The sequence below is a fragment of the Mytilus galloprovincialis genome, chromosome 13, assembly GCF_965363235.1.
Source record: "Mytilus galloprovincialis chromosome 13, xbMytGall1.hap1.1, whole genome shotgun sequence".
Lineage (NCBI taxonomy): Eukaryota > Metazoa > Mollusca > Bivalvia > Mytilida > Mytilidae > Mytilus > Mytilus galloprovincialis.
In genome coordinates, this window is record NC_134850.1 from 51,870,426 (window position 1) to 52,014,604 (window position 144,179).

A 144,179-nucleotide genomic window follows, 5' to 3' on the forward strand; every position below is an offset into this window, starting at 1 on the left:
ATTTTCAGTAATATTTGTAAAATAATTATTGAAAGTATCAGTAATGCTTTTAGGGTCTGTAATTGGTTTATTACTACAGCCATTTAAGATTGCATGGTTATGATGATTTTCACTACCATTTACATTATGCAAGTGTTTCCATAATTTGCTGCTATTTCCTTTTTCTTGTTCTTATACTTCAGTATAAAAATTGTATACAGTATTGTTTATTTTGTTTTGTTGTTTGGACTTCATCTAAGTCTCTTGTAAAAGTTAAATGGATTGCTTACATAATCACTACGTATAGTATTTTCTGAAGATGCAGATAGCCTTTTCAAATACGGCGGATGGCTTGCAGTTTCATTAGTTTTAAATTTCATAGCTAGCACCGTCATATTAAACATAAAGGGAGATAGCAACCAAACTATAGTACATATATGTTAAAGGCCCCTTCTGCAGATTTCGTTTAGAGTGGGCTTTTTGGGGGCAGCTGCAGACCCGGGCAATATTCGTTAGGGACCGCAAAATTTATTCTTTGGCAGTGACACTCAAAATTGTGGACGTTAACATTATATATGTCTACATTGCATGGCTAGAGATGAAGGGGAAATGATGGCGTGCATAAAACCAGTTTAAACCCGCCGCATTTTTGTGTCTGACCTAAAGGAACCTTTAGTTTTTGTTGCTATTGTATGTTTTTTAATTTTGGTTAATTTTTTATATTTAGGAGCATAGAATTGCGTGCATATTCTTGATCTAATGAACATTGTGTTTCGGGGCCTACTCGGGGATCCATCTAGGTGTATGCTTTCTCGCTGTGTTGAAGACCCAATAGCCTTTGGTTGAATTGTATATTTTGGTTGGGTTGCTGTCTCTTTGACACATTCTCTGTTTTTAATTCTTTAGTCTATACATGTAGCTGTCAAAGATACTATTGTAAAAACTGCATTTACACCATTTTATAGGTAAGATTTAATTGGAAAGTTTAAAAAGTTTATTGCTACATTGTGAATAAGATTTTTTTAAAGTATTCCTCCGGGGTATTGGGTAAATATATTCATACTTATAAGTAACATATAAAACTGAGTCACTTAGGTTTAAAATTATATAGTGCTCACATGTTTGAGGTTGCCAATTATGAGTTAGTAAAACGGTTTCCGTTAGTTTTTTAAGAATTCAGTTTGTATTGTTTCGCATTTTTCATGTTTGGGCCGTTTATAGCAAACTATAAATAATGGATTTTGAAGGCCATACGGTTTTCTATATGGTGGCTTTAATCCACTTCATTTGACCTTGATAGTGCCTCATTGCTAATCATACCACATCTCCTTATTTTTATATAGAGGAAATTATTCTGTAGCTTTCTAGGACCACACATATAGGCAGTTATCCAGTGTAAATTAGTACGTCCGACCCGTTGCTTTCAAGTCTAGTGTTAGAACAAACTTCTGGTTTAACTATAGTGTATAGTGCTTTCTTTTAGTCAAGTTTTATGATGTCGTTAATTTATAACAGAACTGAGCTTTAAAATAACATTATTAGTGGTTACTATAACCGATTCTGAAAAACAGAAGCAATGTAATTAGGAATATCTCAAGAAACAGTTTTATGAAGATACAATAATTTGTTTTTCTGACGTCTATTCTGGAGGGAATCCCAACCTAATTGCTTGTATAGTTTCCATCTATGAGTTCCCTTTCGAAGCCCAGTTACAACTTATTATCCTAGCAGCAGCTTGTTGTGCTGACTCAATTAGATCTGATCCTTTTTTTTTGCGCAGTTATCCCAAATTATGTTCCCATATTTCAAAATAGGCCTTATAAATGCAATATAAAGTCTTTCCAGAGACTGTCTATCAATCTTATGTTTTAAATATCTCATAATATTAAGACGTCTACAAGCATTTGAATACATATCCTGTATGTGACTTGCCCATCTAGCAATAGATGATAGTGTTATACCAAGATGTTTATGTTCTGAGATATTTTCTAGTATCATCTGCAAACAGTTTTGTTAATTGGACATGCTTTGATACTATATATGCCCTTGAATTTTTACTAGATAACATTTTTGTTCGCTTTGGGGATTCCGTATATCGTCAGATTATCGGAATTCCTATGGGGACTAACTGTGCACCACTTATTGCGGACCTGTTTTTGTATTGTTATGAGTTACAATTTATGACAAAAATAAGCAAAGACCCATCGAAACAACATCTGATAAACAAATTTAATAATACTTTTAGATATTTGGATGATATTTTGGCTCTCAATAATGATGACTTCAGTATGTATATTAATGAAATTTACCCTGTTGAACTCACTTTAAATAAAGCTAATACTAACAATGACCACTGCCCTTTTCTCGATCTTGATATCTATATCACTAATGGAAAGCTGAATACTAAAATTTATGATAAAAGGGGTGATTTTTCATTTCCTATCGTTAATTATCCGTTTTTAGATGGTGACGTACCCTTGTCACCATCTTACGGTGTTTATATATCTCAACTTGTACGATTCGCTCGTGTATGTAACAATGTTTTAGATTTTAACGAGAGAAATTTATGTATTACTGAAAAATTATTACACCAGGGTTTTCGATATCACAAACTAGTCAAAACATTTACTAAATTTTATCATCGGTATAAAGACATCATTCGTAAATATAGCTTAACATGCAGACTTCTAATACGTTCAGGTATTTCACATCCATTTTTTTATGGAAATATTCTTTATAAAGCACAAAGGTGTCAGTATTCACCTCAGAAACTTACAAAACCTTTGAATAGACGTATTAAGAAGGGATATAATTACGATACTGTTGTCAAGTCATTAAAGATTGCATATTTTGGCGTTAATATTGAGTCACTGATAAGGTCTTTGCATCGTAACTAAACACATTTATTCTAAAAACAGTTGTTGGCATGACACGGGTTATGTTCTTCTCATATATGTTATGATGGTATGATACTAAACCCCTAACGGGAAGGATTGTGCCTGATGTTCATATGATGAAATCATAATCTTTCAGTCAGTTTAATTGAAGTCTGGAGCTGGCATGTCAGTTAACTGCTAGTAGTCTGTTGTTATTTATGTATTTTTGTCATTTTGTTTATTTTCTTTGGTTACATCTTCTGACATCAGACTCGGACTTCTCTTGAACTGAATTTTAATGTGCGTATTGTTATGCGTTAACTTTTCTACATTGGTTAGAGGTATAGGGGGAGGGTTGAGATCTCACAAACATGTTTAACCCCGCCGCATTTTTGCGCCTGTCCCAAGTCAGGAGCCTCTGGCCTTTGTTAGTCTTGTATTATTTTAATTTTAGTTTCTTGTGTACAATTTGGAAATTAGTATAGCGTTCATTATCACTGGACTAGTATATATTTGTTTAGGGGCCAGCTGAAGGACGCCTCCGGGTGCGGGAATTTCTCGCTACATTGAAGACCTGTTGGTGACCCTCTGCTGTTGTTTTTTATTTGGTCGGGTTGTTGTCTCTTTGACACATTCCCCATTTCCATTCTCAATTTTATTAATTTGTTTGTAACTACATCTACTATGCCATTCACAAACAATAAAAGCAGAAAAGGGCCCAATATGGACCCTTGAGGAACTCCTGCCTTGACAGTATTCCAATTAGAAGAAAAAAACATTTACTCCAACCCTTTGTTGTCTTTCAGAAAGATAACGTTTGAACCAGTTAAGCAAATTACCCTTTATTCCATATTTTCTTAATTTATACAGAAGTCCCATGTGCCAAACGCGTTTAAATGCCTTTGACACATCACAAAAAATAAATGTGACATCTTTCCGTTTGTCAAGATTTTTTACAATCTCAACATATAATAAAAGTAACTGATTTATAGTAGCATCCTTGATACGGAACCCAGACTGTTGATCAGTTAATATTGCATGACCATGCATGTAGTTATGTAAACATTTATAAAAATATTTTTTTCTTAAACATTTAGGAACAGAGATAGGCCTGTAGTTTGAAACACTGTCCCGATCTCCTAAATACCTTTGTAGATAGCTGATACATTTGGAAGTTTCCAATCACTGGTTACTATTCCAGTTTGTAAGCTTTTATTAATTATGAATGTTAGAGGTGTAACCAGTGATGGGAAACTTGCCTTAAGAAATTTTAGAGGTAGCTTGTCAGGTCCAGATGGTTTATTAATATTTAAAATTTGGAATTGGTCAATCACATCCTGCTCTGTTATCATTATTTCAGACAGCTCGTAGGGTGCCAAAGGGGGGACATTAGGCAATTGCGGTTCTATATCAAATCTTGATATTGAGCAAAAATAATCATTAATGGCTGTGGCTTTCTCAACGGGGTGAATAAGAATCTCTCCATTTACTTTAATGGGAGAATTTTGACTCTCTTTATTTTTAAATTTGCAAACACTCTTAGCTATTCTCCACCACTTTCCGGGGGGGGGGGGATTTATCGACTAGGGACATGTGCAAATTAATCAGGTACTGACGTGTTGCCTCTCTTACTAGATCAATCACTTCATTTCTAAGTTCTTTAATTTTTTTCCTATCTGAAACTAAATTTCTTGATTTAGCTTTTTTGTACGCACGGTTACGCTTTCGCATTTAAGCTTTAATACTGGTTGTGAATACTTTTTGAAATATATGTGTCCATGACATGATAAACTTCTTGGTTATAAATTAGACCATTTATTATATTCGTGTCATGAAGATTTTTAAAACATTAATTCCAATTTTTTCCTTGTAATTACATGATTGCTGATGCATAATCACCACTCTCATAGTAAAAGACTAATTTTGAATAAGCCTTTTGTCTAGCAGTGGAAAAATTTATCTCAATAAGTGTTGGACAGTGATCGCTACAGAAACTTGGTAGTACCATACTATTTCTTAGTATACTAAGATTATTCATATATATAGGGTATAATAGTGTTGCAGTTGAGGAGGTTATTCGAGTAGTTTCCTGAACAACATTTTCACATATGCCATATCTTTCACAGATTCTTGATTTCTTCCTAGTCGGACTTGCTTTTAGTAAATCAATGTTCAAGTCACCAAGCAATATTACATTTTTATCAGTATCTATTACATTATCTAATAAAGTTTCAAAATGGTATAGTGATTGTGATAGGTGCATTTGGAGGTCTATAAAAACATACAACTAAGAATCTACCAGTTTTTGTTGTAATTTTTAAAAACGATGGATGGAATACGAAAAGTAAACATAGATTCCGCTATTTTTTGATGACATGTATCTTCTAAATCGATAAGTTCTATTACTTTGCTGCAAATCCTCATCTTCAAACGCATTGACCATTCGTTATTTAGCTATAGTTTACACGCAGGTCTTTGTTTAATGACTTGTGATGCATATGAACCAAAAAAATGATTTGTAAATCCATCCGAAATTCCAATGAGCAAACTATTTTCTCCATGATTTTGCAGTGTGTTATAGTCCGCTCGAGATGCAGAATTTCCTTTACTATTCTATTTTTAGGTTCATTTGTTTACGAAATATAAGATAATAAGGTAATTTATGGTCGGACCGCTTCTTTTTATGTTGTAGTGTAAACGCACTGGATCAAATATGATCGATCTCGTCCTTTAAGGATACAGCATCTTTTTTTCAAATACTTCCAGAACTTAACTTATATTAGACTTTTTTAAATAAGTATCACATGTTACTCTTTCAAAACCTCGTAATCACGGGAATAACTAAGTTCGGGTAAATGCATGTTTTGTCAAAAAATATTTTTGTAACTCGCAACTCGACTTTTGTAACTCGCAACTCGACTTTCTGAACTCGCAACTCGACTTTTGTCACTCGCAACTCGACTTTCTTAACTCGCAACTCGACTTTTGTAACTCGCAACTCGACTTTTGTAACTCGCAACTCGACTTTTGTATCTCGCAACTCGACTTTTGTAACTTGCATCTCGATTTTCTTAACTCGCAACTTGCAACTCGACGATAAGAAACCCTCTTAGGGAGCTACCATTTGATTTTTACGGGGGGGGGGGGGGAGGGGGACTAGGATGAAATTTGAAAAAAAAAATAGACAGGACAGGAGTTTTGAGTAAAAAAAGAGGCAGGATGTGACACTTGCAAAAAAAAATTAATGGATACATTGGATTTTTTTAACGGACTCGTATATTTACCAACCTTATCAAGACCATTAATTGTGTTATCCATTTTATGCGCGACCAGTGATAGCATTGATATATTTTGTGAAAATTACAGACTTTGGAATAAAGTTCTTGGATGGAAAGATGTCTCATTTGGCACTCATACCTCATCTTCTTGTTTCTATATACAAACCGAGCACGTGTTAGAAAAAAAACTAATAGGTAATATGAAACCGACTATGATCCAGAGGATTTAGATAATTGGAGATATTGCGCATACGTCAATATGACAGCAGCCGAACGATAAGAATACCTCTGAGATATATTTTGCAACAAACGGACTTTATTGGTGGATGAGTTACAAAAAAAGTTTTGAGCTATTTACTATATAAAATTGAGAAAGGAAATGGAGAATGTGTCAAAGAGACAAAAACCGACCATAGAGCAGACAACAGACGAAGGCCACCAACGGGTCGGTCTTCAATACAGCGAGAAACTCCCGCAACCGGAGGAGTCCTTCGGCTGACCCCTAAACAAATATGCATTCTAGTTCGGTGAAAATGGACGTCATACTAACTCCGAATTATACAGCTACTAATATACGAAGAAACTAAAATCAAAATCAAACAAGACTATCAAAGGCCAGAGGCTCCTGACTTGGGACAGGCGCAAAAACGCGGCGAGGTTTAACATGTTTTTGGAGATATCAACCCTCTCCCTATAACTCTAGCCAATGTAGAAAAAACAAACACACAACAATACGCACATTAAAACTCAGCTTAAGTGAAGTCCGAGTCCGATGTCAGAATAGGTAACAAAAGAAACTAAATAAAATGACTAATACATAAATAAAAAAAGGACTACTAGTGCAGTTACTGACATGCCAGCTTCCACACCTGGCACATTTTAATGTGCGGATTTTTATGCGTTTACTTTTCTACATTGGCTAGAGTTATAAGGGGAGGGTTGAGATCTCATAATATAAAAAAAGAAGATATGGTATGATTGCCAATGAGACAACTATCCACAAAAGACCAAAATGACACAGACATTAACAACTATAGGTCACCGTACGGCCTTCAACAATGAGCAAAGCCCATACCGCATAGTCAGCTATAATAGGCCCCAATAAGAAAATGTAAAACAATTCAAACGAGAATACTAACGGCCTCATTTATGTAAAAAAATTAACGAAAAACAAATATGTAACATATAAACAAACGACAACCACTGAATTACAGGCTCCTGACTTGGGACAGGCACATACATAAATAATGTGGCGGGGTTAAACATGTTAGCGGGATCCCAACCCTCCCCCTAACCTGGGACAGTGGTATGACAGTACAACATAAGAACGAACTATAAAAATCAGTTGAAAAAGGCTCAACTCATCAGATGGACAAAAATAGAAGTAGACGTGGCCGGGTAAACATGTTTAACCCCGTCGCAATTTTGCGCCTGTCCCAAGTCAGGAGCTTCTGGCCTTTGTTAGTCTTGTATGATTTTTAATTTTAGTTTCTTGTGTATAATTCGGAGTTTAGTACGACGTTCATTATCACTGAACTAGTATACATATTTTTAAGTGGCCAGCTGAAGGACGCCTCCGGGTGCGGGAGTTTCTCGCTACATTGAAGACCCACAGGTACATTACAATGCATAACAATGGAACAAACCTGTTCAACTACTTTACGAGGCGAAAGAGAAAGTCAAATAGTGAAGCATGCAAATTGAAGATTATGTTATATATTTTACATAAACATTTTCACAGAACAAAAACATTTATTTTGAGAATCCCAGACACTATATTAGTTGACATGTTTTTCACTATGTTTTTCACTAATTCCACGTGTTTTCAAGTTGTAGCTAGTAAACTCGTAGTAGCCCACAATGCATTGTAGTTCATTGAGTCCATTGGTCAGTTTTTCAAGGCCGTATTGGAGTTGTGTTTGGGAAATTACTATGCAAATATATTCTGACGTCAGGAAATCTATCTTGTTCTCGACCTGTTAAATAGCTTAAGGCTCTTTTTCATGACATACGCTCACGTGAACTCGCGTTGTGATCACGGTTCCTTAACTCCTAAATTATTCTGGAATTTATTGCAGGGTAAGAATGAAGTGTTTTTTTTAGTTTCCCGATCAATATATATATATGATATAATTTTGTGCCAAACATAAATCGACTAAAACTCAAACAAGGTTGATTTTTACTACTAGAACTTAACAGCTAGACCTCTCTTCCCTTTAAAAAAAAAATAAAATAAATAATATACAGACAATTTTATGTCGACATAAGGTCCTGTGTATCCTTAATCTAGGTAACAGTTGATCCCCCAACATCAAATACTGGACCCGTAAGTATCTTACAGTCAGGAGATCCCCAACATCAACTGCTGGACCCGTAAACGTATCTTACAGGAGATCACCCAACATCAAAAGCTGCGGCTCTTGGGCTGATATCATAACCTTGGGCCGATAAAGGGTCCGATATGAAAAATGCCATGTAATAATCTATACGTATCGAATGTGCTTATAATTTGTTATTTGTTTTTAAATATCAATTAGGGAGCTACCATTTGATTTTTAGGGGGGGGGGGGGGGGGCTATGATGAAATTTGAACAAAAATAGGCAGGACAGGAGTTTTGAGTTAAAAAAAAAGGCAGGATGAGACACTTTGCAAAAAAAAAAAGGCAGGATGACAATTTAGGTAAAAAAAGTCAGGATAAACTAATAAAAAAAAGGCAGGACCGAATAGAGTGAAAAATAAAAATGCAGGACAGAGATTACAATTAAAAAAAATGCAGGACAAAATTTTTCATCCTAGCCCCCCCCTCCCCCCCATAAAAATCAAATGGTAGCTCCCTTATATATACAATGTATATATAGATCTAACATTGTTGGGTTGATGTTTAGACGAGTTGTAAGCGGTACCATAAAATACATACATGTTTGACGGAGCATCGTTTGTTACGACTAGCGGTAACTTATCCATCTCTAAATTCAAAATTTATGACGCTTGTGAAATTAGGATCCATAGCTATACAAACAGGCAAATGCTCCTTGTGTAACTTATATAATACGGATATACTTACGCATTATATACTTTGCTGTACATATCTTTTACAAATTCGGACAGAAATGTTCTACAAAATTGTTGATATTCTTGAAGTAGAAGATTCCGTTCGTTTCTTTAATCAAGATGATGACGAAATTGTCGAGTCGTTACTTGGAAGTATGAATCATACCATGCAAACTATAAAGCTGATGTATGGAGCCTCTTGATGTGCCACATAGCAGATTATATGCATAAACTATATCAGGTCTTCAATTATGATCTTTATAGTCACATATTTGATCTGAACTAATGTTGTTCTTGTATGAAATTGGTGAATTATAGACGTTTTGTTTTCGACTCTATTTCATATGTAATTATGTAACTACCTATAGACTTTTTTTATTGCTGTTTATATACTTTGATGTTGTTTAGAATATGTAAATATGTTAGTGTTATGTTCTTGATTCTGTTCTTATAATATAAATTGTAAAATCTTCATATATGGAGGAAATTAAGATAATCAATCAATATACAGAATGTATCACCATGATATCAGTGCTGGTGGTCCGATGGATAAATCTGTTGTAGAGTTGTCACTGGTTCAGTGACAACAAATAAATATTATAAATATATATATATATATATATATGTTAGCGGCAATAAGTGAAACTAGGCATTAAGCTTAAATCATAGGCAATAAGCTAACGCCTAGGCAGTAAGTCTATTGCCTAAATGATGTTAGGCATTAGTCTTAAATCCTAGGATGTAATCTTAAATCTTGAAAAATGTGTGCAGGCATTAAGCTTAATGCCTATCATGAATAGAAATGCGAGTAAATAAAAGACATTTATTCACTTTAATAAAAATATATTTGTTACATAATAACACTAGGAGAACTGGAGCCTGTTAATCGAAACTATCCTAAGATCGGTCCTTTAAGATATGCTTAAGACAGAAATTGTGATAAAGTTGGGACCGATTTACGACATGTCTCACCATGCACATCAAAATTATCAAAGTTAGGATTATCTTAGCTAGGATGTCATAACCGCTCTCCTAAGTATTGGCGGTAAAGAAAATAGCAAATGAAAAATTTGAAATGTGGTATCAAATTTAATCAACAAAATTAATTCAAAAACTGATTAATTATTAGAAAATAATTATTAGTTTTAAGTTAAAAGGTAATATATAATTTTAATATTATAATTGTACATTTAAACTCTTTGAAAACAAAACATAAGTAAAAACATATAACTACGTTTTATGTTAGAATTGAACAAACTGATTTTAAATAATTAAATTAATTTATAGTCGATAAGATCAGTATATTATATATGGAACGCCATGACTGCCTTATGTTAATGACCAGCATTATATTCAGTGCTCACAACATTATATGCAGTGCTCACAACATTATATGCAGTGCTCACAACATTATATTAAGTGCTCACAACATTATATGCAGTGCTCACATAATTATATGCAGTGCTCACATCATTATATGCAGTGCTCAAAACATTATATTCAGTGCTCACACCATTATATGCAGTGCTCACACCATTATATGCAGTGCTCACAACATTATATGCAGTGCTCACAACATTATATGAAGTGCTCACAACATTATATTAAGTGCTCACAACATTATATTAAGTGCTCACAACATTATATGCAGTGCTCACATCATTATATGCAGTGCTCACATCATTATATGCAGTGCTCAAAACATTATATGTAGTGATCACAACATTATATTAAGTGCTCATAACATTATATTAAGTGCTCACAACATTATATTAAGTGATCACAACATTATATGCAGTGCTCGCAACATTATATGCAGTGCTCACAGCATTATATGCAGTGCTCACACTATTATATGCAGTGCTCACACCATTATATTAAGTGCTCACAACATTATACGCAGTGGTCCAAACATTATATGCAGTGGTCACAACATTATATGAAGTGGTGAAAACATTATATGAAGTGCTCACAACATTATATGAAGTGGTCACAACATTATACGTTTTTTGTTGTATGATGAGATTGATGTATGATGAGATCATTCGGTAAACTTCGTTTTTTATCGGAAATTAACGAATCCATAACTGGTAAATTACGGAAAATTAATGCCCAGCAAACAAATTTCAACAGTAATTATTATAATATGTTATCATTAATGCAGTATACAAATTTATAACTGATTGAAATAAGTAAATTAAGAAGTATGATCAATTTAACACAAATTTATTCCACACCAGGGCAGTTTAAACTTATTTTGAGGATCAGTTTCACCATATTCACAACTTAAAATGTATATAAAATTATATTTAAGTCTTTATTAAATTGCTTCGCCGAACGCAGTTGGATACGACCGCAGAGGTCCAACCCTGAACAGTTCGGACAAAAATGGACACACTATTCACGCTTGATTCAGGTCTGAATTTGGAATATAATTAAATGTTTGACACATAATAGGTTTCTGACACAGAATAACTGTAGTCAAAGAACTAAAAATTGGTTATATAATTTGAATTTATACTTAATTTTTTTTTTGCTTTTGCACTACGCTGTTGCGAATTGCCCCACCCCCTCCAAAAATTAAAAAAATACCCTCCTTTTTTTGTTGTTTTGTGCAATATGCTATGCTGTTGCATACTGACCCCAAGAGAAGAAAAATGTATCCCCCACTTTTTTTCTTTTTAATTTCTGAAATCTGATATGGGAAAAAAAATCTTTACACATAATTTTAAAGCAGTGTAAGGGAGGTAATCAAACATGTCTGGATTACCTTAATATATTTGGATTACCTTCCTTACACTGGTTTCAAATTGTCTTAATTGACCATTAACCAAGAAACCTTTGTTTTTCCTTTTTTTTTGCCTCTAATTCCTAAACGGTTTGAGCCATAACACCTCCCCCACCTACCCCTCCGAGCAAATCATAACCATCCCTTTTGTAGTTTGGAAACTTGTGGTATAATTTCAGAGAGATTTATACACTTAATGACTGGAAACTACCAAAATGTTTAATTCGACCCCCTTTTTGGCTCCTAATTCCTAAAAAGTTAAGACCATACCCCCCCCCATTCTTTCTTTAGTGGTTATAAACCTTGTGTTAAAATTTGATTGAATTTACTTAAACAAAAGTTATTATCCGGAAAACATCTGTCTTCGTCGACGCTGACGACGACGACGTGATAGCAATATACGACCATTTTTTTTAAATTTGTTCTTGCAGTCGTATTAAAACATGGAGATTTATACACATATATTGTGCATTTCTGAATAAATATATTCAGATTACTCGGGATGGTAATTAAGATATGTTATGACCCAGTATTTTTCAAGGAGAACCAAATATCTGTCAGAAGTATACTGTTCATTGCATTTTTTTTATCAATGTTGGTCAGCAATTGCAAATAGAATTTTACTTAAACATTTACGATTTTCAATCATATTTTAAAAAGGCATGTCACAGCAATGTTTGGTGCAAAATAACAAGTTTGTGAATTTAAATTCTTTTAAGAATATAATTCGGACTATGCTATACATAAAAGTCAAATTAGTTTCGACAATTTTCCATTTTTTCCCGTGAGTGATCCATATTCATGAGAACGAAGCCCCACAAAAACAATCAAGATCCGTCGTCAAAAGTAACTTTCCAGATAACGAAAAAAATATTCAGATATGATTTTAGTATTATAGATGTGTGCATATATATGTGTGCATGTAAAACAAAGATATATATCAAAAAGAAGATGGGGTGTGATTGCCAATGAGCCAACTCTCCACAAGAGACCAAAGAACACAGAATTAACAACAATAGGTCGCCATACGGCCTTCAACACTTACAAATATTTCCAAATTATGATTCTGTTATCCAAAATTATTGTATTGTATGTCTCGAGCTCTTATTTTAATATACAAAGAAGGCTATGTAAGGGCTTTTGTGCTCATATGAAGTAATCAAAGTTATATGGTCCTATGGGGTGGGTAGTGCTCCTTTGCGTTGTTTTTAGAGGTCGGGAATTTCAACTATGAAGAAATGGACATCACCAAATCCAGACCTTTATTGGGACGGGATGTATAACATTTTTGTATTGACAAAAAATTCGAGCCAAATTAGTTGAGGTTAATAGTTCATGACACCCTCTCTCGTGGTGATCACTGACCATGCATAAACTCACCAATCATTCAAGAATTTAATTGCAGCGTAAGAGGACATTTTTTTTTTGTCATTCGCGTTTTTTTTTTTTTTGGTTTAAATATAATTTAATTCGATTCAAACTAAAATCAGGTCAATTTTTAACTAAAAACTTGTTTGGTTATATTATACCCAAGTGCAAATTCAGGCGGGAATTTATAACCCCCCTCTTCCCCTTAAAAAATATCAGCAAATGACATTTTCACGCATTGATAGGACAAGCGAAAAAAAATCAGAAGATTAAGGGCCAAAGTATACCCCATTTTAGTGCAAGATTTTGAACCAATTTTAGGCTGTTGTCTGTTCTTAGGTCGGGTTGTTGTCTCTTAGACACGTGCACATTCCCCATTCTCAATTTTATTTTCCAATAGAACCAAGACAGCTAACACATTATAATAGCATGTCCATTAAAATACAGTACTAAAAGTCTTTAAGGTAAATTCAAATGTCTAGCCTTTATTTATATCATTTATATCCTAGAGAACAATACATAATAGGCTCTGGATATACCCCTGTGCAAGACTGTTCATAAAATTGTACTTAGGAACTGTTCTTTCTCTTTTTCTTGTCAGATGGTTGGTTACATTCGTCATTACTTTATATTTTTGTTGAGCCCGGGAGTTTTGTCGCAGAAAGCTCGACATAGTGATAGTGATCCGGCGACGGCATTAACTAACTTCTTAAAAGCTTTATAATTTAGAAGGTAGAAGACATGGATGCTTCATACTTTGTATATATAGATGCTTTAAGTTACGTAGTCATATCGAGAAGTGTTTAGTACAGTGATTTTGTCATGATAGTTTGGATAAGTTTGACATGACGGTGTTAAGTGTTTTTGATGACAATCATTGCAAAAATGTTAACATTCGGATATTTTGTAAAAGGAACTTCTGATCAATAATTCAAGCTGGTAAGTACGTCTGTATAAAGTAAATATGTTAGTACATCACAAGTTGTATCATATAGTTAATGATTTAACTCAGAACAAAGCTTGCGTATGTCAAAATTAAAAATTCAAAAATAAAAATTGCTAATTGGTTTAACGTGCATAAAAAAAGTTATTATCTTTCAGTCTGTTACATCATATATTTCTTCGTGATATAATACTGCCTTCAATTATTCTGAAAAATACATACTTTTGCACTCAATTCAAAATTACTGAAATAACTGTGTCGTGGTTTGGTTCATTCGTGTCATGGTTTAGTTCATGTTCGACATGGTTCAATTATGTAATTCTTGTCGTGTATAATGAAGAGTTACTATCAAAATTAACAACAATTGTTTCATTAATTTGAAACACAAATGGACATAAGAACGCACATGTAGTAATATGTTATAAGTAGATGCAATATGATTGCCAATGAGACAACTATCCACCTACATTTTTTGTAAGATCAAATGACGTAGATGTTAGCAACTATATGTCATCAGGTCTTCAACATTCAACAATGAGCAAAACCATACTTCTTAAGTTATAAAAGGCTGCGACAAAATTCAATGTATAGGAATTCTAATGAGAAAACCATCAGCCTAATTTCTGTTCAAAATAAATAGCAAAATATGATATACAGTTACAAACGATATTCCCGGCATTACAGAAACTTACTTTGAGACAGTATATACAAAATATTGCGGAGTTAAACATGTTTGCAGGCTCCCCAACCTCTTATTCGCCTTAACCATGGCAGACATGTAAGATTTACCAGATCGGGTTTAAACAATAAAATCAAGTTGATTTAGTGTTGCCAATATTGTGAGCTGAACAATTTAGATATATTTTCAATTCTAGGACACGCCATACTAAATCATTACATAAAAAGTAAAATATTTGAAAGAATTAAGTGATACTATACACGATGCATTTATACAATATTACTACCATTGTATATAATGTGCGAATCCAGTTTGTTCATTTTCACTGTTATTTGCGAGTATGTCTATTGTAGAATAAAGGATGATGGGAAAACTGCGTTTTAACTTTGTTTACTTTTTGAAAGTACGAAATAATTGATTTAAATGTATGTTTTAACACAGTTAAATAAGAATATAACGTTCTAATGTATAATCACAAGATTAAAGTCCAAAAAAGAGTAATTACAGCAGCTGAATCCATAATATCGTTAACTGGATGCTTTTCATTTTAACTATAGTTGTGATGAATTATCACTGAAAGTGCAATCATTTCTGATGTAGAATTTTGGCAGGTGCGATGAATTTTCATTATAATTTCATATGATTATTCGACATGAAACAACTGAAAATAGTCTTAAAAAATGACTAATACAGATGATATTTAAAAACCAAGTTGGTCGTAGATGATCACTTGAATATACACGGGTATAACCAACTTTCGGACATTGTGTACTGTTCATCGATATTTTTTCTGTACTTAATCTTATGGGGTAACCCGGTTTTTTCGTCATAGTTCTGTAACGTTCGTAAGTAAAAAATCGAGAACATAGTTATGAGAAATTCAAACATATATCATGGTGACTCGATTGTTGCTCGAACTTTCTGTTACTGTAACTTATTTTATGGGTTTATACATACCACTTGTAAGGTAAACAAAATGGCTAATATAGGCAATACAGACTTCTCGAAAAAGATCCTTTTGCCTCATTTATTTTTACTGGAGACATGCCAAAGACAAAGCAAACACTAAAATAGGCTCCCAAAATGCCACAATAGACCACTGACTAGTTTGTCCTTCACCGAAAAAAAATCATCTATTATGCGCGTTTATGACATTGATGTTGGTTCTGATAATTGTAGCAACATAATTACTCCCTGGATCATTAGTATTGTATATTTAAGGCTGCTATATTGAATAAAATTTAATCACTTAGTCTAGTGATTTATTTGTACTACTGAAATAGGTGATTATTAAAGAAACACAACTCTTACTTCCAACCTTCGTGGACATTATGTTACTTGAATCAGAGATTTAGAAAATCACTCATTTAAGTAAGTTCCATAGCCTGACTGTATATGAACTACTGCAGAAGTACAAAGAGCAGTGGGTAACATTAACCTAGTTCAAATAATAATTTGGACTATCATTAATCCTAAATTCTCACATGGACTGATTATTAAAGGCATACATTAGCTATATGTGTATATCATATGTATATCGAGCATTGAGCATTTGTTCATTACAAATATTGCTAGATCTATATGGGAATCTGTGACACTTTACCTGAGGATTTGCAAACACTTTTCATTTGTGGTGTTTCATTTGATTTCAGGGGATCCTTGTCAACTCTTAAAATTTGCCAACCCTTACCCGAGTTTTACTAACTCATACTTTTGCCAATTCCTACCCATTTTTTAGTGGTATTGATATGCAACATATTAGTATTTTCTACCATACAATAGCTATATATAAAAAAAAATTGCAAAAATTGTCAGATGACCTTGAGGTTTATTAAAAATAAATAAATAAATGCAGCATGTTGAAATCCATACATTGAGATATGCTTTTATTTAAACAAAAGGGTATTACTACTTCAAAGTTCAGTTAAGTAACTTATATATATATATACATATATGTATACCTATAGATATTTAGATTTGCCTAATTAACATGATTAGTGTATAGTAGCTTTATGATATCAAACATTTGTCAAAAGTCTGGTGATGTCCTCTGAGATAAACTAAAAAAAACTATTACTGACCAAACAAAAAGTGGGACAAACTAGATTTTTCCAAACGCTCCTCAGATTTCAAATTAAAAATGAAGAACCTAGTGTCCTTATTTACCAACCTGGATAAAAACTTACAAATTCATTATTTCACAATCAAAGCGATTAAGCTACATTCCAAACTAAGCCATCATTTTTGTCAATAAACATTTATTTTTAACCACTAGCATGACTTGAACAGATACTTACATACTGTACATTTCTCAGTAATATTCAGACAATTCAAGAGATAAATGCATTATGTTTTCAATTTTCAGCAAGCCAAAGATGTATCATGTATGCAAACTTTTACCAAAATCTGTGACAGCCCAATTTGGCATTTACTGTAACTTGACCTTTAAATTTACAATCACTTTTCATTTGTGGTGTTTTATGTAATATCAGATAACTTCATTTGTTAATATCCTAGTCCACAATTTGATCTTGCACTTATTCATTAATGATAATATCATATCATATAAGTTAGTATATTAATGTATATATTTATGTGTATTAAAAAAAATATCACTTATTAAATTTTATATCTACAATTCTATTCATGAAAGTCAATTTCTTAATATTTATTATGCAGATATGGCTTGTGAAGAGTTAAAAAATACAGATCCAAATTGGAAGACAGAAGAAGCTATTGCTGAAGACTTAGATCTTCCAAAGTTGTCTACTGAAAATGTAGTTAAACTTTTGGAAGAAGGTTGCACAATTCCGTTTATAGCAAGATATCGTAAAGAAATGTCTGGAGGGATGGAAGTTGATAACCTCAGAGATATTCAGTCATCTTTAGAAGACCTGAAGTATTTATATTGATATTGAATATATATGTTCATGAATAATAATTCAGAGCAAACTACAAACTGTAGGTGTATTGACTTTTTTTTTTAAAGAAGTGAAGTTACACCTAGGATTAATATAGTTAATGTATTAATAGTCCCATGTTACACACATCTATTTTTTTTAGCTATGTTTATTACTACAAGGAATGTTGGACAATTAAATTGTATTATATGTTTTCATTTAGAACAACTTTAATCATTAAAACAAAGCAAATACTTAAATAATGAAAATTATATATGTTGTTATATATTTTCAGTCTACAGAAACTTATTGATATATACAGTATTAAAATGGATAACAAAATAGAAAAAAAATGAGAAACATAGGTACAACTCAAACACTATGAAATATTTTCATCTTTTCTGATATTGCCTATATGTTTGTTCATTTGATAATTTCAGACATGTCCAGAATAAGATGGCTACTGTATTGAAAGCTGTCAATAAAACAGGCAAGCTTACACAAGGATTAGAAAAATGCCTGAAGAATTCTAAAACAATAACAGAGATCGATGATTTGGTAAGTTCAGGATAATTGAAAAGATATGTAAAAGTTTTATTAATTGTATATACTTTTTGTGAAAATTTGGCTCTGGAATCATGGAGTGAATTTATGAACATGTTTTCAGTTACTGTAGGTATTTTTTTTATACATTATTGTTAACCCCCAGCTATTTGAAGCACAATGCACACCAGTATACTGATTATATGTCTGTCAGTTCTTTTTCTTTTCTTCCATCTCACTTTTGTATCCATTGCTGCTCCTGAACAGCTAGAGGGAATTTTATGAAACTTTCACATGTACAGGTTGATATACCTTTGCTTCTATTTAATAATTTATTGATCTGATCAAAGATCTTGGGTTTACTATGGCATAACGTGGAGTTTTTCTTATCTGCACACAGTCTTCTACATTTCACATGTTTTATCATCTCGGTCCTCTTTTTATAAACTTATGAACATTTTAAATAACTTTCTCAGAAAATCAAGGTATCCGGTCGTTCAGGCCCCAAACCGATATGGACCCAAGTCGATCCGGCCCCATAATCATGAAATGATAAGGAATAAACTATGTTGACTTTTAATCAGTATAAATGTAATTTGTAAAAAGTATAAATGATGGATGAGAACAGTTAAATGAAGAATGGTTATATTGAAGTACTGACCAGTAAGATGAAATATTTTAAGTCAATGCGAAAATGGCTGGGATTGTGTCTGTTTGTATAACAGCTTCAGCATATTAATATTAAGATATTTTCCTTGATAACTTTGAATATCATGAAGATTTTTATTTACCTAAATCACACTTAGAAGAGATAAATAAATATTTTCAATCCAATGGAACCTATAAAATTTAACTCATCATGATGACTTGTTTCATCAAATCATTAGTCTATAATTGGTTTGTTTATTTAACAATTGTCTGATGATTGTGAACTAAGGTAATGCCACTTGTTATCCCTTAATTTAATCAAATCCTGATTCATTAAAGTTACGTAATCAACAAGGTATTTGTAGTTTGATCTTTTGTATTGCGTGATGTCTTTTTTTCTTTTTTTTTTTCTTTCTATAACAAAATGACAAAAAAAAGATATTTATCCGATAAAGCCATGTACGAAGTCTTGAAAATGGGAAGGATGTATCAGCTTTCCATAAAATGTCAGCTAGATCTGTTTGACAAAATTGTCAAGCCCATTTTGTTGTATGGGTGCAGAGTATGGAGTTTTAGTAATAATGAGGTATTAAAAAAGAAACATTTAAAATTCTGTAAAATACATTTAAATCTAAAATCCTCAACACCAAATTATATCGTTTACGGGGAACTAGGTCGACATAGAAATAACAAGCTATCAGCTACATTTATTTTTAAGAAAAACGGGGAATTGAGAAAAATTTTAATATTTCGGACTTTAAAGATGCCGTTATTCTTTGTCGATTTCGAACGACCAATAACAAATAGCCGATTGAAACAGGAAGGTGGCTAAACGTATTGAGAGAAAACGGTGACGAATATCACTATCTTTTTTAACGTACTTTTTTCGATCAAAAACGTAGAGAATATTCATCCTCCTACTTGGTACAACGACATAATGCATGCAAATTTTCGGAACTTCTGTCGCCGGGGAATACACGAAAACCAGTGCTGAAGAAACTTTGATTATTTATTAAATATATCAATACTTTTGTTTGTCCTCCTGGCTAGCGGCAAATCATATAACATTTTTCACTTTGAGAAATTTTAAGAATTTAAACAAAAAAGTTTGTATGTTTCAGCTTGGGGATCAGCTTGTACCGTTGTGTATGTAACTATTTGTTATTACACAGGATGAAAGACTTGTTAAGATCACAGTCATTTGAAAGAAAATGCTTATTATTGCTTGTTAATTTTGATGTCTGTTGATTGTCCTAAATTCTTTAATATACGTTTTTGATATATGTATACCAAATAATCTTGAAAACTTGTAATGAAAACAAAATCAACCTTGTTGTTTTATACTCATTCGAAGAAAATATTTGCCAAAGGCTTTTTTGACCATACACCTTTTACATTATAATAAATTCATAAACATTTATGAATTACAATTAATATATATCTTTATGTTTATTCCTTTTAAACTTATTTTTTTATTGGGGCCGGATCGACTTTAAATATGGCCCGGATCGACATGAAAGCAAAAATCAACATGTAATGTCATTATATATGCACCCCCTATTTTTATCAGTTCTATTTTAGGGTCTCAAGGAGTTTGGGGAACATGTATATTTTTGGGAGCTAAAAGTACTATTAAAATACCAATTTCATTTTTATACGACCGCAAATTTTGTTTTGTTTAGCTATGGTGTCGTCATAGTATGATCTAGTATGAGTTGTCATCCTACAACAAATTTGGTTTCTGGAAAATAACTTAAGGTGGTACCCAACACTTTCACTAAAATTAATTTGGCCCGTTTAATTTTCATAAAATTTTGTTAAAGTATTAACTTTTACCCTTTAACAAAAATATAAAAATTTCAAAAGTTTTAACCAACCGTTTTGTCAGAAAAATTAGACTGGTTATATAGCAGTTTCACAAACACCTATTTTAATCATTGAGAAGCTTAATATTCCTTTTACAACACAATGTAATTAAAACGTTTAGCTGACTTTACAGAGTTATCTCCCTGTAGTGTTAGGTACCACCTTAATATGTTTAAGTGAATGGATCTCTATGAAACTGTACCACAATGTTTAATACCACAAGTAGAAGGTTAGAATTTATTTTGGGGGTTATGGTGCCAACAGTTTAGCAATTAGTGGCCCAAAAGGGGTCAAAACAAGCGTTTTTGTAGTTACCAGACAATAACTTGTGTGAAAGTGTATGAATCTCTCTGACATTGTTCCACAAGGTTCCATATCACAAAGGGAAGGCTATTATTGAGTTTTGGGGTTATTGCCAGAAACATGCAGGAATTAGGGGCAAAAAAGGGTAAAAAACAAGCATTTTTGTAGTTTTCAGACAATACATTGTAACTTGTGTTGAAGTGTATGGATCTCTCTAAAATTATACTTCAAGGTTCCATACTCAAAAGGAAAGGCTAGGATTGAGATTAGGGTTTTTGCTTCAAAGAGGAGGGGTTCAAAAAGTTGGGGGGGAATTTTTTTCCATTTTTTTAAGGGGTTCATATCAGGCTGCGCTCAGCGAAGCATTTTATTGTTCATCACTTCATTAATTTTAAATTGGTTTGAAATTATATACCCAATGCTTTCTATCCACTGGTAATTTTGATAATTTGACTATTTATTCTCAATAACTCTATATATTTTGGGGTTATTTAACACTGTTATATTTTTTAGTATGCCCCTTTCAAACCTGGACATAAAGGTACACTAGCAGAAAGAGCTAGAGCTCTGAATTTAGAACCCCTAGCTATAAAATTCCTAGACCGAACCTGGGTAGGTAAAGTTGAGCAGTTTGTGGATCCAAATATTAAAGGTATGTCAAATTATATATATAAGATTAACCAAACATTTGAAATAACAGTGGAAAAAGTAAAAAAAAACCATATTATTGTAAAATACTTTTGAACACTTGAATGAAAGAGGAACGAAAGATACCAGAGCAACAGTTAAACTCATAGATTGAAAATAAACTGACAAAGCCATGGCTAAAAATAAAAAGACAAACAGACAAACAATAGTACAGAAGACACAACATAGAAAACTAAAGACTCAGCGATATGAACCCCACCAAAAACTTGGGTGATCTCAGGTGCTCTGGAAGGGTAAGCAGATCCTGCTTTACATATGGCACCAGTCGTGTTGTTTATGCTTATGACCTGTTATATTAAACTGTGTTTGGTTGACCAGATATATATCATGTGATTTAAAAAATATTCAGTTGAAATTTTTTCTCTCATGCAGCAAGCACACAAATTTTATTAGATTCTATATTTTTTCTAAATTAGACTATAGATTTTTCGTTTATTAATTTGTAATATGTTGATGGATGAGATGTATTTTTGACTAATGATTGCCAAAGTTGTTATTTTTATGAATGCTCTTGTAGAAACGTGATTGAAAAAATTAAATTATAGCATTCATTTTCTGTTCAATCTGTTTAATTGTTTTCTTCTTTCATCCACTGATTTTGTGCATTGATTTCAAACACTACCCTGCAGTTTTGTTCATATTTTCACAAATACTAAATATTTAAAAGAGTTTTTTGTTATAAAATAAAATTATTATATAAAAAAAAAGCAACTTGTATACTCTGCAGAAGTATTTGTATCTCCCTGTTTATAAACATCAGAAAGTTGAGACATATTCCATAAAATTATATAATTAAAACCTATTTTCGTTATCATTGAACATGACTTTTTATAATGATATCCTTGGAAAATCATGAAAAAGTGGCTAACAGCAACAACAAAAAAGTAGAAATATCTATTTATAATTCAGGTTTACAGAAGTTGTCAGATGTAGAAACTGGTGTTAAGCATATACTAGCAGATATCATGCACAAACATAAAGACAGTATGGATTTTATTAGAGGGTGGTTAGTATAGTCTTATTAAGCATATCAACTAAAAGATATCATACATAAACATACAGAGAGTATGGACTTTATTTAAGGAATGACTGTAATATTTTTTTATGTCTACGAAGAAATAACATCAAAAATGTGTTGCACACTGAATAACGTGCGTAGCAGGTTATTTTAAAGTGTGCACTACATTTTTTATATTACTTCAAATAGACAGAATTAAATATTACAGTAATTTCTTATAATTTAATTCTAAATTCTATTTCAAACCGAGTTAAACCATGAACAAATGTTGATGACGTCACGGTCACATGACAAAATTACGTCTATGAGCTGATAAACAAACAACGTCATCCAATCCGAAGACGTGTTACATCAAAAATTAAATTATTAGATGATATATAGAGGGTATAGTCTTATCAATTCTTGTCTTCTGAATCTCCATAAGGAAAGTTTAAAAAAGTTTGACTGGAAGCTTTGAACTTCTTAATTACAATATTTTTTTACATACCAAATTCAAAGACAATGGAGTGACTTTTCATCCAAGTTATCAGTTTTCCTTTTCTTGATGATGATTCATTGGATTAATTTATCCAGTATATACAAATTTTACAGTTAAGCCAACTGGTGTGATATACAAATGTTCAGATATCTCAAATTTCAATGTCAATGAACTTGATATTTTTTTCACCTCAAAATATGACAATTGCTATTTGGGTAACCTTTACCATCAACTTTTTGATTCCCTACACATTTTTTGAGCTAAGATCAATATCTTGCCCAAACTTGGTAAAATAATGCCCCAAATAATGAGCAAACATGCTGTTGATTTTATCGTCAAAATTCAAGATCACAACAGCTATAGATAAACTGAAGTTTAAAAAAAAAGTTTGGTTTCAAGATGTTATGTCCAACTCATTTGTTTGATAATGCTCCATGGAGTGAGAAAGATCTTTATTGAACAAATGTTGAAGCATTCCAATATTTGATTCAAAATACAAAGATTTTGAAATGTTCTTTCCAATAGGTCAAAATACAGGGATATTAAGCTTGTCACCTCCGAATGCAAACCAAAGAAGTCTGGAAAAAATGACACAAAGACAATAAAAACTGAAGACACAAAGAAAGTCATAAAAAAAGAAGTGAACATCAAGGAAGAAAGTAGACATAAATATGAACAGTATTTCAACTCTTATTTTCATGTCTGTAGCATAAAACCACACCAGGTAACTGTTCTATTATTTTAACACTTGAAACCTCATTTGTTTATATAATGTTTACATAAAACCTTAATCAGTAACCCTATTTTATTATTATATTTAACAATGAACTCCTTATGGTAAACCAGCGCATGTGAAATCGTTTTGGAAGATTACCAGAATCAGATACCTTGGTAAGCTAGGTTGTCATATTTAACAATGTTTAATCTCAACAGGCAACTTTATTATTTGTTTTTTACTTAACATCCAGTGGAAAATTAAAATAATTTATGACTTTATAATTTATGTTTGCATGTAATTTTAATTCTAACCAGTAATTTTATTTGTTTGTTACAGTGTTTGATCTCATTTACTTTTATGTAACATAACACTGCATCAGCCAACTTTAAATTATTGGTATAAGAAGATGTGGTAAATTGATTGCCATTATTTCAACTATCCACAAGAGTTAAATTTCAAGTGCTAGTTAGCAATTAGAAGCCACAATTTGGCCTTCAACAATGAGAAAAATTCAGTCTGTATAATAGACTATAAAAGGCCTTGAAATAAATGTGAACTATTAAAACTTGAAAAACAAATGGCCTAATTCATAACTAAACAATTTACAAAAGAAAAAAGAGAGACATCAACCAACAAAAACCACTGTAACACAGGCTTTTGACTTGGAATAGGCACATAAAGAATGTTGCAGGGTTTAAAGGTTTATTTTTTCTAACTAACCAATCACATTCAAGTATTTGTATACAAATCATAATGGAGTACTATTATTTTGTCAGTGACATATCTTTACATTTCAGGTATTAGCAATAAATCGAGGTGAACATAACAAATTTTTAACAGTAAAAATAGATGTACCAGATAGAGTAAAATCGATGTATGAGAGACAATGCAGACAAAATGTTATTCACAGAGCTCACAAAAGAAAATATGCTAAGAACATTATTACCCAGGCAATCAGTGATGCATATGATAGATTGGCACAACCTCAAATGATCAGATTGATCAGGTTAATACATAAATATTACCCCCTTTTGATATTTTCCTGGAAAACAGTTGTTCTTTGACCTAGTTTATCTGTCATACAGCATACTGAACATTGTTTATTAATCTGGTAATGTGAAAACATGGCAATGTTAAAGGGTTTAAGGTATAATGTAATAGAAGACTCCTTCAAATAACAAATTAAAACTCTTCTATACTGGTTTACAATATACAAAAATAATATTTTTGAAAATAAGAAGATATGTCATGATTGCTGCAGAGACTAAATGGCATAGAAATTAACTATAGGTCACTGTACAGCTTTTAACAATGAGCAAATCCCATACATTATAGTAAACTATAAGAGGGATCTGAATAACAAATATAAAATGTTCATTAGAGGAAACTAATAGCCTGATTTATGAACAAAATAATAATGGCTCAACATACAGATAATATATGTGCAATGAAGGGGACATTAATATCTGTTCTTATTAGCTTTGTTATAAATGAGCTTACTTTAAATCCATACAAATTTGAAATGATTTTAGATGTACCAGTAACTTGTTTTCTCCTTAGGTCTGAATTGACAAAAAAGGCTAAAAAAGCATCAATTGAGGTATTTGCTACCAATCTGAAGAATTTACTTCTAGCTTCACCTGTCAAGGGAAAGTGCATTCTGGGAATAGATCCAGGAATAAAAAATGGCTGTAAAGTAGCAGTAATAACATCAACAGGTACACATATTTTATTTCTTTAAATATGATCTATAGTAAGATGTGTAGATTTACAAAGAGTTTTTAATTACCTATCGGAATGAAATATGAATTCATTAATTTGTTGAACACATATGCTATACATTGCCAGTATTTGTTGGTATTATTAACTTGACCTGAAAATCTCTTTTTTATACCCCCGCTTTAAAAAAGGGGGGGTATACTGTTTTACCTCTGTCTGTCCGTCCGTCCGTCAGTCCGTCCGTCAGTCCGTCCGTCAGTCAGTCCGTCCCATGAAACTTTCGTCACATTTTTCTCAGGAACTACACATCCACCCTTTCTGTAATTTGGTATCAACATTTATATATGTCAGCCGTACCGTGTGATGCGTTTTCAGATTCATCACTTGACAACTTCCTGTTTACCGAACACTTGTATGATTTTACACATGATAGCCAAGTTGAAAATTTTCGTCACATTTTTCTCAGGAACTACAATACAAGGATTTCTGAAATTTGGTTTCAGGATTTATATAAGTCAGCTATACCGTGTGATGCGTTTTCAGATTCATCACTCGACAACTTCCTGTTTACCGAACACTATTAATATTATCCACTTGCGGCGGGGGTATCATCAGTGAGCAGTAGCTCGCAGTTTCACTTGTTTACTTTGTTTGGTTTCTTTATCAATGATGTATACCCCAAATCTCCTTTTTTTCATAGACAATGATAGATACAAGAAATATGTTGTAATTTTTATCAAATGATTATTTCAGTAGAATGATAGGCCTATGCATGAGTGTTTTACCTTTCAGTATACCAAAAAATCAGTCATTAGAAATGAATGGTTAAAATATATTAATTATACTGCACCTGATTTATACTAACCACAACCTTCTTTTTTGCAATTAGCTAAACCGTTTCACTAGTTGCTCAATTTGGTCATTGCCTGATTGGTATTCTGAAAGGTAAAACTACTATGTGCATTTGGCTTATATATAATTTGATATGCCTGACAACGATGCAGATTATAATGTACTGCAAGCAAGAGATACTATAGAAACTTGATTATGTTTCCAATTACATTTCCAATGTTTACATTTTGCCATATTTGTTTTTGTCACTTTTATTCCTTTTCAAATTCATTTATCTAATCCTCAGTAATGATTATGATGCAATTTTGATAAAAATTCTGATAAGCATTAAAATATAATGCATCATTATTAAAAATACTTCTTTCTTGTCAGCATTACATTAGACTAAAATGCAAAAGTAAACAGCTCTTTTGAGTGTAATGATAATAATCCAGGTCCCTAAGTTGTAAATCAGTGGTTACACAGCTACCTGTAGTAGGGTTCAACCAAAGTAAGAACCTACTGCGTTAAGCAGTTAAAATTGGAATTAGACTTAAAATGTCTGGCTGGCTCAAATATTTTTTGGATGCCCTGACCTACAACCTGTAAAATATATGTCAAATTTCCAAATTTCAATCACACTTTTATATATTTAAAACGTTGCTTTCATGTTACACTTTGTGTCCAAATTTTCCAAAAAAATGCCTAATTTTGACTAAGGCTGGGAATATATTTCTTATCTGCGTTCATATCTGTAGATATGGGTTTTTTAACATCCTGCAGGAAATTGTACACCCTTTGGTATGCCTCAGGGTATACTGGGTTACTTCATGCAGATATGAACATAGATACAAATGTAACTTATTATATCATAATATTAAAAAGGGTTGAAATAAGAAAATGTTTCTGTTTATATTCCAGGCCAGATTGTTCACACTGAGATAGTTTATATTCATGATAATAAAAGTAACAAGTATGATGAGAAAATGAAAATTTTACAGATGATCAAACAATATGGGTAAGCTTATTGCAGAAAATAATTTTATCGGTTTTTAGATTCAGGAGATAACTGTATTGTATTTTAAGCTTGGCGTTCGTTAAACATAGATTTTACTATCGCAAATTAAGTTTACCTAGCAATGCATCAAGAGTCTTTGTTTAATAATGTAATTAATGATTTCTAAAAAATATCGAAACTCAAAATGTTCCTGATTATCATTTGGTATTTGTTGTTGCTTAAAATTATAAAGTCAAAACTGGAAATCTATTTTATATTCTTCCAGTGGTATATTTATTCTGCTTATAATCCTCAGGCTTGAAAATTACAATTTCCATTCCAATTTTATATGATTTTTTTGCAGGTGTGAGATATTTGCAATAGGAAATGGTGTTGCTTGTAGGGAGACAGAAACTTATGTATCTAGCCTGATTAAAGAGAAATATCTGAAGATGAATTACTGGTAACTGTTTGATCATACTTATCTGTTTATTTTTAATTTTGATGTATGAGGTAACTATTATAGAACTAGGATATTTATATATAATAATGGAATAGAATTGTAAAATTGTTATTTAAGGATTTCATTACATTTTCTTAAAAGTGATGAGGAGACATTACACAGTATTTGTTGTAAAACAACCTTTGATCAACATCATTGTTAATTGCTAATAATGTGCACTTTGGGGATATTATTTGTGTGGAACTGATTCACATTACATTTCTCAATGAAATATGGGTAGCATGCCAACATTTAGGATGGAATTTTTCTCAAATGTTGTTATAAGTGTTAAAGTCTAGAACTAACTTGTTAGTGTCATGATTACACTACCATGTAATGTTTATGAACTATTTCAGTGTAGTAGATGAAAGTGGAGCATCTATATACAGTGTGTCTGATCAAGCTGTGAAGGAATTACCTACTTTAGATCCCTCACTTAGAGGAGCAGGTATGTATTCACAATATTAATAAGAAATTGCTACTTTCTATTTATGAAAGCATATGGATTATTGAACAGACTACAAATTCATGTTGAACTTAAAACAAAATACAGTTGTTTTACAAACCATGCCTCTTTTGGGGAGATATTAAATATTCATAGATATTTGTTTTGTTTACCTACTGGTTTACAGATATGATCTCTATGTTTCATTTCATAGAGACACAAATTGGGAAATCAAACTAGTCTAAATATATTCATGGATAGTGGCCAAATGTTATTTTGAGGAAGACCCAAAGTGAAGGGAGGGGTTTTACAGACTTTAAGTATAAGTTTCAGAAGAACTCTTAGAAGTTTAAGGCATATATCTTAGAAAATATGCTGTACAGCCCTATATATTCAGACGTGTAACTTATAGTTAAACAAACAAGGAAAATTGTAATGTGATTATAAATGCTTTCTTTACATTTCTGCATTTTCAATATCTCAACCAATGTTATATATCTCAGAGTAAGCTCTGAATGGCTCATTTTTAGTGATTGTTCTTAATAAGAACAGTTGATAACTACTACAGATGGCTTTTTAAGGTTGAGGTAAATCCATTGGGATACAGATTAATTAGTTTATTAGGTTATTTCTACCCATATATTTTGTATTTTATGGGGCCCATATTACAATATTTCAATATTATTAGTTACATAGTGTGCTAGTGACCTCATACGGTATATATGAGGTCAGTGAATTCCATATTGGGTGAGACAAAGCCCATATGGAATTTACTGACCCCATATATACCGTATTACGTCAATAGCACACTATGTAACGAATTTATCTTACCGCCTATCGTAACGTGTAAAATTTAGACTAGTGACCTATCAAAATGAGCAAGTCGATCTTCAATACAGTTAGCATTACCGTGATTAAGAAACTGCTTCCTTTGATCCTACAAATACAGATGCCAACAATGACAACTTGTTAGATTTAAATGTGTTTTATGATTTATTTCACTTTATGATCACTTTCTTCGTCTGTTGAAACCTTTAAGATTTTTTCTCAGTACTGTTTTGTTTTTCTAAAGGGACGTAACACCGCTACTAACCGTGTATGAAAGAAGCCCCGCCTCCTAATTACCTCATATGGAATATAAAGGGACGTAATGCCACTACTAACCGTATATGAAATAAGCCCCTTCTCCCAACTAACCTAATATTAAATATACACGTTTTCGACGAGGACGCTTTTGACCAATCATATTCCTAGAAATGTATAGGAGGTAAGATAAAGGAAAATACCTTTTAAAACAATAACCAATATTTATTGTGTGTGTGGTATGGTTGCTGTCATCAATGTTAACCCTATTATTTATACCTTGTTAAGTTTTGTTTTTCAAAATATATTTTGATAGTTAATAGTCAATTGATTTAATGAATTACATTTCAGTATCAATAGCAAGAAGATTATTGGATCCTCTAGCAGAACTTGTAAAAATAGAGCCCAAACATATAGGTGTAGGACAGTACCAGGTATGATAATTATCAGTTATTAAAGGGTTTAAGGTCTGTAAATTATAATTCCTAGAAGTTTTTTTATACTATGCTAAAATATAGTTTGTATTATGTTATTTTGAAAAAAAATAATGAAAAATAGTACACATCACCAAGGATTTGTATAGTAAGAAGGATTGGAATATCGTGGACTTTTGCATAGACTGTAGTATAATGTCTTATGCAGCGCGAGATTTTGTGTGATTACCCGTGATGCATCTGGAAAATGCTCAATGTGCCTTGATTAATGGCGGACATTTGCATCACCTAAACAAATAGACACCCGATATGTAAGTATTACAATCCATATTTATCAAATGTTATGCTTGAAATAAGAAGGTTAAAATGGTTCTGGTGTAAGTAATAACTTTTACGATCGCAGTAAGAATACACGGCATCATAAAATGAATTTGCATTTTGACCGAAGTGACCTCACCCTATCCGCCTATTGGGTGGTCCTAACATCATTTTCTATTTTTATACTTCTTTCTCGAAAAACGGAGATGGGTGATAAAATTAATATTTTCTGATAGATATATGATTTCTTCATGTATTGAGTAAATTTCGTAGTGGTATATGCATTAGTTTTCCTAGTTTTTCCGTTTCTTTGAGTTGATTACAACAAAAATGGCGTTCTGGAGCGAAAATGGAGGTGGCTTAGGAAAAATGTTCTACAATAAAATAGAGTAATGTTCAAACATGTTTAGAAACGTAAAACATTGGTGATAAAGTGTATAGAAGAAAGCTCAAACCGCTAAATAAGGGAATTTAACCATGTTAAACTGCTATGATCTGTACGGACAATAAACTCTCTTCCTAAAAGGTAATGTCTGTAATGTCTGGTGAATTTCACTACGGCAAGCAATTCTTTTCTTGTCGTGCAATACCGCTTTTTTCTCATGGGTCAATGAAAAACTTCCGTAAGGAACTGGACGCTTTACACACTCTTGGACTTGTATTAACTCTGCTCCAATTGAGAAATTGGAAGCATCTGTATCCAAAATAAATGGGTCTTTATTGTTGGGTAATGCCAATAACTGAATTGTTGTCAATGCCTCTACAAGTCTGTCAAAAGCCTCTTGCTCTGAATCTCCCCATTTGTACGGTTTCTTACCGGTCAATTGATACAAACGGTAGGACAAATCTGCAAAATTCTTTATGAAAGTTCTATGATAATTGGCAAAGCCTAGAAATTATTCAACCTCTCTGGTTGTCGTAGATACTTTCCATTTCTTAACAACTTCAACATATTCACTGCCAATGGCCATACCATCTATATTGATTGTTCTGTCTAAAAAGTCTATTTCTTTTTTAAAGAAATCACATTTCCTGGGTTTCAATTTCAGCCCATACTCTCTGAAACGTTCAAAAACTGATCTTAAATTTTGTAAATGGTCTTCAAATGTCTTTCCCATTACTAGAATATCGTCTAGGAAGGCAAGTACAACATTCCATGTTAAACCTCGGAGAACGAGATTCATTACTCCCTGGGGCCAAAACTCATCCGGACAGAGTGGAATAATCCATATTAAGTGATGAAGGCGGTCTATTCTTTGTCTGAGTCCTTCACTTTTACCTGATAATACGCACTGTTTGCGTCCAATTTTGAAAACCATTCATTTTCCGCCAAAGTGTCCAAACATTCGTCTATCAGAGGAAGTGGGTAGAAATCTATTTCCGGTAATCTATACACCAGCGTACGTTGCCATCACGCTTGCGCACAAGTACTGACGCAGATGCCCATTCTGATATAGATGGTTCTATTATACCTGTATCTAACATTTTCTTTAAATGGCTTTCCTCTTCGTATGCAAAGCACATGGGTGTTCGTCTTATTCGTTGTTTGATAGGGCGCAAATCACCTATATCAATCTCATGTTTTATGTGGCTAAATGTTCCCAAGTCAAAATCATCTAGCGCAAAAACATCAGCAAATTCATGAAGTAAGTTCTCAACTTTAGAGTTTTGGTCTTCAGTGAGTGTACTGGATTTATCCAAAATGTTCTGTAACTGTTCCAGTAGTGTATTGTTATCCCTGGCTATTCCAGTTGTTGCTACTGACGGGGCTGGCCCGTTTCAACAACATCAGCTTCTATTGCTTCGCCTAAAAGAGTTCCCTCTTGCAAAACTATCTTGTTATTTTTACAATGAGTAGACTGACACATGGCAAAACACTGGTGTTGTAATAACCACGTGGGATTAAAACATCTATCTCTTTATTCGGTTAATTATAAAATCTGTTATCTCTGCCGACAAATCTGACTCTTATTGTACAACTGAGTTAGGTATGACTGTTCTATGTGGAACGGTAATTTTAGCAACTCTTGCTATAGCGTTCACAGGCGGTACCAGTCCAACATCTCTATGAACCATAGGTAATGCTTCTCCATTGATGAAAAAAGAGGGACGAAAGATACCAAAGGGACAGTCAAACTCATAAATCTAAAACAAACTGACAACGCCATGGCTAAAAATGAAAAAGACAAACAGAAAAACAATAGTACACATGACACAACATAGAAAACTAAAGAATAAACAACACGAACCCCACCAAAAACTAGGGGTGATCTCAGGTGCTCCGGAAGGGTAAGCAGATCCTGCTTCACATGCGGCACCCGCCGTGTTGCTTATGTGATAACAAATCCGGTAAATAGTCTAATTCGGTAGGTCACATTCATGAAAGGGAAGGGGATTGTAGTTACGATGTAAGGAACATATCCAATATCATTTGTGAAACGGTTTTTCCATAACGGTCAACCAACTCGTGATGGCGTCCGTAAAATTTACGAAGGGATGATTTCAACTTCACCATTTGGAACTCTTGTTTTAATAGCTTCCTTGTGAGCAGCAACCCTCTATCAAGAAAATCATGATAGGAAATGCAAGCACGGGAATATCGCATCAACTGGGAGATATATACCCCGTATGCAGGTGCTGCTGGAATGTTGCTACTTAGAAATGGAAAGTTCACAATTGGAAAGCTGCAATCATCTCTTTTGTCGTAAAGTTTTTGTTTTCAACCGACCCTCATTGTCAATTTCTAGATGTAAGTCAAGATAAAAGTGAAAAATATCAATTTTCTGCAATCCAGAATCACGTTTGCTCTAACTAGAAAATCAAGACCTAATAGCATGTCATCATCAATTGGCGTAAAACAAATATATGTCCTATATGTTCTTTCACCAATTTTCAATTTGACTGGTCCCACTACAAATGCATCCATGTGCATACCACGTCCTGCTGCCTGCATTGTTGTTTTCTTTTGATGGGTGATTTCTTAATGAAAGATTCGTAAACTTAAAAAATTATTTTTACTTCTGCTGCAGTATCTACTACCGAAATTACTGACTGTCCCTGTATTTTTAAAGTGAATAGAAGCATAGATGCTGAACCTTACTGGCAAATAGTTCCTCCTAAGTGTACAGGATCTTGCATCTGAAGGTCAATTACTTGGTGTAAATCGTTATCAGGCTGCGTTTTGTGCAATGGTGAATTAGACAAAGTATCTGTAGATGTTGAAATGTAGAAATAGCAAGCGCCTTTTAAATGGTGATTGTCGCTGATTATCTTGCCTATTATCCCATTGATGGCGATAACCTTGTTTGTTGGTTAGCTGGCTAAATGGTTGGGCTGCTGGCTCGACTTCGTTTTGTGCAGGAAACTGTTTTAACTGCTGTTGTTTTTGAAACTGCTGTTGAAGGTCTCCTATTTCCTGTTTATGAAATACTTCCATAGCAGTCATCTTTTCTAGCAATGTTTCCATTTGTTTAGACAATTCTGTCTTTGTGTCCGTCTTACCAATAGCGTACACAGCTAAGTCGCTATCATAATCATAACTAGGTTCATCCTGATTTGGTGTTGGGTCACGTCTACCGGTTGGTTTACCAAATATAGCTGTGTGGTTATGTTGGAACCATTTTATCTGATCGATTGCTGCTTCCACAGATGCTGGTCTGGCTGTGGCTCCATGTTGACCAGCTTCTTTATCTGAGCATCCCTGGCATATTTTCCAGATAGCTTGTGTGTACATATAATTGTCGGGAAGATCTCTAAATGCTTTACAAGCTAACGAGAGAACTCGATCTGCCAAATCATCCAATTTCTCATTTGCATTTTGACGTGCACTCATGAACTGCACTTGCAACGTCTCAGGCAAGTCTTGAAAGTTAAACCTTTTCTCAAGTTTGTGAATTACATCACAATAATCCACACCCTGGTCCCTGTCGATTAAATTTGCATAGTAATCACCTGCTTTGCCATGTAAACACCAATACAGTTGGTCTTTTCGTTCCTTGGTAGTCCACGATAAACGATCAGCATACCTCAAGCTTGGTGTAAAAAGTTTTCCAACTTGATGAACCATCATACTTCAGTCCTTTTGGTATTTCTAGGTTCTTTGATTTTGGTTTAGCTGAAGGCATTAATTGCAGTGACTCATGATAACTTAAAAATGGTCTAGGCGTATACATATTTCTGTTCATTGTAGAAGAGTATGCTGGGTTTGGTGTCTCAAGGAATATACTGGTTCCCTGAATATTTCTGGAGAAGGTATTCTGCGTCTGATTTCTAGTGAAGGTATTCTACGACGAATTATAGTTGATGGTGTATGTGATTCTAACCGTAGATGACGTCTTGGGACTGGAACAGGTCTTTCTGTTTTAGGTTTTTTCATTGGGTGATTGCTGCCATCCCACTTGTGATGTCGGCTGATGTGGATTATGGTTTTGTGAATAATCATGTTTTTCAATGTTTTCATTGGGACCTTGCTGCCATCGCAACTGTGATGTCTGCTGATTTTGATTATGGTTACGTGACTAATCACGTTTTTAGCTCACTTGGCGTCCGTCGTCCGTCGTCGCTAACTTTTACAAAAATCTTCTCTAAAACTACTGGGCCAAATTTAACCAAACTTGGCCAAAATCATCATTAGGGTAACTAATTTTAAAAATGTGTCCGCTGACCCGGCCAACCAACCAAGATGGCCGCCATGGCTAAAAATAGAACATAGGGATACAATGTAGATTTTGGCTTACAACTCTGAAACCAAAGCATTTAGAGCAAATCTGACATGGGGTAAGATTGTTTATCAGGTAAAGATATATCTGCCCCGAAATTTTCAGATCAATCAGACAACCGGTTGTTGGGCCCCTGAATTGGTAATTTTAAGGAAATTTTACCGTTTTTGGTTTTTATCTTGAATATGGTCAGTTGACCTCTTAAGGAGTTATTGCCCTTTATAGTCATTTTTTACCAATTTTTTGTAATCTTTAATTAAAAGTCTTCTCCTCTGAAACTACTGGGTCAAATTTCACCAAACTTAGCCTAAATCCCTTTAAGGGTATCTAATTTAAAAAAATGTGTCCGACAACCCGGCCAACCAACCAAGATGGCCGTCATTGCTAAAAATAGAACATAGGGGTAAAATGTAAATTTTGGCTTATATCTCTGAAACAAAAGCATTTAGAGCAAATCTGACATGGGGTTAATGTTTATCAGGTCAAGATCTATCTTCCCTAAAATTTTCAGATGAATCGGACAACCCGTTGTTAAGTTGCTGCCCCTCAATTAGTGATTTTAAGGATTTTTTTCTGTTACTATCTTTAATATTATTATAGATAGAGATAAACTGTAAACAGCAACAATGTTCAACAAAGTAAGTTCTACAAATAGGTCAACATGACCAAAATGGTCAGTTGACCCCTTAAGGAGTTATTACCCTTTTATAGTCAATATTTAACAATTTTTCTTAAATTTTTGTTATTCTTCACAAAAATCTTCTTCTCTGAAACTGCTAAGATGAATTTAACCAAAGTTGTAAAAATCATCATTAGGGTATGTAGTGAAAAAATTGTGTCTGATGATCATGTCCGCTAACTAAGATGGCCGACATGGCTTATAATAGAACATACATGTAAGGGTAAAATGCAGTTTTTGGCTCATATATCTAAACCCAAAGCATTTCGAGCAAATTTTTCAAAAAACACAATTGTTCTTTAAATCAAGATCTGTCTGCCCTTAAATTTCCAGACCATTCAGGCAACCAATTGTTGGGTTGCTGCTCCTGAATTGGTAATTTTAAGAAAAAAAATCAGCTTTTGGTTATTATCTTGAATATTATTATAGATAGAGATAAACTGTAAAAAGCAATAATGTACAGCAAAGTAAGACCTACTAATAAGGTAACTAGACCAAAATGGTCAATTGACCCCTTAAGGAGTTATTGCTCTTAATAATCAATTGTTAACAATTGTCATAAATTTTGTAAAATTTTACAAAATAATTTCCACTGAAACTACTGGGCAAAGTTCATTATAGATAGAGATAATTGTAAGCATCAAGAATGTTCAGTAAAGTAACATCTACAACCACATCACCATCACCAAAACACAACTTTGCCATGAATCCATCTGTGTCCTTTGTTTAATATGCATATAATCATATAGACCAAGGTGAGCGACACAGGCTCTTTAGAGCCTCTAGTTCAATGTTGTCATTGGGACCTTGCTGCCATCCCTACTGTGGTGTCTGATGCTGTGTGCTTTTGTGACGTGAATAATTATGTTTTCCAAAATTTTCCTCAACATTTAATCTGATACTTGGTTTCGTGTACCCTAATTCATCTGTTCTATGAATGTTTTCTGGCTAAGATTGCGATCACTAGACAAATCTTGAACTTTATCTTAATCGCCACTCAGTTTGAAGTAATGACTTCTTTTCATCAGGTTCGGAGATTTTTGATGAGTACCGATGATCTCCATACTGCAATGTATAAAGTTTTGCTCATTGCTGAACTAGGACCTGATAAATCATGCTTGACTTCCTCACGCTCAGGTTTCAGCAAATATTCATCAGAAGGTGCTTCAGAATCTGAAAAGTCATGCATTTCTGCAACTTGTTTAGAATATCCTGATTGCAATGCAGTTGTTTTCACCTCACCAATTTCAACATAATCTTGTAAATCATAACTGAATTGTGGCTGCGAATTGTAATCTGGTTGTTGGATAACCGGTGAAAAATCTATCAAATCCATCAACGCTTCAGTAATTTTTAGTCTTGGTATTTCAGAAAGATGCTCAGGCTGAATATTACCAAGTGTCTCTCTCAAAGACATAATCTTGTCAGCTATAACATTTCCCACACCAGGCAACAACCTTAATTCTTCATAAGAACAGCTGTTGATTTTAATGCATTGCTGCTGAAAAGCTAATGTTGCCATTATGTTATATAAACACAAAAACAGTTTAATTAAATCACTGGTTGCTGAACCAGAATTGTTTTTAATGTAAATGTGCTATGTAGCTAACCACACCAAAAACGGCTATTCTTTTCGAAAATTGCTAATTTTATCCAACCATGGCTAATTTTCTCCGGAAATGGCTAATTTGTCTAATTTTAACTGATGCCGGTTAATTTTACTTCTTACCATGCGAAATGGATAATTTTTGCCAAACGTGCAACAATTATTCAACAAAAATTTGTAAACACTGTAACTAACGCAAATTTTTATGCTTATATTAATTCCGTGTTCATACACTTCATAATATACCAAACGTAGAAATTCGAACTTCGCAATTACACGATTTCCGAGTATTATCACTTAATACTAATATTCGTAATACAATGCAATACTCCTAATTGTACTAACTCACCGAATATCTTCTAATATATCTGCTCTGGCAATATTACTTGCGTTATATTCCCGCCAATACGCCAACTCTCGTTACCTGGTAACTTTCCGAGATCTTATCCTGAGTTGGGTAGTTATCAATGGATCATTCCGGGAACCGGACTACGCGGTATATCTAACTACCATACTGTCTACATAGTAATGTCACGTCCATTATACTATATTACACAACAGTGGTTCTCAGATGAATCGCAATTTAACCAGGCCTATATTGAGAGGGGATCCAGTTGTCATAATAATATTGATACTACCTTCCTGTTTATACCAAAATGAAATCGTTAAACCAATGTGTTTTGAAATAGTTTTACATCAATCTTAACTAGTCATGTTCCATAGAAAACACCATAGATTTGCCTTTGCAGATGTGGAAAGGGACAATGCATGGATGGTAATCTTTTCAAATGTTCAGCCCAATGTTTAACAGCTCAGCCCGGCAGCTGACATTCCTAGTATTGTGAAAGTACATTGTGTACAAATGAATGTATTTTTTTAACTGACATCAATATAATACACCAACACAGCTCATCTACTTTAATGCCTTTAATGATGCATAGGTAGTGCTGTTTTTGTCTTCATTATAAATCGTTGCCCCCCTTTATTATGCTTGTTATTATCAATATTATGGACTCCCTTCTTCTCAATCTCTATCTGTTTATACCACATATCACATGCATTATACAAGTCCAATTAATTATTATGCCTGTTAAATCATGGCGTTTTACAAGGCTAAATTATTTTTTTCCTGCAACAGCTTCAAATCTAACAATGAAAAAGGCCTTGCTAGATGTTTTCCTGCAACGTTGTCAAAGCAAAAATCAAAATAGCCTTTCGAGATGTTTTCCTGCAACGGCATCAAAGCAAAAAAATCAAAACAGCCTTGCAAGATGTTTTCCTGCAACGATGTCAAAGATAGACCCAAATAGTTCCACCTATTATAATATGTACGTGTATATATACATAGTTTTGCAGTTAAGCATGGTTATTAGCAAGCACCATTAAATTAAAATATATGATTTTTTGTTTGTTTGTGACATCTTATGATCCTACAATATTGCAAAATATTAAAAACAATAGAAACATTGCTACATGTACAATATAAAAAATTCCTGAATTTTCATATAAAGCTGACATATACACTGATATATGTAATCGGAGACATATATGTCTCTGGTGTACTCATAAACCCATACAAAACTAACATAAATCTTACAAATATAATTATTCGAGCAGAGATCTTGAGGTAATATTGCTATTGTTAAGGACAGATTTGATATTGGAATTGTTTAAGCCATATGCTATGGTATGATTATCATGTTTATTGCCACATGTAACTATATTACACATTTTTTTCCAGTATTTTCCAAAATGCCCAAACTGGTGAATGTTAAGAAGAAAAGTCCAGACACAAGGAAAGTTCCCAAAAAAGTCTAAGCAGTTGTGTGCCAACAGCAGTTGGCCATTCATGCACTAATCATGTGGAATAACATATGGCATGCCTTCAAATAGAAATAGAAATACTAGTGTATCGGTACAACTGAATGCCACTATTGACCAGAACGTTCCTCCGAATATCATTTATTGAAGATATACCAACAATATTTCATTGGATCATTAACATTCAATCTCTTTTACCAAAACTTGAGAGCTACGCTTTGTGTGTAGGGAACTTTGATAGTGACTTGATAGTGACTTGATAGATGATCATGTGATACCTGGGTTGAATTGGATTATTTCTATATCTTAACGTAAAAATAAATCGTTGGAACATCTTTTTTAAAATTCCATCACATGTCAGATTCATTTAATACGTTGAATTTGCTTGGTGTTGAGTGTATATTGACGATTCTCTTTCTTTGTCGCTGCCTTTATAAATGTCTATGAGTACATGTGTGTGTAGTAAAATAAGCAAGGAGACCTGGGATATGATTGAAATGAGACAACTATCCATCCAATATCAAATGAATATTTTAAAAACTAGACTACATGTCTACATGTACAATGATTGAATCTATGAATGTATGTCAACCACGATCAACAAAACCCATGCAGCATAGCAGGTCGATATATATTATCACACGAAACCAACAGCCCATACATAAAACATGTACAAAAAATAGTTTTTATACCAAATTTAAAGTTAAGACATAAAAGTAAAGAGATGCGGGATGCGGTATAATTGCCAATCAAATGAGACAGCTCAGTTCACCAAAGAACAAATGATGTTACTGTAAGCAATTATTCAATCTATCCTTATTTCTTATCTTGATAGACAAAAGTTAGTGTTTTACATGTATATTCGTAATTGTGCGCTATAAAGTCAATACATGTACAAGGCAAAATTGTACAAAAAGTAACTACTGTTAGACAATAACCATTTTAGTTATCATGTTTACAAAGACATTTATTGATAAATATCTACAGACACCACAGTTTAGACCTACATTTAGCAGACATTAAAGTTACATACAGAAAAGTAAGACTTGATGTAAACTGCTGTAACTTACATTTTTGTACCTCATATGAAAGTGTACCAACGTACAGTCAGAAAAAGATGAAAGAAGTCTTCTTTGGTATAGAGCAAGTCGCTTTTTTCAACTTAATATCTGTATTATACTATAATACATAACCATGAATAATTCCATGATTGACTATTTGAGAGCTGACACTATAAGGTTTCCCTATTTAATAATTCATGCACAAATTGATTTAACAAGCAAGAAAAGTGCATTTAAAAATGTAATGTTATATATAAGTACAATTCGAAAAAATGCTTGCAGTTTATTATTTAAAACACACTGGCTAACGTTTATTTAATGCCTTTATCATGTTTATAATGATTGAAACCAGCTACAGTAACATACAGAGGCAGTTTTATAGTGATTACCAATATGCCCCCTCTTTAACAGTACTTGTCCCAACCTTATGATAATGATCAGCCACTGACATGTATATAAAACGCAATGCAGTAATTCGTCTTGAAATGTGTGGTCAGTTCTTTTGGGTCTTTAACTGTGAAAATAATTGGCGAAAGAGCAGCTCACAATATCGCTTGTTGTGGTCAGATTAGCTGAGCTTGCCACAAAAATGGTTTTGCACCTGTTTTCCGAGATTGACATTTTCCGTAGATGCAAATTTGCATATGATATAGCTATAATGACATCATTTTATACAAGAATGAGATTTTTTTTTTCATTACTTTGGCAATTGACTGAAAATAAAAAGTTACAAAAGTTAACATACAAACACATTGTCACCTGTCGTTATACACATTGCATTACAATGTACATCAAATAAAACACTTGAATAACGCTTTTTTGTCAATTGAAATGGTAATAAATAATAATCACATTTAAGAATGAATAAAGTCTTTTACCATTACAACATTGTCTATACGTGACAAAAATAAGAAAACAACTCGATACATGTGTACAAAATCACATTCAGTGATTCCGATATCGTAATCTGATCTAGCAGTAGTGGCGAGAAGCGAAGTCATGCCGCGGAAGAGATTACGATAAACCCAGAGATTCCAATCCTTCTAACTATACAAATCCTTGACATCACTAACAGTTTTCAAGTAACAGAATGATAAAATATTTCTTATGTTGTAAGGTAATAAAAAACATGTTATGTAATAAGAAAGAAAACAATAACATTTTGAAATAAGAAATAGTTTTTTGGGTAAAGATTGCATGAAATGCTATAAAAAAAACATGTTACTGACTTGATATCTAAATCTTCCAAGGCTTATCACTACCTTTTTGATACACAAAATATAGCGCATTGACCACAACATTCTATACATTCTATCCATGAACATTAACAGAAATTTTCTTAATGTAAATATATGCTCAGATATTCAAGTCACAAAACCATGTTACACCTGTCTAGAAAATAGCATAACTTTTTGCAAGGATGCAGGAATCCTATATCTGTTCTTAAAATATAAATGATGTCATTGTTAAAGTCAACTTTAAACATTAGAGTTATCTCCCATTATCCAGAATTGTACTTGAATCAGCTACAATCAAGACAATGCTTTATTGAAAATGCACTATTTAATTTTACTTCCCACTTATAATTCAATGCAATATTGACCCTTCTGTGCTTACAAGTGTCCTCATTATTGAATACTTTCACCCCCCCCCCCAAATAAAAGGATAGGGATTCTGATCGTGTTGTCTCTCACCTAACATTTGATCAGTCATGTGAAGAAAATAAAAATGACTATTTGATTAACAGACTATGCATAATTGAATTAACCACTTATTTATAACCAGCATGACATGCCAAAGAACCAACTAAAGCTGTCATTAGATTCAGTGGTTGAAGAATGTGTCAGTTTTGTAGGAGTAGATGTTAACACTGGGAGTGAGAGTTTACTCAGGTAATATTTATTGTCACATCCCTAGTAAAAGTAAATATTATATATAGAATTAAAAATTGTAAACTTTTCAGCACAGAACTGCCATTCTTCGAATAAGATATGCTTAATATTTAGAAAATTAACTATTTAAGTTAATAGAACAAAGACGGGAGAGGTCATTATATATGTAGGACTAATAGTTGCTTGGGGACGCTGAAGTGTGATGTTATGTGTTGAAGTACTAGAGTGATGGTATGTGCTGAAGTGCGATGGTCCTTTTGCTGATGTGCGATGGTCCTTTTGCTGATGTGCAATGGTCTATAAGGCGTGTGATGGCTAGTTTAAGATTTAAGATGTTCAATTATGATGAGAGCTTGTTTTTATATAGATACTAAACATTCAACACTTCATTTGCAGTAATAGACACAGTAGCAAGGGCAGATGATAAAGACTCAAAATTTAACACAAAATTTAGTACAAAATTGCTGATTTTTCGTTTCCGTTCGCTTTCCTCAACCAAATGTTATGAATGTTATACACAAAGCTTATTACTACAAAACACAGATCAAGTTAAAATTTTGGTGGCTTCACTTTTACTTTTCTAGAGTTATGCCCCTTTACAAACGGAAAAAATGCTGATTTTTTCATTTCCATTCTCTAACTTGCTTCAACCTAATGATATGAAACATTTACGAAACATTATTTGTATAATATAATAAGCAGTGGGCATTATCTGTGTTCCATGAACACGTTCCCTATTTATTTTTTAAAGTGATCTTTAGATAAAAGACCCTTCAATGAAGACTGAATGCAATTAATTTTTTGTTGAAATTATTCCTTTTATTGGTTATAAAAAATTGTAGACAATTTTTTTCCGATATAGATCCATACAGAAAAAAATCTAAGGAAGATATACTGCAGCAAACAACAACCATTACATTACAGGCTACTGACTCGGGACAGGCACATACAGAATGTGGCAGGTTAAACATGTTTACTGAAGCCATTCCCTCCCTCTAGCTTGTACAGTTAATATAACAAATTATAGTAATCAGTTGGAAAGGATTTAACTCATCAGATAGATACTAAGCACAGAAACAACCAACACAAACACAAAACACTAAAGACACAAAACACTGTACAGATGTGAGAGTTACAGTTACTGAAAGCTTGTTCAAAGCCAAAAGCAACTTGTATCTAATACTAAATTTAGATATTAATTTTTCAGGAGAATAGCTGGCTTGAATTCCTCAAGAGCTAAGAAAATAATAGAATGGAGAGAAAGTAATGGTTTATTTGTCAACAGAGAACAAGTAAAATATGTGAAAGGTATCGGTGACAAGTCTTACGAACAGTGTGCAGGCTTCATCAGAGTCATAGCTTCACTTGAAGGGTATTGAACATTTAATCTGTTTAGAGATATTTGCAAATGATATATCATGTTAAGATTGAAAAATCCACCATTTTACATTTATATTAACTTCAAAGTTCATTCAACTTAATTTGAAACAGTTAATTATAAGCTGAAGATTATCAGGTTTTTCTCCTGCTAATGAAATTTAAATTCGACTTTATATTTATGAAACAGATCAGAAGTCCATGAATATATAGTGTAAGTTCATTTACTGGAAAAACAGAAATTAATAAATCTCTTTATTATGCTTCTTATAAAGTTACAGCCGATTTCATTGAGTGTGTAGGTAAAGGTAATATCTTTGGTTAGCTAGCCTGTTAGCTGAACCGTGAAGTCATTATAAGGTAAGGTACCTTTCGAAGTAGTCTAGTCCTACAGACTACTTGATTGGTTATCTGTCAGACTAGTAAAGGAGGGTAGTTTACCTAACCTAACAATGACTTCAAAGTTCAGCTAGCAAGTAAGCTAACCAAAGAAATTATATTTACCTACACACTCAATGCAATCGGATGTAAAGGTAATAGTTTGTAAAGTCTTGATGGCATCAATTGAACCTCAAATAATGTTTGTTGTTATCTTTTAATGTTATGCTAAACTTTTATCAAACTTTGTTTATGCCTCATCGTAAATGTTGATATTGCAATAGAAGTATGTCCTATTATTGCCAATGCAAAAGCTCATTTTATAGGTATTCAACCTCTCACAAGGAAGTCACATTTCATCATAATATATGGGCCAAGGTTTACATCTATTCTATTTCATGTATAAATTATATTAGTCAGTTTATAGTGATTTTGTTGTTCTTTTCTTTTTATCAGTTCTTAACATGAAAACAATAAAGAATCTTGATTTTGTTACTTTTAGAAAAACTAAAAAATGTAAAGAAGAACCTGAAGAAATGAAACTAGAACCTGAAGAAACGAAAACAGGAAGAAAAAGAAAGAAACCTACAGCTGGTGGTGGGAAGGCTAAAAAGAAGAAAGACTCCCTCAGTCTTGAACCTAACATCCTAGATACAACATGGATACATCCAGAATCTTATGGTGCAACTGAATGGTATGTTCTCCTTGATTTGTGAATAATAGGGGTGTTGGGTATATGTCAATGAGACCGCAACCAAATTACTAAAATATCCATACTACATTACGACTTATTAAGCATGATGTCTCATGCATTTTATTTCATCTGAATAAACTGTTATCAACATTATTATATATATATAAATTTGTAAATTTTGTAGTTATGGCCTCAATAGCTTGTTTGATTTTTCTCTGCCTTGGACACCCATTAAAAAAGTTTATAGGAGTTACATTTTCAGCTTGGAAATGTAAATCATGTGAAATATACAAGATCTCAATGGATTTTATTAAAACTTTATGAAATGTATATGGACAATATCTTAATTGAATTTGAAACCTTGTAAAGATAAATTAAACACAAATTGCATTGTAATCTCGTTCACCCTTACAGTTCTCAAACCATTTGATCTAATTTGATTTGTATTAAAACAGTATTTAATTTTAACTAATAGATTAAGTGCGCAATGACAATTTGAAAAAGATTTATAGCCATTACTGAAGAAAAAATATTCATGATGTTCTAATATAAGATTTTTTTAACTTGATTTGTAGTTTAATGAATATGATAGGAGTTAACAAAGACAACCTTGGCCAAGAGGTGTTCATCAGAGAGATACGGAATTATATGAAGACCAAAAGTATGACAATTTAATTATATTACATTGGCATCTAAAAATTCATTTACATTTTAACATCAAAACAGATAAAGCTATATTCTACATAAAAATGAAAGTAAATAAAATTCAAAATATTTACAACTCAATTAATTCAAAAAAGGAAATTTATTATATAATATAGATATAAAAATATATAGTTTAAAGTCAACATTTATATTGTAAATGCATTTTGACAGCACAAATAGCACAGTTGCAATATATGCATAAATCATATGTTTTAAAATAAAACAAGAAACATTCATTGAAATTTTATAAAACTCTATGACCTATGACATAGACACTACACATTTAGAGTTATTTTTTGTGTGCATGATGAAATCCTACATTTTGTTTTATAGCAACAGATGAATTGGCAGATACCCTTGCAGTAGGAGAGCCAACAGTTGATCTGATTGTTAAAGCATTCCTTAAACCACATTCCTATGATTACAGAGAAGGTACTAATTAATCTGGTTTTACTAATTTAGAAGATTTTTACAATGAAAGGATTTCAAAGAATTCATAAATTACTTTGATTTGAGTGTCATTGATGAGTCTTTTGTAGACAAAACTGGCAGGCAAAATAAGCCTGGTATCTTTAATGATATTTGTTTTTTAATCAAGCCCGTTACAAAGTCCTCATAATATATATATGTGGCCAATAAAGCAGTTGATGGTTTTATGGGCCTCTTTTGTGGTGTTAAGGCAAATCTTATTGCTTGGGGTTGCATTATCAATATGGTCAGTAATGGACAACTTGGGTCTTATATTATTTTTTGAGTCAGATACCTTTAGATATAAATAGTGAAGGCAGGCAACATCCATATTTTTTTACGGGTAATGTCATGTCTGGTAAAAGAATCCACCAAAAGGCTGCAGGAGCAAGCGAAAAGATATACATATATATATTAATCCAAAGCAACGAACCTTGTAAATTCATATTAAAATTATTCATTAACCAGATAAAGCATGTGTACAAATAACAGTTGTATTTTTCTGTTTTTAGGTTTTGAGAAACCATTATTCAGAAAAGAAATTCAAGACATTAATTCGTTGAAAAAAGGAACAATCTTGACGGGAAAAATAACAAATGTTACACATTTTGGAGCATTTGTAGATATAGGTGTAGGACAAAATGGACTGATACATGTATCGAAAATGAAAAATACAAAATTAAATCTTGGAGATAAAGTATCTGTTAAAGTAATCTCACTGGAACTAAGCAAGAAAAGAATTGGTCTGAAAATTCATTGCACTTGATATAGCTTTTCATGTGTAGTACAAAATCTCAACAGATTTTAGTTTCAGGCAAAAGATGATGCTTAAAGAACGGATATCAATTATGGTGGAAGTGTATGAAATTACATATGGCCTTTGATGTCATGAACCATCTGCAAAACAGTTATAGAGCCAAAATATGAAATTATAATGAAATGAAGATGATAACTTTTCAGCATTATATTGGTAGATGAATCATTGATGGGACTTTTTTGTATTATAGTTTGATCGATATCTTTTCTTTTTCTAGGTTGTAATTTTATTGATTTTTGTTAATAGATTTACAGGAAATTGATATGATTGTTATAGAAAGTCTCTACAAGTTACAACAACACTTTTGGGTGGCTACAGTAAGGGCGCAGTTGTCAGGATACACATAGTAATGTGCCAATGTATAAAATCTGAAAATCTGAATATTACGTCTTAGTGTAGCCATGGTATTGAAAGTGAAAGTAAAAAAATAGAAAAATAGACACTGAAACAATATAGAATGTCAACATGGAAATGAAAGTAAAATAAATTGTTCAAGTATGAAGTCTTTGTTTAAAAATTTATGCCTTAGTTATTATTTACTAAAAATGTAATGTATTGAGTGCTTAAAAATTGTGTCCACCCCATAAAGTTTCTAGAAATTCATCCTTACATAGGGTTTCATGACTACTGCAAGTAAATTTGTTGAGAAACATAAATGAGTTACATTTTATCAGTATCAGAAGCAGCACAGCCACTAATAAAATGATACTAGTATGGTCTATGTAGATTTCTCAAGTACTTGAAACAAAGCCATATTCATAGCTCATACAGATCTTCTTGTTGTTGACGTATTTATACTTGGTGAAGATCTTGTTGATGTTGACATACTTTCACTTTGTGAAAATCTTTTTGTAGCTGTATTCGTACTTGGGCAGATCTTTTTGATGTTGATGTACATATGTAACTGGTAGAGATCGAGGAAGTTTTTGATGAAGAAGTTGAAATCCAATCAACTGGAAACCTAGTACACATATTCCCTATGATATGATCTTTCTAATTTTAATGCCAAATTCGAGTTTTTACACTATTTTCACGGTCCACTGAACATAGAAAATGATAGTGCAGATGGGGCATTCGTGTTCTAGGGACACATTCTTGTGTATTATTTAACAAAAAGATAAACGTACAAAAATCGCACGGGAAAATGAACAAATCGATGTCTAAACAAAAAGCATTTATGTAACAACAATGAGCTATACAATATTTAACAATAAACAAAAGCCATACCATATAGTCAGCTATAAAAGACACAATTTAAAATATTTTAGAAACCAGAAAACTAACAGAATAACATGGTTTTCAAATTTTTTATTAAATGTAACCATCTTTAAAAAATGATAACACTTCAAATTATGATTTATTTTCAGAATAATTCTTTTTTTATTAATGCATATTCATAGCTTTTAATACAAATGTATGTATATACTTTAACCAATTTTGCATGAGGACAATAACTGTCCTTACTTCTTTGGAATGGAAAAATATATTTTGATTAAATGAATTTCAGATTAAAGAATTCCTGAAGAAGTGTAAAATTGCAAACTACTGTAAACAAATAAAACAGATAGTGGATAAAGTTCAGGAAACATCAAAGTTTATTACATAATGGAGGAAATCTGTGTCCTTCAGTATTTCAGATGATAAAGCTATTGTAAGTTCTTTGTTTTAACTTTAAAATAATCAAACTCACGAAGTCATAGCGGATTGATGCACTTTGGTTGCGTGCTCATGTTGAGTGCTAAAGTAGGGATAAATGAAAAGTCGATCTTTGTTGCTTATCAGCTATTCAACCTTCATTCAGTCTTGATAACTCAGTAAAATGTTTCCTATGAGGTTTTTATCAATTTTGTTTTGGACGTTGTGACCACTTTATTCCAAAATATTCGAATTCATAAAGTTTGACCTTTGTTATGTCTGGACTTCCTGCTTTATTAGCACATTCAATATAGATAGTTCCTGATGTAGACGGAGCAAGGAAGTATGGAAATATGATTCCGATGTCAGAGAGATTGTTGTAGGTAATATTTTGTCCTTGGTAAGTCAGTATATGGATTAAACGATTGTTTATATCTGTAAGAATGATATTATTAGAATGATGGTGTTGTTAGTATTCCACGAGGTGTAAATGGTTTCTGCCCTGTGTTGACATCAGGGTGATCAGTGTTTACCCATATAATGTCTCCTCCTGGTGATAACACTACCACTCTACCTCTGCCTTCATTATCTAACCAGTCCACCACACAGATGTTACGATTACTGGTACTGGTTAGAAGTATGGGAAAGGTAATTAACCGTTTGTTATGATTGCCATGTTCATATGCTTTAAGTTGTTTTCCTTCCTGATCCATTACCACCACTACACGTCTTCCTGTAACGAGGAACACCTTACCTCCATTCCAGGCTCAAATGATTACTCTGTGATCACTGGTAACATGGATACTGACTGGATTCAATGGTTTTACATCATACTTAAAATCAGTTATCTCCCCTGTCACGGCATTGATTAGTTCAAGTTAAGAACCAGTTGTTATAACAAGAATGTTATTTGAAAGAGTTATGGTCATTCCAACTCTCGTTCCAATTAGTTATTACTTCAATTCTATTCTCCCTAAGTATGACATGTTGTAATTTTGATCTTGTACAATCCCCCATCCACACAGAACCATCAGAACATACTGCTATATTGTGACTTAAGATCTGTTGTATATTCTGTGGATATCTTAAACATGTTAAACTTAACCTTGCCCCGCTGTTTTGGCTTCAATTCTACCTTGCCTTTATTCTTTTTCTTCAATTAACGCATTTCCATTATGAACTTTTTATTTTCCTGCAAAGTATCTTACTTATAGTGTTTTTTTTTTTTTAAAGTTTGACTATTTCAATGGGTAACTGCAATTTTATATTATAGGAAAGACAACTCAATTTAATTACCAGTGGGAAAACAATGGTTTGGAATTCGAATAAAAATACCAGAATTGCTTTTAATTTAAGTAGTTCCTTAACTGTCGAAAATTTAATCTGATCAATATCAACAGACCGTATTTAGCTAGTGTACAGTGTGCAGAGAGAGTTTACAGGACAAACCCTAATATTACTTAATTGATACAAACCTAATAATAACATTAGCTTTAATATTCAAAATTGAATATAAGTGAGAATTTTAGAATTAACCACACACAAAATCTTATAACCAAATATACAAATGTATACTCATAAGGTAATGAGGATGAATAGCATTTATTTCATTTCTTTTTAGCTCAACCGGCTAAACTTTTCTTTAAAGATCGTTCCTTGTGAAACTTGTCAATTGATTGAAACCGAAGTGTTTCTTCTTCCTCTGTTACGATGTCAAGTTTGTTATTTTCGTCCGGGTAACGTTGATCAATCAAATATAATGACTGTCCTCTTTATGAAAAGAATATAGGCGTCAAACTATAGTTTTTGGTAATATATCTAAAACTATAGAAACCATGAAAAATAATGACAAGATTAGAATGTTCAGCATAACTTGTACTATCCACTTGTTAATTTTGGATAAATCCATTGTCCAATAAAAGATTTTTTTGACACTTTGGGCATTTACTTGCTATTGTTTTAATCATTTTAAGCGCAATGTTAAACGTGTTATTGCAAAAATGATCAGGATGTCAATATGTATCTCTATCTGAAAAGGACAAGGGTTGATATTAGGGCCGTTATTTAACCCACGCGGAACTTTTATTTAATTTGTCATTGTGTAATCTTCTCAACAGACCTCCTCAAGATGATGGCATTTTATGTCTATCTCGTGTTCTTCTTCTGCCTAATAGTAACCAGCAGAATGGTGGCGAAAACATCAATTTATATGCTAAATATCTATATATATTTTTTATCCAACCTGTTTAACATGCTGTAAGCTCTAATACACTTTATATAGTGCAATCTTTTTGAGAAAAAAATACATTGAAATTGTCCTGCAACAAAACATTACCCATAGCATCTGCAATTTTGTTTTCTATTTTACAAGATTCAACTATAACATATTGAATCAAAAAGATAGTTTATGCATATTGTACAGACAACAGTAATTCTTCAAGAGAATGTTGTATCGGGTGCCACATGTAGAGCAAGATCTGCTTACCCTTCCGGAGCACCTATGATCACCCCTAGTATTGGTGGGGTTCGTGTTGCTTATTCTTTAGTGTTCTATGTTGAGTCATTTGTTCTATTGTTTGTCTGTTTGTCTTCTTTCATTTTTAGCCAGGCGTTGTCAGTTTATTTTCGATTATGAGTTTGACTGTCCTTCTGGTATCTTTCGTCCCTTTTTGCAACAAAATGCACTTCTAGAGTTCCTCTTATAAAATGTATCATTGATTTTACAGTTAAATTCTCGTTTTTACATTTGTTTCATGAATTAATACATGAAAATTCTATATATTCCTTTAAATATACCCAGTTATGATGAAATTACACGGTGTTGCCTTAAGTGCTGGGTGAAGTACGTGAAAGGGTTTTCATACTTGAGGTGTGTGCTCTTGTAATTCAACAGTTACTGCGGATAACTCCCATATGGGAACTCTTTGTCGACATATTTGTTTATCACCATGTTTATGCCGAGCCCTATCTTACCAAATCTTTGTGAAAATTTAGTAAAAACATATACATGTTACACATTTTGTTTATTTTTTTGTTTTAGTCAAAATTCTGAAGTGGCGGATAAAAACATGAAGGGGGCAGAGAGGTATGGACCTCCCCGCTTTGCTTGCCAATACAATAATTCTCATGTTTATCACGATTTATATAAATGTTTAGCATAAATTCTTGTAAGTATTGTTTAAAGGATATCCTTTTTGCGGAGAAACACACCCTCCTTTACTTAAAGCACGGATCCTTTCCAAAATTCAAGAGAAGAAACTCCCATTTTGAACATCCGATTTCGAATTAAGATGTGTCGGTAGTATCAATTTTTCACTTGGATATATTAAATGTAAGTGATCACTGAATCTATTATTATTAAGAGACAGTACATCATCAATATACCGAAAGTGAAATTAAAAGACTGGGCTAATTTCTTTTTCTCCTTTCTGCATAAGCCCTTGAATAAATTCTGCTTCATAGGAATACAATAACAAATCTGAAAGTAGAGGAGCGCTATTGGTACCCATTTGGATTCAAATAGTCTGTTGGAAGACCAAACCTCCAAATTCAACAAATATGTTGTCAATTAAAAAGTCCAACATGGCAGTGATTCTGTTATGTAATATTTATTCAGTTGGAAGGTAAAAGGATTTATTTTATCATGTTCCTGTCCCAAGTCAGTACTCAGTGGTTGTTATTGCTTCCTGTCTCCAATTTTTTTTCTATGATTGTTTTGTCATGAATAAAGCGGTAAGATTATCTTTTTTTAAATTGTTTGATATTCGTTCTATAATTATTGTCTGTTATAGATGACTATATATGGTTTGGAATTTGCTTATTATTCAAGGCTGCGCTGTATTGTTGTTTCCGTCGTTTATTTTGATGTATTTACAATTAGTTATGGTTTGGTTTTTATCCCCTGCCATATTGGTCTTTGTTTTGTTTTTGTATGAATCATAAATAGTTTGTTTCTGGACGAGCATAGCGAGTGTGCCTTGAATGTGCCTGTTATTGTTCTAATACGATATTTTCAACCTATCATATATGTTTCGTTTTGTGTCACAATTGACAATTCTTATATCACTATTTTAGTGATGATGCGGTTTAAACCAAGGATAAGTATAACGATGAAAATGAAAAGATGAAAATTTACCAATTCCAGAACTATTGATGGACAAAAGTTTGACTGTATTTCGTACTCATATAATTTATAAAAAAAACTTTTATAAATTGTCTGTTAATGAATTTTGTAATTGTTGAAAACCAAGGTTTCAACTTGCTCAGGCAAAGTTTGAACTTGGGTGGATTTGACTATTTTTTTTTATTTCCTTTATTTCTTTTATATAGCTCTGCATATGTTTCAGCTCATACATCCTTGACTTTCAAATATTCGATTTTTGTGCGTTCCTGATGTCAGAAGGTAAATCATTTAAAGTGCTTGCGACTGATGAAATTTATAACGTACTGTTTAATTTTTTTTATAAGATACTCATAACAAAATCAAACTACAAACTACTAATGTAAGAAAAGTTAGATAACACAAAAAATATATAGTCGAAGTGAATAAAAGTATCGACTGAGAGACAAGAAATCAGCTATTCCGTCCGAATTATAAGATAAATTCTTTTTTTTTTACTTCGGGAAGGATTTGTCTTTATTCTTTTTTGCTTTATCTGAGCGTCAACAATGATTTTTTTTGTAGACGAAACATGCGCCTCGAGCATGTTGAGGGAATATTTAAGACCATGGAATCGATCTTTGGTGATGTTTTTTGCCAGATGTACATACTGGTATATTAAGTTTACGAAAAAAAAACTAACTCGATGTACATGGGTGATACCACGTTTACAAATATACAAGATATCTACTAGCTATTTTTGTCTTTTTGATCACATATTTCTTATATGCATATTTACGGACACTTCCTTCCTCCAGAGTAAACGGACTACAGCTTAACTAGTTTCAAATCTATATTTCAGTTTTAATGTTATAGCATTCCTAGAATAATTTTTTATGTTTTATTCTGTTTGATAGATCGTTTAAACTACAGAGAGATGAAGAACTTAACTTTATGGACGTTTGTTTATTTGCATGTTTTATTTAAAATGTTTGGTTTGTATCCCCTGTCATTTCGGTCTTTGTTTTAATTTGTTTCGTATATATCATTAATAATTTATGTTTGGACGAGCGTGTCGATGGTGTACATCACCAACATTTCATAACTCCGTTTTACTAAAGGTTCGTTTGTTGTACGAACAGAATTTGTTTGATCATAAGAACATATATATATATATCTGTGTTACAGATGAATCTATGTCTCTTTCTCTTCTCGCTTATGACGTACCATATAATGCTATTTATCTTTGAAATTGTTGATTCCACTACCAACATGATAGGCAACCCGAACAGAGTCAAAATTACAGTCCCTTCTGATGCACACAATATATTGAGTGTATTCTATTTAACAGTAATTACATTGTATTTTCAAATGTTTGGATAAATAATAACTTTATATGTGTCCATAATGTATACATTTATGCAATCATTATCTTGACACTTATTACAATGTAATTTTTACATCAGAGGACCTTCAGGGCCTCGGGTGTATTGCCATCGCCTAATTTTCCGCCTAATTTGAATATATCCATATAAGGATATATGCATATATAATTAGTTTTGGAATGATAACCGAGCTATAAAAGTTATAGATCCGCACACATTATATAGTGCAAAATAAAATTAGTTTGTTGAGAATCGTCTTGGCAAAGAAAGCTTGGTCTCCAATAACTACAAGTACAGAATAAAGATAAACGGGAAGACATATGCTACTGGAGATGTGTAAAGTCTGACTGCATAGCTACCATCAACATACTCAATAGAATACCAGTTGCCATCAGAGATCTACATAATCATCCTTCAGATCCAGTTCAACTTAATGTTGATCAAGTACTCAAAAGAATGTAAGAAAGATGTGTTGTTGAAAGCACTCCAGTACCAACAATATATGAAGACGAATTAGGCAAACTACGCAACAAAGACTGGGACAACGAATCTGAAAGACTAGTCCAGAGTATGCCCACCTTTACAACCTGCAAGACATCACTGTATACCCAGCGCAGTAAGACGATACCTCAACTACCAAATTCAAGACAGGAGATCAACTTAGAGGGTAAATGGAGAGAGACCACAACTGGTGATAACTTCCTACTCATTGATGATGGAGACCATGTTTGCTTTTGTTATTTGTATTGTTTTCTGTGTGCACTGTGTACAAAAAAAAATGATATATGATTCAAAATAATATGATTCAAAATAGATTTATTTCTCTTCTTAGTATGCTACAAAAAATATGAGTGAAAATATCTTCCACAACAATGTTTCGTTGAAAAGAGTTACAATAATTCTGATAGTTGCGACTGAAACACTTACAATAAAAAAAGATGTACTATAATAACCAAGAAATTATCCTGAACAACTGAACAAAATAAAATAACACGAGATACAAAGTTTGAAAAAAACCTCACTATCAATTAATATGAGAGGATATTAAAGCACACACAACTATGACAATATTGAAAAAAGCCAAAACAAAGTTTAAAGACTCTATTGTAGATTTTGTATAAACTGGAATTCCTGACAATATGAACATATTGACTTTGTGATGCAACACTATTCACAGTTCATTTTTTTTATAAAAACCATACTGTTCCAGTAATATGAACTAGAAACTGTAGTTTACCTATCATGTTAATTAGTATGATTGTTTTTGAGCACTTTTGTTGTGATGACTACTTGTACCTATTCCTCGAACGCCAACATAATTTTACAAGTGAATTGTCGGTAGATCAAAAGATGCTGGTATTCAAGGAATAAACTGAATGAAAGCCAATGTTACAACTATCTTCCAGGCTCTTTCCAAAGTCGGCCTTAAATATTTGTATATTGTAATAATTCTAGTTGCACGAATATGGTGTCATAACAAGATAAGCTCATTAAAAGACAGTTTGCAGATTTGAAGTAGTATACAGATGAGTTTGTCACACTTGATGTTATTCACATTCTTGATTATCTGCAAAACCAAAAAAAGAACTCAATTATCTTTGAGACAGAATTTAAATCTAATATCTGCTAAATTTGTTTCATTTGTCTGAAAAACATAAATGAATCTTTTTAAACTCAAGCACGTCCGTATTGAAAAATGAAAATATAAAACAAAGGTTACGAAGAAAATTACACCCACACATATCATTTATTATAAAAGTATCAATTTTTTTGAGCCGGAAGGTCCTTTCGATATCATTTTAAATTCAGCAATGAAAATAACTATGGAGGGCACTAAATAAATGAAATATAATCTTTAGAAAAAGAAAGTAAAGCCGATACATAAAGATTACTGAAAGCATATCAAGAAATATTTATGACGTTAATACATAGCTGGAAAATGGATCAGTATCTATAATCACATGTGTATTATTGCTAAATTAGTCACTTTATATGTGTTGCATTACAAACCTTTTCGAAGCATCGGTGTTTGTAGATGTATTCCATTTTTCTTTTATATATTTTGTCACAATTTTGTTCATTTGTGTTTGATTTTCCGTTAACTGAAAAGGTAAACACAAATGTGTAAAGTCTATAAAGGTATATTTATTTTATTGATATTAGATTTTAATATTATTAAATTCAGAAAGATATAAAACATAGAGACTGAAATTTGACATTAAAAATTAATTAAGAGTTTGTTAATTGACTAATTACACCTTATGTAAGAATCCTGGGTTTTAAGTTGTTGGTAGCCAGTGTATTTTTACCAATTTACTGTTATAAAATGAATATCGTTCATTTTTAACGCCGCTGGGGTATATACAAAAAGGGTAAGCCTTTTTTACCCTCTCTGCCGTGGTATTTGCCAACAAATACTTTATCCGACTGTACTCTTGTAACGTCACGATCATTAATGCGTTTCTGAACGTTAACATGCGGTGTAATTAAACAGATATAGCATGTTCTTGAGGGGTATTTGCGAAAAATGCCAGTCTTGTGAATGAATTTCCCTCGCCTTACGGCTCGGGAAATTTAACAGTCTCTCGACTGGTATTTTACGCAAATACCCCTCCTTAACATGATATATCTGTTCAAAATCGAGCATAATGCATGTATTCTTCTTTCAATTGGTTAAACGCAGTCAGCTAATCACTGCCACATAAATGCTTTGTTTTAAACAATTGTCTTAGCCATATTTAGTGCAAAACAACAAAATATTGTTCCCGCAAAAAGCTCATTTTGATATCTTGTCATTGATGTACAAATAATAGCATATAATAGTATACTACAAACAAAAGAAAAATTACAAAACACTGAACCCCGATGAAAGTTCCTTATCAAATGGCAAAATCAAATGAAAAAAATGTTATTACAAAGATTAGTAATGTGCATAACATATATTTTAGTGTGAAAAAGTTGTTCGCATATTTTCCGATCAAACTATTATGTGTGCAATTCGTATACCGCTAATATCAAAATTATATTCGGTTTGGGCGACTATAGTCGAGACATACAAAAAATGATCATATAATAGTTAAAAAAAAAAGGATCGCAAAAGCATTCCTCTCTCTGCATTCACTTCACATTCGTGTCAACATATAGGTATTGTGGAATACCTCTTAATTTACACTGCGATTGAGTTTATGAAAAAAAAAATTGTTATTTCGGAAACCTTGACAATTTCGCTCAAAATTGATGCATGGCATAATGCAATCATTATACTTTTGCTTCAGTTTCAAATATATCAGCCAAATACTGCATATTAATGTATGTTCTATATTAACACCATGTTGGCAACGTTCGTTGTCCAAGTTTGGTTGAATTATCTATGTAGATTAAGAGGAGAAAAATTATATAAAAAAATGATAAAAATTTACTCAAAAGGGCAATAAATACTTAGGGTAAACGACAATTATGGTCATGTTGACTTTATTTTATAGAATTAGAAACTTTTATGTGTACAACATCAACATTTTTATTATTTTTCATCCGGTAATATTTCCAATGAGAAGGTGTTCAAAGATTGGAAGTTAAAAAGTGTAGAAGAATAACATCCACTTTGCTGAACATATTATAATAATATTCAAGATTGTAACCAAAAGCTTCAAAATTTGGTAAGAATCCTTATTTTTGGTACAGCAACCAAACAACCAATCTAATTAAAAACCGTGTTGGAGCGACATATTAGAAAACGGGAGCGATGAGAGATCGGTTTTTAATTAGATTGCCAAACAACGGGTTGTATGATTCGTCTAAAAATGTGAGGTCAATTAGATCTAAACCTGATGAACTTTTAATTCGATGTTAAATTTTCTATAAATGCAGTAGTTTCAGAGATAAAAAAAAACCATAACTGCATTTAACCCCCTATGTTCTATTTTTAGCCAATGCAGCCATGTTGGTTTTGGCCATTGAAGCCATGTTGGTTGGCACTCGGGGTCGTTGGAAACATTTTTAAAACTAAGTATCCCAATATTGATTGAAGCCAAGTTTGGTAAAATTTTGCCCAGTAGTTTCAGAGAAGATTTTTGTAAAATAAACGGACGACGACGGTCGACGGACGACAAGTGATGAGAAAAGCTCACTTTGTCCAGCTGGCCAGGTGGGTTAAAAACAACAAACGACTTTATTTAAGCGTGACGATTTTAATATTCAACAAAATTGCCACCCAATTATATAGTACACTATTGATTTTCATACTAATTGTTTTGGTAATTTAATCTTCTCAAATTGGACATTTGTCTGCAAAACTAAAATAAGATTATAGATGTTTGACGTATTATCATGGATTAATAAACCTAGTTTCATGATCCATAGTATTGATAAACTTTTAAATCAACGTAAAGCTATAGTAAGGTTTATCTTTAGTTGTCAAAACTCAAAGTACGGAACATTCATTACTTTTTTGGATTCGAGCGTCACTGATGAGTCTTTTATAGACGGAACGCGCGTCTGGCGTATATACAAAATTTAGTCCTGGTATCTATGATGAGTTTATTTACAACCACTTGGTCGATGCCACTGCTGGTGGAGATTTATTTTCCCGAGGGTATCACCAGCCCAGTAGTCAGCACTTTTTGTGCTGACATGAATTATTATTGATATGGTTATATTTATAATTTAACTGTTAAAAAATTTAGAATTTTTGAAATACTAAGGCTTTTCTACCTCAGACATAGATTACATTAGCTGGATTTGGCAAAACATTTTGGAATTTTGGTCCTCAATGCTCTTCAACTTCGTACTTTATTTGGCCTTATTAACGTTTTTGGATTCGAGCGTCACTGATAAGTCTTTTGTAGACGAAACGCGCGTCTGGCGTATATACAAAATTTAGTCCTGGTATCTATGATGAGTTTATTGATTAAATTTCATATTTCTTTTGATCCAATACAATGACACGGTTATGGACTAGTAAAATAACAAACACATAAGAATCTACACGTACACGTTAATCCACTCAAAACAAAAGAGTTGTTTTACTCCAAAAGTATCTTTACGAGGAAAAGTTATAGCTATGTAACTTTATAGACATTTTACATGTTTGTTTATTTTATTATAAAGGTAGTGTGCAAACTAATTTAAATCTGGCACCTTCAATGTATGACTTACTCCTCGATCAAAACCACGAAAATTGAAAGTGAAGAAAAATTATGTAGAATTCATAAAAGTAATCCCTACAACTTTAACACAGCGTATGTGTTGTACTTTTTCCGTACAATAAAGTAACATACCGTTTTTGTCATTTCTTCTATTGATTTCATCTCTTTTACTTGGCATATCGTCTGAAAAATGTATATGATATTATATAAACTGATATTTTGAAGTCTTCTTTTGATATTTATTAACCTGTTTTTAAACATCCATTAGTATATTCAGGTCTAAATAGGCTCCACCAAACATATAAATAGAAAAGAATACCTGATTACTTTAAAGATCAAAACTACAACTTTCATTGCATATAAATGTACATTAAACACGTCTAGTGTGAACACAAAAGGACAAGTGTTTTTTTTATTTTTTATTTTATATCAAATCATTTTAAAAAACCGTTTTGTGTAAAACAAAAATATCCACCACATTATTGCTACCGTGTTAGTCTGAGTGCAAGAATAAATTTATACCTATTTCAGAGGCCAACTCCTCACACTGTTCTACCTATATTTTTTTCACTTTTCAGTAAGATTTCAAACATTGACATTGTACATCTGAAATAACCACAATGATGTTATTCTTTGAAGATTATTTCCCTTTCCCGGCTTTGTTATTTGTGCAGGAACTTTTGTAATAGGCTGCATGTAACTTGTCATGTAATAACGTCTAACTACTGATTTCAACTTAGAACCTTTCAACACAAAAAATTGCACGCATATTGCTTGCAACCTTTTATTGATCCTACCATTGGTCGTTACCGCAGCGAGAAAATCGTGGGCTTCAATTGGCCTCTATACAACACTGTATACAAGTAGATATCCTCAAAGACACAATATTAATGATTCAAAATAAAGTAAAAAGACACACGCAATAACACGACTTACAAGGTTTTTTTTACACACAATGATGACATGTTAATAATTTTGTACAATTGGGTTTCTTACCGTCTTTGTCATTTCTCTAATCGTTTCTTCCATCTTTTCTAGTCTATTTTTTGTCTGAAAAAGATATACAATAAACTGAGATTCTGACATTATTTGTATGGAATCAATTCTAACAAAAAGCATATGCAAGGTCAAAGATTGTTCTTCGATAAACAAACTGTAATAGTTACATCATTGTACATATCTATTCAATTATACATTATATGTCTACTAATTTAATTCAATGATACAGTAACAGAAATGCCAAAAAAAATATATCAAAACATTTAAAACAATATACTCTCCTATAGAGTTTACTATGCCCATAACTTAGCATAAACTGGATGCAAGAGTATATCAATCACTGAGGAAGGGGGTTTAAAAATATCCAAACTGTATAATGAAAATTAAACAAATACATCGGAAATCAATATTTAGATAGTGATGAAATTGAAAGTAATGTCCCACACACTGTTTAGAAAACCTTCAAACTCAGAAAAGAAGGAGCAATCAAAACTATGCTATGTGATTCGACAGAATACACAAGCTATTTTACCCTTTTGATAACATTTAAACAAACCCGATATCAAAGAGGCACGAGAGATACTAGAGGGTAGGTCAAACTCATATAAAGAAAATAACTGACAACGCCATGGCTAAAAATAAAAGGACAAACAGACAAATAATAGTATAGAAGACACAACATAGAAAACTAAAGACTAAGCAACAAGAACCCAATCAAAAACTTGTGCTGATCTCAGGCGCTCCAAAAAAGATGAACCATCTGGCTAATAAGATCAATTTTAGCAAGTAGTCCTACCAAATGTTTATACAGCAAAACAATATCCGACTACCTTACGATAAAACTCTCATGACATATACACATTTCAGTCATTTTTTTCTAGTATGATGATTTATTACTGTTATATCACACTCCGGAAATTACGGATCTGCCCGTCATTAGGTCGAATTGTATTTTTGATGTTTGCCACACGGCAAAACTAAACAAACTTTTCTTTGGCATTCAACCCTCCACAGGGTGAGTTGTTTGTTATACATACTGTAGTTTATAACCTTCATTTGTATGTCCGATATACGTATTTAAAGTCTAAGTTCAGTCCTTTTGAGTTTAATTGTGATTTCAAACGATTCTCAGGAGTCATATCTCATGTCACACTTACTTTGTATTTTACATGTTAAATTAAGCATTCCAATGTTAATATGATGGTTATTTTTATTCCTGCATTTATTATACACCAGTTCTAATCAATTTAAGCTTCTCAATTCTCAATTTTTGATAATACTCAATCAGTTTGTCATCATATATTTTGTATGGATCGCCATTAAAGCCATATATACACCTCGCCAAAAGTTAAGCAACACTTAAATGTTTTTGCTTCTTTTTTTAATTTCAAATTAGATTTGATACTGATTTGTTTCCATATGTTTCGTTAATCTATTGTTATGGACAGGTAAGAAATTAAGGTTTACATTTTATTATAACCACAGACTAAATTGTGCCACTTTACGTGCCCGTAGACCAGTCAAACGGCCATTGCTGACTCGTAGGCATCGTCAAGCTTGACATCAGTGGTCACGTGGTCACCGCAATTTGACCTTGAGACAGTGGATTCAAGCCCATTGGGCAGATTTCTCATATATCATATTGATGGGTGCATGCGCGTTTGGCGTGCTCAAAATACAGCATACAGGAAAACAAAACATTTTTGTAACTACAGCGTTTGATGGTGGTGGTTTGACAGTTAGGGGATGCTTTTAAATCGACTGCAAAATCGACCTTTATGTTCTGAATGGGACTATGACGGGTAAAAAATATGGCGATAGTATCATCCGGGATATCGTTGTGCAACATTTTGACAATGACAATCTTGCACCTAGACCAATATCCATGGACACTAATGCTAGGACACACAGAGCACGCATTGTTTCAGATTATTTACGCCAGAAGGCAATTGACAATATTCCTCGGTCTCCCCAAATCACCGGATATGAATCCCGTTGAGCATGCCTGGGATGATATTGGTCGAAAAATCAATAACAGGGTTCCAAACTGTTAGAATTTACAGAAACAACGAGCAGCTTTGATTGGAAAATTGCAAATAATTCCCGTTAGAACATAACGACGCTAAGTTAAAAGCATGAGACGACTTGTGGAGGAACTTTTCCGAAAGGTCGGAGGTTACATTCGCTACTGACCTAAATTGTACTTTAATGTATTCACAAATTTTCACTCTCCAGTTTTGAAATGAATTTTGTGTATAAGGCAGGGCAATGTTTTAACAACTTCACGTTATGTTGACACGCTATCTTGTATTTTATGTAGCCATTGTACCACCATTTGCCCAAAATGAAATAGTAAAAATTTCAATCATGAAAATAGTCCAAACTTTTTACCTTTTAATTAACATTATATAGGTTAACATATAAAACACAAATTCTGTTCATTGTATAGATATTTCAATTAGTTATGCGTTCAGTGAAAAACGATTCCGGAAATTTATCAGGTGTTGGTTAACTTTTGGCGAGGTGTATATAGCAACTGTACCTGACCATATAGGAAAATAGGTATTTAGTCGGATCTTAACACGTACTTGTGATTTGGTTAAAACCGGTTTTGTTCAAAATATACGAAGAAATGTCGAAATGTTCATGACTTAATTAAATCCGTATTTCGGAAGGATGGTGCAAGCATACGATTTCTATTGCGTCTTACACTTTGAGAAGCGAATAATCTTCAACTACTTTATTCAAATATTGTGTAAAAACGTTAATTTTGAGCTATGAAAGTCAAGTGGCTCGAGTATTTTTGTGAGTAAGTTTTAAAAAATTGCAAAGAAATATTTTTACATTGGGTTAGCTTTCATTAGTCTTAACTATCTATAGATTAACAACTTTTGGTTATATTTATAATTTAGAATCATCATTGAAGGTGGGGGACGATTTCGCAGATAATTAATTATATTGATGTGCCATTTGTATGCAAGAGTGACATTTCGTTGTATTATGTGCCAATTCGAAAAAGTTATGCGAGTATTCTCTCCCTTTAACAGGTTTATTATTTTATAATTAAGTTTAGGTTTCTGATATAATTTTGAATAATTACAAAATGTATCAATTCAATATATTTCAGTTTTTGTTATTGGTGTATCAAAAACATTGATGTACGAATATAATTTCATAAATTTGAAACGTTTAGAATGATTACATACCAATATAAAGAACCGTTCATCATTTTTGAAAAAGACTATGAACGAAAATCGATTTATTTCTCTTCCCTTGGTGACAGATTGATTGGGAAATGAACCAGCGTAATATAATGGTAATAACAGAGAGGGACCAGCAAGCAATTTTTAATTGTAGCTTATTCAACGTTAAAACAATTTTCCACTATAAACGAATGTTACTTTATACAAATATAAGGACTTTGTTAGCTAAATCTACAAATTTTATTAGATATTATGATTTTTTATTGCAAAAGATTAATATGCTAGTGTATATTTCGACGTACGTTTTTCTTAAAACAGTATGTGTATATATAGAACGCTTTTCGTATTATAATTTTGTTATTCAAGATGACATTTTATGGCACTTTTTAGCTCACCTGGCCCGAAGGGCCAAGTGAGCTTTTCCCATCACTTTGCGTCCGTCGTCCGTCGTCCGTCGTCGTCGTCCGTCGTCGTCGTCCGTCGTCGTCGTCCGTCGTCCATCGTCGTCGTCCGTCGTCGTCGTCCGTCGTCGTCGTCCGTCGTCGTTAACTTTTACAAAAATCTTCTCCTCTGAAACTACTGGGCCAAATTAAACCAAACTTAGCCACAATCATCATTGGGGTATTTAGTTTAAAAAATGTATGGTGTGACCCGGCCAACCAACCAAGATGGCCGCCATGGCTAAAAATAGAACATAGGGGTAAAATGCAGTTTTTGGCTTATAACTCAAAAACCAAAGCATTTAGAGCAAATCTGACATGGGTAAAATTGTTTATCAGGTCAAGATCTTTCTGCCCTCAAATTTTCAGATGAATCGGACAACCCGTTGTTGGGTTGCTGCCCCTGAATTGGTAATTATAGGGATTTTTTGTTGTTTTTGGTTATTATCTTGAATATAATTATAGATGGAGATAAACTGTAAACAGCAATAATGTTCAGCAAAGTTAGATTTACAAATAAGTCAACATGACCAAAATGGTCAGTTGACCCCTTTAGGAGTTATTGACCTTTATAGTCAATTTTTAACCATTTTTCGTAAATCTTAGAAATCTTTTACAAAAATCATCTCCTCTGAAACTACTGGGCCAAATTAATCCAAACTTGGCCACAATCATCTTTGGGGTATTTAGTTTAAAAAATGTGTGGCGTGACCCGGCCAATCAACCAAGATGGCCGCCATGGCTAAAAATAGAACATAGGGGAAAAATGCAGTTTTTGGCTTACATGTATAACTCAAAAACCAAAGCATTTAGAGCAAATCTGACATGTGTTAAAAGTGTTTATCAGGTCAAGATCTATCTGTCCTGAAATTTTCAGATGAATCGGACAACCTGTTGTTGGGTTACTGCCCCTGAATTGGTATTTTTAAGGAAAGTTTGCTGTTTTTGGTTATTATCTTGAATATCATTATAGATAGAGATAAACTTTAAACAGCAATAATGTTCAGCAAAGTAAGATTTACAAATACGTCAACACAAAGGAAATGGTCAGTTGACCCCTTTAGGAGTTATTGACCTATATAGTCAATTTTTAACCATTTTTCGTAAATCTTAGTAATCTTTTACAAAAATCTTCTCCTCTGAAACTACTGAGTCAAATTAATCCACACTTGGCCACAATCATCTTTGGGGTATCTAGTTAAAAAAAAATGTGTCCGGTGACCTGGCCATCCGACCAAGATGGCCGCCATGGCTAAAAATAGAACATAGGTAAAATGCAGTTTTTGGCTTATAACTCAAAAACCAAAGCATTTAGAGCAAATCTGACACGGGATAAAATTGATTATCAGGTCGAGATCTTTCTGCCCTCAAATTTTCAGATGAATCGGACAACCCGTTGTTGGGTTGCTGCCCCTAAATTGGTAATTTTAAGGAAATTTTACTGTTTTTGGTTATTATCTTGAATATTTTTATAGATAGAGATAAACTGTTTACATCAATAATGTTCAGCAAAGTTAGATTTACAATTAAGTCAACATGACCGAAATGGTCAGTTGATCCCTTTTGGAGTTATTGCCCTTTATAGTCAATTTTTAACCATTTTTCGTAAATCTTAGTAATCTTTTACAAAAATCTTCTCCTCTGAAACTACTGGGCCAAATTAATCCAAACTTGACCACAATCATCTTTGGGGTATCTAGTTTTAAAAATGCGTCTGTTGACCCGGCCATCCAACCAAGATGGCCGCCATGGCTAAAAATAGAACATAGGGGTAAAATGCAGTTTTTGGCTTATAACTCAAAAACCAAAGCATTTAGAGCAAATCTGACATGCGTAAAATTGTTTATCAGGTCAAAATATATCTGCCCTGAAATTTTCAGATGAATCGGACAACCCGTTGTTGGGTTGCTACCCCTGAATTGGTTATTTTAAGGAAATTTTACAGTTTTTGGTTATTATCTTGAATATTATTATAGATAGAGATAAACTTTAAACAGCTATAATGTACAACAAAGTAAAATTGACAAATAAGTCAATATGACTGAAATGGTCAATTGACCCCCTAAGGAGTTATTGTCCTTTATAGTCAATTTTTAACAATTTTTATAAAATTTGTAAATTTTTACTAACATTTTCCTCTGAAACTACTGGGCCAAGTTCATTATAGATAGAGATAACTGTAAGCAAGAATGTTCAGTAAAGCAAGACGTACAAACACATCACCATCACCAAAACACAATTTTGTCATGAATCGATCTGCTTCCTTTGTTTAATATTCTCATAGACCAAGGTGAGCGACACAGGCTCTTTAGAGCCTCTAGTTTTTATCATTTTTTGTTGTTTCATAATATAGACATATTTTTCAGTGTATAGACAACATTGTTGATATTAATTGTACTTTTATTTTGTGAACATTGTGCACATAATACTTCATTTTTGTTTATTTTAAGTTTTTTACCCTCTCTGGAGGTCTGCAATAAAAAGATAGTAACTCAGGTTTCAGCGTATCTTTGACATTAAAATTACCTATTTAAGTAAGCATTTCCTCACAATAAGTCCAACCTATAACTTTTGAATTTAATATCAAGATTTCAAACGAATTTAAATTATACTCCTGTTATAACCATGAAAATGCTATTTTATGAGGATCATTTCACATTTAATTAAAGGCTTGTTTTTTAAGAAATTTTGCGAAAGTCTAAATATTTTTATGTAATGATGTTTTCATACAGTTAATAATTCAAAACTTTAGAACACAGAAAATTCCATCAATATTGCAACTGTTTATCACCTTTTATGGAATTCCAAACATGAGATATTTGTCATATTTTAAGAATAGATTCAATGATAAGTTTAATCAATTTCAACTACGCCTGCAGTGTTTTTACTCACATACGGACGGATGAATGCGGTCATAAACTGTAATTTTTATAAAATTCCACAAATGAAATATGTGTCAAAATTCAAAAATAAAGTCAATCAAAACTTGTTGGTGTAATCAACTACGCCTGCAGATTTTTACTCACGTATGGAAAGATGAATTCGATAATAGACTTTACAAAAATATACGTTAGGCAGACATTGAGACGATTTTTGTTTAAGGTTCAATAAACATGTTTTGTTCAGACAAGACATGTAGTGGTTTTTGGGACTAGAAAGAGTAGAAAAAATGTCAAGGCCACCATTGGTCGTAAATCTAGCGAAAAATTCCATACTTGACGGCGGCATTATCTGGCCTCTAAACAACAATGCATACTAATTCAGTGATATGGACGCCACATTTAATTCCGATACATTCGAATGAAACAACATACAAAAAGACACACACAAACAAGACTTCCAATGGAAGGAAGATATTTAATTCTATTTCGATACTTACGAATATCAATTTTGTACAATTAAGTTACATACCGTTTGTTTTACTTCTTCTATCGTTTCTTCTATCTTTTCTAGTTGGATTTTTGTCTGAAAAGGTATACAATACATGTTTATATGTTGGGCTTGTATTATATTTAACTTTTGGTTTTTAAAGTCAGTTCACCCTATTGTGAGTCTATTGAAGTAATTCAAATGGCCTTCCAAATACCGTTTCGATTCCCAACATCGCAATATTATTGTATTCTGTTTGGTATCTAATTATCAATTAAAATCCATTTTGTAACAGCAGTGATGGTGATACATGTCACTGTCTGTGTACATTCTGTATATACAACTCGTCTAAAAATCAACCCAACAATGTTAGATCTGTAAATTTGCTTTTGCAAATTTTTTGTTCTTCCCTCGCCGGGATTCGAACCCATGCTACTGAGATATCGTGACACCAAATCGCCTGCTCTGTCACCGGCGCGATAGACCACATGACCACCTGGGCTTCATAAAAATGAAGCTTTCGGAGGCCGATTGTTACCTTTACACGTCAGTTTTAATCTAGCTTAGTACTACAGTACATGATATATAAGGCATGAAGATGTTATTTTTACAGTTCAGCTAAATTATCTATAGTAAAGGATCCTACACATTAATGTAAGACACAGGCACAGAAATAATTTTATTTATAAGTACGTCTAAACCAGTGACAACTCTACATCAGATTTATCGATCGGATCACCAGCAGTGATGGTGGTACATTGCTGTGTACATTCTGTATATACAACTCGTCTAAACATCATCCCAACAATATAAGATTTGAAATTAGCTTTCGCAAATGTTTAATTCTTCCCTCGCCGGTAATCGAGCGAGGTGTGTTACCTTTCCTCGTCAGTTTTAATCTAGCGGCGTACTACAGTACATGATATACAAGGCATGAAGATGTTATTGTTACAGATCAGCTAAATTATCTATAGTAAAGGATCCTACAAATTAATGTAATATACAGTCACAGAATATAATTATATTTATAAGTATGTCTGAGTCAGTGACAACTCTACAACAGATGTATCCATCGGATCGCCATCAATGATGGTGATACATGGCTGTGTACATAATGTATATACAACTCGTCTAAACATCAACCCAACAATGTTAGATCTGTAAATTTGCTTTCGCTAATTTTTGGTTCTTCCCTCGCGGGGATTCGAACCCATGCTACTGTGATATCGTGACACCAATTCGCCTGCACTGCAGCCGTCCCGCTAGACCACACGACCACCTGGGCTCTAAACATAGAGCTTTCGCTGGCCGTGTGTTACCTTTCCTCGTCAGTTTTAATCTAGCGGCGTACTACAGTACTTGATATATAAGGCATGAAGATGTTATTGTTACAGATCAGCTAAATTATCTATAGTAAAGGATCTATAACGGTTGCAATTGCCCTACCGTTGTCAAATTTGAAATATTATACCAACTTGGATCGGTTAGGGCACTTTTGATGTTTTTGTTTGAGGACTGCCCTCCATGCAGTTATAAAATCTAAATTGTCACAACCTTTGGAAATTTAGAGTTGTGCCAGTTCACATCGCAAATAACTATTTTTATTTGGCATATCTTTGTAATCTTTGCGCCGTGTTTGGAATTTTTTAAAATTGTACCAGCGTCTGTGGTGTTCGCTTAAATTGTATAAATTTCAAGATTTTGATAGTTTCTCAGTTTGAATATATTGACGTGATTCATTTGACATCGTGCTATTATTGAAAAAGGATATCTGTTATCCGAAATATCTAATATTTGTTCATTTTGTTGTATCCTTATCGACTTGTTATATATATAAAATTGAGAATGGAAATGGGGAATGTGTCAAAGAGACAACAACCCGACCAAATAAAAAACAACAGCAGAGGGTCACCAACAGGTCTTCAATGTAGCGAGAAATTCCCGCACCCGGAGGCGTCCTTCAGCTGGCCCCTGAACAAATATATACTAGTCCAGTGATAATGAACGCCATACTAATTTCCAAATTGTACACAAGAAACTAAAATTAAAATAATACAAGACTAACAAAGGCCAGAGGCTCCTGACTTGGGACAGGCGCAAAAATGCGGCGGGGTTAAACATGTTTGTGAGATCTCAACCCTCCCCCTATACCTCTAACCAATGTAGAAAAGTAAACGTATAACAATACGCACATTAAAATTCAGTTCAAGAGAAGTCCGAGTCTGATGTCAGAAGATGTAACCAAAGAAAATAAACAAAATGACAATAATACATAAATAACAACAGACTACTAGCAGTTAACTGACATGCCAGCTCCAGACTTCAATTAAACTGACTGAAAGATTATGATTTCATCATATGAACATCAGGCACAATCCTTCCCGTTAGGGGTTTAGTATCATACCATCATAACATACAGTCCTTGGATGGTGTAAACTTCCCACTAACACCATACACCATTACACCATACACCATACACCATTACACCATACACCTTGTACCATTACACCATACACGTTACACCTTTGCACCATACACCTTACACTTTACACCATACACCATACACAATTTCCCGTTCTATCTACACGATCCGAAATTACCCATAATGCAATTAAATTTTAAATATTAACATTTTTATTATGTTTATGCTTACAATCCGAAAAAATGAAATAAAAAAAACTTCGTTTGCAACCAATGAAAGGTTGTACACTATCATTCACACCATTCCCGATCGCACGTTACACAATCACACCATTCCTCATACACCATTACACCATTCCCCTTACACCATACACCATAGCACCATACACCTTACACCATTGCACCATATGCCATACACATTTACACCATACACGTTGTTTTGGGAAGTTTACACCATCCAAGGGCTGTATATGAGAAGAACATAACCCGTGTTATGCCAACAACTGTTTTTAGAATAAATGTGTTTAGTTCCGATGCAAAGACCTTATCAGTGACTCAATATTAACGCCAAAATATGCAATCTTTAATGACTTGACAACAGTATCGTAATTATATCCCTTCTTAATAAGTCTATTCAAAGGTTTTGTAAGTTTCTGAGGTGAATACTGACACCTTTGTGCTTTATAAAGAATATTTCCATAAAAAATTGGATGTGAAATACCTGAACGTATTAGAAGTCTGCATGTTGAACTATATTTACGAATGATGTTTGTGGCATAACATCGTGGCCACAAGTTAAATTTCTTTTCTGTTTAGTATTAAATTTATATGAAGATCCATTTTGTTACATCTTTTGATCAATTTTATTTGGCAATCGCCAATGGCAGTCAGCAGGGTAAAAGAACATCAGTTGTTCGACCTGTTAGTCAAATGCGTTTTGTTTAAATATACTTTTTCACTTTTTTGGTCTTTTGGAAAATGTTGTTTGTGCTGTTTTTAGACCCTACTACAACGAAATTTGATTTACATGCACACGTATAAAAATTGCGGTTTTTATCCAACGCAATCATAGGTTTGAACGTAGTTTTCAATTTAGACTCGTTTATTTTTTTTCGTTTGGGCTTGTATCATATTTTCCCTCCGGTTTATATGATCCGTTCATCCTATAATGACTCTTAAAATTCAAGAGTCTTATCTAAAAATGAGGGTACTTTTTCTAAAAATGAGGGTACTTTTTATATTGCCTTCCAAATACCGTTTCGATCCCTAACATCACTGAAGAGACATTAATTGTCGAAAACCGGATCTGGTGGACTAAAAAAATATTGACACCGTATGTTTGTGGCATAACATCGTGGCCACAAGTTAAATTTCTTTTCTGTTTAGTATTAAATTTATATGAAGATCCATTTTGTTACATCTTGTGATCAATTTTATTTGGCAATCGCCAATGGCAGTCAGCAGGGTAAAAGAACATCAGTTGTTCGACCTGTTGGTCAAATGCGTTTTGTTTAAATATACTTTTTCACTTTTTTGGTCTTTTGGAAAATGTTGTTTGTGCTGTTTTTAGACCTTTCTACAACGAAATTTGATTTACATGCACACGTATAAAAATTGCGGTTTTTATCCAACGCAATCATAGGTTTGAACGTAGTTTTCAATTTAGATTCGTTTATATTTTTTCGTTTGGGCTTGTATCATATTTTCTCTCCGGTTCATATGATCCGTTCATCCTATAATGACTCTTAAAATTCAAGAGTCTTATCTAAAAATGAGGGTACTTTTTATATGGCCTTCCAAATACCGTTTCGATCCCTAACATCACTGAAGAAACATTTATTGTCGAAATCCGGATCTGGTGTACTAAAAAAATATTGACACCGTATGTTTGTGGCAATCGCCAATGGCAGTCAGCAGGGTTAAAGAACATCAGTTGTTCGACCTGTTAGTGTTGTTTGAGGAGGATCACTAACCGCTTTGAACAATGAAAGAGGGTTTGGTCCCATCTGCGAAGTAATGTATTGGATAAAGAGCCAGGTGATTGTGGCTTGATCTTGATTTGTAGTCCGTTAGGAATACTTTCATTATACTCGTAGTTAATCAAATTAGATAAATGGTGTTCAGTTCTAATTTGTTTTTGTTTAATAGCTCTAAGTTGTTTAAAATAATCATTGATGTTCATGATATTGGAGCTAAAAACTTAAATTTACTGGGATTATGTGAGTAACATAATACAGGTCATTCAGAGGAAAAATAATATAAAAGTCTATAAAAAATAATTCAAAGCGGTTAGTGATCCTCCTCAAACAACACTGCGAAGGACATCTCAAAACTCTCACTGGCGAGTTTAACACCCTATTGATTAGATGCAAAAGAGATCTAACATCTGACAATTGTGATGCTATCAACACTCGCCTCAAGGACATGACTACTATACAATCCAACAATTTAAGTGAAAGACAAACACGAAAATTCCGCAGGGATGGCATGGAATACATCCACCCTTCCTTACCATCAGAGAGAAAGACTAAACGAATTAGACGCTTTAAACGTAGACCTCAAAAGACTGATTCACCCTCCAACATCGTGGTCAATCTTTCTCAACACCATTTAACGGAATCGGAAATATCTCTTCTCTCTAGAGGCCTTAATTTCTGTCCTCTACCTGATCCTGTCAATGACACCAAATTGTCGGAAGACCTTGACAATTTTGCTAGAAGTCTATGTATTAAGGAATATTTCGCGTCGAAGGAGGATAGCACTATAAGCTCGGATAGGGACTCAGAAATTTCAGAAGACGAGAACAACTAAAAATTTATTAAAATGAGTTCTTGGATCCCTAAACCGAGCAAAAATGCTACCCTGGAATCATTTATTGATAACTTTAAGTCGGACATTATTAAAAATACTAAAAATAACAATAAACCTTTTGACAATCTTACCAATGAAGAACGGACTGCACTGAAAAACTTAAGATCTAACAACAATATCGTCATTAAACCTGCAGACAAAGGCAGTGAAGTGGTTGTCATGGATAAATCTGCCTATATTCAAGAGGCTGAACGACAACTTGGTGATGCAAGGTTCTACCAAGAACTAGACTCTGATCCTACAACATCTTTTAGCAGAGAAATTACTGATAGTTTGGTAGAAATGCATAACGATGGTTTCATCGATGACAAAACTCTTGAATATTTGAAACCAGAAAATCCAAAACCGGGCAGATTTTATCTTTTACCTAAAATTCATAAGGCCAATAACCCAGGAAGACCTATAGTTTCAGCGAACGGTCATCCGACGGAAAAAATATCGGAATCTGTTGACTTCTATCTTCGTCAACATGTTGAAGACTTACCATCTCACATCAAAGATACAACCGATTATCTTAGAAAAATGCAGGCCTTAAATCCACTCCCCTCCGACACGACTCTTGTTTCCATGGATGTCACCTCCCTCTACACTAATATTCCACATGCAGATGGCATCGATGCATGTAAAGAAGTTTGGAATTCCAGACCAGTGAAATATCCACCTACTGAATGCCTGGTCAAAATGCTCACGCTGGTACTTAAGAAAAACAACTTCACTTTTGATGGAGATCATTATTTGCAAGTAAATGGAACTGCCATGGGTACCAAAATGGCTCCGTCATATGCCAACATATTCATGGGCAAATTAGAGAAACAACTCCTTGAAACTTCTATCGAAAAACCGTTTTCCTGGTTTAGATTTATAGATGATGTGGATATGAAATGGAATAAAAGCGACGAGGATTTAGATACTTTTATCGCTCATGCCAACAACATACATCCTAGTATCAAATTTACTCATGAGAAGTCTAAGTCCAAAATCGCCTTCCTCGATACTTCAAGTTCGCTCACAGAGGGCATCATATCTACAGATTTATATTCTAAACCTACTGACACTCATCAATATTTGTCCCCTAAAAGTTGCCATCCTGCTCATCTTACCAAGAGCATCCCATACAGTCAGGCGCTTAGAGTCAAGCGAATATGTTCCAACACAGAAACAACTAAAAGACAATTACGTCAACTTGAAACTCGCTTGAAGCAAAGGGGCTACAAACACAGAAATACCAAAAAAAGCTTTCAGAAAGCGGAGTCAATTCCGAGGAGTGATCTATTGGAATACAAACTTAAAAAGAAAAATAAAAGGACTCCATGTGTTCTTACTTACCACCCATCTCTCAAAAACAGTTTTGGTGTCATTCGTGAGCATTGGAAATCAGTTGAAAAGAAGTCCAGACTATCCAATATTTTTCCCGAGCCTCCAATGATCGCTTTTAGACAACCTAGTAGTCTACGGAACCTGCTGGTGCGGGCTGAAGTGTCTGATAATAGAAGTACTGCTGGAGAATGTCGTTCGTGTGAAGAAAAACGCTGCAAATGCTGCCTACAGATGTAGCATTCATCAACCTTTCACAGTAAGGCAACCGAAAACAACTATAAGATATTTTGCAATGTTACCTGCAAAAGTATGAATGTTATTTACATACTAGAATGTTCGGTTTGTGGCCTCCAATATGTTGGCGAGTCAAAGCAGCCTTTCCACAAACGCATCAATGGCCATAGGAGTGATATCTCTAAGAAGCCACTTCTCCCAGTTTCTCAGCACTTCAGACAGTCGGGTCACAAACCTGATGACTTTAACCGCATGAAAATTCTAGTGATTGAACAGAACATTCACTGGAGTGATGCCCAGCGACAGGTTCGGGAAAGCTTTTGGATAAAGGAACTTAATGTACATCATCCAAACGGCATCAATAAGAAATACTAACGGTTTTGTTTTTCACTCATTTTTATTGTTAATATACACAGTCACGTATATTGAATTATAGTGTTTTGTTTATATTATGATATTCAGGATTTTGGATTAAAATCAATCGACCAAAACTTACCTGTATTATTACTGATCTATTTTTACACCTTATACATTATGTATCAGTATTGTTAAAACTTGTGACACTTGAAGAAGGCCATTTGTTGAGCCGAAATATTTGTCAACACGATTTAATAACAACATTTTCGTATTATAACATCTTATATCAGTACCGTTGTGCAAATCTTTAGACTGATATAATTTTTTCCTTATCTGCATAGTATCGCCTATTCTAGACGATCCGGTACATAGTAAATTTGCTGGTTGGTCGTTTTTATAGACTATATATATATATATATATATACAACTCGTCTAAACATCAACCCAACAATGTTAGATCTGTAAATCTGCTTTCGCAAATTTTTAGTTCTTCCCTCGCCGGGATTCGAAGATATATATATATATATATATATATATATATATATATATATATATATAAAAGTCTATAAAAACGACCAACCAGCAAATTTACTATGTTGCCTAACAATGTAATTTTAACACACTATTTGGTATGTAAATATAAGAATCTTTAAAATATTTACAAAACGATGAAAATAAACGCAATATTTCGCTAGACCAACTAGCTTTATCAAGCGTGCATCTATCCAGGTGAAATTGGATGTAGATGATAAGAAACTTTTGCAGCTCAACGTCTTTGTTTCACTTAGGTGCCTTGAAAATAAGAAAATTTTGCAGCTCAATGTCTATGTTGCATTGGAATTTAGCTGCCTTGAAAATAAGAAAATTTTGCAGCTCAATGTATATGTTGCACTTGGATTTAGCTGCCTTGAAAATACATAATTGGTAGTTGAAGTAAGCAACGTCCATTGACCAATATTACGGGATAAAAAGGACGAAGCTATGTTTTAAATTATTCTTTATCCTTCCTGTATCTTTTCTCGTCTTTTTCGTTAAGACCATCAGGTTCTAAAGTTTGGAGTTGTTGGATCCAAAAGTTTTCTCTTCTCCTTCTCGTCGTGGTGTTCCAATCGGTGTTGACTTCTATAATTCGAAAAGTAACATTCTGAAAAGAATGTTTCGTTGAACGAAGATGTCTTGTGAGAGGACAGTTTTTGTTGGTATTGTACGATGAACGATGGTTGTTGAGCCGAATATTAAATTTGTCCATTGTTTCTCCCACATACTGAATGCCACACGTGTCACATGTTAATATATAAATTGAGTTCTCCGTTTTACAGTTGGAATTATAGTAGATGGTATAATTTTGTTTAGTAACGGAGCTGATGAAAGAACTGCTTGTATTGGCAGCTTTACAACACAAACAATTCCTTCGACCACATTGTTTGTAGCAACCGGGCGATGGAGTAGGCTGCTTTGCTAATACAGATGTAACTAATTTGTCACGGATGATTTTAGGTCTTCTGAAGGCCATGACTGGTGGTGATGAAAATACTATTTTTTTTTAGATTTAAATCATTTTCTATAATTTTCCAATGCTTCTGAACAATGGATGACACATTTTTTAAAATCAGGATGGTAAGTGAGTACAAGGGGTGTTCTGTTAGCTGCTTTATTCTTATCTTTGTACTCAAGAAGTTCTTGGCGACTAGTTCTGCTTGCTCTTTCGAAAGCGCTATCAATGATGTTGTTATTGTATCCTCGAACAACTAGATGTGTACGAAGTTGTCCAGCTCTAGCATTTTTCGTATTTTCAGAAGAGCATATTCTCTTAATTCGCAATGCCTGGCTGAATAGGATACCACGGGAGCAGTGTTTAGGATGGCAACTTTTAGGAGAAAGGAATTGATGTTTGTCCGTTTGTTTGGTATGCAGGTCCGTTATAATGGTTCCGTTCTTGATGTAACTCGTAGTATCGAGGAAGTTTATTTTCTCCATAGAGGATTCATATGTAAATTTTATTGAATAGTGGAAAGAGTTACAGTGTTCTAGAAATTCATTAAGATGTTCTTGTGAATCTGTCCATTTGAAATCAATATCGTCAATGAATCGGAACCATGATAAGGGCTGATATGGAGCACTAGCCTAGAGGCGTTTTTCAAGTTGGCAGATAAATATGTTGGCATATAACGGGGCCATTTTTGTGCCCATACTAGTACCATCTATCTGGAGATAGTGTTTTTCATTGAAAGAGAAGTTGTTATTCTCCAGTACTAGTTTAAGAAGTGTAACAAGGCACTCAGTAGGAGGATTTTTTTCACTACGAGTGTTCTATGCCTCTTCACACGCTGCTATTCCTTCGTCTTTTGGAATGTTGGTATATAAAGAAGACCCGTCCATGGATGCAAGTATAGTATTGCTAGGTAAAGGATTGAGGCTTTCCATTTTCTTTAGATAATCAGTTGTATCTTGAACGAATGAGGGTAGTTCTTTCACATGAGGTCTATAGAATATTTATAGGCACTTATATATATATATATTATTAAACTTTACGCATCTGCTAATTCAATTCAATGATATGATAACAGAAGCAATAAGTGGCAAATACATTTAACATTTAGATATTTTTATGACAAAGGGAAATCCACACAAAACAAGTGAGTCATGGTATTTTTCTGACTTCTTTTTTAATAGAAAAATCTATGAGTGATAGTGCAATAAAATAACCAAATGAGAAATGCTAGTAAAATTACTTTGTAATAAAGTTTTTGACAATTGTGCAGATGTGCTTATATAATATAAACCCAATGCGTTTTTTTCATACCGTATGAATGAAGATTCAAGGCTTTAGTTTCTACATCCAACGCTTTGAAAATGATAACAAACGCGTTGAAAATGGTAACTAAACATGTTGTTAGTAAAACCCAACCCATTAAAACTATACATAAACGTGTTGACATTTAATTCGGTATGTTTACATCGTCAATGACACGAACGGCCACTCGTAGAGTTGAAATTTTTCATAACAATTTTTCAGATTGAACATAGGTTGCGAAAAAGCTAAATGATTTTAACAGGTCATCATCCTTTTAAACAACACAACATAGTGTAAAAGTCTATGCAAAAAGTACAATGACAAGAAATCCACAATTTCTAGATATTAAGTTTCTATATATTGATTGAGTACATACGGAATAAACATTTACATTGATCATTGACAACTTGAGGACGATTTCCTCTTATAGTGAGTACCACATTTTTTATGTTATTTCGAATAGACAGAAACAATATTACAGTCATTTCTTATAATTTAATTCTAAATTCATTTTTAAACCGGAGTAAATCATGAAAAAACGTTGATGACGTCACGGTCAAATGCCAAAATTATGTGTAGGAGCTGAAAAACGAAACAATGTCAGCCAATCAGCAGACCGGTTACATCCAAAATTTAACTTTTAAAAAATATTAACGCTTACCGTAATTGCATCAATAGCCGAGAGATCTATTTTACTGAAATAGAAAAGAAAATAGCCAAGTTATATATAGTAAGCATATTTTAATACCTTAGCCGTATTTGGCACAACTTTTTGGAATTTTGGATCCTCAATGCTCTTCAACTTTGTACTTGTTTGGCTTTATAAATATTTTGATATGAGCGTCACTGATGAGTCTTATGTAGACGAAACGCGCGTCTTGCGTACTAAATTATAATCCTGGTACCTTTGATAACTAATTAAGACAGAAAACATAATGTTACATAAAAGCACTTTTTAAATACTTTGAATATACGACATTTGTACTTGAAAGCTACATTCATTACCGAATACGTTGACACTAGATTTAATTTGTACTTATATAATTATCTAATATAACCCCTCATAAGCAATTAAGAACTTATATAAATGTGTTATAGTATTGCTCTGTTGTGTTCGATCACCTCAGTATAATTTGTTTTTAGAATTGAATATCGAAAAGTTTTAACACAAACTTAAATTAAATGCAGTTTATAATATTTGCAATATATTTGTTGAAGCTTATACGAGTTTTCTAGACTATTTCTACATACGAAAATGCCTGTACCAAGTCAGGAGTATGAGAGTTGTTTGATGTGTTTGAGCTTTTGGTTTTGACATTTGAATAGGGACTTTCCGTTTTGAATTTTCGTCAGAGTTCAGTATTTTTGTAATTGTTTGCTTGTTTTAATTACATTAACATCCTACCTTCACAATGAAAGATATCACGAAGAAACCACGAAGAAATATTTAGCAATGTTAAAATAAAAACACAATATTTACCCTCTGGCTGAGTGTACACTATATTTTTCTGCAGAATATGTCGATTCTAACTTTATATCATAATTTGCTTCATAGAGGAAAGCTGAAAATTTAAAAAGCATTGTCTGTTAATGAGTATGTACAATTTTGAAGGTACAATTGAAGCATGGTGAAAATAACATGTAGTTGCTACTGCATTCAAATGGATGACTGAAAGACTATATTCATACACATATTTAAAGAAGTATTGATTAATTAATAGTACAAAAGTGGTTAGACATGTTTGCGTCTTCCATATATATGAAAAAACTCTTGCTCGTACTCAAAATACATTCTTATACGTATTAAAAATTGCAACTGTCAAAGAAGTTTTATCAGATCATTTCTATGATGTGAAGTGTTCCTGCTTATAAAACGATTGATGCAAATATGTTAACTGAAAAGGATATAATAGATATAAATTTTTTTCCTACGTAGTCGGTATTAGTTTCGGTTTGTGCCCTTTGAACTTAAGGACGCTTAACTATGGCAAAAGAATACGAATGCTCGAAAATCCTTTCTGTGATTGGACAAAATGCTATCATGGTGGGTGATTTGGTTGTGTTTGAAAAAACGTCTAGTTAATGGAAAGCAAGTGAAAAAAAAAAACGTCTCGTGATGGAAAGCAAGTGAAAAACTATAAATATTTGAACTTGATCTTACAAAGATTTATATTTTTATTAAATAAGCTCCAATAGCTCTTTGCATCCGTGACAGCTGTTTATTCGGAACAATTATATAATTTTTAATGTAAACTTTGTTGTACGAACGTACATGACTTTTAGAACGCACCTACGCATGTGAGATTTCCGCGGGTTTTTGGTGAATGTAAACAGAAATATACGAGGACCGAGAATACTGAACACAAACAGAGAATTATCTTTGTGCTTCTGAAGGTTATCGAAATGATAGTTTTAAACATATACTCAAATTTAAATACGTCGGATATCTTTTTTAAAGATAGTTCTTGTTTCAAATAAGTTTACTTCATACCTCTAACAATCATTGACTGACTGTTGAGATCAGGAGTCTTATATGGATCATCTGGTTTCCGTCCACATTTTGAAAACATGCATACACACCACAACCAAAGAATTGAGAGAATTGTTCCCGGTAAGGCAAGTATCTGCATATGCGTTGGAAATGGCGTTTTGATGCAAAATTTCTCAAGAAAATTAAGCTGTATCTTTCTCCAATATGCCTCAGATTCTTGCTGTACTAAATTATAGGCATCACTGTCAAAAGAGATATGCAGTTAATTCATATTTGTGAATTGTTTGATTATTTGTTAAACAAAACGTCTTTCATATTATCAATTATTCAAATATTCATATAAAACTTGCCGCAAATAATAATCATACGTATATAAATATGCAGCTTCCATTGAATACAAAGAGACAATATATTTGTATATAGATATAGGAAGATGTGGTATGAGTGTCAATGCGACTACTCAGTCTTCAACACGGAGCCTAGGCTCACATTGAGCAGCAAGCTATAAAGAGTCCCAAAAATTACTAATGTAAAACATTTCAAACGGGAAATCAATGGTCTAATCTATATAAAAAACGAAAAACAAGAAACATGTATGAAAAACATAAACAGACGACACCACTGAACATCAGATTCCTGGATTAAGACAAACAACTATCTTCATATTTTGTAATATATGCAAGTAGGTGTAAACATGGTAAATATGTTGTCCATATTGCAATGTATCATGTGTATCAAATTATGATTTGTGGCAGTTATTTTGTAATCAAATACTTACAGTTGTAGAGATCAACAAATTATTTTCAACACTTTTTATATCTTTTAAAACAAGAATGTGTCTACAGTACACGGATGCCCCAATCGCACTATAATTTTCCATGTTCGGTGAACCGTGAAATTTGGGTAAATACTCTAATTTGGCATTAAAATAAGAAAAAAAAAATCATAGGGAACATGTGTACAAATTTTCAAGTTGATTGGACTTCAACTTCATCAAAAACTACCTCGACCAAAAACTTTAACCTGAAGCTCACACTATCATTTTCTATGTTCATTGGACCGTGAAATTGGGGTCAAGACTCTAATTTAGTATTATGATTAGGAAAATCATATCATAGGGAACAAGTGTATTGAGTTCAAGTTGATGTGCCTACAACTTCATTAAAAACTACCTTGACCAAAAACTTTAAGCTGAAGCGGGACAGACGTACGAACGGACGGATGCACACACCAGAAAACATAATGCCCCTGTACTATCGTAGGTGGGGCATAAAACATTTCAAATTATGACAATTGTTGGTTTCCTTTTACATGAATTGTAATATCTATATAATTTTGATAATGGAAATGGGGAATATGTCAAAGAGATAACAAACTGACTAAAGAGCAGTCAACAGCCGAAGGCAATTAAAGAAAATCCAGCATCCGGAGGCGCTTCGCAGCTAACCCCTAAATACAATAAACTACTAGTTAAGTGACAATGAACGTCACATTAAAATCGAAAACATATAAATGAACTTAAATAAAAAGAACTACAAGACTAAAAAGGCCAGAGGCTCCTGACTTGGGACAGGCCCTTAAATGCGGCGGGGTTCAATATGTTTTGTGAGATATATATCTCATAGTTTACCTGTATAAAGCTATAAGTAGATTCATTAGTAAAATTACTGCTATTAATCCGTACAATGCTTTTAGATAAGGTGTTAGATGTACACCAAGTGTAGTAGGACATCGCTGTAAAATACCACTTTCATACATCGTTCTGTTGAATGTGCAATCTGGTTCAGTTACTAGAACAGAAATAATATAATAATAATAAAAAAAAAAAAAAAACACATCAACAAAAACAGATTTAACCAACTCAATTCGTATATTTATTTCTTATACTGTTTTACATCTTTTAGATACACAACTGTCACAATATCATAAAGGAGAAGTCACTTATATTCTTCATAAGACGATTTTAACTATTTCTAATTGAAAATGCAAATAGGGAAGATGTGAAACAGACACCAACCCGACCTAAGAACAGAAAACAGCCGAAGGCCATCATAACAAAAATGTATATAAGTTCCGCGAAAATTGGCGTCATATTTAACTCAAAAACATAAAGATTAACTCAAATTAAACAAAGACAAGAAACTCTTGGGACCGCCATACAAATCCGGCGGGGTTAAACATGTTGTGCATCCTATTCTTGTTTATACTGATCATAATCCTCTCACCTTCATACATACAATGAGAAACAAAAACCAGATATTGACTAGGTGGACTTTATTGTTACAGGAATATGATGTTTTTGTAAAACATATTAAAGGTAAAGATAATGTAATATCAGATGCTTTATCTAAAACTTTGTATATACTATGTATTTTTTTACATTTTATTCCTGAAAAGTTTCTGTTACACTCAAACTTCTTTTAAGGGGGGGGGGGGTATAATATTGTAATTTTTATATTTATTTATGTTAGTCTTATTTGTTTTGTGTGGCCTGATAGTTGTTTACAAATTAATCTTATGCAGTTTAGAAATCACTGGAACTATCAAAGATATTGATATTGATGGAATGATTGGAACTTTCAATTCGACTTGCATAACCTTTCCATATTGATCATAATAAAATATTCGTTATTCAAACTTCTTACAAGGTACTGGAAAATTCCGTTCCACATTTTTCAAGGACTTTACTTTCTACAGTTTTAATAAATCTTGTTAAATTTTATTAGTGAGTTGTATTTTTTGTTGACTACAATTTAAAAATTTAAAGGTGTTCTCGCCGCAACAATGTTTAGTGAGATATCAACCCTCCTCTACATATATATCTCTACTTTATAGCACGATGACATATCCTAACAGAATACAGATTTATTGCATCCATGAATTTCAATCTTGAGGACGAGACCAAGACACATATTTTTTCATATTGACCACAGTTACGTTCGTGAACTAATGCGAAAAGTAATATAACGAGGGAGAACCAAAACTAAACATTTGAAAGTCATATACAGGCCATGCGAGGAGCAATGATGACACAGACAGTACTGATGAGACGTTAGATTTTAGACTGCAAAAACAAATCGTCAAATTGGGTGACACAAACGACAACATAGAAAGTGTGTTCATTTGATTGCATTCACACTAACATTTCGAGTAGCCAGTGCATCGCTTGATTGAATCAAATTACAAGACAGTTAGTACATTTATATATTTTTTATTTTTTTCATGCTATACTAGCTACCATCAATGTAAGCGTGCATGAGTCAATACAATCAAAATGAATTACATGACAGATTGAGCAAAGATATGCACATTGATTATTTGAAAATAACCATGGATTATGTATCTTCGTAGATATATGTCTTCAATTATTATAACTTTAAACTAGGTTGATTTTCCCGTATACTATTTTTTAAATTTTTTTATCTACAAATTGTTCAATCTAAATAAAGTCCTACGTGTTTCAGCATCTAAGTTCAACTCTCCAAATAACACCCAGTAACCATTCGACATTATGTTTTCGATCTCCGTCCAGCTAATTTCAGAATTCGGATATAACAGGGCATACAAAGATACGCTGTACCAAACCATTATGACTGTCATAATGGTCATGAAGGAAACAGTTTGTTTAATCTGAAGAAAAAAATCAAAACACGTGCAATAAAATGAACCAAAGATGAAATTGGATTTTGTTTACTTACATTATTGTTTCGAAACCATCTTATATGTGTTTATAAGAAAATGGAGCAGACTTGCGATAATTGTTAATTTCATCGAGTTATCCTTTTTTTATTTACCTTTTTACTCAAACTCTGTATTTTCTGGATCAAATTTGTATTTTTTTGCCGAAACGTCACGGGCTAATTTTAAATGACCATAACTTTCTTAATACTAATTAGCAAACAAAAACAGTTTGCACCTCGTTTTTCTTATATTTCATAACACTAAATTATTTTGTATCACATGACCAGTCGGGAGTTTTACCTCATATACGAAAAATATGTCGTTTAATTTTATAATTTTAATATGCTGCATGGACAAAATAAAGAAAATATGTAAACACCAATGGTTTGTATCCCTGCTTTTTATGATTACACAAATATGAGCATAAACGTCAAAGTGCGATGTTTGGACACCGTAGTGCAATCGTACCATTGTGACAATATCTTGTTGATAGTTTGCCAAAGTGCGTTGATTATAAGCGGTAATGTGATGCATTACATTACTAAATTTTCAATAGTTTTCATTTTTCCTGTCGAAATAGAAGTACATGTATATAAGGGGTCGTTAAGCAAATCACTGATAATTATATTAAGATACACAGTCATTTCATTTCGTATTATAACTGAAATGTTATTGTTAATTTCTTAAACAACATTCGACAAAAATAGTTCGTTAAAATGTATCACTGTGACAATAGACGCTTCATGTTTATTAAAGGTTATTTTCCGTTCACACCAGTACCACTTTTATATACTGAAAAATGAGGAATCTAGTTAAAATTCAAGTATCTTTTGCTAAGTAAACCGCAAAAGCATCAAATGTATTCGGCTGCAGTGAATGAGAGTACAGAATGAGATAAATAGTCATATATCTGTTTAACTCAACGTTGTCGGGACACGTGCTCTTTCTTTTTATAGTCGTCGCGTTATCATGAATTTTATAGGGTCAGTTGAAAACAAAACTTTACGACAAAAGGGATGATTTCAGCTTTCCAATTGTGAACTTCCCATTTCTAAGTAGCAACATTCCAGCAGAACCTGCATATCGTGTATATATCTCCCTATTGATACGATATTCCCGTGCTTGCATTTCCTATCAAGATTTTCTTGATAGTGGGCTGCTGCTCATAAGAAAGCTATTACACCAAGTGTTCCAAATGATGAAGTTGAAATCATCACTTCGTACGTTTTACGGACGCCATCACGCGTTGGTTGACCGTTATGGCATAAATAAAGGCAACAGTAGTATACCGCTGTTCAAACTCATAAATCCATTTCCAAAAAACAAAATCGGGTTAACAAACTAAAACTGAGGGAAACGCATTACGTATAAGAGAAGAACAACGACACAACACTACAATGTAACACACACAGAAACGGACCAAGCATCAGACAAAATCCCACGAGAATAACAAATATAACATCAAAACCAAATACATGAATTTGGGATAGACAAGTACCGTGACACGTCTTATCGCAATGTGAATTTACACTCAAAAATAAGAGAAAACAAACGACGCAACGTTAAAATGTAACACACACATAAACGAACTATAATATAACAATGACCATATTCCTGACTTGGTACAGGACATTTTTAAAGGAAAAAATGTTGGGTTCAACCTGGTTTTGTGGCATGCCAAACCTCCCTCTTTTATAGCCATGCGAAATATAACATTAAAATAACAACTCAACACCACAGGACTACAATATAAATAAATTTGAGAATACAATTGACAAACACACGAACAACAGTCAACAAAAGGCAACAAGTTCAAAATTTTAATACGTCAGACGTGCATTTTGTCCACACAAGATCTACTAGTGACGCCCAGATACAAAAGTTTGAAAGCCGAAAGCACAAAGTCGAACAGCATCGAGGACCAAAAGATCAAAAACGTTGTCCCAAAAACGGACAGATTTTCTGTTAGTTACCAGAACATCCCTATTATATAGAGTTATATATACTTTTGCAAACAGTAAATTTATAAAATTACTATACAAAAGATGTACATGATAAACTTGAAGTATTAACTAATTACAGGAAACAACTGAAATACACTACATAACCCGACGAAATGCAGCACATCCGAATAAGTTTAAATCTATAACCGTTTCATAAATGATATCGGTTATGCTCCTTACGTCGTAACTACAATCCCCTTCCCTTTCAAGAATGTGACCTATCGAATTAGACTATTTACCGGATTTGTAATCACATAAGCAACACGACGGGTGCCACATGTGGAGCAGGATTTACTTACCCTTCCGGAGCACCTGAGATCACCCCTAGTTTTTATTGGGGTTCATGTTGTTTTTTTTTAGTTTCCTATGTTATGTCATGTGTACTATTGTTTGTCTGTTTGTCTTTTTTCATTTTTAGCCATGGCGTTGTCAGTTTTTTTTCTATTAAAATTTGACTGTCCCTCTGTTATCTTTCGTCCCTCTTTTATAGACATATCCTAGTTGAAATGACATTTCCGAGCTTTCTTGCGGACAAAATCGACAAAATTATTTTGATTAAATCTCTCGAAATTTCCTAATTCCCACAAGTATAAAAAATAAGATCTTTTACGGATGAAATTAACACCTACAGTCGACACTACGCGAAATATTTGAATGCAGAAATAATTGATAAAGTACATATAACGTAAAATTGAAATATATGTGAAGCAACAATATGTTCTTAGTAATACGTTTCCAGGAATTGAAAATTTGATATATATTAGAAAATAAGATTGGACTCATATTTCAGCATGTTCAGCTTAACTTAAATTTCACGGAGTATTCTCGATTTATTTTAATAACAGCCTTGATGCATGTGGGGAAACAAAATTAAGAGGAAATAGTTCTTAAACTGAAATTTGACATTTTTGTAGCAATTCAAAATGACCAACTGATGTAAATAAACCCATAAATATGTTTAACTACTACATTATTGAAGCTACGAAGCGGAGTTAAATTATTATAGGATTGTAAGTATTCAAATTTGAATCATCTTAGAATTTGATAACTTGACTTATATTTCTACACCAGTTAGTTAAAACGTCAGACCGGTTGAACAGTTTCATTTAAAATTGCAATTAAGGTAGAAATGTGAATGAACTTAAATAGGTAAACAGTAAAAATTGGTCAAATCGCAGTAGCTGTGTTTACCATTGTCTTCGTTTTTAAAAACTCTCCGGCCGATTAAACTAAACATGATAATAATTGTGAAAGCACTACACAAACTGCCAACTGCATACAGACACAGAAAATAATTAACGACTGACAAACGTGTTACTATGTCAACACTTTAGAAAACTTATGTGTTTTTTATCATCTTAAATTATCGTTATTCTCATAAACCATATTCATATTTACAGAGCAGAAATATACAGGCAAATTTAAAAACAGAAGAGGTATAATAATTATTTTGGTTTTTTTGTCTAAGAAAGGGCGAATTCGGAAGATACAACAGACATTTTAGGAGCAGCTGAAAGTATCAAGCTTCATTCAAATCATCGTTCATTATATTAGAAAATATATAATTTTAGTTTTTAGTATTTCCTATTTCCGAATCACGTAATATGCGAGCAGTACTGCAATTAGATTGTGTTTAAATTCATTATGAATTATCTTTAACCTAGCAATTAGTGTTAATCTACTGTACATACCATTTTGCGAATTATAACTAACTTCGGTCCTAGAAACTCTGTCATACAACATAAATTTAGAACTCTTATACACAGAAGCATGAAGGTTAAAAGTAATAAACATTTTGATGCATTCTTGAATCCAGATTCTGTACCAGCCCTTACTAGCATTCCTGAAGTATATCCAACTATGAATAACCAATCTAATATGTTCCACCAATCGCTTGCATACTTTTTCTTTTGTTTTCTCATTAAAGCAACAACGATCTAAAATGATGCATCGTAGGTAACATTTTTAGCTTAATGATTTGCATGTTTAGTTATCTGACAAATTGGTTCCTGGCTTACAGATTACACATGTAAAAATATTCCTATTTCAAGTTTTTTTTTATATTCCACAACAACAAAAACTTATGATAATATTTGTAATCATTGTTTTTTTAATCTTGGTTTTTGTTAAATAAGTAGGACAATGTTGTCATTTGTCGTTTATTGAAATCTGCATGTTCAAAGAAAATAGTGGCAATGCTATAATGTATATTCGTAAACAGAACGGTTGTCCTTTTTCGCTACATATGTATCGTACATATACTATGTAAACATATTTTTTTTTTTTTTTTTTTAAATAAATATGAAACATGAATGTATGCAAGAAAACAGTATACAAAACAAAGAGATTCAAACGATCGACTTAATTATTGCTAGTATAAGAGAAGAATAAACTGACAAGGTAACGCATTAATATGATATTGAACTTTTTTATTTTTATGATTATTTTTTAAATATTATGAAGTGACGGTACTTGTCTCAAATATTGACCTGTGTGATAGTATTTTTGCAATGCGGGTTTATTTTAGACAGTTCACATAATATTGAACATCCTTTGTTGGTAACGAAAGTCATAACGATGATATTAACAGTGCTAAATTTGAGCCTTGTACTCGGAATGAATTTTTGTCATTGTAATTTCGAAATAACAAATATGTTGAAAATTATTATATATTTCATATAATTGCGAATGTTTTGTTTCTGTTTTAAATGTCAAAGAAGAAGTTTTTTCGATCATGGCTTATATATTATACTTTATTCAAATTAAAGTCCGTTCAATGTTTACGCGATATGTATTTGGACCATTTATAAACGAACAAAGAAAAATTGATTGATTATATGAAAACATAATAAGACCAAAACTGTAAGTATGATATTGCCATGATGAAAAGAAAAAAAAAACGAAGTCTTTGTTCGTTAAAAGTGACATGTGAAATGGGCATATGAATGTTTTTTTTTATCAATGAATTATACTGATATATACAATTAACCAATTTTCTCGAAAATAATACCAAAAATAAAAGAAATTAGAAAACACGAACAAATCCAGACATAATATATAAATATTTCATTAGATTGCAAGAGCGAATTATCATTTGGACAGAAATAGAGTTCAATGACATGTATTGACAATAAAGCACTTTAAGAGTATTATTCAAATAAAGATTAATGTCAGCCCTCTATGTGTAGTGGTATCATGCATATACTGAGGGCTCTATTGATTATAAAGAAAATACGCGCGACTTCGAACCCTACATCTGTCAATCGTTTTTGAGAGAATACATGATCGTAAGTTGAAAGTTTGCAGTTACAATATAAGTTCCCGTAAGTTAATACAGTGGTCAATTGATTCTTGGACAAAAAATCTACAGTAAGTTCTAAAGACTGACGTCAGAGAAATGGGTGAACATTTACATAACGAATTCTACAAAAAGGCGTTAGTCTATGCCTAAAAGATCACCTGTTTGATTTCATCCACCAAAAAACTGACCATCCACACTATGATAAACCAGTCAGTAGAGGTAATACCATCATCATTGTAGTCGAATAACAACATGTATGCATATGCAACAATTACAACTAGGAATCCCAGCTGGTACATTTAAAAAATACAACATTTAAAATTAACAAAAATGAAATGTTACACTTATAAAATATATTGATATAACCCAAATGTCTTGAACTTATTTAGAAAATGACACTAGCGTTAGAGCGTTCGAGAGACAACTCGATACTAATTGAATTATTTTTGATTATACTAAAGAAGTAACTTTACACCGATTTAAATTTGTTGATGATTAAATCAATCAACTTGTAGTTGATAAAGTAGGGGTAATTGTAATTATATTTGAATGATGTGTATGCCTAAAAAGTCTGACTTAAACATCAACAATTGTCTTAAACAAGATGAACACGTGTGATTTCGATGCAAGATACCATGAGTACAAGCGATTGTACCCAGCTGGATAATGGTCATTACACATTCAAAATATAAACTGTTAATAGTTTATAACAAACAGAGACAAAATATGTAACTTTCATACCATTTGAATAACTACTTTCAGGAAAGGCAACTGGTACATCTTGTATAACCTGCATAAAAATAATGATGCATTTTTGGCATATGATTTACTACCGAAGATAATTATTCTGCACTCATTCAACCGCTTATATACAAGGAGCAATACATCGCATGCATATGAAAATGATCAAATATAATACGAAGTTTAAATGAAGATAACACAAAATATAGCATTATTATTTAAATCAGACACGAATAAAAAAAAAACGTAAACAAATTAAGACGAACAGCAATAATATATTCAATTCAAAAGGGACATCAGTTCCGACAGAAAATATAATACATCGAGTAACTACTGTTAGAATTCGAAAGACTGGTCAAATGAACAAACTAAAGAAGAATATACTTGTAACAACATCAACAATGATTCACAACTACATTGTAATAAACTATCATATTTACAATACTTTGCTTACCATATTATATATATACCAAGATATTAAAATTTAAACCGTAATCTAGTTTCGGCATAAACACGGATAGTCAATTTCATTACATCTCTAAAGAATATTATTAGAAGTTAGAATATTACTTCGTCCAGTTTTATAATATTTACATAGGCAGACGTATACATATATTATCAGTTACATGGTTCGTTATTGACCAAATACGATATACATGGGGTCAGTAAATTCCATCTGGGGTTAGAGCGAAGCTTGAATCCCGATATGGAATTTATTGACCCCAAATATATCGTATTAGGTCACTAGCACACCTTGTAACAAATTCATCTTACCGACTATCTTCACGTGTGGTATTTTGACTAGCAGCCTATCGAAGTGATACGTCTTGAATACTTAGTATTAAGATCGTACTATATTTGTCTATACAATAAACAAAAACCAACAATAACAACTTTTTAGCTTTAGATTTGTTTTGTGAATTTATTTAAATCCTATTACATGTATCAATTTTTTCGTCTGTTGAATAATTTCAGATTTCTTTTTTTATTTTGAAAGGGAAGTACTACGTTGATATGCCAACAATAACTATTTTTTTAGCTTTAATTATGTTTTATGGACTTATTTCAACCTTTCATCATCAATTTCTTCGTCTGTTGAATCCTTTCAGATTTTTCCCCAACACCTTGTTGTTTTTTATAAAGGATTGTGGCATCTGTTTTGTTTTAAAAGGGAAGTAACTTCTTACTAACCCCATATGGTAACTAACCATGTATTTTCAAGGACATCCTATATCAAATATAAATATTGTCACCACGTGTAGTCCTTTAACCAATCATATCTCTATAAATCTATAGGATGTAAGTAAATTAATTTACAGTGATTGTATGCTTTAAAAAAAATTAGCAGGAAGAGATCAGTAGATGATAATTCCAGTACACTTCAGAATACTTCGTGTGTTGTATCAGATGTCCTTGTTGAATTTCTACGAGAAGATAATAACTCCCAAAATGAAAGCTTATTTTTATCAGCTTTAGTTAGCGGAGGGGATAAAGTGACAGCGCAATGTGAGGCAGACGTGTTGACGTAGAAGTGAGAAATAAAATTTACAGGTTCCGAAGAAGTAAAGATCAGATCTACTATATTATGATGAGGTTGAATTTCTAGGCACTTTATCCACAGCGAATAATGTTTGATCTATAAAGAAACAAAATACATAGTAGGATAAAATGATTATACACAAAACAAAAGTTACTTTACCATTGTAAAGGACGTCTCTCAAGGTTGATCATTAAGAACGGTAACACAAATGGGTGGACCACAGCAAGAACAATGACGACTAACATCTGAAAAAGGGATACAAATTATGATGTTTTTCTTTTATTTAGAGATAACTATTCCATGTATCAATGTTGTTTGATTGCACATTTCTTCCCTACTAAATGCGAATTATTATTTCTGAAGGTGAAGTGTTTCACTTTGCGCACTTCAGCTTCCTCTAACAACGAAAACTTACCGCCCCAATCAGCACAATAGTGCTGAAAGTGTCGATAAACGATAATTGACCATCCGATCAATACATTCCAAATTAAATACGCTCAGTGACGTTCGTTTCCGTTATAGTATTAACCAAGACATCCATTTTGTATATACACTATGTGATACAGTTTCGATCCAAAACACTTGGTATTTGAATTTAAAAAAAATAGTATTGGAGCAGCTAATGCTTGAAAAGCAAAATATTAACCACCGCACTCGCTCCATAGAAGATATGGCAATGATCTGTGTTCATCCGTTCGTGTGTCCTATTGCCTTTCATTCACTCCCTCCCTGAAAATTTGCTTAAATATTGAATAAGACTTTTCGTCTTTTGAGAATAGAACAATTCATAATGACCGTTTATAGTTCAAAATGTATAACCTGTGTGTATTATATTTCAATCTTTGACATTCATCTGGTTCACAGTAATACAACTTGTTATTGATTATACTTACTGTCAGAAGGTTTATTTTTGCTGTACCATACCACTTTCTGTTTAAGATTGTCTTGACTGTCTCATTTTTTAAGAACAAGTTGTTTTCAGTGGTAATAGCATCCCGTAAGTATCCGTGATTCAACAACAGCCTTTCCGCGTGATTGATATTGTTACATAATCTATTATCTTCTGAAGTATGTTCTTCCTCTTCTTTGCAAATTGGTGTCAAGTGTAAAGTATTATCATCTATTTGCTCATCTTTCCGAGTATCCTCCTTTCTTTGTTCATCCTCTTCATTTTGTGTATATTGACCGTAAATAATGCTTATTATTGCAATAGCTCTCTCAGTGAAAGCACTGTTTATTCAAAAATTATATAATATTAGATCACATAGAAAGTAATTGTAAACATTCAACACATGCTATACAACAGAGGTATAAAATTTATGAACTTATTGAGTATAGTTAATGACGCTACCGTTCAAAACTATATACCTCCCTATTTTGATCACACAGGCAGAACCACCTGTTATTTCATACACATACAAAAAAACAGTAGAAATTTATTTTGAATTAAAGGTCGGTAACATAAGACGTCAACGAAAATTGTACTCCTTTAACTTGGAATTATGAATCGTCGAAGTTACGATATGATCACTATGATCACTATGGCCATGTCATAACAGAGGACCTCAAAATCGCCTAAGACAGAGAGGTTAAATACTTTTAAAAAAAAAGAACCAACATATCATTGTCCATCTAAAATATACTAGGCAAAACAAGAAACGTTACAAGTTTGTAAGATCATTTATATTATTTATAACAAAACATTGATAACAATACGTTAATTGAACAGTTAGCTAACATCATTTTAAAGAGAATATTTACAAGTTTTCCCTATTTTAAACAATATTGCACATATCAGACAATTTTAACAGGGCGAGTTCAAAATTCAAGTTAACTTGTCAATACAGTGCATGACCACCTATTGCATTTATGTTAGCCTGACACCTCCGTCGTATTGAATCAATTAGACGTTGAATGAAGCCTTGGCGATTGTTGTTTTATTACCTAAAAAGTGCTTTTCGAAGCTGGGCGAGCTTTTCCAGTGGATTCGGGTTATTTCTGATACTTCCTCTAAGTTCGTCCCAAAGGTGTTCAATTGGCGCTCAATCTAGAGACATTGCTGGCCATGACAATACACACCTGTGATTACTCTCCAAAAAGTTCATCAAAATGTGTACCACTTGGAAAAGGGCATTGTCCTGCTGAAAAACGTGGTGAAACCGATGCCTTCAGAGAAACGGCAGAACGAATTGAGCCAGAATTTCGTCCCTATACCTTGTTGCATTTAGATTAAATAAACATCAATAATTGTGAGATCATTGCGTTCCTGGTAGGTTATTCTGCCCAAAATCATACTTCCGCTACCACAAAACTGATCTGTGTCCTGTACGCACACATCAGAAGATCGTTCATTGCACCTCTGGTAGACCTGGCCCTGCCATCGCCAAATTTCAAATTGAATTTCAATTCATCGGTAAAAAGGACCTGTCTTGATGTTAGTCTATTCAATCAAATCCGTAGCCGAGTTCATTGAATTCGCGCCATCCTGTGACGCTGTGTAAAGATATGTCCCTTCAACGGAAAACGAGCTCTGAGACCAACTTGACGCAATCAATTCCGAACTGTTTGGGCGGATATTATATTTTAATTTCTTCAATGAGTTTGTCGTTCTGTTCGTGACGCGTTTACACATCGTTTCCGGAGACAAATACAGCGGATGTGCCTGTCTTGACGCAACGTCATTTCACGTATGCTGCCACTTTGATCATTTCTCGTGCCAGTAAAGACTTACAATAGTCATTATAAAGACATTAGAGTAATTTGCAACCTGCATGTGAGCCATTCCTGCTGCCAACATCCCAATAGCTCGTTCTCCCTCATTTTGACTTGTTGATGTATTGGAAATAGTGTCATGAGGTTACCACTTTCTTCGTTTTATAAAAATTGGCGTTAACGTGAAAAATCTAATTAAAAAATCTCTGGATTTATATTTTTATAAATGTATGAATTTTGAAGATAATAGCATATCACATTTTGAAAATAATTAAAAAAAAAAAAGATGAAAGAGTACATGTAATACGCCTATTTCCAGACTCAGAAATAAATTGCAAGAATTTTCAAAGCTGTTTGTTTGTATTGGTCGATAAAGCAGCCCACATTGTCTGAAGGTATGCCGTAAATACTATACTGACGTTCTTAAAGAATGAAATTTTAAATTCATCTACATTCAAGTCTCTGCACTACACAGAGAGACTTTTACTATCTGTCCAGCTTAAACTATTGACGTCATATACACTCGCTTCATGAGTCCAAGTTATCGTTTTATCTGATGTAAAATAGTAAATAAACATATCATAACCACATCAAAGCTTGAGTATTCTTCTGGATATTTGAAGGTCCCTACTATGTATTGGTTACCTAAAAGAGGGACGAAAGATACCAGAGGGACAGTCAAACTCATAAATCGAAAATAAACTAACAACGCCATAGCTAAAAATGAAAAATGACAAACAGACAAACAATAGTATACATGACACAACATAGAAAACTAAAGAATAAGCAACACGAACCCAACCAAAAACTAAGGGTGATCTCCGGTGCTCCGGAAGGGTAAGCAGATCCTGCTACACATGTGGCACCCGTCGTGTTGCTTATGCGATAACAAATCCGGTAAATAGTCTCATTCGGTAGGTCACATTCTTGAAAGGGAAGGGGATTGTAGTTACGACGGAAGGAACATAGTAAGTACTATCAAAGAACTTATCAACTTTTCAACTGATGTTTTTCAGTCCGTTCTTATGTTGTAATGTTTCACAACTATCCAAGATTAGTAGAGGGTTGGAATCCCGCTTACATGTTTAACCCCACCACATCTTATTTTTTATTTAAACATAAACAAACCTCATAAAAAAGTCGAAAACGGCGGGAAAATAACGTTTTGCATTAGCAACGTCATGACCTCCCCTGTAACTGTATACTATGTCGTTAAGACTAATCTGCTTATCAAAATGACAGTCATCCCTGTTGAATTCATTGCTATATTTCAAATAGTTTGACATCAGGCCACAATGGCTTGATTAAAATTAGAATAGACCTGTCGATATCGAAAATTTTGCTTTTGTATTTCTTATCTAACATGTCTTGACTTCGAATGTATGTGAAGTTAGCAGCCGGTTCGTTATTCGTTATTTGATATTCAATATCCAACCGGCTGCTAGCAGTCGGTTGGATATTCAAAATTTAGTTGAAAATTATAAAAAAAAGAAATTCTTAATAACATTAAAGCACGATTTTCATAGTGAAGAGGACTGATAAGATACGTAGGAAATAGTTTCATGACCTCTTCTAACTGTCGTAAATTCTCGTTGTCCTCGAATATAAACCCTTTTCTAACGTGCATATTTGTCTTAATGGAATACAGATTTTTGTCAATAAAAACCCTTCATAGATGTATTTTTATATATGATATTTCTTAAAACAAAAAGTAAAACCGATCACGCTAGAAACAACTTGGAATATAAATAGAAATATTTATGGAAAGCCCAAAAAAGAATCATATAGTGAAAATCTACATGAAACAGCTTAAATGAGGGCCAGACCCCACCTGGCCTTTCAATGTCCATAAAATTCAAGTAAATCATAGACTCTGTATATATAAAGGTTGTATTAGAAGGAGCTCCCAGAATAATGTCATCTTCGATATCTACGTAGGGCTTAGACCGTAGATATCGAAGATGATATTATTCTTGGAAATTCTTTTGATACAATCTTTATATATACAGAGTCTATGAATTCGTCCAATTGTATGTACTTTGAAAGAACAGGGGTGTGTGACCGTCATTTAAGCGATCTCAGGTAGGTTTTCGCTATATATTTCTGTTTTTTAGGCTTTCCATATTTATTTCTATTTATATTTCTAAATGTTTTTAGGGTCATCGGTTTTTGTTTTTATTTTGAGAAATATAAGATATAAAAAACATTTTTGATGTCGTTTTATTGATAAAAACCTATATATATCAAATCAAATCAAATAAATTCAAATCAAATATGTTTATTTCCTAATCAAAGGACCCTTATAGGCATATCAATTACAAACAAATAAATCATAATAGACAAAGTATAAATACAATCATAAAGAAAAATATGCAATCGACATAAACACTGATAAGGGTTTATATTCGAGGACAACGAGAGTGTAAGACAACTTGATGGGGTCATAAAACGATTTCGTACGTATCTTTTCGCTCCTTTCAACTATATGAAAATCATGCTTTTAATGTTATCAAATATTATATATTTTTATGATTTAAATAAATTTGAATATCCAACCGACTGCTAGCAGCCGGTTGGATATTGAACATCGAATATCGAATAACGAACCGGCTACTAACTTCGCATCAATTGAGTTCGAATTGTCTTATATTCTTTTTAAACTGCATATTATATTTGTAGATCGTATAGTAGTGTTTGTAGTATATTCGTAAAAGCACAAATAACCTAGAGATATTTAACACATTGTAGTGTTAACCAGTATGGACGTTGCTCATAGATGAAGGCCGAACGGTGATCTATGCTTGTTAATTTTGGTGTCATTTGGTCTGTTGTGGAGACTTGTCTCATTGGTATTTATTTTTTTATATTTAAAAGATACCTTTTATAACGTTGTAGTTTTTCCTTTACGACTATTGGTGTTTTCCAACTATTGATGTCATCATCTAATAGAACACATCCAATTAGGATATGGTGAATCCCAACCTAAATAAATCAATGTTTTATTTGTTTTAAAATAACTCAAAAGAAAGAAGTAGATTTTTACATATTTTGCATTAGTCAGTAAACTAAAAAGTTTAAAACAAGACATACCCGTATATATTTATGCTGATACGCCCGCATTTGCATTGTAGCTTCTGTTGTGAAATTCAGTGTTGAGATAATGGCATTTTAATTTTTAATTTTCAGTTGTTCCTTTTAAATAAGGATTGCGTCTGCGTAAGATTGGAACATGATTACTGATAGGGAAAATCAGAAAGAAAAAACCTGACACAGAAATAAGCTTCTAAGGTGGGCATACTGTAAATTTAAAAATTAATGATCAATGTATGATGTTTCTGCTGGTAAAGTTTTGTTATATATGTGCATGAGTAAATGTATTAATTAAGGGTATGCAATAAAGCACAGATCAAACAATGTTATCAAAACTATTATAGAGATCAAATGTCAAATGCAATGTCATTGTGATCTGACTTTGGTATATGACACACCGTTTCCATCATGTATCAGCATACCAAGTCTGGCCAAGCTATGTACTATGGCTCAAAAATGGTGTACACAAATTAAAAAAGAATTGACTATGATTTTGGTTATGGGTGTAATGATCTGATTATGGTATTTGATATATAAGTCCATGATGCAACTGCATACCAATTTTGGTCTATCCAAGTCTTTCGGTACGAAAGATATGAAACGGACATGATTTTGATCAGAGTTTGCTATCATAGATATACATGTCCAAGGTCAAAGTCAAAGTCAGACTGACTTTATTATTTGGCATATCCTCATCCAATGATGCAACTAAGTTTGGTTATCCTAGATTGCATGGGGCTTAAGTTATCAACAGGACACGAATTGTACAAAGTTTTACTATCATAAGGGTCAAAGGTTATATTGATCTGCATTTGATATATGACACAACCCCAGCCAATAATGCAATTGCATACCACGTTGTATTAGCTCAAGTCTGTCTAACGGTAAAATATTTATTAAACGGTAGGGATAAGAGACAGACAGACAGACAGACAGACAGACAATAATTTTATTTGCAGGGTAACAATAAGTAGCGTTTTTCCAACCAACTTTTATTTAAAAGGACATTATTAATTGATTGTCGTTTAAGTATGTAACAATCATAATCGTGCCAATCCATCCTCCCTAGACGCATTTTTATATACATGTATTTATAACTAAACTACAACATATGCTAATTGCTGAAGGATGCCTAAGCTAGTCCTTTTTATTAGAGCATAAGTATTGTATATTTTGATAAAAAAAGAAGAAAAACAAGGTTTCTGCTTTATACCTTGCATACGAAAACCCATGGTTCTCTTCGGGCATTCCGGCTTCCTCAAACAATACAAACTGACCGTAACGAAATAGTACAACAACGTTAAAAGTGGCGTTAATCACAATCAATCAATCAATCAAGTGATACAGCGTTTCAGAAGTTGTCAAAATAATACAACATTGTTATGCTGGTTCTTTTGTAGACGAAACGCGCGTCTGGCGCAAATATAAAATTTCAATTCTTGTATCTATGATGAGTTTATTTAAGAAAATGAGATAATGTGTAACGAAAAGGCCCGGTCTTCACAACCACATTACAAACCACGTTCGTTTATTCATCCGTTGAAAAGACAGAAAGCATTGAGAAAGAAACAAACTTTTAATTATGAAAAACATACATACTAGTTTAAAATGTTATTCGTTACTTACATCTCCCTTTTCTAACAGTTGCAATGCTTCATCAGAGCAACTGTTGGCAATCAAAGCAAAAAATAAAAGACCATTACTTTCTAGTTCTCTGTTGAAAAATTCTGAAATATATGATAAGATGAATCATGATATCAAATGAACAACTACTTCATGAGTTACAAAATGTATCGTTGCTTACGTTTTGAAACAACTTTCGTAGATCGCGAACTGCAGGGTTATATGAATGCAATTGGGTTTTCGCACTTTGTCATTTTTTCCCTTTATTCCTAATTTTTTCACAAAGATATTAACATGTCCTTTTGTAATGTTATGTTCATTTCTTTTAATCAGTATGTGTCTAATATGTACTAATTTTACTTAATAGTTGTCATTTTTTCACGTTTTGCAATCAACTCTTATCTATGTTGCACGCCTCCCACGATGAATTATTAGGAAATTGAAGTAAAGACAAAGGGAATGACTTATTGATATAACAGACAATTTAATGTTGACCATAGAATTCAACAAAAAGACCTGTTTTTGTTTACATAGAATTCAATAAATTGGAGTTCAATATGGCTTGTGAACAATTGCCTCCGTACCCTTCTTTTCGAAAAAAATTATATGACATACAAATGAAAAGACGTGCAACATGTATGCTTACCAAATATACAACTCTCAACAAGAGACCAATTGACATAGATATTCACAACTTAATGTCACCATACGGCCTTCAACAATGAGAAAAACCTAAAATGCATAGTCAAAAACTAACAGCCTGATTTAAGAACAAAACAAATATAAACGAAAAAAATTTATATACATCAACAAACGATAACCACTGAATAACAGGCTCCTGACTTGAAACAGCACATACATAATGTTTTGGGGTTAAACTGTTATAAATCTGTATTGAAAAATCTAAATTTCACCAAAAGTTATGCAGACCATTTAATTCGGGGTATCTTTAACAATAACAGTGCAGAGTTATTTATCTAGCAAGCATTCGTAAGACACAGCGATATCGATCCTCTCTTAATAATTAAGGCGACAATGAAAAGATAGAATTTACAAATAGATAAACAGACCTTGCAACCATTACGAAAAAGAACTTAGTACTAATACAGTTTTAAGGAAATCGGACAAGACATTTTCAAGATCCCCCTCCTTATTGAATGAAAAAAAGAGTTCTAATTATCCCTTTTGAGCATAGTGTATGTATGTAAAGGCCATTACAAAAATAATCTGATAAATATCTTGATTGAGAAATGAATCACTTAAAAGCAAATTCAATTTAATTTCAAATATAATTAATGTTTCCAAGCCGTACAACTTTTTTTAGATCGGCACTGACTTTCGAACTTGTACAAAACATTCCTGATAAACCTGTGCAATTAGTTTCATAAACAATCTAGGAACAATATTTCATGTGAGAGCGCACACAATGCAAAATAATCGATTGACACTGACTTATACAAACATATTATATAAGTTTCAAAAAAATTTGGCATATATTGTACACATGATAGCGAACAATGTTTTGCTTTGGAAATTTTAGAAGTATAAAATGACTCCCTTCCTTTCCCCCTACACCCACACGCACACAAATGAAATATCATAAACACAAATATTAAATTTGTCACTAGGGTCGCGCGCGAAATAAAATACCCCTACACCTAATGTAAATGGTAGGTCTATTAATGTTTAAATGAACATATATATGTATACATGTATACAAAAGGTCAATACAAACGAACATTGCAATATTGATGAAGAAAAAAACAATCAAAACCAAGGAGTAAACAAAGACTAAAAAACCAAAGGACATTTACATCAACAGTTATAAACAATAGATACGAATAAATAATGAACTTATCATGTTCCTTCTGAAGTAAGTTTCTTACTATTGGTGCAATTGAGTTTAGTAACCAGGGCGTGCCTATGAATATATGGAATAAGAGGGAAAACAAATAACACAATGACCAAGAATTGAAAAATTAATAAAACATTCCACATGAAACTGAATATACACCTTTCAAACTTTTTCTGACAGACGATAGTCTACGCCAGATTGGAATTGGATAATTTTACCCTAGACAATTTTGTAAAAAGAGACTTAGAATTCTACCCTAGCAAAAGACGCTTAGTCTATCGACACCAACGGTTAATATGTTAATAGAAAATGGTAGGATCCCTATAACATGTATATTGTTTATGGAAACAGACTCCTTAACTTACGGATTTGTAAACCGTTGTAACATATGTTTCGTCAAATATACATTTTTGCAGATGTTGTTTATCCTATACTTTCCGATTAGATTTTCCTCTAAGTTCAGTATTTTGCGATTTTACTTTTCTCTTTAATGTATATTGACTCATTGCTTTGAAAATGCATTAACGCTTGCTGGTTTTGCTTTTATCGTGTCTGGTTTTGGAGATTGTCGGAGTGATATAACAATTTGTATGTTCTTTGAAATTTGATTTCGTGGTTTACTTATTTCTGCAAAAATAGCCAAAAGAAATTTTGTCATTTGTTGAACATTTAAATTCGAGGTTCACCTGTTCTACCCACGAAACCAACTTAAATTCTAATCGACGAATAATTATGAATCCACAGAGCGTTAAGTTCGGAATGTTCTTCCAGTTTTTGAGGCATTTTACACTTTCTTATGTAGTGACTTAGAAGAACGACATGAATTGACATTACACAACTGTAACGGTCATCACAAAAGGGTTGTATATACGGTTTGTGGATGTTTTAGCCTACAAGCGACTTGTGTAATTGCGGTCGTTAAGTGTCATATCTATTAATTGAAATCTCGTTGGAGTTTGTCTTATTTTGTTTACTGACAGATATTCCTTGCATAAGTTTGAACTTACCACTATTGGATGCAAACCGCTGAAATTTAAGAAAATTACTTTCAATTTTACAATCAATGTCCCGTTAAAAAAATTTGTCTGTCACCTTAAAAGGTAAATTTCAACTAGCTATACATCTTAATAACCTTCATTGCAATAAGGGTATATATCTTAAAGTTTTTTTTTGATAATTATGGCTCATCACGCCCCTTTAATGACCGTAAATGTGTTTCATAATCGGGTTAATTCAGACTTCAGGAGATCTTAACCCTATCGGTGAACCCGGTATTACCACTTTTGAAGTTTATGTAATCATTGTTCTTATCAGAATAAATTTACGTTATTCGGAGGAATTTTTCTGGTTGAAAAAGGCTTTTAAAAAATGACATCAATTAAAGCTTTAGTTTCCAAGATAGTCAAAAATAGTCAGTAGCTCTGAGCTTACACATGTTACATGAAATGACATTGGTAAATTTGCCTTTTGAACATTTAATGTTAAATCAAAATGTTGGCAAGTTATTGTTTTAAGTTGTTTACATTTAAGTGATACTGGTCAGAAAAATTCAGACAAATTTTAAACTGTTAAGAAAGTATCAAGATCAATGTGGCACTTTTCAGATATACTTGTATATATGTCATGACAAATTTAGGCTCTCTTTTAAGTGTCAATAATGTGCCGACACAAACACATACATCGTTCAGACTAACGATAATTGTGTATATATACTCAGGCGTATGTAAGAATGTCGAGAAATTATCAATATGTAACAATAATATTTAAATTTTAAAGACTATTGTGGATCAGTTCGAGAATAATGTGGACTCTTTAAGAATAAATCAGATGATATAAAGGAATATTGAGTTAAACTGACACTATTTAAAAATATTTCCGCATAATTCGTATGTCGAATTCCTACACACTTTGATAAATCTAGATTAAAGGATATGATATTGTTAACCTTGTCAAAGCATACGATATCACTAATTTTGATGTGCATGCTATTCCCTCAGTTTTTGTTTGTTTCGTTAATTAACGTATAATTATTTAAGAATAAGATTGATCAATACATATTAGAAAAAAAAACAAATATTGATTTGAATTTTCCTCGTGTTCTAATTGATAGATCATGTAATATATGTATTCAGTGCTTTTCCTTCACTGTCTCCGTTTTAATAACTCGCGATGTATCTAAAACTTCGGGATCTGATGACGCATTCTTATAACGCAAATTATTTATTTATTCATTGTTTGGAATCTTTAAGCTTATATAGCTTACCTCTTTGTTCATGTATTCCAGATATCTCTCCTTAAAAAACGTTTTCATCAACTGTTTATAGATCGTCCATTTCCCCTTTTCTAATAGGTACGTAGATACGGCAGTATAATATGCCACCTAAAACGTAACTTTGTTTCATGTCAAAAAAATCAAACAAACACAACCAAATCAGGTAATCTTTAAAATAAAATAAAAAGAACAAAAAAGTTTGAAAGTAATGTACTATTTCACCTATGTCTATATTGTGGACGCGTATAAGGTCTATCCTTTTTTATTTCATCTTTTTGAATCGTGTTTCATTATGAAATTAACAATTTTAAACTTGGAATTTTCAACATTAAGCTTGGAATTTCCAACTTTAATCTTAGAGTTATCAACTTTCATCTTAGAGTTATCAACTTTAAACTTAGAATTTCTAACTTTAATCATAGTAGTATCAACTTTAAACATGAATTTTTAAACTTTAATCTTGGAATTATCAATTTCAGACTTGGAATTTGTAACTTAAATCTTGGAAAAACCAACTTATTTATGAAATTACAATCTGTCGATACATGTATCTTAGTATTGCACAAGTTCATGTTCTTCTCTGACTGTTTATGACGTCTTTACACTAAATCCGTTTGATGTTGGATTAATACGGATTGATAATTTAGTCTTAGATGCATGATTGTTTTATTAGTTCTAGTGGCTTTGACATAGCTGTCAGTTAATTTTCTTGTTGGGATGCGCAAGTTCGCGGTCACGTCCACTTGTATTTTTGTCCAAGCCTTTTTCAAATGATTTTTATAGTTCGTTCTTATGTTGTACTGGTATACCACTGTCCCAATTAAGAAGAGCTAGGATCCCGCTAACATGTTTAACCCCGTTACATTATGTGTGTGTGTGCCTGTTCCAAGTCAGAAGTCTGTAATTCAGTGGTTGTCGTTTGTTTATGTCTTACATATTTGTTTTTTCGTTAATCTTTTGTCCATAAATAAGGCCGTTAGTTTTTTCGTTTGAATTGTTTCACATTTATATTTCGGAGCATTTAATAGCTGACTACGTGGTATTGACTTTGCTCATTTTTAAAGCCCGTACGGTGACCTTCACATGCTATAGTTGTTAGTTTTTTTTGTCATTTTGGTCTCATTGGCAAGCATTCTTTTTTTTATATTAGCCTTCAATTATAAATTAGTCATATGTTTAGCTGATTTTGACCAGTTTGTGTCCCAACGTAAATTAATTCAAAATTCAGCTATTATCAATACTCAAAACAAACATATTATGATTTTGATTTTTTGTTTAAATCGTGTAATTACTAATATTTTGAAAAAGGTAAAACGTTAAACAAATAGTGATACATCAAAAAAATTTAAAAAAATACCTGAATTTACTAAAGACTATAACTTACATATTGTCCCTCTGTCGAAGATACTTCTTTCAAACACACTACAAATAGACCATCAAATCACTGATACATCATAATACACTTCATCAGCCACGATTACAGTGGTTACAATATCACTTGTTGTTTCAAGGATTTTACTAAAATCCCTGATTTTTCAAATTAACTGTAGCATATACGCGATCTCGATATTAAAACCATCTAACTTAATATGCATATAATCATTCTCTCAAAGCTAAGTTATCCGGGACAAATTCAAATAAGATGTCAAACTTAAAATTATGACAACACAAAATCATTACAAAAATGATGCAGGAGTCTGACTTATTTAGAAAAGATGGAATTAAAACCAACAGTTACGTTCTTTTACGTACAGTATATTCTGTTTTTAAAATATGCATTTTTTGGCTGCAAAATTTCCTTCATATCTTTCAGTTTATTTGTTGATCAAATGATTTAGAATCAGTAATAAGGGAACAATTCACGATTATGTTACAACAATGTGAAGTATAGTTGCGTGATATAGCGTAGACATTGTAAAAAGGTACTTTGAAAGAAAGCCCAGGCGAATTTTCAATTTTTGCTGCTAAAAATTTGCACAGGATATAGCATGAAAATTTCCAAGAGGTTACCAAAGACTCCCTTTACACAAATAGATTCGTCGTTCATTTTTTGTTATCGTATATCAATTCAAAAAAAAAATCTGTCATTTTTGACACAATTCAGATATTCGTTTGTAACAAAAAATAGTGAAAACTTTGTTACTTTCATTATGAAGTAATTGATTTTGTAGATAAAAATTCAATATTTCAGGAACAAAATTAAAATAACAATTCCTCTGAAAAGGTTAATTTTGAATTGTTTTCATTACACTATACAACATGTACAACCAAATTTGAAAATAGAGATGAGACAATGCTGAGAAGGTAACGGTAAGAAATTTTAAAGGAGAGAAATCAAAATTTCAAAACTGAACTTTTAGACTTTACAGTCTTTGGATGGTGTAAACTTTCAAATCGTGTACAGTATAATGGTGTATGGCATATGGTGCAATGGTAGAAGGTGTATGGTGCTTTGGTGTAAGAGGAATGATGTGATTTTGTAACGCATATATAGTGTGGTTATCAATGTTTAGAATTATGGAAAGTATTGAACTATATTCTTAATTGTATACATTAATTTACAATATTGTGATCACAATTCGTTTTTTAAAATTAATAAATTATATTGAAGTCTCATGACTTCATTGAAATTAAATCGCATTATGAGTAATTTTGGATGTTATATGTAGTTATATGTGTAAGGTGTATGGTGCAAAGGTGTTACGTGTATGGTGTAAAGGCACAGGTGAATGATGCAATTATGTTCGGTGAATTGTGTAATAGTGTATGGTGTGAGTAGGAAGTTTACACCAGCCAGAGACTGTATCACACGGTTTTCTCTACATAAATTATGCAAACGATCAATATCATATATTTTAAACCAAAATATGAATTCTATGATTGTCCCTCAGCTGCAATATTTAGGTTCATATTTCCCGGTACAATCCTATGTAAAAATGGCTCAAATGCCATTAAGGAATCAAATGCCATAAATTAGATGTTATATATTTTTATTGCAGTTAAGATTTAAATATATAATTTTTTCAGATTTCTTCTAAAAAATGTATACGTAGAATAAAATTAAAGATCTCTTGTATCATATTGAAAAAAAAGATTGCATGGTGCTTAGAAAACCCTGTACTTACATTTGTAATAGGTAATATACACTTGCGTATTTATAGCGAAAATATGTGTAGTCACAGATATATCGTATTGGTCAACCTTTATTTAGAGGAGATAACTTTGACCCCTGACACTGCAGCCCATATATCGTGAACATAATTTATCAGTTTATATAATATGTAACAATGAACAAAATGTATGTGAACAGAAATTGAATGGACAATTGGAAAGCTAAAACCATAATTTTTGTGACATTTTTTGCCTTTCTCGTGTGGCAATATCAAGAAATGGGTCAAAATATGACTCAGACTACTTGTTTCTATAACATTATTTAAGTGAACAGCACATTAAATGACTTGAAAGCACAAACAAATGGGGGTGCCTGAGTAACAGGACATCCTGAATATAACTGGAATCCAAATTAAAGAATTTTGGAATATATATGTTTGTATTGATTAGGTTAAGTATTGATTAGGAGTATGATTAAAACATCAAGTCGACCATTATGAATGAACAAATGCTACACATTAAAATATCGACTTCTGATGCAAGATAAAACAACAAGCATATCACAGATTGTGGAGATAAAAAAGTCGAGTATGTTGAGTGATAACATGTATTTTTTTAATGAAGGAATACTTGTAATGACATAACATCTTGAACTTGTATCAGTGATTAATAATTTGGTAGCGAAAGTTTTGTTCAATTGTCTTTAATCGTTTCTACGTCACAAAATAATCCTAACGCTGTAGATATAACAAAATATAAATGATTTTATTGTATAGCAATATAATATTTCCCACAGGAAGTAACCAAAAGTTAGCGTGCAATAAATTCCAATATTGCACTAGTGCAATAAATCTTCAAAATTCATGACGTCATCAATGTCAAAATCGCAGTTTAAACCAATTTGTACTTTCAAATATTATATTGCTATACAATAAAAGGGTTATTGCATGAATATTGGGGAATATTGTCCCTCGTAGAACTTATATTGCACTCACAAGCTCGTGCAATATAAAATTCTACTCGGGACAATATTCCCTAATATTCATGCAATAACCCTATAATATTTCTTTCTGAGAAAACACATAATTTTATATATATATATAAACATGTATATCTAATTTATTCTAAAAGGATACCTGTAATCATCAGGGTGCAGATGTGCATGATGTGATCATAGTCAGACCGAAACTTGGAAGTATATTGAATGTTATGTAACATTGGACCCAGTTCGCTACTTGATTTCTTAATTTGCATTGACTTCTTATTGTCTCTTTTATATTCTATGTTAGAACGTTTGTCATTTTTCTCTCTAGACCATAAAATGTCATCAGTTGATTCCTGTTAAAAATACAATTTTAAGAACATGAGAACTAAAACAAAACACAAAAACAAGACAGAGCTAAACAACTGTTCTATACAGTTTACTTAGTACAAGATACAAGTATGTTCAATTCCTACACATATTTCTCTTTTAATATTATTTAAAGTATTGATATTAACACACATCTTTTTCCATGTATTCACAATCATTTATGTACTTTATATTACGGAGGTAACAGATGAACGATCATAAAAATCAAAGAGCCAACAAGCACCTTATTCAAAACTATCAGTAATGAAATCTTGTTAAGAGTTATCAAAGTTACCAGGATTATAATTGAGTACGCCAGACGCGCTTAACCGCACGTATCTTAAAATTATGTTAAACGTATCGTAAACCTCCATGTATAAGGGGTTATTTTCATAAATTGTGAATTTGATGGAGAGTTGTTTCATACCAGATCTTCCTATATCTACTCACCTTGAAGCAAATGTGAGGCATTTGGAAAATTGTCGATTTTGCAAATTGTGTTAGTCCGTCTGATGTCATCTTGCCATTTTCAAAGGATATGAGGATTGGTAAAACATCTCCTATGTCAGTGTTTGATCAGTCAAAAGACAATATAATATTAGTTCAAATTAAACGACAATAATGACACATTCCTAGTTGTATTCAATACTTAGGTACTTTTGATACATCGGATAGATACAGTTTAACAGGAGACATGTCATTATATAATTTAATTTTGTTTTTATGCGGAAGATGATCATTCCGGCATCTGTCAGAATGTTAGAAAATCCAACACCAAATACAAAAATTGGAGTGCATATCTTTATAACAAATCCCCGATAAAGGAAAGTTCTGAACAAAGAATCATTGATAAAAAAAAAATAACATATATGTGTTACAATGAAAAACGAAACGATAGCGTATATCAATTTACACATAATAACAACGACTCAGTTATAGGTCAATTGCAAAGCTTCGATAATTGGAAAACTGCTGTGTTATATATATAGCTACGACACAGATACTTGATAACATTTAACCAAATCACGATGATCATATAAAACTGTTAAAAAGATAACTGTAAATCATATATTTTACTTTTTAAATGTAAACATGCTACCCTGAGATCGTTTTTGTTTTTTGTATATCGAAACTTTCTAAAAAAAACCGTACGTTTTTGCGTTTGCTTAAAGTAATTAATCATGCCAATGTCGTCGTCAGTGTTTCGATTTCTTGGTATTGTAAATCCTTTCTCTTTTAGTTTCTAAAAAATAAATAAAAATTTAGACTAGAATTTTATTTTATCAACATTTACTCCGACATTGCATTTCAAGAGTGGGGCATTTGTTTAGCTGTTCCGTGAAAACAAATATCATCATGAACTTTTTTACATGTACTGTCGTTGATTTGTTGAAAGTTTAGGATAAGATAAATATATTAACCTGATTTAACAGTTTATAGCAAATAAACATAGCTTTCGTCTTGTATACATTTGTTTTTTGCAATTTATTTGTCATCACACCAGCAAAAAAAAAGCCTCAAAAACCGTGTTCATGAGGGTTTTAAAAATGCTCAGTTACTAGCTGAATACACCTGACAAATCTTGATCATCTGGTAGCATTCAAATTTCAAACCCATAGTCCTGATCGTCAAACCGCAGAACTAACATATTTTACGAATTCTAAAATCTCTTCTCGTCCTAAAAATTCAAGTGATCTAATCCACATAACGTTTTATACAAAAGATTGTTTCAATCAGCCCTAATGAAAATGGCCCGAGTTAAAAAGTATTTAAACAATTGTATAAGATTGACCATATTGAAAACAGTTTGATGTGTTAAAGGTTTGAATCAATTATTTAGATATCATATGATTATGTTTTTATGTTTTTTGGTATTTGGAAAAATATGGATTAAACGTACCTCAACCATTTTGTGTTCTGTTTTGGCATGGATATAAGACTTCTTCGTAGAATCACTTTCAAACAAAACTGTCTGTCCCACAATATGGCAAGGTAGTTTACTCTTATCTGAAAGATCATAATAAAATTTTATTACAAATAAAACGAACAAAAAACTCTCAATATTAATGGTAAAACGAACAAGTGTTTGTGCAGTGATCAACAAGATATGTTAGATACCAATCAGAAAAAAAAAATAACAATATAGGCTAAAAGCAAAACAAAGTTGCATTACAAATTGATACAAAACAAGTAAAAAAAAAACATAAAAGGGAAAAGAAAAAAATTTTATCAAAAAGGAATGTGATACAAATGAGTTTTTAGTTGAGATTTAAAACATTCTAGGGATTAGCGCGACATTGTCGTAAGGGTATACGATAAAGTTACAAGGGAAAAGAGGGTGGGGATTGGGGGAGGTGTGGTTACTGAAGATGCAAACGTAATTTATTTTTGCGACGTCAAACTATGACATATAGGGAACAAAATTAGTTTTCGACTGATTTTTATCATTCAAACTTAATTAACTTGAAAACGAGTTCACGGCCCCCTTTTTTCTAAGTGCCTTTTGATTTGATTAAACAAGAAGAAAATGTGTGCAAATTTTCATGAAAACTTTAATAGTGTAATTTTTTAAAATTTGATAAATAGACAGCAAAACATGTTGTTTTTGATACATTCGTGAACATTTGATAAATATGAGTTATTTATCAAAAACAAATTGCCAAAGTTTAAAAGACATTCATTTAAAACATAATTTATAAATACACGTTGTAATTTAAAAAAGCAGCTTGTGTTAATTAATGTTTTAAAACAAAAAAAATATTCATTTCTGGTGAAAGGAAAATTACGCCCACAAATTCGAATTTCGAGCAAATATGTGAAATTTTGACCTCACTTTACTCAAAAACTAGCAAATGAAGGTATATCTTTTTATCACATATTTGACGTAATCAGGCAAAAAATAGCCGACTTGCAAATTGTAAGCAAAATGTATCGTATGCCCTGAAATTGTTCGGAAGATTGTTCCATAGAGATGCCGCTGCCAAATCAAATTGTTTTTCGCCGTACGTCTTCGTCTTGACTTTTAGAACGATAGGTAGTTTTGTAGAACTCGAACGCAGAGATCGATTTGGCACGTGTCAATTGAATATTTCCCTAATGTAAGCAGAATCAATGTCATTCAAAGCGCAGTACACATACGTGATTGTTTTGTATTGTTGTCTCTTTTAGACGAAATCAGCAAGTATCGGTGTAATATGTTTATGTTTTCTTGTCCTGGTGATAAGACGAGCTGCTGCATTTTGTATTTTATTTGTAATCTGTACATCGTAGTCACGGTGATACGGTCAGCAGAATCTTCCAATTATCAAGTCTGGATCTTACTAGACTGTTCACTAGTGTCTTGTAAGTGGTTGTTGTTTGAAAGCTGCGAATGCATCAAATACTTTCCATTTGAAAATGACAAGATTTTACTTTTGCTTAAACTTGTTGTTTTATCATAAGATGTTGATCAATGTTTTTCACGCAGCATACTCTACTTATTATATAATGGCCAACTTTGAGTTTGAAATTTTGTACACTTGCCTAAAGATATTTCGGTGTAATCAAGTTTTGAAAATAGTTCTCGAAGTTGTCTAGCGGCTTGATAACCATGCACAGTTGTGTATCCTCCGCATAGCAGTGATATGTCATACCATGACGACGGTACACTTCACTTATTGTCTTCGAGAAAAGAGTGTACAATTTCGGTCTAGCACGGAATATTGTGGAACACCGAATTCAAGATAACATGATGTTGATGTTCCAATCACCATACGCTGAAGTCTATCCACTTTTGATATTAATAAGAACATCAAAATCGTATTACAAATCATTATCAACCCCTTGTGTGTTACTCATTATATCAATGACCTCGAAATTAAAATCATTATTGATCGATACTAATTAATTGTAGCCTTATGCTATCGATTTATGATCAACTAATTAAAAAGTTGCAGCAACCTTTTAAAACTTAAATATCAGCAATCAAACCTATAGAAATGTGAAATTACACATGCGTGATTTTGGCAACGGACTAAGCCTGATAACACATTTATATCTATCTTAAAACAAGAAGTAAAACTGATACATACGTCACATTTTTGGACTCCAAACGTGGCACCCGTTGTGTTGTTCTAATAAGTACCAACCCGATCGAAAAATAATTAAATATATGTGTGTTTTTACTGACTTAATGCGGAGTGGGTCAGTAAACATGGTAATTGAAGTTGACACCTACTATACTCCTGTGTTTTAAGTCAAATACTATATATGTTTAGGCACACACATTATGATAAAAAGATCCAAGACCAAAGGATAACAACATAACGTCCATTTAAACGATTGCCTGCAAGCTATGTTGTAGTTACCTGTTTGTTTATATTTTGGCCTTGCCTTATTTCATAGATTATGTTGGTAAATGAAATATCATATGCAATGATCTCCAGTAGTTCAGTAGTTTGTAATGAAATACTACATTTGAAAAACATTGCATGACCTTACTTGCAAATTCCATGATTTCATACATAAATTTCATCTTTCCATCATCTGTGTCTTCTTCGTGATCAAATATTAGATACAAGGATGGTGGTCTCTTGTCCTGTTTAGGATGTAAAATAAACAATTAATTCCTTAAATTCGGTTATGAACGTTGAAAGTTTGAAAAAGAAAAAAAACTGAATTGTTTAACTATACTTGAAACTAAATACAGAGTATCATGAATTGTCCTCTGAGGCATACTAAAGTCGTATTACATATAAACGATTTAATGTCAAGTTAATCAGAATTAGAATTCCTAAAAGTGTTTACACATCCTGGCGGTTTCTGCGGGTCAAAACAATTGGTACATGCCAGTATTGTTCGATATAAATATGTGCAAATGATAATTAATAGGGCCTAAATTTAGATAAACAGCTCGCCTTAGAATATATTGATTACGATTGGTTTGGGGTTTATGTAATTTTACGTTATATAAATACTTTTTCGTTTACCCAAACGTTTATCGTATACAGCTACGACATTGCCTTTATTGTGCAAATATCAAACGTGAACGTTTTCAAGACATGCACAAACTTCGCATGTAACACAATACACCCGTGGTCAAATGATCTTTCTTCTTGTGAAACACATACCAGTTCCATGAATGCGTGTTTTCATTGAAACATGTAATAAAACCTGTGTGTGTGTGTGTGTGTAGGTGTAAAAGTTAGAAAAAACAACAGTTTTATAACTGTTTAAAGATGAGAGGGACCTTTATCATGTGTACTCTAACCGATCCTTGGATTTTTTTAGTAATAATATCCATATCTGATTCACGTATCCCCTAGAATGGGTAGTTTTACAATTACTTGAAGTCTTGCTTTCATTACTCAAACAATTAGTTTTGAATTATTAAAAACTGGTTACGTGGACACGTGGAAGATCAAGCAATTTAACGTTGTGTGTAAGGAGATGTATGTAATGTCGACATTCAATACAATAATCAAAAATCTAGTGATTCGTCTAACGTTGTAAATCTAGCAATTGACGGATTTTTATTAAGAATGAATTTTGAAATATACATGTGGAAAACATATAGAATTTTTACACGCATCTAGAATGAAATAAATGAACATTTTTATAGTTCGTTCTTATGTTGTACTGTTATACCACCATGTTAGGGGAGGGTTGGGATCCCGCTAACATGTTTAACCCCGCCGCATTATTTGTGTATGTGCCTGTCCAAAGTCAGGAGCCTGTAATTCAGTGGTTGTCGTTTATTTATGTGTTACACATTTGTTAATTCGTTCATTTTTTTTACATAAATAAGGCCGTTAGTTTTCTTGATTGAATTGTTTTACATTGTCTTATCGGGGTCTTTTATAGCTGACTATGCAGTATGGGCTTTGCTCATTGTGGAAGGCCGTACGGTGACCTATAGCTGTTAATGTCTGTGTCATTTTGGTCTTTTGTGGATAGTTGTCTCATTGGCAATCATACCACATCTTCTTTTTTATATGACAAACTTCCAAAGAAGGCAGTGATATTTCTTTTTATATATATATTTGATATGATATATATATATTCTATGCGAACAAGATATTCTTTTGTGCAATTATTGGAATATGTTAGTATATCACTTTTTTTACTGATATTTTAAATAAAACATCGTTTGAGGCATACACTTAAATGAATGAGTGGGAATCAAAAGATTCATTTAATCATTCTTTTTTAATCTTGAGTGTGATTTAAATGGCGAGACTCAAAACAAAATTAAATATTTTACAATCGTTCACATAACAAAACAGTGACTTTTTTTTATAATTTGTAGACGACTCCATGAAAGTTTATCAGATGTTTATACATGTTTTGGTTTCAGAATAAAAGAAAACAAAAAAGATATTTGAACACTTAGAGCTTTATAAACCAAACATGTCTAAACATGACACTGTGCATTCCAAGAAATTTCGTAGGAGGTTTGTCTTTGAATATATCTATATGTTTTATTTCTTTTATGTTAAGAGAAGTGGTACTTTTAAACAACTGGTCTAAATATTTTTTGTTTTAGACAATATGCTTTAACTTGAGTATATATTGAGTACTAAAATGTATGTGTTCGATAGTACAATGTATGTTTTATTAGATGTTCTATTAAAACTCATACATGTATTAAATGAAATTAAAAACTAGAGGCTCTAAAGAGCCTGTGTCGCTCACCTTGGTATATGTGAATATTAAACAAAAGAAGCAGATAGATTCATGACAAAATTGTGTTTTGGTGATGGTGATTTGTTTGTACATCTTACTTTACTGAACATTCTTGCTGCTTACAAATATCTCTATCTATAATGAACTTGGCCCAGTAGTTTCAGTGGAAAATGTTAGTAAAAATATACAAATTTTATGAAAATTGTTAAAAATTGACTATAAAGGACAATAACTCCTTAGCGGGTCAATTGACCATTTCAGTCATGTTGACCTTTTTGTAAATCTTACTTTTCTGAACATTATTGCTGTTTACAGGTTATCTCTATAATATTATTCAAGATAATAACCAAAAACAGCAAAATTTCCTTAAACCAATTTAGGGGCAGCAACCCAACAACGGGTTGTCCGATTCATCTTAAAATTGAAGGGCAGATAGATCTTGACCTGATAAATAATTTTACCCCAGTCAGATTTGCTCTAAATGCTTTGGTTTTTGAGTTATAAGCCAAAAACTGCATTTTACCCCTATGTTATATTTTTAGCCATGGCGCCCATCTTGGTTGGATGGCCGGGTCACCGGACAAATTTGTTAAACCCAATACCCCAAAAATGACTGTGGCCAAGTTTGGATTATTTTAACCCAGTAGTTTCAGAGGAGAAGATTTTTGTAAAAGATTACTAAGATTTATGAAAAATTGTTAAAAATTGACTTTAAAGGGCAATAACTCCTAAAGGGATCAACTGACCATTTCGGTCATGTTGACTTATTTGTTAATCTTACTTTGCTGAACATTATTGCTGTTTACAGTTTATCTCTATCTATAATAATATTCAAGATAATAAACCAAAACTGTAAAATTTCCTTAAAATTACCAACTCCGGGGCAGCAACCCAACAACGGGTTGTCCGATTCATCTGAAAATTTCAGGGCAGATGGATCTTGACCTGATAAATAAAGGCAACAGTAGTATACCGCTGTTCAAACTCATAAATCCATGGACAAAAAACAGAATCGGGGTAACAAACTAAAACTGACGGAAACGCATAAATATAAGAGGAGAACAACGACACAACACTACAATGTAACTAACACACACAGATTTTACATTATGTCAGATTTGCTATAAATGCTTTGGTTTTTGAGTTATAAGCCAAAAACTGCATTTTACCCCTATGTTCTATTTTTAGCCATGGTGGCCATCTTGGTTGGTTGGCCAGGTTACCGGACACATTTTTTAAACTAGATACCCCAATGATGATTGTGGCAAAGTTTGGTTTAATTTGGCCCAGTAGTTTCAGAGGAGAAGATTTTTGTAAAAGTTAACGACGCCGGACGCCGGACGCCGGACGCAAAGTGATGGGAAAAGGGCCAGGTGAGCTAAAAAAAGGATTTTCCCATAATTCCTTTTTTGAAATTTACCACAACAATTATGTATATCCAATGAATGTACATAGCGCTTTTACAATCATTAGGATCAGCTATCAAATTAATATGACCTTGTTTGTACGTCCCTTTACGTTACCAAGAAAATAACAGTTAATTTTAGACAAACATAAAACAAAATTTAGCTGTATTATACCTCCGCCATACTAAGCTTATTTCAGTAGGTTATGTTTTGCAAATATATCCTAAGGACTGCAACACTTCATCAGTTGAATATTTATTCAGCAAGTTCTTTATCAATCAATCTATAAGAAATAGAAATACGAAGATCAAAACATTAAGTATAGCCTATTCATGACATCATTTTTAATTGATTTTCTAACAAGCTATTGATCTATTATCATAGTTTGATGTGTTTGCGCTTAAAGTTTTTGCCATTTGAATAAGGACTTGTTGTTTTGAAATGTCCCAAAATAAGGAGTGTTTTTATTTTCTTCACTAATCTTGTGTGTTTTTTTTTCCCGTAACAGTTGTGGACTGTGGCATTTTGTTTTACTTGAGTTTCAACATAACCTTTTAGAATTATATTGCACTTGGATTTGCATATACTAGAGGCTCCAAACTACAATATTAAAATAAACATACAAACGTGTGATTCATATTCTATCACATACCACATACTTTTGCCAACCCCCCCCCCTAAAAAAAACCCACGAATTGTGAGTATGCATTGCTTTTAACGAAGATGGTTTTGCACTGATATGTTTTATAAAATACATTACAAGGACGCTGTAGAAAATATAATTATATGATCGGAAAACGAAACATAAAATCAAATGAGGCAGTCAATAATTATATGTCATGCCATAGCCATTACGGACCATGTTCAACATGCTTCATTAAATAATACAAATGCCTTAATATCTTTTATTTTACTACATTTATTGCTTACTAGTACAATGCGGATCTCATGAACAATCAGTCGCTTACGTGCATGCAAACTAATCTATTGTTTAAAATTGTCGCTTTAGCTTATCACATTAAAACGTCGTGATAAATGATTGTGCCTAAATACGATATTACGTTTTTTTAACAGGAATAAACAAAAATGATAAATTTTAACTAATAGTTGTTTCTTTTCACTACATGTGCATGTTTATCAACAAAAAACAATTTTAATTTCCCGAGGGTATCACCTGTCATGTAACCATTACAGGGTTATTGTTATTAAAACACTGATATTGTCTGATGAATATTGATGACATTATTTTAAATCATGGAATATATCTCTCCCATGCAAAGCTCTGGTCAGAATGTGGCTATACTTCAGGTACTGATTGGTTTAAATTGGTCTTTGATCTTTGAATTATATTTTGAATTTTAAAATTCTTTGTCCTTCAGTATAACTAAAGAGATATTAATTGTTAAAATGCACATCTTGTGTCGGATATTTATTTGAATCTTTATTTAAGTATACTTTATGTAGTTGTAAGATAAAAGTGAAAGAACTAGCATTTCCCTAAACATATTTTATGCATCAACATACAGAAACTATTTAAGTATTAAAAACATTATATGCACAGTCAGCAATATAAGAGCAATTTTCGAATTGTTTAGTTGGTTAATCGGTTAAAACATTATGCGTGATACAAATAATTATGAAACTATCAGTTAAATCACAGATCAAGCGATTATTCTGGTATTTAAATATTTAAACAATATATTGAAACTATCCTCAATAGTTATCTTACACTGACACACCAAGTCTTAATGGGATAACTATTTTACATCCCAGCTGTTTTAGATTAGACGAAAAACCATTTACAATTCATAAAATCTAGTTTAGAACGCCACACAACCATTATTACATACTTTATATATTACTATATGATGTATGCCCTTTATGACCCCCTAACACGATGAGTAGATATCAAACAATGTCAACTCGCCCCACTGGCCAATCGGCCCACACTATATCGCCACTTTATGAAAAAATCGCCCCACTCTTGTATCCGACTCCACCAACTTTTAAAAAGTGTAAAATCAAATTGAACAATCAGTCTGACAACTCATTTATTTAAACCCCACTAAGTAAAGGTCTGCCAACTCGCTCCAGTTATAAAAATATCTTGCTTCCTTTAAGTATGTTAAATTTCTGATAATTCGTATCCAGTCGTCCTGGTGAAGTGGTATGTGTCGTGGCTTGATATGCTAAAGGTCTTGAGTTCGAATCCCAGCATATACACTGGATTTTTTCTACGTGAATTTTGATAGACAGTCTTCTTCGTATAATTAATTATAAGTTTTATACTGGATTTGACATTCCCGCCAAAATGTTACAGAACAAAGGAAAGCATGCATAACAAAGAAACTTAAACTGGTGTGATCTGGTAGGGGTTATCCGGCTCAGATCACCCCTGTTAGAACAAAGGAGCTGGGATGTAATGGCTGTCATGTTACCTTATCGCAGTAAACAAACACGAAAAAGAAATAATTCCAAAAGCAGCGAAACAATTACGATATAATTTAAAAAAGAAGATGTGGTATGATTTCCAATGAGACAACTATCCACAAGAGACCAAAATGACACAGAAATTAACAACTATAGGTAATTGTACGGCCTTTAACAATGAGCAAAGCCCATACTGCTTATGAATATGAACATACCCTCGAAAAAATTATGATCACATTCAAAGTGCTATTAAAAGAGCATTTGCATTAATCAAGTATTTGCTGGCGTATCCGTATCGACGTATCGTATAACACGTATATGAGTAAAGGATAAATTAAACCAAGTTGGTCCCGATAAAAATATTTTATAGTGCATTTAATTTTGATTGAGATCGGGGTTAAATCATTATTGTAAACAAATCTGTCCGATACGTATACTTCGATCCGTGCACGTATCCAGATACGTGAATAATGCAAATGCTCTAATTGCGACAAATCGAAACGCTTAGTAAATAAAGGCAACAGAAGTATACCGCTGTTCAAAAGTCTTTAATCGATAGTGAGAAAACAAATTTTGGTTTACAAACAAAAACTGAAGTAAACACATCAATTGTAAGAGGAAAACAACGACACAATAGAAACACTAAAGTGAAACAAAAAACACAAAAAAATAGCAGAACAACGCCAATGCAACACACACAAACTCGAACTATAAGTAAACCTTTTACTTGTATTATCATTTATTACTTTCATATAATCAATTGCCAACTCCTCGTAAGTTTCTGAGTTAAGAATGATATATGATGCTTAACACATAACTAATTACACTGTATCAAAGTAAAAAGCTGAAAAGTGCGTTTCTTACAGTTATCTGTCACTAACAATGACTCAAATATGCTAAACAGATCTACATTGATTTGTCAACCTGCTGCAGAGATTTTAGATAAACGATACCAAATAATTATAGACTTTATAGAAATAAGGCATGCAGCAATTTAAAAAGACACTTGGCATTCACACATTAAGACGTTTACGTTTTCATAAATCTTACCGTTAACATGATGACATGTTTTGCTTTCGATAATTATTTATTTTCAAAACAAAACTGTTTTCCTATACGGAACGGACATACATCTGATATGAATAATTTTGCATATGTCAGTGTTTCTCAGGAAAAGCTAAACATAAATGTATGACAAATTGGACAATATTCTGTTTCTTGTTAACAATTCCCACTTTCTAATTGCTTCCAAACAACACCATGCATAATCAAACCATTATTTAGTGTATATAAAACTATAGAAGTCCCCAAAATGACGAACATTACACAATTCAAACAAATTGTTCTTAACCCTCTCCTAAACCGGGACAGAAGATGCCGCATACCATCATTAAAACCAGATTTTAAAACTCAATTGGAATTAGTTGACTCTTCATCGACCGACACAAAACACAAAAACATTTACTTGATAATGACTAATCACTGCAAGCAAAACCAATGCAAGTTATTACTAATAAACAATCTAGGTCTCCAATATAATGTATACGTAAACAAAGCTGTTACAATTCGATTGAATTTTGTTTACAGACGTCATAAATATTCACAGAATTGTATGAATGAGACGTTTGACTGTAAGTTTAAATAGCTGTACTTGTTTTTTGTATCTGTATATTTGTATCTAATAATCAACAAAATCCAAACGATCTTTTAATATTTTGTATAAATAATCTTTTTGAATTTTTTTCGTTCTGGCCTGTCATGTTTTTGTTTTAACATCTTATCAAAAAGTAATATTCAATAGTGGGAAGACCTTAATATAATACAATAGGAAGGACTTAGATCTATCAAGTAGAAGATGGTATATTTCAAATTATGTTAGTTCATATTGAAAAATGCTTTTTAATGAGCCACCAAAGGGGTTTCTGAGTACATTTTAAAGTACCATAAGGGTACAAATATTTGTGCACAGGTTGGATTTTTGTTGCATGATTACATAAGTTGTTTTACGTTTCCCAATTTCAAGTTTTCGCATTCTGATACTTTCATTATCTGCTGAAATCACACATTTCCGTGTGATTTTTAAACAGTAAGCAACGTTTTATTCTTATAAAATAACGATTTTTTTACCTTTCATCAGAACACCAAAAGTTGACTTAAGAATTTATCGGACTTCAAATACTATGACCCCAATAACAAAAGTGTGTTGCTGCATAATAATGATAAATGCATGCACATTATTCACACAAGTATTCAAGTGTAGGAAAATGTGTCAAATGTACTGAGAATTAAGTTAATTAGCGGTAGTTATCCAACGAAACAGAGAAACAATGACACATAGAGGTCAACACTGGAAATTCATAGCAAACTTTTATCGGGATTATGCGAGAAATGATTCTCTTCAGCTTTTACATTCATTTAACATTGGCATCTTTTTTTTCTAAAAACAAAGAAAACACTGATAAAATTTATGACGATTTTCAAGAAGTGTTTTTTGTACTTTTCGTCAAAAAGTTTTTAAAAGTAGGGATTAGGAATGTAATGTCGCTGAGAAAGGATACTTAAACGAGCTGAATTTATAAAACAATATAGATTTTCATGAATGATTTAATGATGTCTTGTGATGAAAATTTTCACAAATGAATCACATTAAATTTTAGTTGTCGATTTTCATTTAATGACAAATTTAAAAGTTAAATCACAAAAAAATTATCTCTGATGAAAATTCAAAACAGAAAGTCCGTAATCACATGGCAAAATCCGAAGCTCAAACACATCTAACGAACATCAACTATAATATTCCTGACTTGGTACAGGCAATTTCCTATGTATAACATAGTTGATTGAACCTGGTTTTATAGCCAGCTAAACCTCTCATTTGTAGGACAGTCGCATCAAATTCCATGATATTGACAGCGATGCGTGAACAAAAAACCCCGGACATAATAGGTAAAAATTTTAAAATACAACAGTCAACATTGTGTTATAAAAAGTAAAATCACAAAAATACTGAACTTAGAGGAAAATCAATTCGGAAAGTCTATAATCACATGGCAAAATCAAATAACAAAACACATCAAAAACGAATGGACAAGAACTGTCACATTCCTGACTTGGTACAGGCATTTTCAAATGTAGAAAATGGTGGATTAAACCTGGTTTTATAGCGCTTACCCTCTCACTTTGATGACAGTCTCATCAAATTTCGTTATATTTACAATGATGCGTTAACTAAACAGACACAGTAAATAAAATAGTCAAAATATGGGTATTGTAGTCATCATCGTGTAACAATTTAAAAACGAACATTTTAACAGTAATGACTAAATAAAATCCATACACATATGTAACAAAGAAGCGCAAAATGGCATATAGACCAATCATATTAGCAAACAAAAAACACAAAATAAAAACCTACAAATTTACCATAGAACAACAACACAATGATGGGATGTATAAGTATAGTTCATGTTACGTCATATATGTAACAAAGAAACTTAAAAAGGTATATAGACAAAGCACATAGTAAATTTCATGTTACATTTATATATATCTAGTCTCTATAGCACGATAAGGTAGCAACAGTTAAGTTCTTGCGTTCTTAAAGGAATTCATGACGTTGTTTTTTAATTGATATTTCATTATTAATTAATCAAATGCTAAAGATTATCTTAATTGGTTGTAAAGGCTCACTCAACACCTAGTTTTAAACAATATATATTGAAGATTTTGAACAAAATCCAAATGATCGTCTGTTTGATATTATTTGTTTACATGACTGTAATGAAAAGATTGACGGACAAATTAAATGTTTAATTATAGCAAATACAACACCGTTATTGCGTTCATGTGTTCTTGACACATTTTAAGATACTATATATTCATGTAAGGTACTTTATTGCTAAAACGTGTTGAATTGGAATTGTGCGTTGTCCCAAATAAAATGAGGTTTTATTTAATATACGGCTGTCAATTTCATCAACATGAATAAAAAATTATAGTAATTACGTCTTTTTTAAATTTTCCAAATTATGATATTCATGTATTTTTACATTAAATACTATTAGTTACAGAGTGTTCAATTGTCCTAAAACGAGAATTTATCGGGTCAATAAAATTTATATCGGGTGAGGCGAAGCCAAACCCGATATGAATTTTATTGACCCGATAAATTCCGTATAAGGACAATTGAACACTGTGTAACGAATTTATCCTGATTTTGTTACATTACATATTATTATATTCAAATTAAATATGAGGACAATATCAACCAAATATATTTTAGATATTGAATCTAAAACTGTGAAAAATTAAAAATATATTAGGATTTTATAAAGCAACTCAAATTTTATTTTTTTTATTAAGTCAATGGTATAAGGGAGATTATTCCTATTGATGTAATAAAAAATTGTACTGAAATTTATTAGGAGAATATCAGCCAATCAAATTGCGAGAAATTACTCTAAATCAGGATAATCTTGTTTATCTTTAATTTTGAATTCAAAGTAAAAGTGTGAGTTATTGTCTCTTAAAATACAGATTAGATGACTACAATCTATATGCCTAAGACTGCGAACACATTTTGAAAATGTGTGTTAAAGAAAATCCACGTTCACGTACTTATAGTAAAGCCTTGCTTTTTAAGAATATTGAACATGATAAGCTTTTCTTTTTGAATTTGATGTATTTTTTTATTGATGTTGCCATTTAAACTCCTTTCTGGTTTTGCTTTTGTTAAAACAATAAAAATCATTTAATGCGTAATATACACCTCATTTCTTGATAAAACAATGTTTTCCAGGCTATTGGGATAGATAAGTATTTTTTTTCATTTTTATAAATTTCCTGTTTACAAAACTTTGAATTTTTCGAAAAACTAAGGATTTTCTTATTCCAGGCATAGATTACCTTAGATGTATTTGGCACAACTTTTTGGAATTTTGGATCCTCAATGCTCTTCAACTTTGTACTTGTTTGGCTTTATAAATATTTTGATATGAGCGTCACTGATGAGTCTTATGAAGACGAAACGCGCGTCTGGCGTACTAAATTATAATCCTGGTACCTTTGATAACTATGTACAACACTGGGTCGATGCCACTGCTGGTGGACGTTTCATCCCCGATGGTATCACCAGCCCAGTAGTCAACACTTCGGTGTAAACATGAATATCAATAATGTGGTCATTTTTATAAATTTCCTGTTAAATATGAGCGTCACTGATGAGTCTTATGAAGACGAAAAGCGCGTCTGGTGTACTAAATTATAATCCTGGTAACTTTGATAATTATTTTTTCAAATAATTCACCATCAATTTATATCAGGATGGTGATATTCTCTCTTCATTGTTCATGTAATCGAGAATTTATTACAATAACGTCATAAATGGATTTCAGCTATTTTTCTTACCACATTCAATATCAATCTATATTTTGTAAACCAAAAAATGTATTTAGATATCAGTTCAACTGATGAGTTTCGCAACAATTAATATGAAATTAGAATCAAAATTCAGAACAGAACAAATAAATAAGCAGATAAGGTTTCGTAAGTACAAATACGAAAAGACTTGTATGAATAGTAAGAAATATCTTTTTTTTTGACCAAATATATATGACAAATATCTAAAACAGAACCTGAAAATTAAAAGTAATTATCTCTATCTAGTAAAGGACTTACATTTTCTTCGTTACTTTTTTCATACTCATTGAACATTGTACACAATCTTTATGATAGACCTTAATGATTATAAGGAAATGATGAATGGTAAAATACGAAGAATTGTAATTCCGCCAAAATATCAAACACAATTGTTAAGATTAAACGATGCATGGTAAATTGGGTTAAATTTTAGTCCGCTTAATGTGTTAAATACTGTTGTTTAAGAAACTAACCTTATACTTAACTGTATTGAAAATTGCGTATTATAATTAACCTGCAAAATGTAGTATTAATACGACTACCTTTTTCAGTGTTGTTTTTTATATACCTCAATAAATGTAGTCTTTTATAATTTATAACAATGAACACTAATGATACCCAAATTCTGTTCTAATAAATCGTCGTACTGAATCAGGGGTAATAATTTGTTCTCCAAGTTCAAATTCAAAATGGGTAAAAAGTACAGGGAGCAGAAGGAGGAGGAGGAGGAGGAGGAGCAACACTGAATCAAAAGATATCAACTATTCATCAATTAAAAATAAGATTCTAGCAATATGAAAGCGAATTTAATCCAAACACTTGTTGAAATAAGGAAACAATCAAAAGTAAATATAAACATAACATACACATTAATATAAAAATCAATAAGTTATCTATAACGTTATTGCAATTGGGTCTCCTATATAGTTTTTGGTTATCAGAAAAATTCACATATATTCGAGTAACCGAATATATTTCGAACCACTATGATAGTGCCTAATGTTTAGTGAACTACACCTCTGATTCTGAAAATGTAATATTTTTGTTCAAATACGATGTAATACAAAACGGGTAATAAATATTAAGGAATCAAATATATTTTAGGTAGTATGCCTTCAAAATGACGATGGATGAATGGTAATGGATATATTTATTAAAAAAATGTAACAAAATTTGCATAGAAGTTATTTAATAATATCATGTAAGACATTTTACGGAAACATGCTATTTCAGAAATGCAGATAAAACGTTGAAAGAAAATCAAATTGCAAGACGGAGCAATATATCATCAAAATGAGGTACATTAATAAATGAGTCTCCTAGGGTTGATATATAATCAAATAAGATTTTCAATTCAATTTTACCGAATAACGTAAGGGTGATCTTGGCATATCAATTTGGAAATCTAACTCATATTTGATGATCTTACATTGGGGGATACATTTGAGACGACGTATGTACTAATAATCTTCATATGTTATAAATTCATCTTTTGAATCATCGTTACAAGAAAAATATTCTTTCTACAACGTGAAACTTTTCTTTTTTCTAATTATGTTTGTCCTGTCTCTAGTTTCTTTTTCCTCCATCTGTTTATAGTCTGATCGGGGTTTCTGTCTAAAATTAACTATGTACGGAATTGATGCTTAAATGCTTATATCATTAATCACGATACAGGTATAAAGTCAAAATCACATATATTAGCTAATTGTCCGTTAAAAGGGGGGGGGGGGTATTTCTATATATCTACCCGCCACCATACATGGAGAACAAGTCAAGATCGCCTTGAAATGTCCATTGTAAAAGTACATGCTCTAATGATATAAATGAAAAAAGCGATACTTTTTTTGTGAATGGTATGCCTCTCAAATACCGTTTCGATCAATAACATCCCCGAAGAAACATTAGTTGTCGAAACGCGGATATGGTGTAAAAATGTTTGCATCTGTTTATTGGTTTCTGTTAAGTATTAAAAGTTATTAAGAACAATGTTGAATGTAGTGATCAATTGTTTTTTCAGTCGACAATGACAGTCATTAGGGTTAACGAACATCCGCAATAAGTAAATTCTGTGAATAAATGCTGTAATACGTCGTATATAATAGTTAAATCAATTAAATGGCGTGCATGATATGAACTGTCCACCTTTGAGAATTTCTCTTGAAATCTTTAAAGTTGACAAAAGCTAGCCTTATCATTCAATTAAGATTGGATTTTAAAATACTTTTCAAATATAACGTTTTACTACTGACCTACATTTTTAGTTTAATAATTGATCAATATGCGTGTATCTGTTGCAATTACTTTTATCGATCACATATTATAATGTACCTTGTCTCATATTAAACACTACACCGACTGAGCTTTTTCTATTATAATCGGAACTTTATGGAATACAAGACAAAAATTGTTAAGGGGGCTTGCGGGTCTAAATCATTTTTTTTTTATTTAATACAGGATTTCGCTATATTTTTCTATAAATGAATTTTATCGCATACTTAATAGAAAAAATAAAACAAAAAAATCGGGTGACCATCATTTACGCTCACAATCTGCATTCGAAAGAAGCTTACATTTTTGTTAATGTCATTTTTTTCTATTGAACTTATAGGAGAAATAGCGGTTATATTGAAATAAAAAAAAGAACTAAATTACAGAAATCGCTTAAATTTTACAATGATTTAGTTTATGTACAGCTAATTCAAAAACAACAATAAGAAATATCTCTTGATATCTTTAAAGTTGACAAAAGCTAGCTTTATCATACAACTAAGATTGAATTTTAAAGTACTTTTCAAATGTTACGTTTTACTACTGACCTACATTTTTGGTTTAACCCATTGTATGCTAGAGGGCCGAATTTGGTTTCCCCGTTTGAATGATTTTCACGTCTCGTATTTTTTGGGTTTCTTTATAGCTTGATGTGCGATGTGAGCCAAAACACCGTTTTGAAGACCGTATTTTGGCCTATAATGGTTAACTTTTATAAATTGTGACTTGGATGGAAATTTTTCTTATTGGCACTAATACTACATCTTCTTGAATATATTATGAACCTACTTCTAATTCGAGATAGTATTTTTTCTTAATTAAATACTGCACTTTGAAAGTTATTTTCATATTTATTTTACTAAAATGTGCTTATTTAAACATTAATTTTAAACTGTTGTCATTTTGTTCCGCGGAGGGTTAAAGACTGTATGGTATCCATTCGTTATCGTTTTGTTTATTTTATAGTTGGGTTACTGTATCATGGGCATGTACCCCCAATCTCCCTTTCTTCAACGTTAGACATAATTTAGTTCAAATTAAAAAAAAAAATAGATGAAACAATATGTTTAACAAATAAAGGCAACAGTGGTATACAGATGTTCAAAAATCGCTAGAAAAAAAATCCGGGTCATACCAAAAGTGGGAACGCATTAAATATGAAGTTTTTTTTTTATCAAAACTTAAATTGGATTATACATATTCCACAGCTTTCAAAAGATTTAAGAAATGTTACCAATTGAATATGACGCCATTTGCAAAATGAGCGGTGACCATCTTGAAAAAAAGATTTTTTTTTATGGCCAGCAGCTGATTTTATTTTTATATCATTTAAACCACCCATATACCAAATTTCATGCTTGTATCACGATTTGCACAATTATGTCCATAATATCTCCCACTATGACAATGCCTGTATCAAGTCAAGATTATCACAGTTGTTTTTTTATTCGTTTGATGTGTTTTATCATTTGATTTTGCCATTTAATTAGCGACTTTCGGTTTTGTATTTTCCTTGGAGTTCAGTACTTTCGTGATTTTACTTTATACATGTTAGGAACACACTCAAAATATTAATTAAACAGAGTTCTAATTTCCCTGTAAGTTGCACATTTTTTTTATTTATCTAAGTACAAGGGCAATAACTATAAAAAGCTCTTTCTGGTTGTTTTTTTTAATAATATCTCTAGAGAAATGAAAGTAAAGCAGTGTGATTTCCATTATTATTTATATTTTCAAGGCATAACTCATTTGCAATATTTGATCAGAATTTTTTTTCGAAAGTGCCAAATACATTGCTGATAAAAACCTACGATATATCTTCATATAATTCTGACAAGAGTTGAACACATAAGAGCGATAACCTTGCCATTTTTCATATATTGAATATTTTCAAAGGACATAACTCTTTCAAAATCATTGATTGGTATTGATATTTGAACTGTTCAAGAACATTTTTTTTATATTTAGATCTAATTTAAGTTTTAAAAACATCGGGCAAGAGTTGACACTATAGAGTGCTCATATGGAAATTTAGCATATGATTAGTATACCCATGGGGCATAACTCGTTTAAAAATAATTGATCGGTACTAGTTTCAAATTGTCCAAATTAGTCCAAGACATTACTAATAAAAACCTATAATTAAAGTTTCAGAAAATTGGATCTAAAACATAACAATTGTAATCACAACCATGACGAATTTCCAATACCTCAACTGAACCATAACAATTGCTTAACCAAACAATACCAATTTCGACCTTTGGTTATCCTGCGTTAATTTCTTAAAACAACAATCTCAATTTTGATAGTTTGACTTACAATATAAATTCAAACATATAATTTGCTTTTTATTTGATCAATTGTAAAATAACTGTGGCAATCGTTCTGGGAATTAACATAACTTATCCATGACCAACTTAAACAAACTATGCCATAATTACTGTACAAAACGGTCCTCGATATGAAGACCCTACTACCCGTGTTTATTATTACCGTGATTAACAAAAAAACAGTACTATCTAAAGACATTTTGCTTTTTTGACGAAACCAATTCGTTTGCAAACCTGATAACAAATATTTTTGTCTTTAAGAAGAAACCATTTTTAGAAACTTTGTTCAAACGTAAATGTTCCTACATATCGGTTTCTATTTACACATCTGATAAGAACGGAAAAATCAGTTCTTCATAACAACAAAACTTTTTTCAGGAAATGTTACCAAATGTAAGTGTTACTACATATAATAGTTAATTTTCAAATCGGATAGAAAATCTTTTCAAATAGCACTTCGAAATTGAATTTGTTTGTAAGGTCAAGTACAATGTACTTCAAAGTATTTAAGGATGAGATTCAAAGGAGAATTATCAAACTAGACATACTTAACATCGAATGAAATTGGGTTAATTTTTAAGATAAATGTTATAATAGTGGACAATTGCACGCACATAAATTCCAATTTGCCATCTTATCAAAACAACAATAAGATTGTGGTGAATGTGAAAATTTATATCCTATCTTTGAAATAATTGATTTAATATTTGAAATGCCCAAATTCCATGTCATTTATACAAAATGTAGATATAAAGAATCCGTATTTTATGTATTATTTTATGTATTCGATCTCAATCTTATCAAAACAACAATAAGACCTAAATTTGAAATCAGTGATTCAACATTGATGTCAAAATTCCATGTTCTTTACTTGAAATGTAAATATGAGGACTCTATATTATATGTATTCATCCTCAATCTTAAAAAACTGTTGACATATATATTTTAAGTATGTAGGAACAATTTGTCAAATAAAACTGTAACGCTAACATTTCTATGATGAGACTAGGTTTGAAAGAGTGAACTTTTAAGTACAGCTCTTTGTAAGAACCAGGCAGAGTGCGATACATGATGGTTTCAGATTTTATCTATAATTGGCCTAGTAGAAGCAGTAAATAAATATTGCTCAAAAAAAAATTTAAGTGGGAAAATATGAGTGGTTGCCATGGTAACGGACACTCTATTTTTTGGTCGTTAAGCTTGGTAAAATCTTTCAAAAAACAGCTAAATCACCACAATTCAGAGCCTGCTTATGAATAGAATCATGCATTTTTCATTAATGTTCAAATCTAACATTGATAGAACTTGGTTTAAGCTTCATTTGAGTGAAGATTGCATGTCAACCAAATTTATAATTTTTTTGAAAATTTTTGCAAAAAAATGCATATTTTCAACATTTCTGAAATTGGGATTTTTCCGAAATTAACAAATTTTCTCAGGTGTTTTTCAAAAAAGTGCAAATGTGTACAGAATAGTTAGCACTGTAGTTATGAAGTTTGGATACTACTTTACCAAATTGAATAGAAAAATGCGTGGGATTTTCTTCAGTTTTATCACCATAGCAACCGATTTTTTCCTTGATAACGGAGTTTTATTTGTAGAATATTGCAGTTTAAGAGCTTAAATGTCTTGGATTTTTTCATAACCGATAAGAAAATACATAAAAACTTTAAATTACTATCATCAAGTGTTGTTGACTTCAATTGTTACCACAGAAACACATATTAACCATAGCAACATCCACTCTGAAACTGCATAAAAAGAAATTTATGTAAAAAATACATAAATAGAGATTGTTTATTTTCAAATTGGAACATGACTGCATGCTTTGCTTCACTCAGTCTTGTTTGTTTTTTTTCCTTCAGATTTTTCAATAAATGTAATATATAATGTAAAATTGGGATTAGAAGGTAAAAAAGGGGGGGGGGGTAGGTTCATTTTTTTTTAAGAAATCATACATGAAGATTTTTGAAAAGATAACGTTTGGTCGGCGAGCCTGATTATAAATAGAATCATTTTTTTCTCTCAGAAAGGAGTAGGTTCAGTAAGACCCCTTTTTGGCCCCAAAATATAGCAGTTTTACAAAATTTTTAAAATGTAAACTTTTAGTTATTTAATGGACAGTAGAATGCTTCTGCTTCATAAATATTGGCTGTTTTTGACAAAACAATGCACATATATCGGGTACTAGCACCAATAAGCCATGCTAAATTACTGAAATATTCATAATTCTAGAATTTTAGTTAAATTTTAGACGGTTTCCGTGTAAAACCAAAGTGGCCGCATTCGTGTTCATCTTAAATATTGGAATGTAAGTTGTATTTGATGATAATACATAACATATACATAAAGGTTGAGGATGAACACGGATGCGGCCACTTTCATTTTTGACTAAAACCATCTGAAAAGTGACGTTTTTCAGCATATTTGGTAGATTTTTCATATTTAAACTTGAATCGGAACGTAATTAATGACTAAATTAGTTAAAATCTTTCCCATAAATTAATTGAATCAAATGAAATAGACACTTAAGTGTTTATAAAGTGGTCAAAATCTTTCGTCAGATGAATCTGAAATTTGAGGCCAAAATCGGTGCTTACCGGACCTACTCCTTTCTTATATAACATCGATATAACTTGGTTTTAGCTTCAGAGCTAAGTTAAGGTACATTGTAGTTGTCATGTTTTGGGATTTTTGTCAGATTTTGGGAAACCTCAAGTTTTATTCATTTGAATGCCTAAAGAATAAATTTGTTAGGGTTCTGCGAAACCCAGTGTCTTGGCTACTTTTGCTGTAAATCGCAGGCTCAACAGAAATGAGGAAAAAAATCGGTAAAAATATTCCTTTTGATACTATCTTTTGATTGTAAGAAGCTTCTGTCCAAGTTTGGTAAAAATCCAGGATAGTTTATGAATCTAATAGATGTTTTAAAAACTTTTACTGCAGACTGTATGTCATGTTAACTGGAAGAAAATCTAAGTCCATTTAAAAGTAAAATACGGAATTACAAAATTTACTTCTTGATACTATCTTATGATCATAAATAAGCTTCTGTCCAAGTTTGGTACAAACCCAGCATGCCCAGGATAGTTTGAGAAAGTTATTAAAATTTTAAAAACTTTAACCACAGAGTAAATGTAATGTTTCCCCGCAGAAAAAAATAAGTCCATTTATAAGTAAAATACGGAAAAAAATAGAATTTTATTTTTACAAAATTTACTTCTGGATACTATCTTATGATCATTGGTATCTTGTAGAGAGTTGACTTATTAACAATTATACCACATCTTAAGATCAAATGGTCACTTTTAGAAATTTCTTTATAGTTTTATTTAAAAAAAACCAACAACATTCAAACTTGATCTCTGTTTTGTGGTAATAAGCATTGTGTATACATGTTTCCTAAGATTTGATTGAGGCAAACTATAATTGCAAAGTAGAAACCAACTTTGTGACGACTAATGTGCTGACGGACATGGATTGAACCTACTACAACGCCCCCTCCCCCCTCCCAAATTGAGGCGCGACCATAAAAGTGTTTATTTTAGTTTTTGCCATTGTACCTTGAATCGATCAAATGTGTGCACAACGCGTGGGACATCGGAAATTTATTCTTTTTTTACACATGGGACACTAAAGTCTTGTATTCATGAATGATTACAACTTGTTGGGACTAGAAAACATTGATAATTACAAAGAAAAATAACATTGGTATGTACTGCGCTGTTTGTAGTGATAAGACCATGTGTGGAATTTGTCTTCAAATTATTACTGATATTAATCTTGTATTTATGCAAATATTCTCAGCTTAGTGGTTTCATTCCAAATCTCGGGATTAATGCAGTCTTTTATAAAAGTTACAGAGACAAATACAGAAAATAGGGGCGTAATTCATGTAAAGGTTAAAAAAACGTTGAGAATAGCAAAATATTTTTTTTGAAATTTGAACCTATAAGAAGATGCTCCGCAGGGAGCAGCTTAATACGACCACAGAGTTCGAACCCTGAACATTGGGCAAGTATGGACACAACATTCAAGCTTGATACAGCTCTGAATTTGGATTGTGATTAAATAGTTGACACAACAAAGGTTGAGAACTTAAACTTAAAAGCTTTAAATTTTAAATTGGACATTACCTATTATGGTCCAATATCCAAAATCAAAATACATGGTTAGATTCAGCATATCAAAGAACCCCAAGAATTCAATTTTTTATGAAATCAAATAAACTTCAATTTTGGACCCTTTAGACCTCAATGTGGACCAATTTGATAACCGGTCCCAAACATCAAAAATCTAAATACATGATTAGATTAAGCATATATCAAAGAACCCCAAATATACGATTTTGTTGAAATCAAACAAAGTTTAATTTTGAACCCCAATTTTGACCAACTTGAAAACTGGGCCTATAATCAAAAATCTAAGTACATGTTTAGATTCAGCATATCAAAGAACCACAAGGATTCAATTTTTGTTGATATCAAACAAAGTTAAATTTGGACCATAATTTGGACAAACTTGAAAACTGGGCACATAATGAACAAGAGGCTCTCAAGAGCCTGAATCGCTCACCTTAAATGTTTTGCTTAAATCTTCTATCAATGATTATTTTTGGTTTCAATTTATATAAATGGTTCTTCAATTCTGTCATATCTTCTTCAAAAGCAAAAACAAGAGTGGACACACTGAAATGTCTCGTTTGTCTCGTGTTCATAATATAATTTATGATGAAAGTATGTAAAAACATTGTATACCCCAAGCATTACATTATTGCTGTTTACAGTTTATCTACATCTATAATAATATTCAAGATAATAACCAAAAACAGCAAAATTTCCTTAAAATTATCAATTCAGGGGCGGCAACCCAACAACGCATACACACACACACAAAACAAGATATAATGTTATCGGAATCTTGAACTTATGAGATGTATGTAGAACGACGCATAGTAAGGAATAATTCATAATTGATACAATTATTTTGCTTGATAATTTTGATATGATAATCTTGCCGGAAATAGCATAATTATTTTACTGGGATTAGCACAATTATAACTTAGCAGATGTAATTTCGGGATAGTAGTACAACAAAGGAGTTATTAATGATATGTTAATAGCTACATGTATATTTAAAGATGATTCCACTATACTGGACTTCTGATATTAGCGATCAACAATTGACTATTATTTTTTTTTAAGTCACCACCAACTTAAAATGTGTTCAATTTGCCTGTCCGTCTATCCGTCCGTCAATCACACTTAAGTTTCAGTTTAGAAATGCTTTGACCAAATGATTCTATTATTGGTTTGTTAATATTATGTTACAGGTCAATTTTGTGATTTATGCTGGAAGAACATCTTATACGGGTGTGTGCCATAAGAAATTAAGAATTTTCTTACAATTGTTAGGGCCATATCTATCTTGCCTTGCCATAAGCCAGGTTGGCCCACTTATTGTAAACCCATGAAGTTCATCATCTGCTAACTTCCAAAAATTGATAATCAGATGATGAACTCGGAACAAAGTCCGACCAAATGCAATTATCTTTTTAAGTATCTACTTGTATGCAACATTTTAAAAAATCAACATACCCCCTACCCCCTCCCCCCTCCAACCCAAATGTTACATTATATATTACATTTATTGAACAATCTGAAGGAAAAAAACCCAGACAAGACTGTGAGTGAAGCAAAGAATGAAGCCATATTCCAATTTGAAAATAAACACCCTCTATTTATGTATTTTTTTACATAAATTTCTATTTTTGCAGTTTTTAAGTGGATGTTGCTATGGATAATATGTGTTTCCGTGGTAACAATTGAAGTCAACAACACTTGACGATAGTAATTTAAAGTTTGTGTTGGCTTTTAAGTATTTTCTTATTGGTTATAAAACAATTCAGGACATTTAAGCTCTAAAACTGCAATATTCTGCAAATAAAAACTCTGTTTCCAAGGACAAAATCGGTTGCTATGGTGATAAAACTAAAAAAAATCCCACGCATTTTTCTATTTAATTTGGTAAAGTAGTATCCAAACTTCATTACTACAGTGCTAACTATTCTGTACACATTTACACTTTTTTTTTAAAACACCTGAGAAAATTTGTTAATTTCGAAAAAATCCCAATTTCAGAAATGTTGAAAATATGCATTTTTTCGTAAAATTTTTCAAAAATATACAAACTTGGTTGACATGCAATCTTCACTAAAATGAAGCTTAAACCAAGTTGTATAAATGTTACATATGAACATTAATGAAAAATGCATGATTCTATTCATAATCAGGCTCTAAAATGTGGTGATTTAGCTGATTTTTGAATGATTTTACAATGCTTAACAACCCAAAAATAGTGTGTCCGTTACCATGGCAACCACTCATATTTTCACACTCAAAATTATTTTTTGAGCAGTATTCATTTATTGCTTCCATTAGTCCAATTATAGATAAAATCTGGAACCCCCCATATATCACATGTATATGGCACTCTGCCTGGTTCTTATAAAGAGCTGTACTTAATACGTTATATATCATAATTAGTGGTAACAAATGCATGCAAAAAGTTAATGAAGTTCATAAAAACTTTTAAAAAACAAGTAATTATCTAATTTAGTCATTTAGCATTTTTATATCTGTATTTACTTACTTCTTGTTCGTGGCGTTGGTTTTTCACAATGAACTTATCATAAAAGTCCTTACATTTGTATATTATAAACTAATTGTTTTAAATTATAGAAGTGTCAAATAAACGTCTTTTGTCATTATTAAGAAATGAGTAAAATGCTGGTATTACATTTTTTTTAAAAAAACTAGAATTTGAATTAACATGTTTAACATATTAGAGATTTGAAAGATTGGTCATTTGTTCAAGCTATAATACAATATAAAGGAGACATTTGTACATATATAAAATACAATTTGCCAACTACTCAAAAACAACAATATGACCGTGTATAATGTGATAATTTTTATCCGAAATTTGAAAACATTGAACAATATGGATGTCTAAATTCCATTCTTTACTTGAAATGTAAATATGAGGATTCTTTATTATATGTATTCATTCTCAATCTTCAAAACTGTTATACTTATCTTAATTTTGTATGAACAATTTGTCAATTAAAACTGTAACTCTTACATTTGTATGATGAGACAAGGTTTGAAAAGGCTAAATTATGTTTTATATCATAATTAGTGTTAACAAATGCAGGCAAAATAGAAAATGAAGTGCAACAAACTTTCAAAAAAAGAACTAATTATCAAATTTAGTCTTTAAGCGTTCTTATATATGTTTGTACTTACTTCTTGTTCGTAACATTTTTTTTTTCAAAATAAACTTATCATAAAAGTCTTTACGTCTTTATATTATCACATGATTATAAACTAATTGTTTAAAATTGTTGAAGTGTCAAATAAACGTATTTTTCATTTCCAAAAAACGAGTAATATGCTGATATTACAAAATGTTTTAAGGAACAAGTATTTGAATTTAACATGTTTAACATATTTAAGAGATTAAAGACAAGTTATTTGTTCAATGTATCATATAATATTCTGTACAACAATAGTTACTAAGAATTTAAAGTATGCGCTTTGTTTATAACAGTGACACCCTGCATTGAGTGCTCTTGCACCTACATGTACGAAAAGGTTATACATTGGATTGGTAATTTGCTCTTATAATTAGGTTATAAATCATCCGTCATGCAAAATATTCAAACCCTGAAAGTTGATTGAATATGAAATTTAGAAATTGAAACAAATTATTCACGACAAAAAAAATTTTACAATGTTAACAGCAATGTCTTACAAAGACGATATTCGCCACTGTTTTTATGTTGTATAGGATTTTTTAGAACTTTTTGGCAATGAATGAAAATATATTATACAACTTCTAATAAAAATGCTTTATGTTAAAGAAGTACTTAAATGATGTTTGATCTAGTGATACAAGAGTAAGCCATTTTAATTTTGATATACTGAGCGTTATTTAGATTGCGATTAAAGAAAAAACAGTTATCTTTTTGAGACATCACAGCCTTCGATGTTTTAACACTGGTGGACAATACTTCCCCTCCAATGATTTGCAGTTAAAGTACAATTTGCTAATAATATTTCCCTTTCTTTATTAATTTTTTTTTTACTACATCAGCAACACAGGAATTTATTTAATCGTTTTTTATCCATGTCAATTTGCAAATATGGTAGCAGACGGCAGTTCACAATATACATTTCTTTTATGTTCAGCAACAAACATTTAGGAATAAAAGTTGAAATTCGAAAGGCTGTAATTGAACAGTACAAAACTCATAGCAGACATAAAGGGAATGGGTTACAGTTAGAAGAAACATGTGGATAAAGCTTCTGTGAATGTTCATGTGTCATCTATTTCAACCATATAAATATCACGTAGAACTAGGTACCTTTTTTGAATTTTGATATTAACACAAAAAAGAATTTATAGAATTTGGGAAGATTCTAAGAAAGTGCTTGTTAAACATTTCGTAATAAAGTTCCGAGAAAAATGTGGGCGAAGCGACGGTTTTTGGTAAATGACGCAAATTACTTCTTTTTTTTTAGTAAGCATATTTTTAATTACTGTTTTCGGCACTCATATATATCATGATGAACGATTAGATAATGTCTAGCGATGACAATGTACACAAATGAAATGATTAAGTGGTCGTTTCAAACTATCAATTCAGTGACAAATTGTATTATCAGGTTACATTTATATGTCTCACCTGAGTATGGACGATTGAGTTTCAAAATTAAAGTTCTTGCATACTGATTGACATTCTTTATTCTTTCACAAAAGATTAACTTTAAAACATATTATTTCATTGAGGCATTCAATACACATTGGCTCCCTCTTATATTTAGAATTATGCGTAAAGTGATATTACTCATGAACCATACATAATACAGACCTAGGGTCTTTTGATTTGGGATCCTATGTTTATGACCTTGAAATTGAGGTCAAGGTCATAGGTAAATTGGACGTTCTAGATTGTGACCTTTGATGGAAATTCATTTTTATACATCATAAAGCCATAGGAACTGACATTTTCAACTGAATCTTTATATTTTCATATCAAAATACATCCTTATTGGTTGAAAGACCTTCAATTGTTCTTTGAACAATTGGTTTTTAATTATGATTATTATTATTTTTTTTATTTTTTTTCTTCCGCCAACTTTTATTTCCCTCACTGTTTTTTTGTTTCACAAGATGTCGCTTAAACCTTTACCTTGTAAGAGTTATCTCCCCAAACACTGTTTTTCTTGTGGCCACTACTACTTCGCAACCGTATAAGAAACCGACAAATTTATTTTTCCAAATTGCTCGTTATATCCTTAGGATGTTCTGTTTCATTTCAACGGAAGCTATCCGGAGACTCCATATGAGAGTTATCCCCCCTTTTATATATGATATCAGTGATATGCATTTCTAACTGGTAAACTATAAGCGATAGAGACCTAGGGTCTTTTGATTTAAGATCCTTGGTCCAAAAAAATGAAAATTAGGTCAAGGTCAAAGGTCAAGGTCAAATTCTTAATTTTGATTTTGGCTTATTTTCACCTTTTTTCATTAACCTTATAAGATATCGACAATTTTTTTTTACTAAATTGTTAGTTGCGACATGTCGTAACTTATAAATTTTGGTTGCGAGGGTGCAATAAAACAATAAAAGGGAGTTTTCGCCCCTCTTATATTAAGAATTATGCGTAAAGTGATTTTACTCATGAACCATACATATTAAGGAACTAGTGTCTTTTTATTTGAGATGTTTAGTCTATGACCTTGAAATTGAGGTCAAGGTCATAGGTTAATTGGACGTTCTAGATTTTGACCTTTGCTTAAAATTCATATTTATACATCATTAAGCCATAGGAACTGACATTTTCAACTGAATTTTAATATTTTCATATCTAAATAGATCCTTATTGGTTGAAAGACCTTCAATTGTTCTTTGAACAATTGGTTTTTAATTAGGTGTTTCAACCTTTCAGGTGAAAGACCTATAGGGTTTGTTCTGATTATTATTATTATTATTATTAGGTCTTTCCACCTTTCCGTGGAAAGACCTATTGAATTTGTTCTGATTATTATTATTTTTTTTTTCTTCCGCCTAAATTTTTTTCTTGTGTAGTATTGTTGTTTAATAACTTGTCGCTTAGATATTTGGAATATGCTATCGTATAGTTTATACGCTTCAAAAATTTACAACCGCATAACAAAATACTTTTCGTTGTATGAGTTATCTCCCCGAAAACTGTTTTTCTTGTGGCCACTACTCCTTCGCAACCGTAAAAGATTACGACAAATTTATTTTACAAAATTGCTCGTTACATCTTTAGGATAAGAATATTCATTTGGACCTAATCTATACGAAAACTCCATATGAGAGTTATTCCCCTTTTTTATTTGATTCAAGTGATATGCATTTTCAACTGGTAAACCATAAGTGATAGAGACCTAGGGTCTTCAGATTTGAGGTCCTTGGTCCAAAAAAAGAAAATGAGGTCAGGGTCAAAGGTCAAGGTCATATTCTAAATTTTGATTATGTCTTATTTTCACTAATTTTCAAGTACCGTATGACATATCGACAAATAATTTTTCATAAATTGTTAGTTGCGACATGTCCTTACTTGTATATTTTGGTTGAAAGGGTGCGCATACAATAAATGGGAGTTTTTGTCCATCTTACATTTAGAATTACGCGTGAAGTGGTATTACTCATTAACCAAACATATTAAAGACCTAGGGTCTTTTGATTTAAGGTCCTTGGTTTGTGACCTTGAAATTGAGGTCAAGGTCATAGGTTAATAAGACGTTCTAGATTTTGACCTTTGCTTTAAATTCATATAAATACATCATAAAGCCATATGAACTAACATTTTAAACTGATTTTTCATATTTCAATATCAAAATAGATCTTTACTAGTGGAAAGACATTCAATTGTTCTCTGAACAATTGGTTTTTAATTATTATTATTAGGTCTTTCCACCTTTCCGTGGAAAGACCTATTGAATTTGTTCTGATTATTATTATTATTATTTTTTTTTTTTTTTTTCTTCCGCCTAATTTTTTTACTTGCGTATTATTGATGTTTCAAAAGATGTCGCTTAGATATTTGGAATATGGTATCGTATAGTTTATACGCTTTAAAAATTTACAACTGCATAACAAAATACTTTACGTTATAAGAGTTATCTCCCCAAACACTGTTTTTCTTGTGGCCACTACTCCTTCGCAACCGTTAAAGATTACGACAAATTTATTTTACCAAATTGCTAGTTACATCTTCAGGATTAGGATATTCATTTGGACCGAAGCTTTATGGAGACTCCATATGAGAGTTATTCCCCCTTTTCCATTTAATTAAGTGATATGCATTTCTAAATGGTAAACCATAAGTGATAAAGACATAGGGTCTTTAGATTTGAGGTCCTTGGTCCAAAATAATAAAAATGAGGTCAAGGTCAAAGGTCAAGGTCATATTCTAAATTTAATAGATTTTGGCTAATTTTCATTTATTTTCAAATACCTTATGACATATCGACAAATAATTTTTCATAAATTGTTAGTTGGGACATGTCCTTACTTGTATATTTTGGTTGAAAGGGTGTGCAGACAATAAATGGGAGTTTTTGCCAATCTTACATTTAGAATTACGCGTAAAGTGATATTACTAATAAACCAAACATATTAAAGACCTAGGGTCTTTTGATTTAAGGTCCTTGGTTTGTGAACTTGAAATTGAGGTCAAGGTCATAGGTTAATATGACGTTCTAGATTTTGACCTTTGCTTTAAATTCATATACATACATCATAAAGCCATAGGAACTAACATTTTAAACTGATTTTTCATATTTCAATATCAAAATAGATCTTTACTAGTGGAAAGACCTACAATTGTTCTCTGAACAATTGGTTTTTAATTATTATTATTTTTTTTTTTTTCTTCCGCCAACTTTTTTTTCCTTCGCTGTTTTTTTGTTTCACAAGATGTCGCTTAGATATTTGGTATATGATATCAAACAGTTAATGCGCTTCTGAAACTGACACCGCGTAACAAAAACCTTTACCTTGTAAGAGTTATCTCCCCAAACACTGTTTTTCTTGTGGCCACTACTACTTCGCAACCGTATAAGAAACCGACAAATTTATTTTTCCAAATTGCTCGTTATATCCTCAGGATGTTCTGTTTCATTTCAACGGAAGCTATCCGGAGACTCCATATGAGAGTTATCCCCCCTTTTATATATGATATCAGTGATATGCATTTCTAACTGGTAAACTATAAGTGATAGAGACCTAGGGTCTTTTGATTTAAGATCCTTGGTCCAAAAAAATGAAAATTAGGTCAAGGTCAAAGGTCAAGGTCAAATTCTTAATTTTGATTTTGGCTTATTTTCACCTTTTTTCATTAACCTTATAAGATATCGACAATTTTTTTTTACTAAATTGTTAGTTGCGACATGTCGTAACTTATAAATTTTGGTTGCGAGGGTGCGTAAACAATAAAAGGGAGTTTTCGCCCCTCTTATATTAAGAATTATGCGTAAAGTGATTTTACTCATGAACCATACATATTAAGGAACTAGTGTCTTTTTATTTGAGATGTTTAGTCTATGACCTTGAAATTGAGGTCAAGGTCATAGGTTAATTGGACGTTCTAGATTTTGACCTTTGCTTTAAATTCATATTTATACATCAATAAGCCATAGGAACTGACATTTTCAACTGAATTTTAATATTTTCATATCTAAATAGATCCTTATTGGTCGAAAGACCTTCAATTGTTCTTTGAACAATTGGTTTTTAATTATTATTATTTTTATTTTTTTTCTTCCACCAACTTTTTTTTCCTTCACTGTTTTTTTGTTTCACAAGATGTCGCTTAGATATATGGTATATGATATCGAACAGTTAATGCGCTTCTGAAACTGACACCGCGTAACAAAAACCTTTACCTTGTAAGAGTTTTCCCCCCGAACACTGTTTTTCTTGTGGCCACTAAGGCTTCGCAACCGTAAAAGAAAGCGACAAATTTATTTTTCCAAATTGCTCGTTATATCCTCAGGATGATCTGTTTTATTTTGACCGAAGCTATCTGGAGACTCCATATGAGAGTTATCCCCCCTTTTATATATGATATAAGTGATTTGCATTTCTAACTGGTAAACCATTAGTGATAAAGACCTAGGGTCTTTAGATTAAAGATCCTTGGTTCCAAAAAAATGAAAATTAGGTCAAGGTCAAAGGTCAAGGTCAAATTCTAAATTTTGATTTTTGCTTATTTTTACTTATTTTCAATTACTTTATAAGATTTCGACAAAATATTTTTACTAAATTGTTAGTTGCGACATGACGTAACTTATAAATTTTGATTGGAAGGGTGCGTAGACAATAAATGGGAGTTTTTGCCCCTCTTATATTTAGAATTATGCGTAAAGTGATATTACTCATGAACCATACATAATACAGATCTGGGGTCTTTTGATTTGGGATTCTTTGTTTATGACCTTGAAATTGAGGTCAAGGTCATAGGTTATTTGGACGTTCTAGATTTTGACCTTTGCTCGAAATTCATATTTATACATCATAAAGCTATAGGAACTGACATTTTAAACTGAATCTTAATATTTTCATATCAAAATACATCCTTATTGGTTGAAAGACCTTCAATTGTTCTTTGAACAATTGGTTTTTAATAATTTTTATTTTTTTTCTTCCGCCAACTTTTTTTTCCTTCGCTGTTTTTTTGTTTCACAAGATGTCGCTTAGATATTTGGTATATTATATCGAACAGGTAATGCGCTTCTGAAACTGACACCGCGTAACAAAAACCTTCACCTTGTAAGAGTTATCTCCCCAAACACTGTTTTTCTTGTGGCCACTAAGGCTTCACAACCGTATAAGAAACCGACAAATTTATTTTTCCAAATTGTTCGTTAAATCCTCAGGATGTTCTGTTTCATTTTGACCGAAGCTATCCGGAGTCTCCATATGAGAGTTATCCCCCCTTTTATATATGATATAAGTGATATGCATTTCTAACTGGTAAACCATAAGTGATAGAGACCTAGGGTCTTTTGATTTTAGATCCTTGGTCCAAAAAAATGAAAATTAGGTCAAGGTCAAATTTTAAATTTTGATTTTTGCTTATTTTCACTTATTTTCAATTACTTAATAAGATTTCGACAAATTATTTTTACTAAATTGTTAGTTGCGACATGTCGTTACTTATAAGTTTTGGTTACAAGGGTGCGTAGACAATAAATGGGAGTTTTCGCCCTTCTTATATTTAGAATTATGCGTAAAGTGATATTACTCATGAACCATACATAATACAGACCTAGGGTCTTTTGATTTGGGATCCTTGGTTGATGACCTTGAAATTGAGGTCAAGGTCATAGGTTAATTGGACGTTCTAGATTTTGACCTTTGCTTGAAATTCATATTTATACATCATTAAGCCATAGGAACTGACATTTTCAACTGAATTTTAATATTTTCATATCTAAATAGATCTTTATTGGTTGAAAGACCTTCAATTGTTCTCTAAACAATTGGTTTTTAATTATTATTTTTTTTTTCTTCCGCCTAATTTTTTTCCTTCGCTGTTTTTTTTTCGCAAGATGTCGCTTAGATTTTTGGAATATGATATCGAACAGTTTATACTCTTTTGAAACCAACTCTGCTTAACCGAATACTTTCCCAAATAAGAGTTATCTCCCCGAATACTGTTTTTCTTGTTATCTCTAAGGCTTCGCAACCGTATATTCTTTGCGCATGCCCAGAAAAACTAGTGGCAATGTTTAAACCAGCGCAAAATTGTTAATATTTATGAAACTGAAGACCTTACCTTCGTAAATCTGATGAAGAGATCATGCAGAAATATAATTTGAACAACATAGTAAACAATCTGTCATTATATCTTGATATTTAAAAGACTTTAAGTTTGAATACACAGCGATCAAACTCTACTCGCTACTACTCGAGACACGAACCTTACTTCCGATGTAAACATAAACACTGAGGACCAACTTATTCCATTTTTTACCTTTCAAGATGATGTTTTACTAAGTATGTGTTTTTATACTAACTGTATCATTACATCAGCAAACAGAGCAGCTTAGGTTTAACAATTTTAATGTAGTGCCACATTTTAACATTATTTCTGACATATTTTACTGTCAAAACTCGACAGGCACGTTCAACGTAACCCTAGCGAACGACCTAGATATTGAATTTCACTTCATGATTTTTTATCACATAAAACACAGCAGGTGATGCCCACCATCTATCCCAGTTGAGTTTAAACAACGACATCACAGTCTTCTGATACTTCTCGTTATAAGTGGTGATATTTCACTCAACCCAGGACCAGCTAAACATCCATGTGGTCACTGCTATAAAGCAGTTGCGAAAAACCACCGTGCAGTATTATGTGAGGCTTGCAACTACTGGTGGCACATTAAATGTGCCAATATTTCACCTACCAGTTACAATGATCTATGTAACTCTGAAGAACCGTGGTTATGCAATGACTGTAATTCATTTTTTGATATTTCCTTACAAAACTCTACATGAATGAACACTAGCAACTCATCGTCATCTTCAGAAAGTTCAGGGTCTGACATCTTCACTGAACTTAGAGAAGCTAGGAAAAAGCATATAAACAACTTTCATATATGCCATTTAAACATTAACAGTATGCGGTACAAGTTTGATGAACTTAAACCAATTCTACTTGATAAAATTGTTGACTGTCTGATTATTTCTGAGACCAAATTAGACTCTTCTTTTAAAGACTCCTTATGTGAAGTCGATGGGTATAAACTACAGCGAAGAGACCGTACTGACCATGGAGGAGGTATAGCTTCTTTCATGCGAGCTGACATACCAGCCAGAAGAAGACTTGACATTGAATGTAAGACTCTTGAAAACATTGTATATGAGATTACTCTTGATAAAACTAAATGGTTAATTTATGCTTTTTATCGTCCACCATCAATGGCGAATAATATTTTTTATGACTCCATAAATATACTATTAGATAAAGGTTCCAAATTTATAGAAAATTATATGGTTATTGGTGATCTTAACTATGATTTTATGGTTAAAAGCAAATCACAAATATTGGAGGATATATGTGACATTTTTGATCTGTCAAATATAGTGAAAAAACCTACATGCTATATGAAAGGGTATGAACCATCACTTGTAGATGTTATTCTTACAAACAGATAACTCTTTGTTTCAAAACACTGAATTTTAACACTGGTGTTTGTGATTGTCATCATATGATATCTACTTTTATAAAAGGTCATACACCTAATTGTGTAAACATTAAGACACAATACAGAAGTTTTAAATCTTTTAATGTTGATAATTATATTAATGATCTTGATAATATAAATTTTTTACATGATTCAGGTGAATGTATAGATGATATAAATTTGGTATATAATGATTTTGAAACAAAAGTCTCTGATGTGATAAATTGTCATGCACCAATGAAATACAGATACCCTAGAAAAAACTCAGTACCATATATGAACAGAGAACTAAGAAAAGCTATTTTTCACAATCAAATGCTGAGAACAAAATTTGAAAAATACAAAACAAGCAAAACTTGGGAAGCATATAGAAGACAAAGAAATATGGTCACAAAATTAAAAAGAAAATCAGTGAACATTTATTTTCAAGAAAGATGTGCTGGAGGACAAAAATCAAAACACTTTTATAGCACAGTCAAACCATTTTTATCTAAAAAATCTACCTGTAGCCAACAAAAATATGTATTTGTGGATGATAATAAAATTTTAAACGACACTAAAGATGTCTGTGACAATTTTAATACTTTTTTTGTTAATGTTGCCAATGACATAGGCAAAGGTACTATTTTTGAA

At 32.2% G+C, this 144,179-nt stretch overlaps 2 protein-coding genes across 4 annotated transcripts; one reads left to right on the forward strand and one right to left on the reverse strand.

Annotated features, from left to right (window-relative positions):
- Positions 1–17,644: 17,644 nt before the first annotated feature.
- Positions 17,645–47,129, forward strand: LOC143056148 (S1 RNA-binding domain-containing protein 1-like). Its single transcript, XM_076229232.1, has 17 exons — positions 17,645–17,862; positions 18,304–18,421; positions 21,737–21,875; positions 22,841–22,937; positions 23,953–24,151; positions 24,943–25,151; positions 25,706–25,863; positions 27,617–27,713; positions 28,057–28,155; positions 28,551–28,642; positions 30,074–30,156; positions 42,145–42,251; positions 43,459–43,623; positions 44,509–44,700; positions 45,276–45,361; positions 45,739–45,837; positions 46,386–47,129. Exons 1-17 carry the CDS (start codon positions 17,645–17,647, stop codon positions 46,637–46,639), a joined length of 2,412 nt encoding a protein of 803 aa, XP_076085347.1. The 3' UTR covers positions 46,640–47,129.
- A 7,557-nt stretch (positions 47,130–54,686) lies between these two features.
- On the reverse strand, positions 54,687–115,081 carry LOC143057010 (uncharacterized). 3 transcript variants are annotated; one of them, XM_076230236.1, is made up of 26 exons: positions 114,973–115,081; positions 111,209–111,305; positions 108,630–108,736; positions 107,882–107,972; positions 107,180–107,289; positions 106,515–106,716; positions 103,652–103,689; positions 102,259–102,375; positions 101,003–101,021; positions 98,144–98,244; positions 96,306–96,409; positions 91,609–91,945; positions 90,875–90,960; positions 89,176–89,224; positions 88,593–88,724; positions 86,825–87,070; positions 82,905–83,079; positions 81,134–81,239; positions 79,450–79,691; positions 78,439–78,520; positions 77,620–77,653; positions 67,007–67,060; positions 59,950–60,003; positions 59,086–59,136; positions 55,820–55,911; positions 54,687–55,376 (listed from the first exon to the last, which is right to left on the reverse strand). In XM_076230236.1, the coding sequence occupies exons 1-26, from the start codon at positions 114,979–114,981 to the stop codon at positions 55,373–55,375; spliced, it is 2,739 nt and encodes a 912-aa protein (XP_076086351.1). In that variant the 5' UTR covers positions 114,982–115,081; the 3' UTR covers positions 54,687–55,372. The 3 variants fall into 3 exon arrangements, with proteins under 3 accessions (XP_076086351.1, XP_076086349.1, XP_076086350.1); XM_076230234.1 differs by having other exon boundaries at positions 81,080–81,239; XM_076230235.1 differs by lacking the exon at positions 55,820–55,911 and having other exon boundaries at positions 81,080–81,239.
- Positions 115,082–144,179: the final 29,098 nt, after the last annotated feature.

What these genes read in the sequence shown, in the direction of transcription:
- LOC143057010 (XM_076230235.1), bottom strand. An exon ending in CAGAACACAAAATGGTTGAG is followed by an intron (nt 107,973 to 108,629) that starts GTACGTTTAATC and finishes TTTATTTTTTAG; the next exon opens with AAACTAAAAGAGAAAGGATT. An exon ending in CTACTTATAGCTTTATACAG is followed by an intron (nt 79,692 to 81,079) that starts GTAAACTATGAG and finishes CTCTTTTGACAG; the next exon opens with TGATGCCTATAATTTAGTAC.
- LOC143056148 (XM_076229232.1), top strand. Translation starts at nt 17,645, where the DNA reads ATGGCTTGTGAAGAGTTAAAAAATACAGATCCAAATTGGAAGACAGAA. An exon ending in CAGATGATCAAACAATATGG is followed by an intron (nt 27,714 to 28,056) that starts GTAAGCTTATTG and finishes ATTTTTTTGCAG; the next exon opens with GTGTGAGATATTTGCAATAG. An exon ending in GTCATAGCTTCACTTGAAGG is followed by an intron (nt 43,624 to 44,508) that starts GTATTGAACATT and finishes TGTTACTTTTAG; the next exon opens with AAAAACTAAAAAATGTAAAG.